At 39.6% G+C, this 126,238-nt stretch overlaps 4 protein-coding genes and 3 long non-coding RNA genes across 9 annotated transcripts; 1 reads left to right on the forward strand and 6 right to left on the reverse strand.

The window, feature by feature from the left end:
- Positions 1 to 2,283: 2,283 nt before the first annotated feature.
- On the reverse strand, positions 2,284 to 3,929 carry LOC128529320 (uncharacterized). Its single transcript, XR_008361045.1, has 2 exons — positions 3,775 to 3,929; positions 2,284 to 2,772 (listed from the first exon to the last, which is right to left on the reverse strand). It is a non-coding gene; the product is annotated as an uncharacterized LOC128529320 (long non-coding RNA).
- Positions 3,930 to 76,141: 72,212 nt separating this feature from the next.
- On the forward strand, positions 76,142 to 80,574 carry cdkn2a/b (cyclin-dependent kinase inhibitor 2A/B (p15, inhibits CDK4)). Its single transcript, XM_053502803.1, has 2 exons — positions 76,142 to 76,417; positions 79,444 to 80,574. Exons 1-2 carry the CDS (start codon positions 76,277 to 76,279, stop codon positions 79,693 to 79,695), a joined length of 393 nt encoding a protein of 130 aa, XP_053358778.1. The 5' UTR covers positions 76,142 to 76,276; the 3' UTR covers positions 79,696 to 80,574.
- A 493-nt stretch (positions 80,575 to 81,067) lies between these two features.
- Positions 81,068 to 93,311, reverse strand: mtap (methylthioadenosine phosphorylase). The gene is made up of 8 exons (XM_053502802.1): positions 93,211 to 93,311; positions 89,635 to 89,721; positions 89,479 to 89,537; positions 89,219 to 89,386; positions 83,519 to 83,621; positions 83,127 to 83,366; positions 81,557 to 81,679; positions 81,068 to 81,335 (listed from the first exon to the last, which is right to left on the reverse strand). Exons 1-8 carry the CDS (start codon positions 93,232 to 93,234, stop codon positions 81,297 to 81,299), a joined length of 843 nt encoding a protein of 280 aa, XP_053358777.1. The 5' UTR covers positions 93,235 to 93,311; the 3' UTR covers positions 81,068 to 81,296.
- Positions 93,312 to 94,455: 1,144 nt separating this feature from the next.
- Positions 94,456 to 98,909, reverse strand: toporsa (topoisomerase I binding, arginine/serine-rich a). Of its 3 annotated transcripts, XM_053501286.1 has the most exons (3): positions 98,851 to 98,874; positions 98,580 to 98,681; positions 94,456 to 97,498 (listed from the first exon to the last, which is right to left on the reverse strand). In XM_053501286.1, the coding sequence occupies exon 3, from the start codon at positions 97,493 to 97,495 to the stop codon at positions 94,829 to 94,831; it is 2,667 nt and encodes an 888-aa protein (XP_053357261.1). In that variant the 5' UTR covers positions 97,496 to 97,498; positions 98,580 to 98,681; positions 98,851 to 98,874; the 3' UTR covers positions 94,456 to 94,828. The 3 variants fall into 3 exon arrangements, with proteins under 3 accessions (XP_053357261.1, XP_053357262.1, XP_053357260.1); XM_053501287.1 differs by lacking the exon at positions 98,580 to 98,681 and having other exon boundaries at positions 98,851 to 98,909; XM_053501285.1 differs by lacking the exon at positions 98,851 to 98,874 and having other exon boundaries at positions 98,580 to 98,831.
- Positions 98,910 to 99,593: 684 nt separating this feature from the next.
- Positions 99,594 to 105,494, reverse strand: ndufb6 (NADH:ubiquinone oxidoreductase subunit B). The gene is made up of 4 exons (XM_053501365.1): positions 105,174 to 105,494; positions 101,955 to 102,047; positions 101,557 to 101,601; positions 99,594 to 99,731 (listed from the first exon to the last, which is right to left on the reverse strand). Exons 1-4 carry the CDS (start codon positions 105,351 to 105,353, stop codon positions 99,666 to 99,668), a joined length of 384 nt encoding a protein of 127 aa, XP_053357340.1. The 5' UTR covers positions 105,354 to 105,494; the 3' UTR covers positions 99,594 to 99,665.
- A 7,547-nt stretch (positions 105,495 to 113,041) lies between these two features.
- LOC128529527 (uncharacterized) lies at positions 113,042 to 114,124 on the reverse strand. The gene is made up of 3 exons (XR_008361062.1): positions 113,786 to 114,124; positions 113,538 to 113,672; positions 113,042 to 113,239 (listed from the first exon to the last, which is right to left on the reverse strand). It is a non-coding gene; the product is annotated as an uncharacterized LOC128529527 (long non-coding RNA).
- A 6,278-nt stretch (positions 114,125 to 120,402) lies between these two features.
- Positions 120,403 to 122,089, reverse strand: LOC128529372 (uncharacterized). Its single transcript, XR_008361051.1, has 3 exons — positions 121,143 to 122,089; positions 120,596 to 120,752; positions 120,403 to 120,476 (listed from the first exon to the last, which is right to left on the reverse strand). It is a non-coding gene; the product is annotated as an uncharacterized LOC128529372 (long non-coding RNA).
- Positions 122,090 to 126,238: the final 4,149 nt, after the last annotated feature.

Below are 126,238 nucleotides of genomic sequence, written 5' to 3' on the forward strand. Positions count from 1 at the left end.
CTCTTTCCTTTTCTGCTCTCTCCTCTCTCTCTCTATCTCTCCTTTTTCCTCTACCTATCTCTCTGTTGAGCTATACATGTTGCTCCTATACGAATGTTGTTTCGTTTCGCTGTGTACTAACTGTATATGGTTGAAGTGACAATAAAGCCTACTTAAACTTGAGATAATCATAGGAAGCTGGAGAAAGCCAAGAACCATCAGCCTGAACCTTTATCCAGCTCTGATTTCTAACTGAAATCAGGAGCCAGAGATGATCACAAATGCACACAGAGACACCTACTATTAAAATGAACAATTGGCCAATGATCATTACTGTGATCACGTTTTCTACAGCCGTCTCCATCCTCATGCTTACTGCTGTTTCCCTAATCTTCAGCTCAGGGTTGCTCCTCTACCAATCATGTTTAGTAATCCAGGAATCCCTCTGGACAGAATGCAACTTTGCATGGTCACTGAAGGACAATCCATTATGGTTATTTCTGGGACAGGAAAATGTCAAGAGACAGACCTTGGAGACCTTGGAACGCATGTTTATCTTTTTATCAAACAACTTTCTGAACAAAGAAGAACACACACAGTAATATATACTGTATATTTACATAGATAGATAGATAGATAGATAGATAGATAGATAGAGGTACATTTCAATAAATCAGAGGGCTCCCTTTGCATTAATTACTTTGAAACTGTAATGCGATGTGGCATGGAAGCAGTAAGTTTGTGACAGTGCTGTGGTGAAAGCACAGGTTATTCTGATAGTGGTCTTCAGGTCTTCTGCGTTATTGGGTCTGGTGTCTCGCATCTTCCTTTTCACAATACCCTATAGATTCTTTAAGGGGTTTAGGTCGGGCGAGTTTGCTGGCCATTTACGCACTGGGATAAAATGGTCCTTACACCAGGTACAGTAGTACTTTTGGCAGCGTGGGCAGGTGCCAAGTGCTGCTGGAAAATGAAATCAGAACTCCATAAAGCTGGTCAACAAAAGGAAGCATGACCATATCGCTTCTCTAACCACAACTGACTTTGCACCACTGAACTTTACACTGGACCTCGAGCAACTTGTATTCTGTGCCTCTACTTTCTTCCTCCAGACTCTGGGATCTTGATTTCTAAATAAAATACGACATTTACTTTCCTCTGAAAAGAGTACTTTGGCCCACTGGAATTATGTGCTGCCATTTGATCTCCATGTAAAGAACAGCTGGGAAAAGATAAGGCACTGCCTCCAGACCTGCATGTGCAAACCTTCACCATTTTCAGCCCCTTTTATTCCTTCCTCCCTCCTTAAACCCTGTCCTTTCCCATTATCCTAAATAAATTTTACCTCATGTCTGTGTTTGTGATGCCATCCATCCAACAAACCTGTATACTGTATATATATAGTTAAACGTTACATTGCGAGCATAATTCGTTCTGTGAGCATGCTTGTATATTAAAGCAAAATTCCCCATATAAAATAATAGAAAATTATTTTATAAAAAATAATTGTTGGTGAAGTAAGATGAGAGGGGAGAGAAGGAGGAGGGCTACTGTGTACACTGAAAAAAATATCCAGCCTGATCTACTTAAAAAAATTAAGGTAACTTTTTGCATCAGATAATTATGTAGTTCAAGCAAGACTATTCTTAGTATTTACTACTTACATTTCTGTATGTAACAAATATTTTTTGCTAGTAAAGTCTACTTAATTTTTTCTAGTTAAGTCTATTTAATTTCGCAAGTAAATCCTACTTAATTTAATAATTTCCCTAGTCATTCTTTTGTGTCCATGCTACTTAACTTTAAGAGTTTCAAATATGTATTTTTAATTGAAATTTAACACATTACTTGGAGTGGGGCCTACTTTGTTTTATTTTTAAATGTCCTAGTCTCATTTTAAAGTTATATATTCTCACATTATCTAGTTAGGCATTTCTTATATGTTATAGTTAAAATACTAGTTGTGTAATTTTGTACTTTGAAATGCAACTTCATCCAGCACAAAACTTGAAGTAAGAACCACCCTAAAAAATACTGGGTAAATATTGCTGGGTTAATTTAACCCAGCAAAATTGGTTATTTGTTTAACCCAGCAAGATGGGTTAAATATTCAACCTAAATGCTAAGTCACATTTAACTATAATGCTGGGTTAATTTTACCCAGCAAAATAGGTAATTTGTTTATAGTGAATCAGTAAAAAAAAATAATATGAATAAAAAATACTTTGATATACTGGTCTATTACAAAAAAACTTCCAAGTTTTGCAAACCATACATATATGCAATAAACATCATACTATTAAATGTTCCTAGAAAAAATATTTATTTTTCAAAAGCACAAGAACAGATAATCAACAGCAACATCATTACCATACTATTACTCACAAGGGCAGAATGGAGTAATTGCACAAATAGGCTGAGGCAGCTTCTACAGAGCAGGATCTCTGTGACTCCAAATATCTTTTTTGCAGAACAAAACTATCCAGCCCTGGTCTCATTTTAACATACAAACACTGTCTATGACTTTTCAAGTAGGCCTCGCTATTTCATAGCAACATTACAAAAAGTCCTATACAGGAGCACACTCCTTTGGATAGTTAATGTCAAAAATATAAAATGCCTTTAAGCACACATCAACCGCCCCAAGTATAGTGTGCATTGCTCCAGAGCCTGTCCCACCAGAATGACGAATGCCTAAGAGCAGCGCTGGTCATTTTCTCCCAACGTCAGGATGTAGGGGTACGGCCTTGACCCTTCAGCCTGCTGGAGGTATTTCACCATGTTGGTTCCAACCTTAGAAAGAAAAAAAAAATGAAAGAAAGTAAACAATTTTGTTGAATAGCAAGGATTAAACTGAATAAAACTATTAATTTAGTGTGTAATAGGATTGATACTAAATAAAAAAATGACAAAGCTGTCCAATAAGATAGGGTATAGGTAACCTGAAACAAAAACATGGAGACAGCTACTACCAAAAATAAAACAGCAAAATAAGCATGGCTTTTAGGATAAAGTCTTTTTATATGTCAGACTAGTTGATCTTGTGGTCTGCGTTGATTTTAAGCTAATTACCGAAAAAAAATGTCATAGCTGGGGTCATACTGGCACAGTCACCAAAATATTAATACTTTCATCTAGTAGTTACCTGTTCAGCTGTGGTACTTTTTCCTGTAGTTGGCGCGTTGACTAGTTAATTTAGCCTGAGTCACAGGCAACTTTGGTTAAAGAGGGCTACCTGGTTAGCTTACATGCAATTACTAGTGATACATTTGCATACTTATCAAAGGGGGAAAGGTGTAAAATATTGTTATACCTCGGGAGAAATTTGACCGCGGAGTAAATTACTAACTAGTAAAAAACGGGAGGTTAGCAGGTGTGTATATTTGTGAGAGGGTCAGTGTTTTGTAACACCCCAGCATTTTATTCTCACAAGCAGTGAGATTAATAAAGTTCTAATCTTAATGTGTTTGCTAACGCTAGTAACCTAACTAAATGCCTGCGTCATGCTAGCACTACAGTTAACGGTTTAGCGTTCATTCATCACTTCAGCATCTTCGTCACTCCGCAAACATTCTACAGAGAAAGATAAAAAGCTCAGACATCTTATCCGTTTCTTTCACACACAGCTGGGGTTCTTTGGCTAACTATAGCAGCTATTGTCAGCTAAATTATCTTACCTCAGACCAGCCTGAAAGTTTAAGTGTAACCTTAACACGGCAACAGTAATAAATGTTACATATAGTAATAATTTTTTAGTCATATGTGACTTAGGTGAGTGAACATGTGTATACAGACCTTGTATTTAATGTCATTTTCCCTTAAATGAACCGTCATCAGCGGTGTGGGAGCTGAAGAGAGACACGAAGCTCTGACTGACAGCCGCTGAATCCACCGGTGAACTTTGGGGGGGAGCCAAGCAAACTTCAACCCAGCAGCTGGGTTACACAAAAACTACCCAACTCTCTGTAAATAGCCCAGAAAAATTACCCAAGAGCGGCAACCCAGCGTTTGGGTAGAAAAAACAACCCGTTAAAACTTTACACACGAGGTGAACAGAATGCTCCAAAGAGTTGTTTCCTACCGCAGTGAGGCTTTGGTACACTAATTTGATACGGGGTTTCCCATGCTTTTTCCATGGGGAGGCAGTTTTATTTAAACAGAGTAAAATGAACAAGATTATTGCTTGCATGCACATACACACACACACACACACGGAATTACTGCTCTTTTGGCAAGTGTCTAGTGTCTTTTAATGCGACTTGCTTTTGCCCCCTTTTTTGTTTTTTTGGACATGTGACATTGCCTTGTCGTTAAACAGAATCATCTCCCACACTGCTACAGCCGTTTAAAAAATTTTTCTTCATGGAGACTGTTGTTGCAGTACAATTACTAAAGAATAGTCACAATGTTATAATAAACAGTGAATGTGCGCACAGATGTTGACTATATGAGTGACGCAGGCGCACTGAGACTAAACATAGAAGACGATTACCCATCTCACAGTGCAAGAGAGAGCCATTGGCTAAGTTGTGATCACGTTACGCTTGGCAGACAAAGCGCGTGTGTACTACTCATATGTCAAGACCTTGCTTGTTTATCAAATTAAAATTAAGTTTTTAATTTTGCTCGTCTTGCAAAACTCACAGACCAAGTTAAAGCTCACAGACTAAGTTACTCGCAATCCAAGGTTCCATTATGTTTGTCTGTTCGTCTGTGCACGCATCACGTAAAAACTACTGACCAAATTTTAATGGGGATTACACAGATGTATTTGGTTGAGGTAACATATAGGCTTTGTTCCATCACAATTGGTCCATGGGAAGAAAATATATGCTACTTTAAATTTAAATGAAAAAAAAAAAACACTTTTATATCATAAAAAAATCAACCTTAAAAAAAATCATGACTTCATTTTAATATTCAATAGATGGTGCAGTACATTTTTTAAAGTGCACTTATGGGTGTGCGATTAAATTCCACGTGATCTAAGTATATACCGTTTATAAAAGTTTACATTTTCCAGTGACTGTTACAGAGCCCCCCAATGATTAGAATTAATTTGTGCATTAAACACAAAAGTGTGTGTTCCTTTTCAAGTTTATTCCTTTAGTTGTTGTCATTGCTTAATGCAGGACAATAATTTAACTTATTATTATTATTATTATTATTATTATTATTGGTAGTAGTAGTAGAAGTAGTAGTAGTGGTGATTGCAGGAGGTGTTGACTTTGTTGTTTTGTTTATGTTTAAAGTTTTAATTCTGAATACCAGTAAATCTGTCTGAGGTTAAAAAATAAATTGAGTGAGAATGAGAGAGAGAAAGAGAAGGTAAAACAGGTGTTGATGGGCAGAAAACTGTGGATATTAAATAGTAAAAGAAGGACAGAAAAAAATGGGAGAAAGCAAGAGAAATGCTCACTCGTCCTTTTTCATTATTTATTTCCTGCCTGTCGTTTTTTCCACACTGCGCATATTGATGTGAGGAGAGCTCTGTGTGTGTGTGTGCGTGCGCGTGTGTGTGTGAAATGTGTGTCAGAATCATTTCCTGACGAAGGAGACGAGCTGGAAGTAATCAGCAAACCGCTGATGCGGTGTGACAGTCTGAGCATCGCAATCACACACACACACACACACACAAAGCATAATCTCACACACTAGCAAGACCCTCGCACACGCACAGGAAGTTAGGACAATGTGCTGTCCTCTGAATACATAACGTTGTTTTATATGTCCAGTGTGTGTGTGTGTGCTGTATATATACCAGCTACTGATCGTAAGGAAACAGCTGCTGCTTTAGGTTACTTCTACTACAAGGGGGAAAAGAAGAAGGTGATTTTTTGGGTCCAGGCAGTGTTACTGCAATAGCCATAACATCTCTGTTTCCGATAAATGTAATTTTAATTTTTGTGACTATTCGTACGAACTATCCATTTATGCAAAATGAGATTTGTGCAGTTTTGTCAAAAGTGAGTCACTAGCTAGAGTTTTATTTTATACAAAACCATTCCAGTTACAAAGATTGTCAAGATTATAAGAAACAATGTAAACATTATAACAATATAAACAATGCAACAATTTTAGTTTACAGAAGTTTCAGCTTCACTTCAGTAGGTGATCACAGTGATTTATTACAGAAGTCCATAACTGCCGGAGAAGTCTTGCTGAGCTCTCCTTTTCTCTGATAGGGTGTGGCTTAGTAGTACCTTGTTTACATAAACACCAAAACAGCAAATTCGAAGGAGTGAAACAGAGGAAGTTTGATGTCTGGAAACATGCATTATCTGAGGGGTATTTCAGCTTGGACAGTAACACATACTCTAGGGGAGCTCTGAGACCTGGGTTAACTTGTTTACATATTTTTACAACATTTATATATGCATACCAGAAAATGCTCATTTAAAAAAAAAAATAAGAAGAAGAATAAAACAACCCACTGTATTAGGTTGTAATGCTCTGTCTCTGTATCTCTCTGTAGCTTTATATGTGTTTTTAAATCCTGCATTCTCCACTACTGAATAGGAACTCCCAGATTCCTTAGGAAACGCTGCCTGAACACAGCGTAGAGCTTTGCTAAAATAAAAATTTTCAGTTCCACAAGTCTTACATTCTATTTTTTCCATCTTTAATGACAGCTTATGTAAGGTATTTGACTGGGGTGGTACAGTCAAACAGACAAGTGGCAAGGTCATAAGGAAAGGGGGTGGTTTTAATAGAAAATATTAAAAAAGAAAGGTATTAAAGGAGAGAGGAAGGAAAGAAGGAGAGGAAAGTTTACTGTTTACTGTAAAGTTTCGCTGGTGTTTACCGTGACACTTGTTTTATATACACACACAATATATACTGAACATATATATGTGTGTGTGTGTGCATGTGTGTGAGAGACTGCAGGGATGTTTCTGCCAGCTCCCGCATGTTAGATTGACTGCTTATCCTGATGATTGATTGGTTATCTCATTTCTGTTGCCACGGTGCCCTCAGTATGCATCATTCTCTCCTGCTCATCCTGACACAGAATGGAGGATTCTGGGTAATTGATGAATGAGGGAGTTTATGCATGCATTTGTGCCACATACCAACACACACGACTGATAAAGTTTTGGTGTGATGGTGTTTATCTGATGATAGTGAAATCCTCCTGTTATTCTTATCTGTCTCACAGACATACAGGTGTGTTGACAAAAAAGTCATACATTTTCTTTAGTAGATTTTATGAGACAGCTACAGATAGCTAGATAGCTAGATAGCTAGATAGATAGATAGATAGATAGATAGATAGATAGATATTTAGCTGTGCCTCTAAACTTCCACCACTTTCTTATCGCCTCAATGATGTTGTGCACGTCCTTGCTCACTGACATTGACTTGTTCTCTGTAGTTATACACGCAGCCTAGCGTTACACAATCAGTATGTCTGGGCAATCACAGAGGAGGAATGTGATTGTGTTGAGCTCTGATGGCACCATGAGTGAGGACATGGTGCAATCAATACAGCTTCAGAGCAAACGCGGCAGCTTGTCTACATCACAGCTCCTTCTCATCCTCATCCCGAGCCCCATTCTGTCATGCAGCAGTGCATGTGTGTTAGAGGTGTGGCGAGTTAGCAATATGTGAGATTAGCAGGAGTACAGCAGCGCACTGCATCTTAGTCATCTACAGAGATAATAGCTGTGTATGTTTCTTTTTGCAATAGGCAAGCAGGAAGTATGACTTACATACTCAGACACTTACTGTACATCCTGTAGCACACTAAAGTCCGATCAGTGGATGTGGGGGAGAGAGAAAAAGGGTTAGTGTAATTGTGTAACTGAAACTGCATATATCTCATCACTGGTGTTATCAGACATCCAATCAGATGGTCTGTTGTTCTGTTTGAACACAGCTTTTTGGTACAGGTTGAGTGTACGCGCAGCAGAGACGTGACATGTTTTATCTACAGGAGAGGGCATTGAATGTCTAAGAACCGTTTAAAATGAATAAATAATCTGTTGAACAGGAAGTGTAGCATCAAATGCTGTTCTTTCTGCTTCTGAATAATGAGGGGTTAAATCGGGTTACTGACTGCAACTCAGCAGCTGCAGCACACAGACTTCAGGGACAGTAAGACAGACAGAAAAACAGCCAGAGAGACAAACAGGGAGACAGACAAAGAGGATAACAGACAGTAAGACGGACATAGAGGCAGACAGACAGAGAGCTAGACAAAGACGGACAGAAAAACAGAAGGAATAACAGAGAGACAGACAGATAGGCAGACTGTTAAAGTGTGCACTAACTTCAGTGACCTCCACAGCACACCTTTATTCACTTTTATTCCTTTCTGTATTTTTTATTGTGAGTGTTTGACGAGCGGACGAGCCCTAGCTCACTTGCCTTTGAAGGTAAGCGGACTTCCATCTAAAATTCTCTTTCAAATGACAAACTCGCTGTTCTGAACCTCAGCCAGCTTTTCCTAAACCTCGCTCTTCCTCTCTCTGCACCTTACACACCTTTCTCTGTCAGCTCACACAATGTTACAGTCATGGGGAAAGAGGAACCAGGATACGTATATAGGGCAGATCACGCTAACAGAGAACGAGGGAGTACTAATGTAGTCATAATTAAGGGGACGAGTATTGATTAAAGTGTTTAAAGTAATTAAACGCCTAATTAAGCCTTGCTAAGATAAGAATGATTAGTTTCATCAGTTTTTAAGCATTAATTTAACGTTTTATTTTTATGCAAATTAATGTAGAAATCCATCACTGAACAGAGAGAGAAATTCAGTGTTTAAAAATATGAACTTGTAAGTCTAATCTGAACCAGCACTACCTTAACCTAAATTTGAGGCAACTTCAAACCAAATCTAAACCAGATTTAAAACTGAATTTGAACCAGAATCTAAAGCTTACAACAGATGTAAATCACATCTGAACCCAAGTTTGAATAAAATCTGAACATAAATCAGAACCCAATCTAAAAGTTGAATCTAAAATTTAAGTAAAGGTCTCATTAAACCTAAACTAAGAATGATTACTTGAATTTGTTTTAGACATAATTTTAACATTTTATTTTTGTGCAAATTAATTGAAGAATCCACCATTGAGGAGAAAGAGAAATTCAGTGTTTAAACATCATATGAACTTAAATCTGGACTAAATCTGGACTTAAATCTGAGGCAATTTTTTTTTAATCTTAATTTCAATTTTAATCTAAACTTAAATCTAAACCTTAATCTGAGTAAAATCTAATCCCAAATCTGAACCTAAATCTTAATCAAATCTAAACCTAAAGTTAAGACAAATCCAAAATAAATCTGAACTAGAATATAAACTAAATATAAACCAAATCTAAATTGAATCTAAAATCTAAATAAGTTAATATTATTTTAATTACCCCACAATACAGTGTAAATTGTCTTTTTGTGTCAATTTAAATTTGATGTTTATTCGTTATAAACGTCTAGGAACGCGATATTTAATAATCTGATCCACCTGATGTGTGACATAATCACTGCGTTTAACCAATAGGAGGACAGAGCTTATGGACAGGATGGTATTAGTATTTGTGTGTGATGAACTGATGAATTAAAATAAGGCCCTCTGTATGGGACTTTTTATTAAAATTCTCACCAATGCTTGGTGATGTGATGTTAATTATCTTGATTAGACGCACTGCAGCGTCATCACATGCGCAAAGGCTGTTTACAAACGAGCTGTGATTAGCACATACCCACATCGACGCTGTGACTAAGAGTGTGATAAAACAAGATTACTTTCTCCATTCTGTCGGAAGAGAGGAGACGAGAGACGATGCTCGAAAAGCGAGAGCTACGGGAGTCATGCAGTTAATAATTAACACGCAGACTGCACGCATGGGGAGGATAAACTTCCTCTAACAATTACAAATTTACAATTACAAATGCTATTCCACACATAAGTGTTTTTTTTATAAATATAAAGTACAGTTTTATTTAATTTCTTCTTTTGTCATCGTTTCTACAATAATGGCTTATTTATAAAGCCATGCACATCAGATCCTCCTCTGATTGACCTGGTAAATTGTCTGTAAGGTGAGATGTGTTTCTGTAACATTAAAGTTCTCAGTGTCTTGGTATGCATGGAGATAACCCACCAAGCACAGAGAGAAAAGGCAAATGTCACACACACACACAGACCAGAGGTGGAATTTTACCCTGACCCTGGAGGTGCGAGACCACAGTGCTAACAATTTAGCCACTTTGCAAACCGGTTTATTATTTATACTGACTTTTAATACTGTATTTTTTTATTATAAGACCTGAGAATTGTAATTTGTCAGTTTTGAATCAAAATATTAATAAAAATATTAAATTAAAATATTCTTAAATTCTTTGTCTTAAAACATGTAATGCACAAAGTTTTGAAATAAGCTCAAAAGCTTTAAGGATCAAAACAAATGTAAAAACATTTTGTCTTTGCGACGTGAAGCCTCTGCTATATGAATTAACTGTTACCACAGAAACAATAACATAATCCTAAACAAAATAATATACAGTATAAATAACGCTGTTTTTAAATTTAAAAAACAAATCATGATTTAAAAATTTTATTTATGTGATAACTATGCATTACAGTATAAAGCTAATTCTGATGTTTGCTCAAATAAATCTCCCTATGAATATCCACTCTGCCCCCAACCAGCAAGGTCATTCTTGTTTGGCTTTGGAAACACAGATTCCCTGTTGCCCCGAGGCGAGTCCATCTGCTCTTCGTCACATTACCTAACAAGCACTAATGAGTACCAGAGAACGTGAGGATGTGACATTGCAACAGGCAGTGATTTATTTTTATTGTCATTTGTGTCATGTCCTCAATCGCAGCCGAAGTCCACATAAACACTTCTCAGCCTGGAGGAGTGACTGGGTATTACTCTGGATGGAACTCATTTTAATATGCCTCAGTCGTTAGGCTTAGAGGGATTGTATTTGAAATCAATATCTCTGCCACACTCCTTCCTCTCCCTTCTTTTTAGCTTCTCCCCTTTTTTAGAGCTTAACATGGGGGGTGTCTCACTCTGTCATCATTAGTATTCAGGAACATGCTCGCTTCAGCGCTCAGCTCCTGATGAGGCTGTAAACGTTTTGGTATAATGGTGATCAGAAATCCTGAAACAGGAATTTAATATTTTAGGACTAAAAAAAAAAAAAAAGGCTGTGAAACCAAAAAATCAGATTTATCACAGCGTATTAAGATACAGGATAGAACTCATTCATTCATTCTATACTGGCAGTGAATACAGAATCCATCATATGGATGGAATTTATCCCTACAGCGTTCAAGACAAGAACCAAGAGTGTATCAAGGCTGAGGGTGAGGGACGGGTCTGGATCAGGGATCAAGGAAAAAAACAGGATTCGATCTGGGCTCAGGACAAGGACCAGGACTGGATGAGGGCTCATGTTATGGACCAGGACTAGACCACAGCTCAGAACAAGTATTTGGACTGAATCAGGGCTCAGAATGAGGACTGGTACTGGATCAGGGCTTAGAACAAGAACCGGGAGTGTATCAGGGTTCGGGACAAGGACCAGCAGTGGATCAGGGGTCAGGATGAGGAATGAGCCTAAATCAGAAATAAATACAAGTACAGGGACTGGATCAAGGTTCAGGACCAGGAACAAGACTGGATCAGCTCTCAGAACAAGGAATGGGCACAGGGACAAGAACTGGGCACAAGAAAGAAGAAGGTGGTTATTGGTCAAATGAAGTTGCAAGTTACAAGGAAGTTACATTATCTCTATTTGTAACAAAAAAATCCACTGCAACCACTGTTTAAGAAACTTCCAAAATTGTGACACGGAATGTGACATGACACCCAACAGTGGCAATCCTGGCATTTGAACTTACAACCATCTGAACTAAAGTCTAATGTCTTTGCCTCTGAGTTAACCCCTGCCTAAGTAGTTAATTTTTATCTTACACATGCTGGGCTGTTTATCTTTGATCATTTCCAAACAGTAATTTGTGTCCACAGACATTATGGACTACCTTCCTGTGTAATCATGCATGTTTCTTTATTCCGGTGCAATAGATTTAAATATTAACAAATAACATTAAATATAAAGGAGTATTTGAATTTATAAATTAGGAAACTTGCTTGTCATATCTTCTTAGGAAGTTGCATTTCAACACACACACAGTGGTAATTTATTAGAGCGATTAAGTAGGGTTTTTCTTTCTTATCTGGGTGGACATGAGCTCAGAGCTAGAGGAATGCAGTGAGAGTAAGGAGAAATCTTCCAGCTGAACATCCCATCAGGTACAGAAGTGTTGCAGATGATGGAATGTGAGTTGAAGCCCTGCTTTCACAGTTTATACACTGAGCTGTCACGTGCATGTATACACAAACACACATGCACACATACACACACATGCACACATACACACACACACACGTTTAACCAGCAGCTGCTGCAATCGACACAAACCCAACAGACAGGGATTAGTCTGAAGACTGAAGTCCAATAACATTAAAGGCAAATCTCACTGTCTTAGTGAGCAGGAAATATATTTACCTGTTCAGCTCTCTTACCTGCTCTAGACCTATTACCATATCTTAATCTTCAGTTATGCTTAACCAATGTTTTTCTTTTTATTGGTTGGTGATGTTCTTATTTTTGCTTGACCACTGGTGATGTTGCACAAGATGTTAAATTGTAATTAATTCTAATCTCATTTCGTCTTGCATCTTGCTTACAATGTTAACATGTAAAACCAAATGTCAAACCTAAGCAGCTCTGACTTCAAAAGGGATATTAACCTGGTCAGGATCATGGTGCAGCTCATGTACATCCACTCTGTTTTAGTGGAAACCAACTCTTATGGCCACCAAGCTCCTCACCACATTCAAGTAAACTTAATTAACTTCACGGCTCAACATGCCTTGGTGCAGCATTAGTTGAGCATTCATCTTCACTAACCACCATTCCAACTATTAGCATGATGCTTGGAGTTGGAAGGAACTGGAGCATCTAGTTCTCATCATAAATATCAGGCAGTACCTTTCAACTCATTTAAGTCTTCTTCATCTAACAGCTGGTGCAACAACTGTGGATTGTCAAAAAAAAATACTCTCTGATCTTCTTTTACCTGTAATAGAGAATCATATTGCTCCACTGACTCAGTATAGCTGCTATCAAGTTCAAGTCTTCAATACTTGTCAATGAAACATAACCAACATCATGGAGGTGTTTTTCTTTTGTTTGTTTGTTTAGAATTCAATTCAATTCAATTTTATTTGTATAGCGCTTTTAACAATTGGCATTGTCCCAATTATTTTATTATCAGCTATTCTTCTTCCTCTAGTCTTTAATCATCAAAACAGACAAAAGATATAATTTAAACAAGAAATGTGTTGATGACTTATAAAAAATTTTTGAAGAAATGTCTGTACCCTATATTTGGGTGGATTTCCATATAAGGAGACTCACTTACAGTATGTGAACCTTAATTGTTTGTCTTTAAATAATAGAGTTGATAAGTTTCTGAGATTATACTTTCACATTTAAATCACATTAACATCAGTAAGAGCACCCTATAAAAGTCCAAAAAGTCACAGCTGCATTAAAATGGACGTTGTAGCTCCCACTGTGAGCTAACACACTGTGCCTAAGAGGTGGTCTTTTATCCTTTACTCATCTAATTATTTTTTTTATATATAATCTTTTTTTATTATTATTTCTCTGAGAGTCAACATTTATGGAGTTTGGCATGAAAGGCTAAATGTACACTATGTGCAGTCTCCTCTTGTGTTCTAAAAACTTTTAGAACATAATGATTAGATGTGTCCTGAAATTGATGTCTGATCTCCACCAAAATCCAAGAAGCTTAAAATCCAGCTCAAGAAAACAAACCAGTGAAGGTGTGACACAAAAATAATAATACGATAATTCTAAAGGTGACTTGGTGAAAGAATTCACTCACACACACACACACACACACACACACACACACACACACACACACGTCAATCGTTTGAAAAAGAAAAGAAAAAACAAGGGACATGTCTATTTTTTGCTCTCTTCCATTTCAGGAAGGAAAAAATTTTCTTCACGAACGTATGTGAAGAAAAGCTGTTACTAGGCAACAGGCATAACAATGACACAGGTGCTCACTGGGTGTGTGTGTGTGTGTGTTGGATGGGGGGTTTTATCCATATCTGTCTCCATGCTTAAGTTTTCTCTCTCTCTCTCTCTCTCTCTCTCTCTCTTTCTCTCGCTCTTTAACCTCCAGGTCTGGTTGAATTCATGAACTTTTTTATTACAGAACCAGAAAAGACTTCCTTCCTATCCTTGAATCAATTATTAAAATCCAAATACCTAAATAAACACATGATTAATATCAATAATTTGTCATAGAGATAAACAAGAGATAGACAGGCAGAGAGAGATACGATTTGGTTTCATATAGAAGTTTCCAGCCTTCATCTAAATCATCCCTTTTTCATTCTCAAGCTTTTAATCAGAGCGGTTTCTCCGCTTCATCACCCTCCTCCTTTCCCTCAACCACACACACGCACACAGCCCCTGCAGTTAGCGCCTGCTAAAGGCCAATCCTGTTCGTCTGGGGAGAAGCAGCCGAGCGGTAATTTCCTCTACGCACACATGCTCTCTCTCTCACACACACACACACACACACACACAACAATCAGAGACTGAGAGTTGAGGCTGTAGAATGGTGAGAGCGAGAGAGTGAGGGAGAAAGAAAGAGAGAGAGAGGGAGAAAGAGAGAGAGAGAAATGAGACCCAGAGACAAATATAGACATGACAGGATCCTACATACCTATAAAAATCCACATTATTCGGGTTTATGATACATTTGTAATTTTGCCTCATCATGATTTTTATGTTTGATACTATTAATATCTTATGCCAATCCATCACAGGGCACACACACATCCATTCACATGCTCATTCACACATTATTGGCAATTTGGGAACACCAATTAGCCCAACCTGCATGTCTTTGAACCATAGGAGGAAACCAGAGTACCCACCAAGCACAGGAAGAACATGCGAACTCAGCACACAGACCCAAGGCGGGAATCGAATCCTCAACCCTGGAGGTGCAAGACGACAGTGATAACCACTAAGCACTGTACACGGGTCCTAATATAATAATATGTCTAATACTATATACCATTACTCACATAATATATTGCACACCTAATATTTATTCAGGATCTGTAACCCTGTTCAAATTTAAACCTGATCTGAATGTGATGCGATCTGGATTATTTTTTTTATTTTTTTTCAATTAAAAAATGCATTTATTGTTTTAGCTTCTACCTGCCCACATTAATCTTGATAAATCTATTTACCAACTACTAATATAATTTAACCCAGGGTCAGGAATGCTGTAAATGCAGCACCTCATCTTCAGTTTAACGCTCACATTAACATGCATGGCCTTTATCCCACAAACTTACATCTGACCCATCACTCTTGCCTGTCTGACAGTAAAAATATCCAGCTTGCACAATTTTCCTGTTGTACCACAAAGTATCTTATTTTTCAAATACATCTCTAGTTTTAAAAAGGTTCTTACAATACAAACAAAAGCAACACCTATAGTGTGCCTCTCATTTGTTTTCTTCCTAATTTGGTCACATGATAATCCTGACCCACCTGCTAGCTCTTCCTGCTTGAAGCTACCAAACCTGCTTGATTAAACCTGATACTCTGGTTGGAGTTCTCATCCCATGGAGACACTCATGGCTGCCGTGGATGGACCTGTCTGGTCTTAAATATGGTCCCAGTACTAAAAAGATGGTCATACTACGTGATATTATCCAAATACGGGAGGGGTTGCTTTTCGAACTTGGTTCCTGAACCTGAACCTGGTTTCTTCCTTGTGTCACCTCAGGTAATTGTTCCTTAAAACCATTGTCTCCAACATGTTAATTAGGGAAAAGTGGACTAAGCTATATATATATATATATATATATATATATATATATATATATATATATATATCCAATCTGCCTTCTTCTGCATCCAGATCAATTAGTGCCACTCTATTAGCCAGAATTTCAACATTAGACTACTGATTAGAGGGTCATGAGTTCAAACTTCAGCAGTTTCGAGTGCTTTGAACAAAATGGTTGAAACACACCTCTAGCATTGAGGTTTCAAGTATAAAATAAGCAGAGTGAGTGTGTCGGTAAGTCACTCTGCAAAAACAAGTACACCTATAGTGCCATGGTTGACGGGGTTGAGTAGAGTCCTCTACGCACAGCCAATTAGTCTCTTTTGTACTATCTGCATTATCTACAAAATCAAAAATCACCTTTTTGCAATCTTCTGACAAAATGGTAAGTGTCGAATCCTGACAGGTACAGTCTGATCTACCTGATACTATCTAATGCATAGGTTTGTTGCATTGGTTAATTAATTAAAACTTAAGGGTTTTTGGCAGATCTTGATGCTTATTGCAAACTTATTGATAGGACCATAAGCTCTAAGTGAATAGACATAGGTTAAACTATTACATAGAGTCTCCTGTCCAGAGCCATGGCATATGCTGAGGAATGTACAGGGGTTGGGCAATGAAACTTAAATACTGGCCAATTTAGTGTTGGAGGTTTCAGGTCTAAATTTGGCCAGCCTGGTGGCCAATCCTCATTGATTGCACATTCCGCCAGTAAGAGCAAAGTGTGAAGGTTTAATTAGCAGAGTAATAGCACAGTTTTGCTTAAAATATTGCAATGCACAACACATTATGGGTGACATATTAAAGTTCAAAAGAGGAGAAATTGTTGGGGCACGTCTTGCTAGTGCATCTGTGACCAAGACAACAAGTCTTTGTGATGTATCGAGAGCCACAACACCCAGGGTAATGTCAGCATACAACCAAGAAGAACGAACCACATTCAACAGGAGTAACTGTGGATGCAATAGGAAGCTGTCTGAAATGAATGGGTGTTCAGGTGTTCAGGTGTTAACCCAGATTGTATTTAAAAAAACATAAAACCACAGCTGCCCAACTTACTGCAGAATTATATGTGCACCTCAACTCTCCTGTTTCCACCAAAACTGTTCGTTGGGAGCTCCACAGGGTCAATGTACATGGCCAGGCTGCTATAGCCAAACCTTTGGTCACTTATGTGAATGCCAAATGTCGGTTTAGATGGTGCCAGCAGCAAAAATCTTGGGCTGTGGAGAATGTGAAACATGTATTGTTCTCTGATGAGTCCACCTTCACTGTCTTTTCCACATCCGGGAGAGTTACGGTGTGGAGAAGCCCCAAAGAAGCCTATCACCCAGACTGTTGCATGCCCAGAGTGAAGCATGGTGATGGTCTGGGCTCCAATATCATGGCATTCGCTAGGCCCAATACTTGTGCTAGATGGCAGCATCACTACCAAGGACTACTGAACCATTCTGGAGGACCATGTGCACCCAATGGCTTAAACATTGTATCCTAAAGGCAGGGCCATGTATCAGGATGATAAGGCACCAATTTACACAGCAAGACTGGTGACAGAGTGGCTTGATGAACATGAAAGTGAAGTTGAACATATCCCATGGCCTGCACAGTTACCAGATCCAAATATTATTGAGCCATTTTGGGGTGTTTTGGAGGAGCGAGTCAGGAAACGTGGGTCCCTCCACCAGCATCACATACTGTAGTGACCTGGCCACTATTCTGCAAGAATAGTAGTGCAGTATCTGTCATTCCCAAAACGAATTGATGCTGTATTTGCCACAAAAGGGGGCCCTACACCATACCAATGAATTAGTGTGTACTAAATCCAGTTTCATTGTTCAACCCCTGTAGGTTCTCTTCTTTCTTTAAACATGGATAAGAGCAACACGTAAGTTTGTTAATCCAAAGGCATTGCACCAGATCTTTATGTAACTTTGAAGAGGCATGTTATTCACACAATCCCAACCTCATGCCTTAAAACTCTTTGAGCTGAATCTCTTCTTAAAGATAGCCTCTAAAAGTTTAACAAAAGTAAGCATTTGCTTCAACAACTGCTTTTTAAAAAAGATCTTATTTACTATTACGTTTGGGCATTTGGCAGACGCTCTTATCCAGAGCGACTTACAATTTGATCTCATTATACATCTGAGCAGTTGAGGGTTAAGGGTCTTGCTCAAGGGCCCAACAGTGGCAACTTGGTGGTTGTGGGGTTTGAACCTGGGATCTTCCGAACCGTAATCCAATGCCTTAACCACTAAGCTACCTCCGGCCCTATTATGTGGTCATTACGTGTCAGCTCTGGCCTTCTGATTTCCTAAATATCAAATACATGTTTTATAATTTCTTTATGATTAAATCACAATATCAATCAGTGACCTTTTGGTCCAGGGTATTCTGGTACATAAATGTTTACTTTACAACTTTATGTTTTTCGACAGTCCATGACTTGCACCAAAACCTAATAATATATCTCAAGCTCTACAATACCAGTACTCCCAATCACACCCCTTAAAATATTGATATAATTGCCAATGTGAGCCAAAGTACACATTTGAGCACCTGCTTTTAAATCTCATAGAAGAGACCTTTTTGTCTGCTGGGAACAATTATAGACTTCATCCATGGGCAGTACACATTCCCACATGCACCAAAAGTCTAACTTCTGCTATAACTTTGGGACAGGACAGAGATTACTTTCAAAATGCCTTAACCCATATGGGGCACAACTAGATGCTAACCCAGTTTAAACTGCTCATTTAGGTCATCAGGTGACCTCACTCTTGAGCATTAGAAGCAACCAACAGCAGCAACCTGAGATCATAACTCTGCCCCCACAGTCTTGTACGGTAAGCACTAGACATGATGGTTGCATCACTTCATATGCCTCTTACTTCTTCTTACCCTGATGTGTTCAGCACTCTCTGTCCTGGCATGCAGTCTCAGTGTGAAGATGGTCTTGGACTCGGCTGATGCTTCTGATGGCTTGTGACTGCAGGCACTCAATAGTTCACAACAGAAATTCCAACAAACAGTTTTGTATCTCTAATGACAAAAGTGGACTCCATATTAACTTAAACACCTTTCCTTTTAGACTGAACTTCGGGCCTCCTAACACACAGTAGAACTGCAGATCAATCCCTGCAATCTAATATCATCCAAATGCGAACGGATTCCCTGTTGAGTCTGTTTCCTTTCAAGGTTTCTTCCTATTGCCACCAGGAAGTTTTTTTGTCACCTTCAGCCTGCTCATCAAAAAAAAAAAGTATCATTATATTTAACATATATTTCCTCACACTTTTCAATCTTTTTTCCATAATTCTTGGGTCTGTAAAGTTGCTTTTGCAACAATGATAATTGTTAAAAGTGTTATATAGATAAAACTGTGATGAACTAAATTAAACTAATTTTAGTAGTTTCAGTTTTTCTTTGTTTGATGCAGGACAATAATTTGACCCTGAGATATCTTTGCCACAACCACAGGATATCTCTTCTGACATGGTTGTTTAAGAAATGAAGCTACTCACTGCATCATTTAGAGTTAAATAACTTGCTGAAGCTAAACCATATTAATCACTGCAGTAATTATTTAGCCTCTTAACTATTTGCTTAGTTAAACCTTTTTTTTTTTTGGCTGGGCAATGTATATCTAGTCAACTAAAACTAGTTTACATTTTAAGAATCTAGTACAGCTGTTTGGCTAACATTGCACCGGATGTCAAACCTTAATTTTCAAGTCATGAGCCCAGAAGTTGGCACCCTGTTACCATTTTTTGGTTATGTGGGTGGTCCAATCACCAGATGTTTACCTGTAGACAGCACCCCAGGTCTGGCTTCAGGTATGAATCCTGGTAGCCCTAAAACCTTTTATATTAATGGAAATCTTTAGAATTGCCTCTATGTTGGACTACTTATATCAGGTGATATCGGGAGGTCAACAATCAGGTCTCTAACTGTTACACACATTTAGCTTAAAGCATTTTTCTTATTATCATTAATTATGTAATGGTCAAAAACGATGAGTATGACATCTATATTAAAATAGAAATTAACCAACTGGATAAAAGAGAGAAAAGGAGAAAGAGCGGCAAGGACATATAAAGAGGAAAAGGTAAGGGTTGAGTCACCGGGAAAGAAAATGAGACGAACATAGAAAGACAGGAAGCAGAGAGAGAGAGAGAGAGAGAGAGAGTGTGTGTGTGTGTGTGTGTGTGTGTGTGTGTGTGTGTGTCCAATCTGATCAATGGTGATGTTAATCTGCGCTGCAGTCAGTCGGCCACCCTGCCGTTTGATTAAAACGTGGGAGAAATATGACGCAAGCGATAAATCTGTTTATCAAAACTCAGCACGTGGCATGACAGGAGAGAGAGACAGAGGGAGAGAGAGAGAGTCAGACAGATAGAAATAGAAACATATAAAGAGAAGAGACAGAACAGAGACAAAGACAGATATAAAGAGACAGAGCAGAGAGATGGAGAAAGAGAGGAAGAGAGAAAGAAAGATAGAGCGATGAGGGAGGACACTGACCTGTTTGACTAGAGAGAGAGAGTGAAAACTCTACCTAGCACAAATGTTCCCTTGCACCATCCATCCATCTCGCTCTCTTTCTCTTTAGATCAGTACAATGTTATTAGCATGACTAGTGTAATGTATAAAACGGCCAGGTGTATCAGGACCCTTTCATTAATTCCTGTCCCCTTTACATCACTTTTCTTTTTCTTTCCCTTCTCCCTAATTTTATTCTTTATTCCTTTCTTTTTGTTTCCCTTTCTCATCTGGTCTTTTTTCTGGCTTGTTTTCTTTTCGTTTCTCTCTTTCAAACATATCTCTCCATTTTGCTTTTTTTTTGTCTCTCTACCAAACAAATTTTCCTTCTGTCTTTATTTTTTTGCTGTTTTTCTCACTTGTTCCATTTATCCCTCTTCACAACTGAACTCTCCTTTTACGCCCCAACCCCCAACTACCCCCCTCGCATCACAGAAAAACGAATCCATTCTCTTGCTAAGTGCACGTCTGACTGTCTGTGCTTTCAACTAGGCCAGGGTGTTTTTGCATGTGTGTGTGTCTCTGGGTGTGTGTGTGCCAGTAATAGCAGAACTGCATGATTCCTATAAATCTTATCAGTTGCAAAAACACAAATATTTCATACTAGATGTGTGACTTCATTCGCATGAAATTTAATTGCACACATGTACATTTTTAAAAATCAACTTTATAACGCCATCAGTATAACGCCATCAACATTCTTATGTGTTACCATTAAATTAATTTTATAGCAATGAACATTGTCACAAAGCAACTTTACAAAATGGCAAACAAAATTACAAAAAAGTATAAAACATGAAATAGATTTTCAGTTTGTCCCTAATGAACAAAATGGAACAAATGATGACAAGGAAAAACTCCCTGAAACATCAGGACGAAGAAACCTTTAAAGGAACCAGACTCATTTGGGTGAAACCAAATAGTGTGATTATAAATCATTCCTTCATGCAAATCTGTGTTTACATTTTAAGATAAAGCTAAAAGTTACAATTGTTTACCCAAAGAAATGAATGATGTTCACTAGCGAAAACTGTTCATATCCATAGCTTGTTTGCAATCACAATTATGACAGACAGAATTTTGATGCAGGAACTGAAAAGCAGGATAGACTAAATGTCAAAAAGGATGTTTTTGATAGTAGTTGGGTCAATGACCTCAGGACCAAGCTGTTCCACAGTGACTATCACCTGGTTGTTGCTAGGATAAGTAGAATTTCTTTTATTGGCCAATCGATCAACCAAACGGCAAATATTTAACAAAGCGGGGATAAAGTTCCTGCGGTTTCCTTCACAAAAACAGTTCACATCATAAACAAAGCTTCCTAATTAGCATTACCTTTAATGAAGAAGTCACTGAGCACAGGTTGATTATCAGATTCCACCCCCTGACTGCACATAAAGATGCACAAGCCGTCTTTGCCAGTGTATTCTTTAGCCAGTTTCTTTCATTTTTTCCCTCTTATGGTGAATAGGTTTGATCCATAATAAACATTAACTTGAATTATATAATGAATTATAAGATTAATGAGGTACAGTAGATAGTGAATGAGGTATAGTTAGTGAATGAGGTTTAGATAGTGAATGAGGTAGAGTTAGATACTGAGTGCTAAGTATGGTGATGCTGGTGGTGCAATCCCCGATCCGGCTGACTGAGGCCTTCCGGTCAGAAAGTCCAGGATCCAGGTGTTCAGGCCCAACAGGCTCAGCTTCTTGATTAGGTGTTAAGGGATAATAGTATTGAATGCTGAGCTGAAATAAACAGCATTCGAAAGTAGATGTCCTTGTTGTCTAGGTGTTTGAGGGCTATATGGAGTGTGGTGGACATGGCGTTGTCCGTGGAACAGTTAGGATGATACAAAAACTGCCAGTTAGGGGAAAAGCAGGGTCTTGATGTGACAAGCTTGTCTCATGACAAGCCACTTGAAGCACTTCATGATAATAGGTGTAAGTGCAACAGCCCGGTCCATTGAGACAGGACACAGAAAATTTTACTTGTATAGCAATTTTAACAATTGTCATTGTCGCAAAGCAGCTTTACACAGTTAAAAGAACTATTTAAGTCTGTATCGAATGTGAGTGTGCATGAATCAAAATAAGCAGATTGTCCCTGGAGAGCAAGCCGCGGGCGACAGTGGCAAGGAAAAACTCCCTGAGATGGTAATAATAAAAAACCTTGAGAGGAACCAGACTCAACAGGGAACCCATCCTCATTTGGGTGAAACAGAAAGCAGGAATTGATCTGCATTTATACAGTGTGTTAGCTGGCAGCCAGTTCAGCTATAACAGTTGTTAATATGGAGTCCAGGTAGTTATTGGAGACAATTGCAGTCTTAAACTATCGAGCAACCGCAGCCAAGTCAAGTCCTCAGAGAAACAGCTGTCAACACCAGTCAAGGCCAGAACTGTCTTTATGGTAAAGTGAAACCATCCCCAGACACCAGACCCATTCCAAAGAAACACACGGGGCATCCATGCGACGAGATCTCCAACCAGAAGCAGGGCACCAGGATGGGTCAGACAGGTCCGGAGGGCAGAGGAAATCTGGATCACTGACAGCTCAGAAACGACATGTGTAGCTCGATAGAGAGTGGGAAGAGATAGAGGGGGAGATAGGGAAAAAAGAGAGGGGAAGAGAGAACAGAAGAGGGGAGAGCAGTAAAGGAGAGATAACAGTTAGGTATGGTTGCAGTCACATAATGTAGAATGTGAATGTATATTTAGTGTAGAGTGCAAGCAGAGACTCCGACAGGACTAACTATAACAGCATAACTAAAAGGGGAGAGCCAGAAGGAAACACAGACATGATGTGTAAAGCACCCTGAGATGTAAAGCAAACAATCACCTCACCATCAACAAACCTGAGTGATTAATGAGAGTTGGGAAAACCACATTGAAACATACCAGTTCACCATAGTACTCTTTGTCCATGAGTCCTCCAGATCTGCCCCTTTACCCAAGACAAATCTATGATAAAAATGCTTAATTAGATAAATAGGTTTTTAGCCTAAACTTAAACACTGAGACTGTGTCTGAGTCCGGAACATTATTTGGAAGACTATTCCATAATTTTAAGGCTTTGTAAGAAAAAGCTCTGCACCCACCTGTGATTTTCATAATACAGGGTACTGACAAGCAGCCTGCATCCTTTTGATCGAAGTAGGCATGGCGGATCGTAAGACACTAGCAGTTCACTCAGATACTGCGGCGCGAAACCATTTAATGCTTTATATGTCAAGAGTAGTAAATGCGAAATTTCACGAGGAGCCAATGAAGTGAATATAAGGTAGGTGTGATGTGCTCGTATCTTCTGATTCTAGTGAGGACTCTCGCTGCTGCATTCTGTACTAGCTGAAGCTTGTTCATGCATCTAGTTAAACAACAAGACAGTAAGGCATTACAATAGTCCAACTTAGAGGTGATAAAAGCATAAACTAGTTTTTCTGCATCGTTTAGCGACAATGTATTTCTTATCTTGGCAATATTTCTGAGGTGAAAGAACACTGTCCTGGTAATATTATCTACATGTGCTTTGAATAGAAGGCTGGGATCTATAATCACACCGAGGTCTTTTACTTATGCACTCGATGGAACAGAAAGGCCATTTAAAGTTACAGTGTGATATAAAATCTTACTTCTAGCTGAATGCGGTCCTATGACTAGAACTTCTGTCTTATCAGAATTAAGCAGAAGGAAGTTAATTAGCATCCAATCTTTTATGTCCTGCAACCATTGCTCAATTAGTAAGCTGTTTCTTCTCATCTGGTTTTGCTGAGACATATAACTGTGTGTCGTCAGAACCTGCCAAATGCCTAAATGTCAGCATAATAATGAAAACTAATACCATGTTTACGGATTATGTTGCCTTGAGGAAGCATGTATAGGGAAAAAAGCAGTGGGCCTAAAACTGAACCTTGTGGAACACCAAACTCCACTAGAGAACATGCAGAATAATCACCATTTAAGTCTACATACTGATAATGATCGGTCAAATAGGATCTGAGCCAGGAGAGGGCTGTACCCTTAATTCCTACTACATTTTCTAATCTGTGAAGAAGAATACCATGATCAATGGTGTCAAAAGCTGCACTGAGGTCGAGTAATACAAGCATAGTTACACAACCCTGATCAGAGACCAATAGGAGGTCATTTATTACTTTACCGAGTGCTGTCTCTGGGCTGTGATGGGGCCTAAATCCTGACTGATACAGTTCATGTATGCTATTTCTACTGTATGTAGATGTGAGCATAGCTGATCCGCTACTATATTGTCGAGAATCTTAGAGATAAAGGGGAGGTTTGATATTGGCCTGTAATTGGACAGCTGACAGGGGTCGAGGTCAGGTTTCTTAATAATCGGTTTAATAACTGCTAATTTAAAAGATTTTGGAACATACCCAATACTAAGGAAGGAAGTAATTATTCTCAACAGAGGTTTTGTTATTGCTGGTCTTAAAGCACGTGGGAATGACCGTGGTGTTGAGATGTTGAAGATGTCGATTCTTTAAGCACTCTGCCAGGGATATTGTCTAATCCGGCCGCTTTATGTAGGTTGACTTTCTAAAAAGTTTTCCTAAAGTAGTATAAAGTATAAAGTAGTTGGTAATGGCTTGTATGCCCTGCCACATTCGCCGTGTGTCACTGCTGTCTTTAAAGTGGCTGTGTATTCTCTGGGCGTGTGATTCACTTCACCTCTCTGATGCAGTGGCGGCTGGTGAAAATTTTTCCTGGTGGGGCTGATGTGACAAAATATTTCTTTGCTTAGTCCAATATAAGAATTAAAATCAGAGAGTATCAAATACAATAATCAACATCAAAGGGTATGATCAGCTGGATCACCTTTCAAGCAAAGTTGCATCTCAAAGTGGTTCACACAAAGAAAAACAGTTTTAAAAATGCAATTTAACACAACAGTCTAAAACGGGTATATTAATAAGGATCTCACCGAATTTGGTGGAAACTGCTCTTCGCTCGTTAAGTTCGCCATCATTACTCTGATTGGCCGCGCCTCAAAAGAAAAAAAAACTTAAATCTCGCGGTATTTTTTGCTGCTTGGGGCAGAATTTTCAGCGCCCCAAGACTAAAAAATTCTGAGAAACTGATTGGCCGCATATTTATTAATTTACCCTAGCAACAGTACATGACGGGCTATTTGGCTGCACTCAGGGGCGCTTTTTCTCAACGCCCCATGACAGAAACGATACAAGTCTGTGGAAATTCACTGGTGAATGAATGTCACTAGGTGGGAAATGTTGTATATGTTATTCATATCGCATGTAGGCACATACTGGTGGGTAAACCGAATTTAAAAACTTAATTTGTAAAAATATATTTTACATTTTTAGCCCCTCTTATCAGGGAGGGCGGTGCCCCAGCGCCCCCTATGGGCCGGCCGCCACTGCTCTGATGGCACGGTAAAAGTTAAGCCCTTGCTGTTTTAGGGCCACCTTGTCTCCTCGCTCTAAAAGCACAGTCTTGGGCCTTGAAGTGAATGCACCTCTGCAGTAATCCACGGTTTCTGGTTGGGAAGTAAGATTATGTTCTTGGAGAAAGTGACGTCATCAGTGCACTTATTGATGTAGCTGGTCACTGACGACGTGTACTCTTCCATGTTGATTAAGCCAACCAGTCAGTGTTTTCAAAACAGTCCTAAAGAGCAAAGGTGGCTCCTGCTGGCCAGGTTTTTACCTGCTTCAGAACTGATTTTAAATGCTTGACAAGTGGTCTGTATGCTGGAATTAGCATAACAGAAATGTGGTCTGAGGAACCAAGGTGGGGGCGGGGCTCTGCCTGATATGCGGCAGGCATGTTTGTGTAAACAAGATCCATCGTGTTTTTCTCTCTCTTTGCAAATTCCACATACTAATGAAACTTAGGAAGCACTGACTTGAGATTTGCATGGTTGAAATCTCTAGCAACAATAAACTGTCCATCAAGGGTGTGTGTTTTGTAGTCAGCTGATCATGCTATACAGTTCACAGAGCGCTTCCTTAGCATAAGCACTAGGTGGAATGTAACAGTCACAGAGCTACCACTACCAGAATAACCATGTTTGCCTTGGACCCAAGCTGATCCGTAACGAAGTCCAAGGAGAGATGGGACCATGGGTGTGATGGTATGGGTAATGGGTGCAGTAGTCCGGGGATGTGTGTGCAGGGTACTTTATTCTGTGAGAAGGTCGGGAAGGCTACCATGTAAGCCTGTATCTTGTGTGAGAGGTAGGCGCAGGGATATAATTTCTAGTCGACACAGGAACAGACCACTGTGGTGAACTTAGCTTTTATGCCTGAGAAAGTCCCTTGAGCCTCCCCCATCTATTTAAATTACCCTAGGCTCTTTTTTAGTGAGGGCACTGAGTGGGGCTACCAGGCTGCAGGTTGCGGATGAATCGCCAGAGGAATTTGGCAAACCCTAGAAAGCACTAAACAAACTCAAATAATGTGGAGCATAATGATTGCTGTCTTCTATTCATTCCCTGCCCTGATGCAGATCAAATTGTATGCACTGAGCAGATCTAGTTTTGTAAAGAATTTCACCTTTTGCAGGCAATCAAAGGCTGAATTTCAGGGGTAGTGGGTAGAGATCCTTTGGGATAATTGCGTTAATCTATGCAATTGTTTTTCTTTATGAAGAACAACCTCACCTCTACTGGGGATGTGGACGGGTGAATGAATTCCTTTATTGCCTTTTGCTTGGGAGGGGCCAATAAGTAAAGCTTCCCCATGGGCAGGTCAATCGCACAATCTAACAGTCGGTGGGGAGGAAGTTTTTGGGCTCCCTGTTTTAAAAAACACCCCTGGTTGGAGGAAGGTTCTGGGCCCCCTGTTTTAAAAAACACCTCTGTCAGGTACCAGTAATCTTTGGGCATGACCAAAAGGTTGACCTAATGGGAAACTTCTGTGCATGGGGTTTGAATCCCTTTTAGACAGTTTTGTGTGCAGCAGGTCCATCAACTTAGACAGAGCAGGTTAGCCAATCGATATGGGGGTTGTGTTCTTGTAGCCAAGGAAACCCCAGTACCATCTGAAGCTTGGACATGTATGCGGAACGGCATGCCCATCTCCACACCAGACCTGCATCTATAAGGTTACCCGCCATCCCCTATCAGCATCTGTTAACGCTTTCAGGTGGGTTGTGGTAGCCCTCTCCCAAGCGATGGTTGCTGGGAGGAAGAGCCCAAAGCATCAAGGGTCTGATCTTTAGGTCCCTACCGAGCCTTCTGCCTTTTCGGCTTATTCTGCCAACAGCACCCCTGGTGAAAGCAACCTGACTGAAATTCGAAGAACCCTGAAATCCTGGCCGCACCTAACTGCATGGGTTCTACTAATCTACCTTTTGTTCTGTCTCTCTCTGTGGAGGAGTCACTTATGCTCTGTAACTCCCCACGTGCTCCGCCCTGCGCTTAGGCGGTTATCTAGGCCTCTAAATTCTCGGGAGGTTTGCGAACCACCAGCTCATCCTTAAGCCTCTCCAACAGACCGTGGATGTATGATGCCCTAAGCACCATTTCAGTGTCCTGCCTGTCAGTAGGGATATCATAAATGCAATCTTTGCCCTCTCCATAAGAAATTGAGATGCTTGCCATCTTCTGCATATGGCTGAGGAGTGGGTAGTCTCATCTCAACCACTGAGAGGGGTGCTTGTGGTACTAAGCCGGTGGTGGAAGTTGACTCCAGAAGCAATTAGGGAGTCAACCGCAACCTAGAAATGGCCTGTGCCTTAAAGCGACCAATGGATCTGCTTGAAATGCTGCGCTGCTTTGCTCTCTGCACCTGTCTGACTCATCCTGGTGCAGTGCTGGTGCCAAACTGAACTGTTACTCCATGACTCCATGTTAACTTAGACATCTTCTGTTATGTTAAACTTGCAGCTGCCACAGTATGTCTGCAAAAAAAAATCTTCTATTTGTTATTACCCAAACGAGTATGGGTTCCCTGTGGAGTCTGGTTCCTCTCAAGGTTTCTTTATTGCCATCCCAGGGAGTTTGCTCATCAGGGACAATTTGATCGCTATGATCTATACACATTTTCACTTTCTCCTATTCATTTCCATAATCTTCTTTTCATTTTGTGATGCTGCTTTAACCCAATGACCATTTTTAAAAGCCCTATATACTGTAAATAAAATTTATTGAATTAAATTTGACTTCTTTGTCTTTGCCTTTGTCTTGACCCTATCACCTTACTGGTGGTGCCTAATGTTAACATATAGTCCGCTGGTTTCTGAGCCACAAGCTGCTTGAAAGCTTACACTGAAGTGGCTTAAAACCAAATTTGTTGAGTCTGTGTGATAAACAAAATGTGTACGAAAGCACAAAATGGGACTAGTGGGACAATCGGTCTTATTGTTGCCTTTATAAAACAACTTCTGTGAGAAGAGGTTTTTAGTCTTGCTTACTCAGTTATGCTTGTGGTCTAAATTTGAATTCTCCTTGATGATTCCCAAAATAAAATGTATTTAAATAATCAGAAAGTGCATTTCAAACAATAGAAAAATTAACTAAATGATGATGTAATCATTATAGATTTTGTAGAAACACAAATATTTTACATTTATATTAAAACTAATCATTGTGGTGAAAAGAAAACAAATATCTGATTAAAAGCTTTGTCTCTCAAATTTTGGTTCATTTATTGAGTTTAAATTTCCCCCTTTTTTCTGTGAGAATCACAGTAAGGGTGTGTGTGCGCGTATCTGTATGTGTATGTGTGTGTGAGAGTGATAACCTTTCTGTGCGGTGGGGCAGAAAGACGAATGCAGTGATTCCAGCTCCCACCTGAGAGGCGGAGAAAAGAAAAAAAAAAACAACACGGCGGAATAATTTCAGGCTTCCGTTCTCTCGCTCACTTGCTCATACACACACACACACACTTCTCTCCCCGGGCCCTGGTGGTGAAGAGATGCAGCAAATCAGTGACACATTAGGAGCACAGCCAATTAGCACAGTAGTGTTCTGTAACACACACACACACACACACACACACACAGGATTAAAGCTCTACAGTTAATCATACTTTTCATCATTATTGCAATTTTCTGCAATAATCATGAAGCAGTCACTGTTACCACTCTGACACTGATTAGTTTTCTCTAATAGCATGTCCCTGAGTGTTTTATTCCTCTTACACCACAGCAACTCTAACCAACTACTACAGTTACAGGTCCAGTTAGATCTTGTTCTTGTTCATGTTTTAATTCACACACACAAAAAAAATAAAAGAGTACAATTTGTGTGTGTGTGTGCGCGCGCGCGCACTGATGAGCTTGTCCAGGTTAAAGGGTAATTGCTGTCGTGGGAGAAGAACAAAGGTGCAACTTCATGCCGAGAGCACTTAACACTTTTCAATCTGTCTTTCTCCATCTGCCTGTCTCTCTTTGTCTATCTGCATGTCTCTCTATTTAACCTTTTTCTTTTTTTTGCTTTTGTGCTTCTCTATGTGTCTCTTACTCCAGGATACTGTCTTTCCCTTTCCCTTACTGTTTACCTCCCTTTCTATCTCCCTTCCTCTTTCTGTCTGTCTCTCTTACTCTGCTTTCCTTTCTCTCTCAATCTCTCTCTCTAAATATTCTTAAAGTAAACAGTGATGTGGACTTTCTTTATCATGGTGTTAAGCTGTTGATCCCAGGGAGGTTTGTGAGTATGAAGCCTTAACTGAGCAATGGAATCCATTCTCTCTCACCCCATCACAGGGTGTGGTGTGGGGTGGAGCTGGTGCTGTCAGAGAGAGCTTTATTCTTTACTGCACTGTTTATCCCAATTGAGAATTTAAGCAAGAATGGTTTTGCTTTGAGAAAAATGTGAGAGCGATAAAGTGTAAAAATCTTACCATGAAGCACCTCATCTTCTTCAGACAAACAATGTGGACGTCTTGTTTAGTATGGGGTGCAAGGGAAATCCAGACATGCTCCATGAGGGGGTATCAAAAAATTTCTGGTCGCTTTCCCATATGTCCCCCCTCAGATGCCTAAAAACCTTGCAATAGAATTCTCTATTGAATGTTTAGCCCCTGGGGAAGAATTCTTGATGCACAATACCACAAATGTCGAAAAAAAAAAATGGGCATGCACTTAAGCTGCAGACCTGTGGTTGTGGAGATGATGGGCTCTTTCACTGTGAAGACTGTTGCTTTGTTTTAGGGTTATACCTATACACCCAAGTTTTGTCAACAGTAATGATCGTTTATATGAAGGATGGGTCATCCATGGCATGCTGACAGAGTCCTTAGCAGTCTTCGAAGCAATGTTTTATTTGCTCCTGGATCAGCAGCCTGGGGACAAACTTGATAGCAACACAGCGCATGGTTAAATCACATGTGACGATTGCCTGGACTGTTCGGTATGAAACACCGATAATAGCGAAATGCTGTTGATTGTCCCTCGACTATCATCATGCACAAGTGAGATTTACGGTGGTTGAACTAATTGAAGGTCTTCCTGATCTCTCATCTTCTTCCAGTGATGTTCTTCCACTCTTGAAGCTCAAAACACCTCGAACGAATCATTGCAGCATCGCCATAAACTTGCTAAATCATGTCAAATGTCTCTGTGGCAAATTTACCCATTTTAACACAGAATTTCATATTCGCTTTGTTCTAACTTCGTGTTCATTTTGAATTACTACATTCCCTGTAACTGTGTGTGCAGCCCTGTGCTGCCATCTGTTGGTGTGTCACAAGATTAGTATCGAAACTTTTTGATACCACCTTGTACATGACACTGGGAGCATTAGGTATTTGAAGATGTGAGCAACAGCGTAAAAGGAGTAGCTGGAGATAAACAACTGAGCAGTGAAATCCAGCAGAAACACTGTGGCATAATAAAAGTAAATGTTGATATTTTGTTGTTTGGGGTTGTTGAGATAACATTAAATAAATGACCCCAAACAACAAAATATTGTGGCGTGGGCGGGGCGGCGGCTGACGACCAGCATGCCTTGCGGGGATGTCGGTGGGTTCACCATGATGGGGAAAGGTGTTTGGGTTAGTGACTTCGGCCCTGTTGTGTGTGTGTTGAAGTGTGTGACGTGTAAAATGTGCTCCAGTTCAAGCTAGTGCTGAATTGGATGTAGGCTCCTGAGTGAAGGTGCTGCTCATGCCTTACATGCTGTGTGCTAAATAAAGTACTCCCAGCCATTGCATTGGGTAGCAAATAAGCTCACTCGTCTCTCCAGCATTCTTCCCAGCGTAAAAACGCTACATTGGTGTCAGAAGTGGGATGGAGAATAACGGGTTCGAGCGCACAACGGAGGACCTTCAGAAAATCCAAGCGGGCCGCCGAGTAGCGGAGCGACTACTCGCGCGGAAGAAGCGCTTTCCTGACGGAGCTAGCGCGAGCACACTACGTCAGCCAACGCGGAGCGGGAAGAAGAAAATCCCGGCGCTGGATCTCGGGGCGGAGGCTGGCGCAGCGCAAGCGCCGGAGCAAGAGACAGCTCCGCGCGCCGTTAGCCGGCAAAGCGACCTGCCGCTGCGCGAGGCCGAGCGCGCTGAGCCCATATTGGCGGTGCATCGCGGCGGAAGAGCCGAGCGGCCGCCCGCAGCTCAGTGGCGCTCGGTTCGTGAACCTAGCCGGGGACAGGGCTACCCGTCGCGGCTAGGCAACGAGCAACTCTTCGACGTTTCGCGGCGAGGCCGAGGCACGGGACAGCGTACCCCAGCAGCCGCTAGACTAGTGCCGGGAGGACGCGTGGTAAGCCGCGCTGGGCTTTACATTGACTGTGTGCTGGATGGCGTCTTACTGCGGGCGCTCGTGGACACCGGCTCCGCTGTTTCACTGCTGCGCTCTGGATTACTGGGGCAAAGCGAGCGTGTTTGCGGACGGCCTGATCCTGCCTTCAGCATCTGCACCGTTGCTGGGGGCTACGTGAAGGTAAGGGCGTGTCGCACAGCGCGAGTCCAGGTGGGTGGCCGAAATTATTCCCACGGGTTCGTTGTGGGGAATGTTGAGGAGGACTGCATTTTGGGGTTGGACATTCTGGAGAGATGGGGTGCGGTGCTGAACTTGTCCAGCGGAACTCTCCGTGGTAACTTCGGGGTAGCCAGGTTGCTTGGACCCAAACCACAGCCGGACAGGTTAGCAGCACACACCCGGGGGGCGGAACTTCCAAAAGCAGACCGAGCGGGAAATCTGCGCGCTAAGACCGGCGCTTTACCTCGCCGGCCGGGCAGCAAAGCGCGTGGCCGGTACTGCGAGCAAGTGGAGCGCCGTCACAACGTAGAACCCTCGACGCAGGACGTTCCCCCCGTGCAGTCCTCCAGGCCCTCCCGTGGTGATCAGCCGTCCAAACCAGCATGCAGCCGTCTTACAGCGTCACCCGCAGTCGCTCCGCCGGTCTCACAGCTGAACTGTGAACCGCTCCTCGCCAGGCAGAAGGGCCCCACCCAGCGCTCGCGGGCACCGCTGCAAGACTTTCGGGTGGGGGCACCTATGGGGCGAATGGGCGTGGACACTCACAGCCAGGGGCGAGATTTTGCTGCTGGCGAGCAGGTGTGGGTGTGTTCCTCCGGAAGGAGAAGGAGGGGGCTCTCGACCGGGCGTGTGTCTCACTGGGTGGGCCCCTGTATGGTAATAGCTCAGCTCTCCGATGTCATCTACCGGGTGCGGTTGGCGGGGCGGGCACGAGTTTTGCTCCACCGGGACCGTCTTGCGCCTTGCCAGCTGCACGCCGGGGAAACATTGAACCCTGTGGAGGCCGGACCGCCTCAGGACTACGTTCGCGTTCATCCCTCACCTGCCAAAGGACGCCGGCGTTCCCACCGCCAGCGCCGACCGCCTCCACGCCTCCAAAACAAACTTCGTCATGGTGACCAGGGACGGTCACAGCTCGGGTGGGGGCAGTGTGGCGTGGGCGGGGCGGCGGCTGACGACCAGCATGCCTTGCGGGGATGTCGGTGGGTTCACCATGATGGGGAAAGGTGTTTGGGTTAGTGACTTCGGCCCTGTTGTGTGTGTGTTGAAGTGTGTGACGTGTGAAATGTGCTCCAGTTCAAGCTAGTGCTGAATTGGATGTAGGCTCCTGAGTGAAGGTGCTGCTCATGCCTTACATGCTGTGTGCTAAATAAAGTACTCCCAGCCATTGCATTGGGTAGCAAATAAGCTCACTCGTCTCTCCAGCATTCTTCCCAGCGTAAAAACGCTACAATATCAACATTTACATTTATTATTCCACATAACATCTGTTCCCTCAATGTCCGCTTCCTTTACATCCATGGTCTTTTCAATTCTGACTGGCGAACAGAACGAGCATGTTCTACACACAGCTTCGATATCTTATTTTTCTCATACACAAAGCACTTACATGTTTCTACAGTGTTGTGGTTTGTTTAACTTTCTTTTAAAAATATTATAGTTAACTGCATTGTGTCTCCCAATCCAATCGCTTCCAATGGTTACATGTGTTTAAAATCAAGCACCAAGGCATGCAGACGGCTTCTACACACATTTGTGAAAGAATGGGTCGCTCTCAGGAGCTCAGTGAATTCCAGCATGGTATCGTGATAGAATGCCATCTGTGCAATAAGTCCAGTTGTGAAATTTACTCACTAAAAATATTCCACTATTCCAACTATTAGTGGTATTGCAACAAAGTGGAAGAGATTGGGAATGACAGCAACTCAGCCACAAAGGGGTAGGCTGCGTAAAATGCTGAGATGCATAGTGCACAGAGGTCACCAACTTTCTCAATAGCTACAGACCTCCAAACTTCATGTAACCTTCAAATTAGCTCAAGAACAGTGCGTAGAGAGCTTCATGGTATATCTTTTCATGGCCAAGCAGCTGCATCCACTCCTTAAATCACCAAGTGCAATACAAAGCATTGAATACAGTGGTGTAAAGCACGCCACCATTTGACTCTAGAGTAGTATATTTGTTCTCTGGAGTGATGAATCATGCTTTTGGGTTTGGCGGTTGCTAGAAGAACAGTATTTGTCTGGCTTCATTGCACCCAAGTGTAAAGTTTGGTAGTAGAGGGGGGGTTATGATGTCAGGTTGCTTAGTTCCAGTGAAAGTTCTTAGTTCCATATAATGCTTTTATCATATCAAGACGTTTTATATGCTGAACTTTGTGAGAACAGTTTGGGGATGGCTCCTTCCTGTTCCAACATGATTGTGCAGTAGTGCACAAGCAAGGACCATAAAGACATGTATGATCGAGTTTGGTGTGGAAGAACTTGACTGGCTTTTCCTCTACCTGATAAAACACCTTTGGGATGAATTAGAGTGGAGACTATGAGCCATGCTTTCTCGTCCAGCATTAGTGTCTGACCTCACAAATGCGCTTGTGGAAGCACACACCTAACCCTTGTGGAAAGCCTTCCCAGAAGAGTTGAAGCTGTTATAGCTGCAAATGGTGGGGTAACATCACATCCAACAATAGTCATTGTCACAAAGCAACTTTACAGAATTGTCGACACACACTATTTTTTTCCATTCAATAACAAGAAATAAATGAAAGAGATGCCAAGGAAATTTAGCACTGTCTATGGGAATGTAAAAAAAAAAAAAAAAATACTAACAAAAACCTTACAAGTTTGATCTAGCAACCCTGTTGAAAAAAATACAGGAAACAGGTAGTGCATACATGAAACAGGAAGCACACATGGGAAATAAGAAGCACATACAGAAAACTGAAAACAAATACAGGAAACAGGAAGCACACACAGGAAACAGGAAGCACACATGGGAAATAGGAAGCACATACAGAAAACTGAAAGCAAATACAGGAAACAGGAAGCACACACAGGAAACAGGAAGCACTCAGAGGAAACAGATCATGAGTAATCTATTTTATTTGATTCATTGTGGTGATACACAGTAAAGTGATGGGTGGCAACAACCACTAACTACTGTCATTTATCACACACACACACACACACACACACACTGCAGACCTGCCAACCGTCACATACTTTATCATCAGAGTCCTGTAAATAGATAAATTGTGGAAAGTTCCTCTTCTTCTCTTCCTCTTTGCCCTCCTTCCTTCTCTTCTTCCTTCTCCCTCTTAGTGCCCTTTATTCATTCTCTTCTTTTTCTCTCCTCCCCCTCTTCCTTCTCCTTCTTTTCCTCCTCCTTTTTCTCTTTCTTTTTATTTTTTTCCTCCCCTTTTTATTTTCTTTGCCTTCTCCTTCTCCCCTTTTGATTCATTTTCTTTTCCTTCTGCTCTTTATTCTCATTCATCTACTCTTTATAATTTTTCCTCTCCTTCTGCTCATTCTTCCTTCTTTTTCTTCTCTTTCTCTGCCCTCTCCTTCTTCTACTCATTAATTTCCTTCTTTTCCCATTCCTCACTCTCCTTCTCAGTGTTACTCCCCTCTTTTCTCACACCTTTTTCTACTCATTCCTCATTTCTTCTTATCCTTTCTTTTGAGCTTGGTATCTTTTCATTCTTTATTCACATGACTTTTCATATATCCAATTTCCTTTCTCTCTTTCCTGCCTCCCATTTAGTTGTTTTATTTTATTATTCCATCCACACATCTTTACTTCTTTCTCTTCTTCATTCTTACGTACTATTTTACCATCTTTTATTTTTTTCTCACATTCATCCATCTCCACCCCCCAACCCAATCTCATCCCTTTCTCTCTTTTTATTTCTTTCATCTTTCATTCATCCTGTATTTTTGTTCATGCTCTCCTTTGTTTCTCTTTTTCTTTATGCATGTATTATTTTATACCTCCATCCTGCCTTTATTTTTGCACTGAATTATTTCATCCCATTTCTTTTGTACCTCAATACACCCCTTTTCTTTTTCCCTTTCCTCCATCTCTTCATCTCATTCCTTATTTTCTCATCATTTTTTTCTTTTCCACCCCCAAATGATTTCGATTCTTCTTTTAATTTTTAATTTTAACATCACTTAAAATCATTTCCTCCTGATCTTCATTCACCTATAGCGTTTCTCTCTTGTTCTTGTTTTTTACTCTTATCTTTCAGTTTATTCATCTTTCATCTTTCTTTCCTCTGCGCCTGTTCATTCTCTATTTCTTGATTCAGTTCCGTCATTTACTCCATTTCCCTTATTCATCCATTTATCCTTCATCTGCTTCTGCATTCCGTCTTTCCTTTCTTTTTCTCTTGATTTAATTTCTACACTCTTTCATTCCTTCTATCCAGAACACTAGAGAACACTTCGTTTCATAGAAACACTGAAACGAAGATCAAGTGTGTTAATGAGTTGATGGGTTAATTGTGTGTGTGTGTGTGTGTGTGTGTGTGTGTGATTGTGCGCGCGCGCACGCATGTTTTCTCATATTTACAAAATCATGATTTTTATCAGCGCTCATAAACCTGAAGTCGAGGGAAACATCCGCGCGACGCTTTCTATCGACCCGGTGATAGCACACGCACACACACAGCGCGATCAGGAAGCTGCAATCACGCGCCCCTCCTCCTTCTCCCCGCGCTCGCTTGCGCACATTAACATGCGAGGCGCGTGCCGCCGTTAGCGCCGGGCGATTGGGTTGAGCGGCGCGTGCCCCGGGGGATTCGTCACGAGCGCCGCGGGCAGTGCCGACTGTCACAGCGCGATAATAAAGCACCGGACGAGCGCGCAGAGAGAAATCCATCTTAGGAGAAGAGAAGGAGGGGGAGGGGTGACAGCGCGAGCTCCGGGAGACTCATCAGCACGCGCACAGAGAGGAACGGGCGAGAAAAAAACTCTAGCGGTGGATTTATGACTCACGTGCACGGAGGGGGGGAGAGAGAGAGAAAGAAAGAGGGAAAGCGGGGGAGGGGGACGGGGAATTAAACGGCTGAGCTGCACTTAACCTTTCCGTAATGGCGCACGAGCTGCTGAAGCGGCAACGACGCCGCGCGCACTATCCGTACTGTCAATTAACGCGCGTGACTGCACCAGCCGCTAATGAAATCAATAACAACGCCGGTGTGCGCGCGCGCTCGTGTTCATGAGAGGATATGTGTGTGTTCTTCTCAAAGAGAGGATGTGCGTGTTCCTCCTGTTTAAACCCTCTGACTGTTTAAAATAATTCTTAATTAGCCAGCTAATGACCAGCATCCATTACTGAATAATTCCTAGACTAACTTGCATTTTTATTTAACAATACTAAACCTGAAAACTAGCTAGCCTTAGCTATTAAATTATCCCTTAGCCTGTTTGCCTTACTTCCCAAATTCAGATTGTATTTTTCACATACACAGTCATACACAGTACGATATGCACTGAAATACTTAAACGACCGCCCGTGACCTTAAACATGTAAAAACAATTAGCAAGAAATAAATGGTGGAATAAAATAAGTTTAGCTACAAAAACCTAGCTGTACAAAATAGAACCCCCCCAAAAAAAAATTATATATATATATATATATATATATATATATATATATATAATTTGTTTTTAATATATAATAAATATAAAATAAAACTTATCTATACAATGCAGAAAAATATAAAGATGAATTTGAATAAAAATTAATGGAAATGTCCAAGAAGTGTGCAAATGTGTATGTTGTCCATAAATGTCCATGGTCCATAAATGTTCATAATCTGCAATTTGCAAAAGTGGAATGGAAAGTTAAGGGTTAGTGCAAATGTGCATGAATGTGCAAATGTACAATGTCCATGAATGTCCAGGGTATGTGCAACTGTGCATGAGTGTACAGGTGAGTAAGGTCCATAAGTGTCCATTACTGTGCAGTGTGCAAAAATGCAGAGATGATTAGTCCTGTATAGTGTCCATAGCTGTGCAACGTGCAAAAATGCAAAGATGATTAAGTCCTGTGTCGTGATCTGGTTGTGAGACCGTATCACCTGTGGGAAGAAGCTCCTCCTCAGTATCTCTGTATTGGCCTTCAGGGAGCAGAAGTGCTTTCCTGACCGCAACAGAGAGAACAGTGCATAGCTGGTGTGGCTGAGGTCCTTCACAATCTTCCTGGCCTTGGTCCAGCACTGCTTGCTGTAGATTAAGTGCAGGCCAGGTAGCTCGGTGTAGACGATGCACTAAGCTAATCGCACAACCCTCTGTAGAGCACGTCTGTCCTGCATGGCGCTGTTCCCGAACCAGGTTAAGATGTTTCCCATCAGGATGCTCTCTATGGTGCAGGAGTAAAAGTTCCTGAGCACCTTGGAAGGCAGTCCAAGTTCCTTCCAGGTCCTGCGCGATGTGAACATCGAGGTATTTGAAGCTGTTCAAATTCAAATTGATTCCCAATCTCGTAGGCCTACTCGTTTTTGTCATAGATCAGGCCCACCGCGATGGTGTTATCAGCAAACTTAATGATGAGCTGGTAGTGACCACACAGTCATACGTGTACAAAAAGTACAGCAGGGGGCTCAGAACACAACCCTGGGGGGCTCCTGTGCTGAGAGTGAGGGAGGCTGAGACATGTCCACCCATTCTTACTGTCTGTGGTCTGCCAGTTAGGAAATTAGAAATATACTGGCACAGAGATGGGAGTCCCAGGTACTCCAGCTTGGTGGACCCAAACCTGTAAAACTAATTAGTGAAGTTAGTGAAGGGATAGCTAGTTTTTCCAGATCAGTCATAGTTGACTATAGTCTATAGTCCTTTAAAACTAGTGATGGGATAGTCTAACTATCCCATCACTAGTTTTAAAGGTTTGGAAAGGCATCAAAGTCAAAGACAACAAATAAACAACAGTTTAGCTGGTAAACAATGGTTTCGTTTGTCAGCTCTTGTTAGTAACCTGTAGTTTATTTAGCATTAGCTCTTAAACTAGTCATCAGGGGTAGCTCAGTGGTTAAGGCATTGGACTGCGGTTCGGAAGATCCCAGGTTCAAACCCCACAACCACCAAGTTGCCACTGTTGGGCCCTTGTGCAAGGTCCTTAACTGCTCAGATGTGTAATGAGATATATATATATATATAAAAAAAAAAAAGTAAGTCGCTCTGGATAAGAGCGTCTGCCAAATGTAAATGTCATCATTATTGGGCAATCTCTAGACTAGCTTTTATTTATTGAAAGGTGTATTAACTGAACCTGAGGGGAGAAATCCCTCTAGTGTAACTAGCATTAGCTATGTTTAAGTAGTTTAATTAGTTACTCTTAGTAATCCTATAAAATAAACAAAATTGAAGTAAATTATATCATCAGTACTCAATAATAAATCAGTAACCAATATGTTTATCCATTATTAACATTAGCTACCAAATGCTGTCTTTTTTAGTTAGCAACGAATAGTGAGCTAAACGAATAGATTAATTTTAGAACTGAATGGTGAACATGGCTAGAATTTTGCAGTGTGCAGATCTCAGGTGCATGAGTACGAATCACCAGGTTTAAAAGTATTTGCGCAGTAAAACAGCTCGGTTGTACAGCGGCGTGCAGTGGCCATGCTGACAAACCACGCGCTGATTAATGACAAGGGTTTAAGGCTGTGCTGCTAATGGAGCTTTAATTGCTTTCGCTTCCTCACACACACTCTCACACATACACTCTCTCTCTCTCTCTCTCTCTCTATTCTGTATGTTTCACTCACACTCTGATGTCTGAACATCAAGAGCGCACTGCTGACGCACATCCTGCACTTAGCTAATAATTTAGCTAGCTAACGTTAAATAATATGTAACAGAAGTATAGCTTGGGTGGAGTGCAGGATGTCTGGACTTCCTGATGGTTAGGAGACTGGATTAATTAATTTTTAGTTAATATTTAATTAATATTTAGTGTATTCAGTCATTAGTAAGTGTTTTACCCTCCTGTAAATGAAGTTTATTACAAAATAATAAACAGATGTTTGGACACATGTTAGGTAATGATAAAATAACTTGTAGTTGAGCTATCTGTCCAACATTGACTTAGTAAACCATGCTGAAGAGCAACCTTAGTGTTCTCCCAAATGAGTCTCAGTCGCAAAGGCTTACTGTTACAACAAGGTAATCAGTATCAAATGTACTGAGCACATCTGTTCCTAAATCATTTCTAGTGATGCCAAAGCAAAATCTCTTAAAAAAATCAATTCAATTTTATTTATATAGTGCTTTTAACAATGGTCATTGTCTTAAAGCAGCTTTACAAAAATGAAAGAAATTTATTTTTTCAATTTCAATAAAATAAAAAATGTATATGTGTGAGAAAAATGTGTCTAGATAATAATGAGATGAATGCATGATAAATGAAATGTCTCTGATGAGCAAGCCAAGGGTGACGGCGACAGTGGCAAGGAAAAACTCCCTGACATGGCAATAGGAAGAAACCTTGAGAGGAACCAGACTCAACAGAGAACCCATCATTATTTGGGTGATAACATTTAGAGATGATATAACATCATCTGTGTTATGCAGCTAAAAGTTTAATATAACAGAATTTTTTTAAATTTACATGAAGTCCAGTTCAGTAGATGAATATAGAATATGACCCATATGTCGCAAGGACTGCTAAATGCTAAGTTTCTATTGCTTACCCTCTGTACGGTTCACTGCATGTGCATACACTGCCAGACAAGAAAAACAGTCGCCATTAAATGGGCTGCATCTAGCAAAGAAAACATCTAAGCAGATTAATGATGTATGGAGATCTCTTTATCTATGTAACTATGCTTGTAATACTCGACCTCAGTGCAGCTTTTGAAACCATAGATCACGCTATTCTTTTTCACAGAAGGAATTAAGGGTACAGCCCTCTCCTGGCTCAGATCCTATCTGACCGATCGTTATCAGTATGTAGACTTAAATGGTGATTATTCTGCATGTTCTCTAGTGGGGTTTGGCGTTCCACAGGGTTCAGTTTTAGGTCCACTGCTTTTTTCCCTTTACATGCTTCCTCTGGGTAACATAACCCCTAAGCATGGTATTAGTTTTCATTGTTACGCTGACGACACAGTTATATGTCTCAGCAAAACCAGATGAGAAAAACAGCTTACTAAAGTTGAGCAATGTGCGCAGGGCATAAGAAATTAGAGGCTAATTAACTTCCTTCTGCTTAATCCGGATAAGACAGAAGTTCTAGTCATAGGACCGCATACAGCTACTGTAGGAGTAAAATTTTAGATCACACCGTAACGTTAGATGGCCTTTCTGTTCCATCAATTGCAACAGTAAAAGACCTCGGTGTGATTATAGATTCCAGCCTTTCATTTGAAGCTCATGTATATTACCAGGATAGCATTCTTTCACCTCAGAAATATTGCCAAGATAAAAAATATATTGTCGCTAAATGATGCAGAAAAACTAGTTCATGCTTTTATCACCTCTAGGTTGGACTTTTGTAATGCCTTACCGTCTGGTTGTTCAGCTAGGTGCATAAACAAGCTTCAGCTAGTCCAGAATGCAGCAGCGAGAGTCCTCTCTAGAACCAGAAGATATGAGCACATCACCCCTATCTTATTTTCGCTGCATTGGCTCCCTGTGAAATTTTGCATTGATTTTAAAATACTACTCTTGACATATAAAACATTAAATGGTCTCGCGCCGCAGTATCTGAGTGAACTGCTAGTGTCTTACGATCCGCCACGCTTACTTCGATCAAAGGATGCAGGCTGCTTGTCAGTACCACGTATTATGAAAAATACAGATGGGGGCAGAGCTTTTTCTTACAAAGCCCCAAAATTATGGAATAGTCTTCCAAATAGTGTTTGGGACTCAAACACAGTCTTAGTGTTTAAGTCTAGGCTAAAAACCTATTTATTTAGCCAAGCATTTTTATAAATAGATTACCCTTAGGTAAAGGAGCAGATCTGGGGGACTCATGGACGTAGATTATTATGGTGAACTGGTATGTTTAGATGCTGTCTTCCTCACTCTCATTGATCACTCAGGTTTGTTGACGGTAAGGTGATTGTTTGCTTTACATCTCAGGAAGACCTCATGTTTGTGTTTCCTTCTGGCTCTTCCTTTTAGTTATGTTGTCATAGTTAGTCCTGCCGAAGTCTCTGCTTGCACTCTACAGTTAATATACATTCACATTATAAATTGTGTGACTGTGACCATACCTAACTGCATCTCTCCTCTTCTTCAATTTTTCCCCTTTTTCTCTTTCCTCTCTCCCCGTCTCCCCCTTTCACTCTTTCTCTCTCTCTGTCGAGCTACACATGTCGTTCCTGAGCTGCCAGTGATCCAGACTCCCTCTGCCCTCCGGACCCCGCTACTGGTTGAAGATCTCGTCACATGGATGCCCCGTGTGTCTCTTTGGGGATGCGTCTGGTGTCTGGGGATGATTCTCTCTACCTAGAAGATGGTTCTGGCCTCGACTGGTGTTGGCAACTGTTTCTCTGGGGACTTGACAGTTCGATAGTTCAGGACTGGAACTTCCTACAAGTCTACCCGAGTCTTCAATAACTACCTGGACTCCATATTAACATCAATTAACATCAACTATTATAGCTGAACTGCCTACCACCTTGCACACTGTATAAATGCAGATAATTTCCTGCTTTCTGTTTCACCCAAATGAGAATGGGTTCCCTCTTAAGTCTGGTTTCTCTCAAGGTTTCTTCCTATTACCATCTCAGGGAGTTTTTCCTTGCTGCCCTCAGCTTGATCACCAGGGACAAACTGACCATGTTGATTTATACACATTCACATTCCATACAAACTTAAATAATTCTTTTGATTGTGTAAAGCTGCTTTTAGCAATGACAATTGTTAAAAGCGCTATACAAATAAAATTTAATTGAAATTGAATTTAACGGTTGGTGAAGTTGCATGGTAAAAAATTTAAAGTAGAACTAACAGTGAAAGTAAGAGCATTTCCATACACACATGTGCTAAGCACTTACAGGATTGGGCCTAAACACCTGTGTTTATAAGAAAACCACTTGTTAGTAAGACGTATCAGAAAAAAAATCTTTAGTTTACCAGGAAGCATAAAGAATCTACTTTGGGGCAATGAACAACAGTCCTGTGCCTGACTGTCCAAACTATGCCTATTCTGGAGCAATGGGTATGTCAGGGTAAAGAGAGAACCATGTGATGGCCCGCCATCGGCCACACACTGAAGAGTGATATGTGCAAGCATTCACACACAGATCTACTTAAACATGTGCATATTCCCATTTACTGCATTTGTTTTTTATAGTATTTTGTTTAGTTAATTGCTTTGGTATTTATTTATATTACACAATAAGACACCAACACCATTCATTTCATTTAGATATTTATTTATATGCATTATATCTGGGTGGAGTGCACACATCCCAGTTGATGTATTGTATATTTTGAGTAAATAGTATTTTTCTTTGAGTTTAAGTTACCGTCGAGCTGTTGAGGGGTGAATGGCTGGAACTGCTGCACTGAGCTCTCACTGTGGTCTGTCTATAACTATTAAGGTCTGGCATGCTGCATCAACCGCAACTATGGTTCCACCGGCCATACCAACACGTAGACTAACTGTGGGTGGGAGTTGGCTGTTTGCCATTTTATGTTTGTTTGTGTGTGTATCTATATGTATATGGTTTTGATTCTTTCTTTTTCTATTTGTTTTGTTTTTAAAATATGTTTAGTTTATATTAGTTATTTAACTGCCCCATGTTTGTTAGTTTGGTTGTTTTAGTTTGTTGTAATCTTGTGGTTCCCCTATGTGTTTAAAAATAGACTGGTCCATCCCTATAAATGTGTTCCCATTGTATTGTCTAGGGGGATTGAGGGTAGTTGTTTTCATGGTTCAGTTTGGTTTAAGTGCTTTCTGCTGTGGTCTTGGATTCGGTTAAGTTCTTCTGAGTTTATTAGTTTGAATTTAACTTTGATTTTCTTGACCTTTTTAGTAGTTTAATTGATTTTAAAGTTGAATATTGCTTTCTTTAAGTTAAATGTAAATTTTTTGATTTATTAAAACTGTCATTTGGGTGAAAGCTTGCTTTTCTACATCCCCTCATTTCTTTGGGCTCCATCATGCATAGTGACCACTGTATAAGCCCCTGGAGACAGGGTTATGATCTGGGGTTGCTTCAGTTGCTCAGGTCTAGGCTCAGCAAGATTATATGGCAATAAAATAAAGTCAGCTGATGACCTAAATGTACTGAATCACTAGGTGTTACTCGAAGTGTGAAAGAGCATGAGGAGCCAGTCTGACCAACATGAGTCTTGGCTGACCAACATGAAGATAATGATCTGTCACTTGGTTTAGCAATACCTCCTGAAGCCAGTAGTTTCATCAGTCAAATTATTAAACAAAAACAATGGTTTTAAAGGAGTTTTCACATTGCTTTCAAGAACATCTGATCCCAAAGTCTGGTTTATTTTGGTCAGTGAAAACACAAAAGGTGGTCTCAAAAATGATACAGCATATTCGGGCACAGGGAAGTCATAGCTAAGCACAGATGTAGATCGCTCTGTAGATGCAACACCATCAGTGCCATCTGTCTTCTCCAAAATCTCTGTGACATATCGTGGTCTAATCTCATCCTCTAACCCAGTGGTTCTCAAACATTTTCTGTCATTCCCCACTTAAGGGGGTGGGTGAATTTTTAAACCCCACTTGTCAACAAAATGATAATGAAATCGGCCAAGTTTACTATTTATTAAAATATGAATTTCTAAACCAATAAGATCAAATAACACCAAGTTCAAAACAAATAAAATACATGTGCAATTGTTATAACAGGCTTACTTTGTCACTTATCTAGAGCTTACTTTCAAAGAAGTCGAGTGGCTTATTAACGTGACTGGGGTGTGTTGTCTCTAAGTGTCCTCTTACTTCGTTCGGTCTCGTGCTGTCTGCTGCCAGTGGTTTAAGACACAAAACACACACGGGTCTCTCCTCTGCCCCCACCATCCCCACCATGAATCCTGTTATGCTCTAAAAGCCCCCCTGCCACAAATTGCGCCCCCTACATAACCTCTTTCAAATAATATATTAGAACATAAAGTCAAAGGGTTATGGTTTACACATTACAAATTACACCAAACGAATTTGATTATAAAATAAGCAATATAAAAAAGAAAACATATTGTATAGGGGAAAAAATAAGTTATATATTTTTTCATGTACAACATTTTATATTTCTTAATAGTTTCGTAAAATTTTTCATAATGAACAATATTTATTTAGTGTAATTTATGATGTTCTAATATAATATTTGATAGAGATTATGTGGCAGGGGGGGCATTTTAGCGCATACACTGGTAGTGTTCACGGTAAAGTTAGTTTTATATTCGCATCTCCGAATTCAATAGCTGCGTAAATAAACCCGCAAAAAAGATACCCACATATATTTCCTCTCTACATTGTCTTTAAGCTACATCCGCCTTAAATTATACATGTTTAAAAGCATAAACACCATTATTCTTTACGGCACAACGAATGATTTAGGGATCATCGCAAAATGCCACACACCAACAAAAAGCGTATATTGATCTTCCCTTTTGTTCAGCGCCTGAAGGATCAAAAAGCAACTTTGTTGCCGCACTGGAAACTAGAAACTAAATAAAATATTAATTTTTTAACAAAAATACAGAAACATCAGTATACACATTGAAATAAATGAAATTACATATAATACAGAATGTTTCCTTATATATTGTTCCCCTGCAATTAACATGCCGATGTTAAACCGTTATTGTTGCACTATGGTTCCACTTTTTCTCTGATGTTATTTTAATTTACTTGTATTAATGATCCATTTCTTTGCGTGTGATTGTTTAGTTTCGAGTGTCCTATCTTTATTGTCAATAAAGAAAAGCATGAATTAGAATAGGTACCTTCCTATTATTTTCCACTAATTCCCTCCCGTTCATTGCGCCCCACCTGTCATGTCTGTATTTCCCACTAGTGGGGTGCGCCCCACACTTTGAGAACCATGGCTCTAACCTATATAGCCATAGCTGATACAATAGGAGGCACATGAAAGCTTGACATCTTTCCCAAAATATCAACAATATTAGGCATTGTACAAAAGTTAACTTTCTTGTTCTCTTCATCTCTTAGGTTTAATGGTAGAACACACACCAAATAGGTGCATACTGCCACCTACTATATTGGAGAGTGTAAATATGTAAGTGTACCCGAGAACGGATGACAAAAACACAATGTGATTGCTATCCAGCGGGGGAGTGGTGAGCAATCATTCCTGTGCATGGTATGAATCAATCGTGCCTAATGTAAAAACACTTTAAAAGGCCAGTGTTGTGTCAACAGTTGCAGCAGTTAGTATCAGACATCAGATTCCACATCTGTTGAAACCATTTCCTTTGTATTCTACAGGATGTGTCATCTCCATACATTAGAAACAGAATTCTCGTGTGTAGAAGTGCATAAAAAAAGTTTACACAAATCCTCAGATGAGCATTATAAAATCAGGTATTGCTCCCTCCTTCCTTTCATGAGAAAAGATAAACCATCAATTCCTGACTTCACATCCTCAAAGGAAACCCAAAGGCCTAAAGACTGTGGCTGACTTGGTTCTTGGTGATGTCATTGAAAGTTTCATGTTTTGAATACACAAAGATTACCCGAAGCTGAAAAAAGCCCAGCTTCTTGAAGTTACCTACAGTTACTCCAGGAAGCCTTTTATGGTCACCATGGTTGCTTTTACAAAAATAGACACCCATCATTTAGCTGTTTTGGTAGAGTTGATGGAAGGACTATACGTCAGCAGTGGTGATGTGAAAGATGGTGTTGATGTAAAAAGGTTTTTATTTACTTGCTTATGTCTTTCCATTGATGGGAATGTTGGAGCAGCATGGTAAAAACTACTATACTTAGGTTATACTTATATACTTACGTATCGCACTTTTTTCTCCACAATCACGCATTAATCTTTCACCCTTTACTCAAGATTTTAATACAGTGGAACATTGTTGAGTTTACCTTATTTTTGTGTGCAGTTTGCAATTGCAAAACTGCTTTTTTTGGGCAGTGGTGGTTCAAATGGTTAATTCTGGGTTACCGATCGAAAGTTTGGACATTCGCATTACATTTGATGCCAAAGAATGTAAAAGAATATTTCCAGGCATTTGGGTAAATTAACCTAAGATCTCTAAACCAGAAGATTACTAGGAGATTTTTTACGTACCTACAGTTTGATGATTGGTGCCCATTATCTGCCGAGCATTACATGATCACAACTAAGCCAATGGTTCTCTCTGTCGTGCTAAAGGATCATGGGTTATCATCTCCCATGCTCATTCTCAGTGCGCATGCATCACTCGTATAGTCAACAACCGTGCGCGCATATACTGTTTATTACAACGTGTGTGTGCCCATAAAGCAAAATCAAGTGTCATTAGAGAGGTTTATAGATAAGATCCAGAGTCTTTCTCTCTGTCAGAAAGCAGATATTCAGTTAGTGTGTGCACACACACATGCTAACGAAATCACTGCTGTAAAGACAGTTCTACATCCCTTCCCCTCCACTTGCGCACACACACACACACACACACACACACACAGAGCGGAACCACTGCTTTGTCTGCATTTAAAAAAAAATGAGGTTAATTTGTTTTATTTTTCCTTTACAGAAGTGATGTTGTTAGTGTGTGTGCACATGCTCGATTGTCATTAGAAAGAGTTCCTTGTTAAAGAAGTTTTCCGACAGACTAGTGTTTCCCTTAGTGTGTGTGTGTGTGTGTGTCTTACTGTTTAAAGGTCCTACACATCCCATTTTTCATTAAATGTTAATATGATCTTTAGGGTCCTAATGAAAAGTTTGTATTATACGTTAATTAAAAATTCAAAAGGATTGTGTAAAAAAAACACTATTCTACCTGGTAAAAACTAGCTCTGTTCTCGGCAACCTTTTTCAGTACATGCCAATTTAAATGCTCATGACCTCTGCTGAGCCCCGCCCCCCCCCCCCAGTTCTGTGGGGCGTGTCTTCACAACACACGTGGGGTATAGCCACGGAAGTGTAGTCCAGTGCGGGCAATGCTTTGGACTGCATTACCCACAAAGCATTGCCCACAACGTAGTGCTTTGTGGGTAATGCAATCTAAACTGGAAAACGCTGAAATATGGAGCCTGAGCCTGTTTTCTTCAGTCGTTTTTGGTTTGATTTAAGTACGGAACCTATGCGGAAGTTTGTAATATCGCCTGACAACGCAGAAATTAAAAGAATGGACATGCATCGACTCGATTTGTCTTTCTCATCACTGCATGGGCATGAATTAACGGGCTGTTACGCTGCCGCGAGCAACAACAACATAAAGCGTAAAAACTTACCGAGAGAGATACGGACGCGATGTGTTTACTGATGTGTTTACATGACTTCTTAATCTTCGACAGACATCGTTATAAACCATTTAACGTAACAAAGGTAAGCATAATATAGTTTTCCGACTACCCACACAGTTTGCAACTAGACAATCACCTTAATGCATTGTTTATTATAAACGGGCGATTAGGGATTATATAGAGACGGATGTACATAGAGAAGAAGCCATAACCATGTTCTATGAGAGTGTAAGTTAACTTACACTCCGCATTCATCGTGATTATTAGAAAAGGCGATCTGCAAAGGGTCATAGTAAAAGGAATTACACTCACCGAGCCTGGTGAAGATGAAGCAGGAACACAAAGCGTTAGTACAGATCCATTTTCCTAGTAAAACCTGCTTTATATTGACCCGCGTTTATAAAGCAGTCTGGTGAAAAATGATTATCGCAAACATGAACGCATTTAGGTAAATCGGCGGGGACGTTAGCTTTAAAAACTAAATTCAGCCCCTGCGTCCTCAGTGGCTCATATACCTAACCCTAGGTAGGTACCCTAGGTCACTAACCCTAGGTAGTAAATGACGACTGCTGTGTTCGCTATTACACCCAACAACTGTACACAACACTCGCTTAGGCGCCATTTTGCTCCAGCAGCGAAAAACAATGGCTGACAGCTTCTTCTCACTCGGGGCGGGTCTTTGCTAAAACACCAGTGTCAATCAACTAGTGTAGGAGCGGCCTCTTGTGGTGTGGCGTCACATTGACAGTCATTTGCGATTGGCCTGATTTCAGAAGGGGCATGTTATTGTAATAAATGAAAAGAAAACCACTGGGCGGCTCTTTATCATCGTAGAGTGGTTGTGTACGCACTCTCCTAACACACAGTTCAGTCCAAACAGCTTAAAAAAGTGCATGTAGGCCTGTATGACCCCTTTAAGACGATATGAGGGAGAAAGGAAGTCATTTAGTAGCACCCTCGCTCCTCTCATCATTCAGCTAACACACGCACACAAACACACACATACACACTAACGGTAGCAGTGCTCTGTCATGATTCTTTTCAAAGATAAAGTGCAGGTTAGCCAGTTTTATTTTATTTTTAATTATTTTTATAAGAATATTTTTGGCTTGTGGAATTAATCATAAAAGTTTCCAATATTTCTTCTGGGAAAAGTTGCTTTGATATATGAGTGTTGTGATATACACGCTTCCAGAACAAATGATGCCTGTAATCCGAGGTTTGATTGTAATAAACCTGGATGCTGGGAAACAAAAGCATTATCAAATTAAAAGTCAAAAACTATAACAGGGAAGGAGTACAGGACAGAGTATTTGGACATAGTATGGCATGATTTCAGCTTATTGTGGCATGGAACAAGACATGAGTTGTTCCTGGCAGGGGAGGTTTTGGCATTTTTTTTTGCCATTTTTCTGAAGCTCTGTGCAGGGAGTCCATCCTTTGAAATTCACCCTGGAGCTTTGTGTGGTCATTGTTTTCTTGGATTTCACTGCTAGCATGTGCCCTTTAAGGCCAAACACAGTATAGTACAGGTATAGTTCCCTGCCAAAAAAAGTCATTGGGCTGCACATGTTCTTTGACTGGGCATACATGCTTTGGAAGTTTAGTAAATTTTACTAACCAGGCCAGAGTGTAACTGGCCCACAAGGCTTTGAGTGCACAGCTGTGGTGGTCTGGTAAGAATAAAGAGCAGGAATTGGATCCACTCCTTAAACCCTGGCTTCAGCCACAAAGCTCACGCAATGGGCCGGCACCGACAAGAAATCCATTGAATGGTGTGAATATGCCGTTAACATTGTTGGACTGTCTATTACTGTTTTGCTTTGCGGGGAAAATAATGCCAAACACCAGCTTTGCCTCCCCGACTTACTAACATTCAAGTTATGAATTTCCAAAGACACAAACAAACCACAACAAATCGCAGAAGTAGCTTATGAGTATTGTGCAAAAAATAGACAGATATCAATATTTATAATTGTATACAATATTTTGTTTGTTTTATATGCTTTACATTGTAAATTTGTGTCAAAGATGTATAAAAATCACTTTGTTGGATGCAAAGTGAATCTTATAATAATAATAATAATAATAATAATAAGCAGCAGCAAGAAAAAAAAAATGTCTTTTGAGTCTTCATACACAGGTCCTGAGTTCCACAGGGTTTTATACTGAGACCAATTATTATTATTATTATTATTATTATTATTATTACTATTATTATTATTATTATTATTATTACTATTATTATTAACTGTGATTCTAATTTAAAATGACTTTGAAAATGAACACAAAAATACAGTGAAACCTCAGATTGCTAGTAACGTGGTTTGATGAGCAGAAATTTTAAATAAATTTTGGCTTGAAAAACGAGCAAGTCTTGGTTTATGAGTACAGGGTATCACGTATTGCGCATGCGCTTCTTGTTTTGACGCCGAGCATCACATAATCACAACTGAGCCAATGTTTTTTCTCTCTTTTGCGCTGCTGATTTATGGGTAATCGTCTCCCCTGCTGGGTCTTAGTGCGCATCTCTTACTGGTATAATCAACATCTGTACACGCGTGTACTCTTTACTATAACACTGTGACCACGTGTGTGTGTGTGTGTGTGTGTGTGTGTAAAACATCCTTTATTTTGTGTTTTAAAGTGTGTGTTTACAGCGCACATGTACTGTTTCTTATAAAACGTGTGCGCGCATGTAAAGCCAAAGAAAGTCTTATTAAAGGTTAAAAATCCATTTTCTTCCTCAGCCTGTCATTATGTGTGTGCGTTTTGTGTGCGCGTGTGTGCAATTTGACACCGTGCCGGTTTACCCACTTTCTTTCCTTTAGTTTGTGTGTGTCTGAATCTCTGTCTGAATCTCTGTGGCGATTCTTCACACACACAGAAACACTACTCCGTCGCAATTCTTTTTAAAGGTAAAGTGCAGGTTCATTTGTTTGTTTTACTTTACAGCAGTGATTCCGTTTTTATGCGCTCACACGAGTGTCATTAGTGATGTTCCTTGTTATTTTTTTCCGACAAAACAGTCTTTCCGTTAATGTGTGTGTGTGTGTTTGTATAAAAAAGGTTTACTGTGTAAGATGAGAAGGGGGAGACAGTACTCTTGCCTTACTTATTCGTCGGTATTTATTTACATATTTTTTATTAATTATTGCTATATATTTATTTTTTGGGGCTGTGGAAAAAATAATTTGAGTTTCCATTATTTCTTATGGGGAAATTAAATTTGGTTAACGAACCCGCTTCCAGAACAAATTATGCTCGTAATCCAAGGTTCCACTGTACCACGGTAAGAGGTTTGTAAAGTGTGCAGTGCGTTTAATCCAGGGGATAGAATTGCTATACATATTCTTTCTCTCTCTAGTTGGACAACAATATAATTGTACAAATTATAAAATAATTAATTAAAAATTAAAATGGAGATGTAAATATCAATCAGTTCCCATACTATAATATTAGTAAAATCAGTATTTTTGTTTATTAAGAATTAGCATTAGGTATATTTAGTAAATTTCAGATTATATTATAATCAGTGAAACGGTTTTCTCTCTGTCTCTCTGTTCTTCTTTTTTTTTTTTCTCGTGTGGGTTTTTTTCAGGGTCGTACAGCGTTAATAGCGGAATAGCGATTCATCATTTAATTATGATCTGACAAACGCCCCCCCCCCTTCCTCCCCTGCCCGTTTCCCAGCATCCTCCTGCGTTATAATTCGCGGCGGTGCTGAACTGTCACGCGCTCCCCCGGGATTAATTCGAGCTGTCTGTCTGCGCGGCGCTGCCGGCGCTCTCAGGGCGGCGCGAGCGCGACACTGTCAATGAGCACGGCGCGTGACACTTCCTGCGAGCTGCACACGCTCACTCACGCCTGTTTACCACCCCCCCACCACTCCATCACCTCCTACCCCTCCTCTTTCTCTTCTCATGCCCATCTATTGTTCCCTCAGTTCTCTTCAAGCATACTGATAAAACCTTTAAACTCTTTCATCATACACAGAGGCAGAGTTTACGATAAAGATAGATAGAATTATCTACAAATTATTTATCATTGTTATGATTACATCATCAGTCATAAGGATTAGTGATGATTAGTGATTGGGCATTGAGAACGGTGGTGATTTAGTGATTGGTCTTTGGCTGTTGGTGGCTGATGACTTACTCAAATTATTATTATTATTATTATTATTAATAATATTTTGTTACCATAAATCCATATTAATTTGGAGGCAGGGCTTTCATGCCACATCATTACTCTCTGATAGTACAATTACAATATTTATCAAAGATTAGGGATACTTAAACCTTTAATTAAATCATAACAATTTTTTACGTTGGTCTAAGTTTGGAATCCATGTATGTAAGATGCTCTAAATTTGTTCACCCTCATAGTTTGCTGTTATCCTGAAACTTGCGACAGAGTTAAGTAGGTGTCAACTCAAAAGGGCACTACAGAGCTAAAGAGTTTTACTGATGAAGTATTATCTAGATAATGCTAAACAAGATGGCGCCGGTGAGAATGGCTGCCGTCGCTCAGTGTCCTCCTCAATTTTGCATTTTTCTTATGTTTGCCGTGTTATTTTTTTAGTTTTTTCGCAACCTGCAATGCTCGCATCTCCTATGACAGACAAACTCTCCTGGACATTCAACAAAATTCGCATTCTGGAAGTTCACAGACCGACTTTTTTGTGAACGGAGGTGACTTACCTTGGCTACCTGGGCAGAAGAAACGCCGGAAAAGGGGGAAAAGAGCCGGGATCCTGGTCAGGCTGAGGAATAGACAACACCGTGCCCCGCTTTCCAGCATTCTTCTAGCGAACGTCCAGTCTTTGGAAAACAAGCTGTATGAACTAAGAGCCAGGATAACCTTTCATAGGGACATTAAGAACCGGAACGTCTTTGTTTTTACGGAGGCATGGCTGGACCCTTCCGTCCCCGACTCGGCCATTGTCCCTGAGGAACTCTCCATTCACCGCCGGGATAGAACAATAGACTTGGGTAAATGCAGGGGAGGTGGCGTGTGTGTAATAACCAACAAATTGTGGTGTACTCCTGATCTTGAACATCTCACGATCAGATGCAGACCTTTTTATCTGCCCAGGGAGTTTTTGGCGATATTCTGTACCGCTGTTTATATTCCCCCCCACGCCGACATCACGCGTGCACTAGATGAACTGTTTGATGTTATCGACTGGCAGGAAACGTTACACCCAGAGGCTGCTTTAATCGTAGCTGGTGATTTTAATAAAGCCAACATGAAGAAAGTTCTGCCGAAGTTTTACCAGCACGTAAACTTTCCAACGCACGGTGAGAACATCTTGGACCATGTTTACACGCTGTACACACATGCTTACAAAGCCCGCCCCCGACCGGCCCCAGATCACTCAGATCACTCGGTCCTGCTGCTGCGAGCTTATAGGCAGAAGCTGAAACGTGAGCAGCCTATGACGCGTTTGGTTCAGCGCTGGACCGACCAATCAGACAGCGCCCTGCGTCACTGCTTCGACATCACGGACTGGAAAGGTTTCCGGACTGCCGCTGACAACAACATCAACAATTATGCTGAATACGTAATGGACTTCATTCACAAATGCATCAATGACGTCGTACCGCAGGTCAATGTACGGATTTACCCCAACCAGAAGCCATGGGTTAACGGAGAGGACCACCATCATCCCTGTCCCTAAGAAAATGAATGTGAGCTGCCTAAATGACTATCGCCCAGTAGCGCTCACCTCCATTGGTGGGTCGGATCGGCAACATCACCTCATCCTTATGAACACTCAGCACCGGTGTCCTTCAGGGATGTGTGCTTAGCCCCCTACTGTACACCCTGTTCACCCACGACTGTACAGCAACACATAGCTCCAACACCATCATCAAATTTGCAGACGACACCACCATCATCGGCTGCATTTCTGATGGAGATAAGGCGGCATATAGGGCAGAGGTGAGAGCCCTGACATCATGGTGCCATGACAACAACCTGCTGCTCAATGTCGGCAAGACTAAGGAGCTCATCGTGGACTACAGGAGACTACAGGGAGGAAGCCACACCCCCATCCACATCGAGGGAGCAGAGGTCGAGAGAGTCAGCTGCTTCAGATTCTTGGGCATCAATATTAGCAAGGATTTGAGTTGGTCACACCACATTGGGCAGGCAATACAGGAGATACAGAGATAGTTTCTATCCACAAGCCATCAGGCTTCTGAACTGCTGACATTTTGCACACACCAATATACACTCACCACAACCACTAGACTCCTAACAATGTCACTTTAAACAATGGCACTTTAAATATATATTCAAAATACTTCATTGCGTCTTGCACTGTTACAGTATATGTAAATACTAAATTATCTTTAGCTTACTTGCACATACACATTCCTTTGAAATAATGTTGTTGTTTTTTTTCCCTCTTCTATATTTTTATATTTATATGTTTATGTAAAGTTTGGGAACACGGGTCTAAGAATTTCATTACAGTAATGATGCCTCATTGTTATCTGTATATGACAATAAAACTTGAAACTTGAAACAGGTGCACATATCTGCTAACTGATTAACTGGGGATAAAACATAAAAAACAGGTGGACTGCCATGTCTTGGTAGGTTTGCAGCACTAGACTAGCTAAATGCTAGTCTTCTGGTACGCCTCCAGTTTCCCGGCGGGAGAACGCAGCGCTCCGCAAAGCTGCCTCTCTTCCGGCTAGTCTGCCGGCTAGGCTGTGCGGCAACCCTCCACCCCTTCTGATGTTTTCATCGCATGCCACGGCTCACTCCTATAATGAATTCACCCGCCAGCTAAAGCTCACCTTTGAACACCCTGCTGGAGAGGTGGTCACCTTTGAACACCCTGCCAGCCCCTCGAACCCTGCCAATCGCCATGCCATTACTATCACACACCATGCCTCGCTTCTGCACCTTCTTCTCTCACGCACCGGTTCTTGACGCCCGACTTGACTCCTCTTATGCCAAAAAACTGGGAGTGGAAGTCGAGGCGTTATCCCAACCTGTTTGGATTACATCTGTCGTTGTTCAGCCCCTTTTCCTGAGTCCCATCACAACCCAAACCCAACTTGTCACCCTACTCATCGACCACCACCAAGAACAGATCCGGCTTCACCTCACCTCCATCTCATCTTCCCCATCATCCTCGGACATCCTCTTTGACACAGAACCGGATTCTACAGTGGAGCACGGCCTACACCGAACTTTGCCTATTGGCTTTGGCTGGGACGTGTTCTAGGGAGTCTGAGGCCCCCGATGTCAACATCAACGGCATCCATGCAGCCTATCGGGACCTGGCTGAAGTGTTCTGTAAGAAGTTCGCCACACACCTTCCTCCTTTCCGCTCCTACGACCTGGCGATAGACAATCAGGCAGCACTGTCCCTCCCCGCGGCCATCTCTACTCTTTATCCACCACGGAGATGCAGGTGATGGAGGAATATGTATCCAATGCTCCAGGGGCTCAACAACATCACCATCAAGAACTGCCACCCATTGCCTCTTACCAACTCAGCCCTGGACGCCCTCTCTGGTGCCACCATTTTCACAAAGTTGGACCTCCGGAGCGCCTACAACTTGGTGCGTATCAGAGAGGGTGATGAGTGAAAGACGGCCTTCATTACCCCCACTGGACACTACGAAAGTCATTGCATTCAGACAATGCACCAGCCGCCTTCCAACAATTTATCGACGACGTTCTCCAAAACATGCTAGGGCGGTGGGTGTTTGTTTGGTGGGTAACGTATCTGGACAATATCCTCATCTATTCACGCACAGTCGACGAGCTCGTCCAGCACATTAGGGCAATCCTCAAGAGATTGCTCGCCCATCAGCTGTATTGTAAGTTAGAGAAATGTGCTTTTCACGAGTGCTCCACCACATTCCTGGGTTTTGTCATCTCGTCCCGGGGTGTGGCCATGGATTCGCAAAAGCTGGAAGTTGTGCGTCATTGGCCCCTACCCAAGAGCTTTAAGCAACTTCAAAGGTTTCTCAGGTTTGCGAACTTCTATCGTCGCTTTATCCGGGACTACAGTACAGTTTCAGCACCCTTTACCATCCTAACCCTACCCTCATCTCACCACTTCACCCATAACCCTGCTGCCATCTCCGCCTTCCATGAACTCTGTCGCCGATTCACCACCACCCCAATTCTCCTTCATCCAGATGCAAGTAAGCCATTCGTTGTGAAGGTGGACGCCTCGGTTGTGGGCGCTGGGGCCATTCTCTCCCAGCAAGGTCCAGATGAGAAACTACACCCATGTAGTTTCTTCTCCAAAAAATTTGACCCCACTCAGCAGCGATATGGAGTAGGGGATCGTGAGCTGCTGGCCATAAAGTGTGCTTTGGCGGAATGTCGTCATTGGCTCCAGGGCACCAGGGAGCCGTTCATCATCTGGACCGATCAACAAAACCTGACCACTATTCGGAATTTAAAACAACTCAATCCAAGACAGGAGCAATGGGCTCTATTTTTTTTAACACTATGATTTCCATCTCTCATACCATCCGGGGTCCAAAAACACCAAGGCAGACGCTCTCTTCCAACAGCATTAGAAAGATGTCCTCCGGGCAGACCCCACGCCTGTCCTCCCATCATCCAAAATTATCGCACCACTCCATTGGGATTTAGAGACGAGGATTCGCCAGACGCAGGCCGCGGAGACCGAACCGGCAGGTGTGCTGCCTTGACGACTCTACGAACCCAACACCATGAGAGTAGGGTTTCCCATCTCTGGATACCCGGGCACACGTTGCACCCTCCAGTTTATCCAGCGCGCCTTCTGGTGGCCATCCATGGTAAGGGATATCGACAAGTTCGCCCAAGCATGCCCAGTGTGCGCCTGGTTGAAGGATACCAACCAGCCAACACCGGGGGAACTCCAACCACTCCCTGTCCCTCATCGACCCTAAACGCACATTGCCGTTGACTTCATCACGGGCCTGCCGGTCTCCAAGGTAATAAACACCATCCTGACCAACATCGATCGGTTCTCTAAAGCCGTGCACCTGGTGGCCCTCGCCGGACTCCTGTCAGTTAAGAAAACAGCCGAGCTGATATTAGAACACGTAGTCCGTCTGCATGGGTTCCCGAAGGACATCGTCACGGACAGGGGGCCCAAGTTCACTGCCCGGTTCTGAAAGGCCTTCTGCTGTCTGATCGATTTAACCTGCAGCCTGTCCTCCGGATACCACCCCCAGACTAACAGTCAGACAGAGCGGACCAACCAACACCTGGGGCGCTATCTAAGATGCTTCATCGCCGATCGCCAGCGCTCCTAGGCTCGCTACCTTATCTGGGCTGAACTATCCCACAACCTCCATGTCTCATTCGCCACAAACCTAAGCCTATTTGAGGTATGCCATGGTTTCCAGTCTTCGATATTTAAACACCAAGAACCGGAAATTGATGTACTGTCGACCCAACAGTTGGTCCACAGGTGTCGGCGGCTGTGTAACCAAGCAAACTGAGCCATCCAGCATGCCAACGCCCGGTACGTCACTCAACCTCGCCGTCGACACGCTCGGGGACGATCGTACAATGTAGGTGACAAGGTATGGCTATCAACTAAAAATCTTCACCTCTTTACAGAATCATGGAAACTCTCACCCAGATTCATCGGCCCCTATCGCATCACTCTCTGGATTAACCTACCAGCTCCAGCTGCCTGCTGTGCTCCGGATCCATCTGGTATTCCACACCTCCCAACTCAAACCCTTCACTACCTCCCCTATGGTTCCACCCGTCCCAACTCCCCGGGATTCATGATGCTGTTTTTTCACTAACGTTCTCCAACGTTCTAAGAACAGCTGTATTTATACTGAAATTAAATTACACACAGGTAGACTAGATCTTGCGCATTTACTAAATAGGTGACTTCTGAAGGCAATTGGTTCGACTGAATTTTAGTTAGGGGAGTAGTTAGTTATCAGAGTAAAGGGGGCTAAATACAAATCTACTTTTTTGATATTTATTTGTAAAAAAAAATTGAAAACCATTTATCATTTATATATAATCATTATTATATAGTACCAATTGAATTTTTTTATATTCCACAATGCAAAGTAAAAACTTGTTTATTGTTTATTGTTAATATATTTAAAAATAAAGAGCACAATATCTCATTCTAGTAAGTATTGTGACCACTGTGATCACTTATTCTTTGGTCAAAGCACCTTTGTCAGCAGTGACAGCCTCACGACTGCTTGTTAATGATGCTGTAAGCTTCGCAAACCTTTTTCTTGCTCCATCAGGTTGAGCAGGCAGGGCCAGTGCATGGCCATTTTCAGGTCTTTTTAAACATGCCATATTGGGTTCAGGTCTGGATTCTGGCTGGGCCATTCTGAATCCACTCCTGTGTTTGTTATATTTTGGGTCATGGTCTGGTTGAACTGTAGAGAATGTTTTTTACTTATGATATCTGCATCAATTTTTCCTTTATACTGAATAATCGCCCAGTTCCAGAAAAACATCCCTACAACATGATCCTGCAACACCATGTTGCACCACCTGACTATAGGGATGGTTTTTCTGATTGTAAATAGTTCAATCTTTGTGTCATCTGACCAGAGGATTAAGTTCACAGGAGTCATTCAGGTCCTTTTTGGCCAACACGATGGCTACCATGTGTCTTTTAGTGTGGAATGGCTCTGTCTGGTTATGCTGGTGGTCCTTCTGGAAGTCTGTCCTATCTTCACCACAGAACTCAAGATCTTATTTATAGTGAAGTTTCTGGTTCCCCCTTTAATCCCTGCTTACTCATTTTGGCTGAATGGACTCATCTGGAAAAACAAACCTCTTCTATTTAAGAATGATGGATGCTATCATACTCTTGGACACTTTCGATACTTCAGAATGTTTCTTGTCTCTTGTCCACATCTGTGTCTGGACACAATCCTGTCATGTGGGTTTAAGGAGAATTCTCTTGAGCTCATGGATTTGTTTTCATTCTGGCACACACCATCTACTATGAGACCTTATGTAGACAGGTACGTGCCTTTTCTAATTATGTCCAGTGAAGTCATTTATGCACGGACCATCGATAGGAGCAGTATGCACCAGAGCTCAATTGCCAATTGCAAGTGTCATAACAAAGGGTCTGTGTACTGTATATATTTGTGCTTATACACACACACACACACATATATATATACACCCAACAAAAATATAAACGCAACACCTTTGTTTCTGCTCAGAGTTTTCATGAGATGGACTTAAAGATCTAAAATTCATTCCAGATACACAATATTATAATTTCTCTCAAACGTTGTTCACAAATCAGTCTAAATGTGTGATAGTGAGCACTTCTGCTTTGCTGAGATAATCCATCCCACCTCACAGGTGTGCCACGTCAAGATGCTGATCTGACATCATGAGTAGTGCACAGGTGTACCTTATACTGCCCACAATAAAAGGCCACCCTGAAATGTGCAGTTTTTTGCTTTATTGGGGGGTCTGGGGACTCAGAACCTGTCAGTATCTGGTGTGACCACCATTTGCCTCATGCAGTGCAACACATCTTCTTCGCATAGAGTTTATTAGATTGTCAATTGTGGCCTGTGGAATGTTGGTCCACTTCTCTTCAATGGCTGTGCGAAGTTGTTGGATATTAGTGGGAACTGGTACACGCTGCCGTATACGCCGGTCAAGCACATCCCAACATATACAGGTCCTTCTCAAAAAATTTGCATATTGTGATAAAGTTCATTATTTTCTGTAATGTACTGATAAACATTAGACTTTCATATATTTTAGATTCATAAAGTAGTTTAAGCCTTTTATTGTTTTAATATTGATGATTTTGGCATACAGCTCATGAAAACCCAAAATTCCTATCTCAAAAAATTAGCATATTTCATCCGACCAATAAAAGAAAAGTGTTTTTAATACAAAAAAAGTCAACCTTCAAATAATTATATTCAGTTATGCACTCAATACTTGGTCGGGAATCCTTTTGCAGAAATGACTGCTTTAATGCGGCGTGGCATGGAGGCAATTAGCCTGTGGCACTGCTGAGGTGTTATGGAGGCCCAGGATGCTTCGATAGCGACCTTAAGCTCATCCAGAGTGTTGGGTCTTGCGTCTCTCCACTTTCTCTTCACAAAGTTCAGGTCAGGAGAGTTGGCAGGCCAATTGAGCACAGTAATACCATGGTCAGTAAACCATTTACCAGTGGTTTGGCACTGTGAGCAGGTGCCAGGTCGTGGTGAAAAATGAAATCTTCATCTCCATAAAGCTTTTTAGCAGATGGAAGCATGAAGTGCTCCAAAATCTCCTGATAGCTAGCTGCATTGACCCTGCCCTTGATAAAACACAGTGGACCAACACCAGCAGCTGACATGGCACCCCAGACCATCACTGACTATGGGTACTTGACACTGGACTTCAGGCATTTTGGCATTTTCTCTCCCCAGTCTTCCTCCAGACTCTGGCACCTTGATTTCCAAATGACATGCAAAATTTGCTTTCATCCGAAAAAAGTAGTTTGGACCACTGAGCAACAGTCCAGTGCTGCTTCTCTGTAGCCCAGGTCAGGCGCTTCTGCCGCTGTTTCTGGTTCAAAAGTGGCTTGACCTGGGGAATGCGGCACCTGTAGCCCATTTCCTGCACACGCCTGTACACGATGGCTCTGGATGTTTCTACTCCAGACTCAGTCCACTGCTTCCGCAGGTCCCCCAAGGTCTGGAATCGGTCCTTCTCCACAATCTTCCTCAGGGTCCGGTCACCTCTTCTCGTTGTGCAGCGTTTTCTGCCACACTTTTTCCTTCTCACAGACTTCCCACTGAGGTGCCTTGATACAGCACTCTGGGAACAGTCTATTCGTTCAGAAATTTCTTTCTGTGTCTTACCCTCTTGCTTGACGGTGTCAATGATGGCCTTCTGGACAGCAGTCAGGTCGGCAGTCTTACCCATGATTGCGGTTTTGAGTAATGAACCAGGCTGGGAGTTTTTAAAAGCCTCAGGAATCTTTTGCAGGTGTTTAGAGTTAATTAGTTGATTCAAATGATTAGGTTAATAGCTCGTTTAGAAAATCTTATCATGATATGCTAATTTTTTGAGATAGGAATTTTGGGTTTTCATGAGCTGATGGCCAAAATCATCAATATTAAAACAATAAAAGGCTTGAACTACTTCAGTTGTGTGTAATGAATCTAAAATATATGAAAGTCTAATGTTAATTAGTACATTACAGAAAATAATGAACTTTATCACAATATGCTAATTTTTTGAGAAGGACCTGTATATACTCAGCAAAAAAAGAAACGTCCCTTTTTCAGGACTGTGTATTTCAACAATAATGTTGTAAAAATCCAAATAACTTTACAGATCTTCATTGTAAAGGGTTTAAACAATGTTTTCAATGCATGTTCAATTAACCATAATCAATTAATTAACATGTACCTGTGGAATGGTCGTTAAGACCTTAACAGCTTACAGAAAGTAGGCATTTAAGGTCACAGTCCTAAAAACGCAGGACACTAAAGATACTTGTCTACCGACTGTGAAAAACACCCAAAGAAAGATGCCCAGGGTCCCTGCTCATCTGCGTGAACGTGCATTAGGCATGCTGCAGAGAGGCATGAGGACTGCTGATGTGGCTAGGGCAATAAATTTTCCATCATTTTTTTGCTGAGTATATATAATTGAATCACTGAAATAAATCAATCTTTTTAAAAATTATATAAAATTTACAATTTTAAAAATGTATTGTAGTTGAAGTATAGTATGTATAGCATTAATTTCCTGTATGTTATTTGTACTTACACTGTGCACTTACACACAGTACTACTGCATATTTTATCTATCTATCTATCTATCTATCTATCTATCTATCTATCTATCTACCTAGAGTATCAAACATATTTTTTTGGTCAATCATGTGTTTGACCAGTCAGAATTTTTAAATGAAGATGCAAGCTCCACTCTTGATCCTCCAAAAATAAAATACAACAAAATTCGTCCCCCAGTGAAAATGTGTCTATTTGTATATGTAAATGTGTTTGTGCTAATGACATCACAATACAGGGTTAGAAGGATATGAGCAAGATTGATTTTCTTGTCAAAGATACATTCACAATTACATACAAGCTACATGATAATTAATAATACTGCATATTTTTAAATAGAATATCAGATTAAAATAAAATGGGAATAATAATTTTTCACCTAATATAAAAACAAAAATAAATTTAAAAATATATAATAAAGAGAAGGAAATAAATATGGTGTGAGCTTTATGCAGTTTTCACCCCGGTGGTGTGTTTAGTGAGGCAGAAGCAGTTTTATCTCCTGGAGATTTACACACACACACACACACACACACACAGAGGGAAATAAAAAACATTGCACGGGTACTGCGTGAGAGCGTCCTGCTTCCGTTGGCATAGAAACTAATCCATGTTGGCTTTTTAGCACCTGACAGTGCGTGCGTGTGTGTGCGTTTGTGTGTGTGTGGGCGGGCGGCTGGTCGTGCCTCTCCACCGTAATGAGGTCTGATGGGGGAGGGGTGTGTGGACCTTAGCACGCAGCTGCACGAGGTGACCTACCTTACACACATACACACAGACTTTGAGGTCTCAAACAAAGACGTCTCAAATACCCCATGTTTTTACCGGTAGGAGACGGTCAGCGTTCCAAATCGAGATGTTAAGGGTGTAAAGTGAAATAATGAGTGTAGCTCTGTGTGTGTGTGTGCATGTGTGTGTTATTTTAGGACGGGCTGCTCATGCTGATGGAAACACAGCCAAATGAGGCAACAACCTGAAATCATCCATACAGCTAAATAATATTTATATGTGAAGTATAAGTTTTTTTTTTTCCGGGATTAGTGAGCTCGGCATTTAGTGACTTTACACCTGACATCTGAGAACAGCAGAGATGAACACCAAACCCAGGGCAGGCTTGTCTTATATGAGGTCACATTAGGGGTGAAATCTTTTGTCCTTAGGTCTCGTTTAAGGACAAAAACTGGGGATTTAATCACTTTTGTTGAGTGTGTACACACACTGGTGACACATCTTAACATTTAAACATAATTAAAAAAAAGTTAATTTGGAACAATATATTCCCTTAAATTATGCCATGACACAGCAAATAAGAGTGATGTAATGGTACAGTGTGTTTTTATGTGTGTGTGGGAAACACTTAATTCTCTTTAATTAATGACAAATTAATGGCAGTATTTTTGTTTAGTTTTTCCAGAAAACTTGCTCATAGTTTGTCTTCACTATCTTTTCAGGTTGTCGTGTTATCAACAAGGATGCAGAGCTTACATTACCACTGATACACTGCCATATATCAATTTTGGCTATGCTTATTCACAGACTAAATCATGTATACAAAAGTTCCATAGAAATACAAATATGTGTTCTTCAAGGGTTTGGTAGAGAAGTAAGGGGTTTTAGTGTCATTCAAGTGTTCTACAGTTACCTCTAATTACCATAGGGTTCTGGTAAGAACCGTTAGAGGATCCCAAAAAATACTAATATCTCTCTATCATTCTCTTTTTCTCTCTCTCTCTTACACACACACACACACACACACACTCATTTAGTGTGTCTCTCTCTCAGTCTTTTTCTCACTGTCTCTCTCCCCGTCCCCTCCCTTTCTTTCTCTCCTGTTTCTCTGTCACTCTCTCTCTCATTGTCTCTCTCTTTTTCTCTCTCTCTCTCTATTGCTGTTACTCTTACTGTCTCTCTCTATTTCTCTCTAACTGTTTCTGAAGAACTGTCTCACTTTCTGTCTCTTAATGTCCCCCTCCCTCTCAGTTTCTTATTCTCCTTTTCTCTCTGTCTCAATGTCTCTCTTTCTTACCCTTTTTCTCTGTGTCCTTATGTTTGTCTGCTCTCTCTCTCTCTCTCTCTCCCTCTCTCTCACACACACGCACGCACAGACTGAGTGTGTGTGGAAGACTGTACACAGATGTGCAACTGAGTGTGATTGGTGTGTGTGCGTGTGTATGTGTGACGGCGTATTACAGCCTAATGTCCAATTACGGTAGATTGAGGACAAGCACTATATGCGTATGTGCGCGCGCGCGTATGCGTTCTTGTAAAACCACAGTAACACACTGCCATCTAGTGGTCAACATGATGTGCACACTTTGTTCTCACCCAGGTGCAGAAAACTTAGTATGAAAACACTGAGTCTCTGGGGCATTTTGCAGAGGTTATTCACCCTAATCTTTATGTTTTGTTATTAAAGCTGACCTGTAAATTAAATCCTAGGAACTGGGCAGTTTTGGGGGAACTTTTGGGGAGCTCTGTTTTAGGTCACTCAAAACCGACCTCACTCCTTCCAGGGTGATGCTAGTGAGAAACTCCTTTTCTCAGTGCAGAAAGTAAAAGCTGATTTTTTTGTGTAAGAGTGTCTGTAAAAGCGAGCATTGTATGAGAACCTTTTTCAGGCTTGTGATTGGCCAACATGGCTTTGTGGATAGCATGTTTTTGCATTTAAAAAAAAACAGCCATGTACATGTAATATTCAATTCAATTTAGTTGTATTTATATTGGGCTTTTAGCAATGTGCATTATCACAAAGCAGCTTTACAGAAAAAAAATGAAAATAAATTAGGACACCATCTCACTCATCTTTCATACCACTTTATCCTGTATTCATAAAAAAAAGGGAAAGCAGCTGTTGTTTTATGGCTTTTATCTGCGCTCGCTCAATATTGGGAATTTCATTTACGTAACAGTCACAAGAATGATTTTCGGTCATGTGATTCTGGAATTTTTGCTCACAGTTCTTGCGATTATTTTGACTCCACAGAATGAGATCTTGCATGGAGTCCCAGATCAAAGGAGATTATCAGTGGTCTTGTATGTATTCCATTTTCTGAAAGTTGCTCCCACAGTTGATTTCTTCACACCAAGCTGCTTACCTATTGCAGATTCAGTCTTCCCAGCCCAGTGCAGGTCTACAATTTTTCTTCTGGTGTCATTTGGCAGCTCTTTGGCCATAGTGAAGTTTGGAGTGTGACTGTTGAGGTTGTGGACAGGTGTCTTTTTTACTGATAACAGATGCCATTAATACAGGTAAGGAGTGAAGGACAGAGGAGCCTCTTAAAGAAGTTACAGGTCTGTGAGAGCCAGAAATCTTGCTTGTTTGTAGGTGACCAAATACTTATTTTCCACCATAATTAAAAAAAAAAAAAATACTTTAAATAATGTAATAAATAATGATTTTCTGGATTTCTTTTTATTATTTTGTGTTTCATAGTTAAGGTATGCCTATGATGAAAATTACAGGCCTCTCTCATCTTTTTAAGTGGGAGAACTTGCACAGTTGGTGGCTGACTAAATACTTTTTTGCCCCACTGTATATATGTATATACATACATATATATGTTTATTGTTTTGATGTGAGGGACACTTTCTTGTCTTTCAAAAAAAAAATTTTGCCCATCAATATAATCTTGTCAGCAGAATGAAACACTTTTATCGCTTTCCTTATGATTAATTACTTGTATTCCTAGTTTTAAATAGCTTTTAATAAACATGTCTGTGGTTTAAATATCTTTAAAGGATTTTACCTATAGTAATATGTTTTTTGTTTTTTGTATTATTTTGGACAAAATTATCTTTACAATGATGAATAAAATAAATATAAACTCCTTAAGACCCATCTTACACAAGGCTGTTTTACTGTAAAGCACATTCATGCTAGAGACCTTTAATTTACTCCTTAGCTAAACGAAACTCACCCAGATCTCGACCCGAATATCTTCCTTTTTTGGCGGACCAAAGTCAAGCCAGGGCTCAGCCAAGCAGATACAATTTGCTTTTTTTTGGGTGGGTTGGCCGGATTCCAGCCAGAACTCTGGAGCCTAATTCTGTTTAACACAAGACTGTGAAGAAAGCAGCGCCAGAATAAAGCCAGAAGTGCCAAATGTAAGCCAGACTTGGCCTAGTTGTTATCTGGGTACTGATTTCAACAACTGAATGCAAGATTTAAGTCCCTTTCTGATTCCCTGAAATTTTCACAATTACCGCTGCTCTATTTAAAGTGCAATCTGGAATAAAAGATCTTATCTAAATTCTTCATCCTGTGTCTGGCATTGTCAATAAAAACTTATCCCAGACTACATATGAAAAAAGATAATTCTGCTACCATACTTTCGTTCTTGTGGATATTATATTAACATGTTACTTTGTCCTTGCTATACCTTTTTGACTCCTCTCGCATCTGTTCTTAAGATGCTTACTCTCCCATGCTCACTATATCATTCTCTCCCTCTATTTCTCTCTCTCTCCCTCTCTCAGGCTTACAGCCTTATAGCCTGGTTTGTTGTTACTGTCCAACTGTCCAATTTTGTTCTTAATGATTTTACCAGCACTTTTAACAGTGGTTTATGTTTTTTAATGAAACAAGCTTTTGGTCAAGCATATAGAAGAAACTGTATTTTGCTGTTAATAAATAGCAGAGACCTTTTTGAGAGACAACATGTTTGCATGTTTAACTGTGTCTCTCCTGGTGCCAGCAAGCTTATCAAAGCACATCGGACAAACTGAGCAACATGCGTATTCAACTATGCGACTTTAAAACTTTACATGCACAAACTGTGTTTCAGTAAAATTTCACACAGAAGACAAGTGTGGGTAAAAAAAAAGTGGTGAAAAAATGTATAAGAGAAAACTATCTTCTTCTACTACATATTCTGTTAGTTTTCTGTCAGTTTAAACCTTTAAACACAGTGAGCAGAACTCTTTCACACATGTAAAAAAAAAAGTAATCATCCACCCAGTTTATGAATTGAAGGCGGAGTCAGGAGAGTGAGTGGTGATGTTAGTGCTGCACCTGTAAAGGGTGAGTTTTCTGTTTCATTTTGCAGCAGTAAGAAGATAAAGAATAGAGATGAAACCTTCTGATCTCTTCGTGTGTGTAAGTGCGATACTGGCAAATCAAGCTTAAATGCAAGAATCTGTACCATTAAAAACATGTTTGGCATTCTCTTTTAAGTGACACTTATTCCCATGGTAAAATAACAAGGGTCACACTGGATATTACCTTTTCCTATTTGATATTTTCCATACTCATTAGTTAGTGTTTCCCTTGTAATATTAAAGGCATGGCATGCCACAATGCCAACAACACCACTGCCAAGCCTATGCAAAAAGCATTTTTTATTTAATACTCTGCAATGTACTATAATTGACATTTGATATATGTAATGTGAAAACCTAACAGCATAGTGTGTTTTTAAAGAAATCCTGGAGAGAAGTGTTGCAACATGTAGACTTAGCATCTATATAAATAAATGAAAGGTTTAGTCTGTACTTTTTTTTTTCAATTATATTTTTTATAAGTTTTTTATATAATTATATAAGTTTATACATTGAGCGAACCAAAACCAATCTCAGAAAATGTTCTGTCTGTATGTATGTCTGGTCATTGTCATTTAACAGAGCCAATCAACACAATAGTTTACCGGTATACACTGTAAAAAGTCCAACAAGATAAATGTTAAATGAATTATAACTGTATTGTTGGCCCAACTTTTTACAGTGCTATTTGTTGAGACAACAGGTAACATTGTGTTCCTGAAAACCTTGGTGACACAGACTGAATAAATAAAAAAAATCAAGTTGAGTCAGCAATTCAAACCTTCATTGAAATGCAATCACATGATTAATAAGACCTCTGCCCCCTCCCTCCAGTCGGACTGATGCTATTAAATTGCATTAAAGGGTTTTTTTGTTATTTTGGAAACTATTTATTGAGTATTTATTTATTTTTGTAATAAAATATGTTTCAGTGAACTTACAAGTATTTTAGACAGTTAACGTTATACACGTGAGGCCAGTGTGTTTCTGCTTATCGTTATACTAAGGCACCCTAAGATTACTGAGGTAAACCTAGCTAACGTTAGGTACACCGTAAAGAAGTAAAGGAGCTAAACATTCTGAACCGTATCTATCTTTTTCCCCACTTTGCCCTGACTTTTTCCCAACAACAGCGTCCTGCTCCCCCCAGCATATACGGCTGCTCAGCTAACGGAAGTTCGAGAAAACCCCAAAGTGTTTAACAGTTCAGGAGTAGCGCGCTTCAGTACTCGGTAAGTTAAGGGATATAAAAATGTCTGTGTTAGTTTGGCTTCAGTGTCGCTAATGCTCATCTACAAGTGTTATATCTGTTTACTTATCTTGATGAAAACCGAAAGAGTTCATTTAAACATCACTTCACACATGTAGTTACTCATTAAAATGGCAAAGTAAAACCCTTAAAAATATCAAATAGTTTTTAATATAAAACAATGCATAGCTTTAAAACATCATTAGACTTCCACAAACAGTGTTTTACACTCTGGTGGTATATAGCCTTATTAATATATTTAACTTTTTATCATAATTAGAAATTCAATGAAATTTATCATCTTTGTCCTTAAAAGACTCCTCTTGTTTCTTTAACCAGAGCTCTGCTGTGGATTGGGTCAGAAAGGTGATGGCGGGCCTTTTGGAGCTACTGGAGCAGCGTGAACAAGCTGTTGGAGGGGACTATAGTCTTTGTTCAAGTAGGCTTTATTGTCACTTCAATTATATACAATTAGTACACAGTGAAACGAAACAACGTTTCTCCAGGACCAAGGTGCTACATGCAACATAAAATTCTAAAATTCTACATCTAAACATAAAATTACAACATAAATTAACAGAAAAACTAAACTAGTTAACTAAGAGGCCTAGTTAGCTGGCTAGCAGAGACAAGACAGATTGACCTAACATAAATTACAACATAAATTAACAGAAACTAACTAACTAAGGAAGACTATCTACAGGGTTTTTTACAGACAACAGACAACATAAAGTGCACGTGCAAATGTGCAAACAAAAGCAACAAAGTGACAGTGCGACAACATAACGTAATAATAAGGTGTTGAGGTGATGAGTTAAGGTGGGGGGGGGGTTAGTTCAAGTACTGGAGAAACAGATGCGTTTTGAGTCGTCGTTTAAAGATAGTCAAAGTCTCAGCTGTACGGACATCTAGAGGAAGTTCATTCCACCACCTAGGTGCCAGAACAGAGCAGTGCTGGAGGATCGGAGGGAACGTGGTGCAGTGCGTGGTGTGATTAGAGCAGAGAGGTAAGTGGGTGCTGGGCCATTTTTAGCTTTGTAGGCAAGCATCAGCATTTTGAATTTAATGCGGGCAGCTACAGGAAGCCAGTGCAGGAAGCGGAGGAGTGGTGTGGTGTGGGAGAACTTGGGAAGGTTAAAAACGAGACGTGCTGCTGCATTCTGGATCAGTTGCAAAGGACGAATCGTGGACAGAGGCAGGCCTGCCAGGAGTAAGTTGCAGTAGTCCAGTCTTGAAATAACAAGGGACTGAACAAGCACCTGAGTAGCTTGTGAATAGTCATATAGTCATCAGCGAACTTAATGATGTGATTCGTTGCTACACAGTTGTGAGTCAGCAGTGTGAACAGCAGGGGACTGAGCACATAGCCTTGTGGGGCCCCAGTGCTCAGTGCTCAGTGGCTGGAGGTGCAGTTTCCGATCCGTACTGACTGAGGCCTTCCAGTCAGAAAGTCCAGGATCCAGTTGCAGAGGGAGGTGTTCAGGCCCAACAGGCTCAGCTTCCCGATCAGTTGTTGGGGGATGATATTGTTGAATGCTAAGCTGAAATCTATGTACAGCATTCGAACGTATGTGTCCTTCTTGTCCAAGTGTGTGAGGGCAAGATGGACTGTAGTGGAGATGGCGTCGTCCGTTGAGTGGTTAGGACGGTACGCAAATTGCAGTGGGTCCAGGGAGGGAGGCAGCAGGGTCTTGATGTGTCTCATGATGAGCCGCTCGAAGCATTTCATGATGGTGGGTGTAAGTGCAACGGGACGGTAGTCATTGAGACAGGACACAGAAGACTTCTTGGGCACAGGTATGATGGTGGTGGCCTTGAAGCACGTGGGAACGACGGCGCTGCTCAGAGAGATGTTGAAGATGTCGGTAAGAACATCTGCCAGCTGTTCCGCACATTCTCTGAGCCCATTTGATGGCCTGGGTGACATGCAGAAGCTTTAGGAGTGATGTTTGGTCAGGTCTGTGGTCTAAACATTGAATTCCAATAGGACTGAATGTACACCTATAAAAGCCATCCAAATGATTATTAAAAGACCTGGAGAGATATACCATTTTTTGTGTCTTTTTTTTTTTTTTGCCCTTTAAGCAAAATAGAACGTGTATTCTCCTGTTTTATGCAGATCACTGTTTTAACTTTGACTAGTTTTGGAAGAATAAAGGTTTTTTTAAGTAATGTTTGTGTGTTTTAATTGTCAGAGTATTGTTGGGCCAACCTGTTTTTATAGAAAAACAATCACTTTAACAAACTACATAATTGGAAGACAACTTACCTTTTTAAGTAGATGAAAAGTTGCGCTAAGTCAACCCTAATTAATTGAGCCCACAACCGGTACTACTTAAGCTGACTTAAATATTTTAATTACAAGTTGAGTCAACTTTTTAAGATTTTGAACTGGGTTCACTAAAAATTGAGTAAACTTTAAAAAGCTGCCCAACTTGTTATTAAACTTTTATGTTGTGACAGGTTTTTTATATATATATATATATATTTTTTTTTTTTTTTACAGTGTAGACAGAGCATGCGGAGTACACAGAAATGATGGTAATGCACCCACAAATAACCAAAATCCTCAAAAAAAACAGAATTGAAAGTGTGACACAGCATAGCTTATTAAAAAAATATATAGGAAAACACACTAAACTAAATCTTAAAAAAATAAGCAACAGATTTTTTTTTAGGAGTTTATTGTTCCTGCAGGAAGTTTAAAACCAGTTTGTGTCATATTTTCAGAAACCGTGGTACTAATAAAAAGCTGTTATGTAATGCGCCATTATGAGATAAAACCTGGGTCATTAGAGCAAGCATATCCACGGCAGTCCAAGGTGAGGGCATGTAAATTACCCGAACTGAGAGCCCAGGGTTATGTACTAAAGTGCCCCTCCCCCTCATGATTTGGCCACATGATGGCAGTGTTGCTTTATATTGTACAGTATATTAGTTTCATGTCTATACGACTCACGTTGTCCCTAACTTATGTACAAATCCAACTTACGAATGTGCTACAGGAACGAGAGTGCAGAATATCATAATAGACATTTGTTACAGATGCTCAGACATCACGCTACAACCTCTCAATCCTTAAAGGAATTAACCATACAAAATAAGAGAAGTCAATGTCAGAAACATTAGGAAATGTAAAAACATGGTTCTGAACATATAATATATACAGTATCAGCACACCGTTGATTATGAACATTCTTTCCTGAAATAAAGCTGCCCCTGTCTATCCCACAGACTAGGAACATCAGTCAAACATCATCCACATTTTTAACGCCCTGGTCACCTCTTACCCTGAAATTGTTAAAACATTAATATGCAGATTTAGGGTGACTTAAGCATTATGGTTCATTTTATTTATTATATTCTGATTAAACTCCCTTCTCCTAGAATTAACCACTTTCCTAACCTTAGTCCCCTAAATACATTTTGGGATTTGTATATCAAATTAGAGCAAAACCAGTTTGGTAAGTAAACCATAAGTTTAAGGTACAGTAATGTACACTGTAAAATTATATTCTGGACTTTGATACTTCGACTAATTCATAGTATGTTACATACATACTAATTTCTTGAATGGATGCCATACGGTATAAATAAAAAAATATATAAGGAATATAACAGGATAAAAAAAATTATATTTGGACTGTAATTTTTATCAGTAATGTACCTTAGTGGAAATCCTGCTTCTTGAAAAAAAATCCAATGTAGTTGAAGTACAAATTTGTGTATAATTTCAAAAATCTTATAAATTAACTTAAGAAGTTCTGCTATTCCCAATAAAATGTTTGGTGGGATGTTCACCAACTCAGAAACTGAACTCAAAAAAAAAAACCTCACTCTTTTATGCAAATGAATTCCAGGTAGTCCATGTCTGTGGGAATATTCCCAACAGCATGTTCCATGAGAGAACAAAACCGCCCTAAAATGTGTTCCAAAAGCAAGTGCTGTGGGGAACATTAATTAATGCAAAATTTGTAAAATAGTGTAAACCCCTTTTATACTGTTATAAATTGACTGAACTACATGAGTACGTATAAGAGTCCTGTGGACCCCCAACCTGTGAGAGGAACCGATGGGTTCTCTTTTATGAATTTAAAGTGATAAATATATCACTATGACTGCATTGCCTGATCTCAGAACATCTACATCAGGCGATGCAGGTCTAGGGCTCAAGAGATTACCAAAGACTCTCACCATAAGCTGTTCCACAGGCTGCCCTCTGAGAAGTGGCTCAGATTACTTGTGTCAAAAATTGAGGTTGTGTAAAAGCTTCATCCCCCAGAACAAATGCACCATGAACATCCATTCTGATACTTATTGTCTAATACTTAAACATACCCTTTTCATACATACAATTTTTCAGACCAATTTGGTGTGTTTGTGTTGCTTGGTCACTAAAGTGATTTTTTTTAATTTTTTATCTGAGGTGTACACTCTTATACAATACCATACACATGATCTAGACAAACACACACACAGGCACACACACACACACACACACACACAGGCACACAGACACACACACACACAGGCACACAGACACACACACACACAGGCACACACACACACACACACACACACACACACACACACACACACAGAATCACACTTATGCCATGCACCCACACCCACAAAGCTTAACATGACACAGTGACAAACTGATGGCTAAACTGTAACACATCCTTTGACATCAGGTAAAACACTGAACGCTGGTTTCTGTATTTGCAATAAACATGCTCCCGCTATACATTAACACTAATACTTAAATTAACACTGACAGCAATACTTACACTACGACGCACATTAATACACACAACACTTACAACAACACAAGCACACACACACAATGACATTCACACTAACATTAAAACCCATTACTAACACCAATACAGACACCAACAATAACACTCACATTGTCACTGGCCCTCACCCTAACACCACTTCCACTGACACCAAGTACTGGCTATAATTTTAACACTCACACTAACATTAAAAGAAATACTCACACTAACCTTAACACACTCATACAACTAGATAAAAAAGGTAGAATGTGTTACCTGTATTCCACAAATGAAGCGGTGGTCATTTTCATGAAATGATCTATTTTTGCTTTTTAAAAAATCTTATTAATTTGTGTATGTTTGTAGCTTCACGTTGGTGGTGATCTGTGTGTATTATTTACATCTTCTACAATAGTTATATAAAAAGGACAATAAAACAATTTCATAGTTTGTATATTTCTGTACTTAAAATATTTAAAAATAAGTAATTAAGTCGCGATTTAGTTTTTGCATTTTATAATTACAGATAGATGTATTTTTATAAAACAAAACATCGAACAATTAAATGTTTTATACAGATTTTATCATTCTCCAGAATTTGGACCTTTTGTGTCACTTAATTCTATTTAATTCCATTCTATTAAGTCCAATTGTATTGTGGCGTTTTTATCGCCTGAAAGGATGGTGGAGAGACGAGTGAGCTTATATTGCTGCCCAATGCAAATGGCTGGGAGTATTTTATTAGGTAGCACAATCTCACACACGAACACATGAGACAGCTCAAAAGAAGAACACCTCCTATCACACATACCCTGGCTGAAGCCACTAAACCAAACACCTTTCCCCAACACGGTGAACACATAACAGTCCCTCCCGCAAAGCATGATGGTTATTACCCGAAACCCCGCCCACGCCACAGTATTTATATAGCACTTTTAACAATGGTCAATGTCGCGAAGCAGCTTTACAGAATAATAATAAAAAATAACAAGGAAATTAGTTTCAAATGTGTGAGGAAATATGTATAAATCAAAATGATCAAATTCTTTCTCATAAGCAAGCTGGGGCCACAGTGGCAAGGAAAAACTTCCTTAGATGGCAGTAGGAGGAAACCTTTAGAGGAACCAGACTCAACAGGGAACCCATCTTCATTTGTGTGTTTTAGGTTTTTATACACACTCACATGCACCACCCTTGTTTATACCTTAAGCATAGTTAAGTTGTGTGTGTGTTCATAAGCAGTGAGAATATCAGGGGATTTCCTAATCTCAAAGCTACTGTATACACACATTATACACACGCATGCACACACACCCACACACACAATATTACAAGATAAATCATATATTTAAAGTTTCATTTTAAAATAAATAGAAGTCAATAAAGTAATAGAATTTTATGAGAGTGTGTAATGTGATAGGAGTGTGTGTTCTGTAGAATGGTGTATTTGTTCCATTTTTACTTTATATTTTGCATTTATTATTTTTTATATGAATATTATTTGGGTTGTGGAACAGATCATCTAAGTTTCTGTTATTTCTTATAGGGTGATTTAAGTGTGGTTTGTTTAACCCTGTTGTAGAATAGCTGAATTAGAGTTGTGGCCCTCTGGTGCCAACATACAACATGTAAAAGTATGGCACTACATGGAGGCTTTGAACTCTCCACTGCTCAGAAGCATAATAAGATAAAAGTAATTGCTCTGGATAAGACAGCAGAGACAGCATAAAAATGTTTTATAATGGACCTGTTGCATTCCACACATGATGCATTACAATATAATTTTTGTCCAAGTGTATCTTTTATGAGCTCTGTGTCACTCAGTGTTACTAGAACATATCTCCTCTATGCGTGTCTCTGCCTGAAGGGCATTTCCTCGCTACTCCTTACCAGTTAAAATACATACAGAGCTCTCTTACATTTTAGGAGTGATTTGCTATTTTAAGAATATTAATAAATTGCTCTTACTTCTACTCCTAAAAGTAAGACCAAAATTGCATCATTTTCTGTCCACTTAGTAAATACGGACCAAGATGTGTAAATGTGAATATTACTGGTCTGTGAAAGGATTCCAAATGCCATGTACGGTTTCTACTGAATATTAATCGCTTTCACACCATAGTGAAGTAGAAACATTGCAAACCAGGACTGTCTGTATTTTTTGAGAAAACTAAACCAACATTTAATTAAAGACGATGAAGTTCTGCACTGTAGGTGCTGCTCTGCCTCTGATCATCTGACTACAGAAAATAACACACACGGTGAATAATGTGCGCATGCGCTTTGCATTTATTTCCCCTAAATACGCTCCATGACCAGTGACTCATACCTCATTTGAGCACTGAACAGAAGATTAGTGTAGATAATGAGTGCAGTTTATTACTTATAATAAAGTTACTTATAAGTTATGAGCAATATAATTTATTGTATATAATAAAGTATATTACTTATAATAAGTTTCAGTTTAGAGTTTCAGTTAAATGAACTAGACTTTTATTATTTGATTGTTTTATTCCGGCATAGGAGAGAGATAATACAAACGCAGGGAAGGTTCTGCGCATGCGGGCTGCGCTTCAGCTGGCGTGACGTAATGACTCGAGCGCAAGACATGTCCGAACATATATCCCGGGCACGCGCCGCACGCGACCGACAGTGTGTCTGAGAGAGAGAGAGAGAGAGTATAAAGGCATCCATCCGAGAATTACTTAATTATCATACATGTGATCACACCCGCGTCGCCTGGTGTAAAGTCCTCACGCACGCATACCTGTGCTATCTGTGGCTTAACTGTCACACAGCACGCAGTCCGGGAGGTTTCCACAGGTGAGACGAGAGGAGGTAGAACGAGAAGAGGTGAGACAAGAGCATGCGCGCCGCCAAAACGGACAATCTGGCAGACGAGCTCACGAGCGCAGCTGCGGTAGGAGACACGGTGCTCGCTCGACTCCTGCTGAGGAACGGCGCTGATGTGAACCGCGCAAACCGCTTCGGGAGAACACCTGTACAGGTAACACACCGCTGTTCACTACAGCGTGATTCATTTTAGCAGTCTTATTTTAGTGTTTATTTTCAAGCAATAAAGGTAAATTTTTTTGCTGATGTAAATGTAATTCACACCCAATTACTGACTCAGGTGATCAAAACAGGTTTCTGAATTAAATCATTTTTTTAGAAACGATAATTCAATAAAGCAGCAGGATCGTGTGTGTGAATGTGTGTTTATGAACTAAACATTAAGAATCAATCAGAAAGTTAATTTATAAACGAAAATGAAAGTGAACTTCTCATCAGAATTAACTGACATGTTAAACGCGCGGGCGCGCGCGCGCACACACAAAAAAATAAAAATAAAATTTTAATTTAACTAATTGAAAGTAAGCGGAGAGAGTTTGGAGATGAACTCAGGGTTTGTTAGCTGTATGTGTTGTGTCCGGGGAAGATTAGATGAGCTGTCCTGAAGCCTGTGCCCCAAGAGGGCACTCTAAACTAAAATATATACTTGAAAAAAATGTGTTAAAAAACATATATTTGTGAAGACTTTGTGTGGCATTTGCGAGTCACATAAAAGCGAAAGAACAGACGCGAGCACTTTGCGGAGCGCAAGTGGAACTGAGGTTGTGTGTGTGCGTCATGGCCAATCATCATCCAACCAGAGACCTGAGCGCAGTCTGGAGTCATAAGCCGGCGTGCCTACACACACATAATTTATTATTCCGTTTTCAGTTTCATTATATTTTCTTATTTCATTACCTTTTTAATCACCAATTTTTATCTATCTATTCCTACTATCTTCCGATTGATTTCTGATTTTAGGCAATAAAAATGTCGAAATTTGTCATGTCAATAAAGCCTAAATCTTGAGAACGAGATAACTACGCAATAAGCTAACACTAAATTAGAAACGGTTGCATATACAGTTATACGCACTGATACAAAAATAATTCCCAAAACTATAGGCTCACAAATATAAATTAAAACGCGATAGCCTGCACACACACACACACACACACACACACACACACACAAACAATCAGTAAGAAACATTTGTGTATATTGTGTACATTCCCCCTAAGTGTTTTTCTTTTGTGATGTAAACACACTCTGCTAGTGTAATAAACTCAGCTTTATTATTATTATTATTATTATTATTATTATGTTTCGAAAGGAAATTAAACCGCCGCTGTTCTCAACACGAGAATGTTATGTTATGTTGCCACAGTGCACAATTCTAACATATTTTATACATTAACCTCGTAAACAAATTAAACAAACAAATAAACAAAGCTCGCGCTCCAAATACAAACATATAAATCAGCAAAGGCCACTTATAGCTTATTTACATTTTATGACAAAGTTAACTCGCAATTTAATATCAGTTTATTAAAACCCAGATTAATTAATAAACTTGTTTCACTTAAAACTTTAAATTGTTATAATTTACAGTTCATAATCAATTTATTTAAGTTTAAATGCGCGACCGTCCGGGTTCATGGGTTTTAAAAGTGAAAAAGGGGCGTGTGTAGACAAATAATGTCTAAATTATACGCCTTATTTTTTTTTTTTTAACAGATAATTTAGTTTAAAGAAATGACTAAACTGAAAGCGCTGCGAGCGGTTGGCACCTCGCGCTGGTTTAAACGGAACAAAGAATAATTAAATAATTAAATGAATAAATATTGTTAAAAAAAAAATAATAATAATACAATCAAGGAATGTTAGAAGGGTGCTCGGTGGCTTGATCTCAGATCCCCAAACCAACGAACTAGAGCCTTAGCCTGAATCCTTTTTCTTCCGTTAGATTTTTTTAAGCTGTGAATGTATATAGTTAATATAAAATAGTTTTTGCTTAAATTGTACTGTAGCATTTAAATTAACACTCAATTCATCCAATTAAAGCCTTTCCATTGCCATTTGTTAGGAACATCTCTACATTTGTTTGATTATTTAATCAGCAGCACAGTAGTCCTGAAGATACAGGTGGAGAGCTTCAGGTCAGATTTGCGTCAAACATCAAAGTTTGATTTGGTGTCTGTGAGTGAGAGAGAGATGAGGTTTATTTTGTGTTAAAATAGATGTTCAAAAGAAAACATTTGATTTTTTTTAGCCAAATAATATTAAAAATGAAAAGTATTAATAAAAAATATGCACATCTATCTATATCTTTATCATTGTTTTGCGCAGCCTGTACTTTTAGTAGGCTAATTAGTAAAAACCTTCACTTGTTTGGATTTCCACATTTTGTTTGTTTTGACACATTGTCAGTGAGTGATGTATTTGCATACTCATTTATATTTATTAGTGTCTGCCAAAGATGGGTGTGTTCACAGGTTCAATCTGTGTTCAATTATTTCAGTGTTTATACAACACATACAATGTATTTGCTATATTGACATTTTTTTCTCATTTTAACATAGATTCCTAAACATGTAGTATACATTTTGAAAACCATGTATGGTCTGTGTCTTTAAATAGTAATTCCTCAAAGTGAAAGTGCAATATTCAGGCTACTATACTGAGCATTCAGTATAGTAGCCTGAAGAATGAATTTTTTTTAAAGCATTATTAAAGACTATGAATATTTTCCCCCATGTATGAAGATGTTTGGAATGTATAAAAAATATATAAACAACCAAAACAGCTGCTGAGTTACAGTGGTGCAAGCCATTGATGCTAATAATTTCAGAAAAATACCCGTCTGTTATAACATTAAACATACAAACCTGATGATGTGTAGCGCTTCCATGCGCAAGCTTTGATGCCATGCACTTTGTTTTGACTGCTTTATATCAGCGCCAGTGTTCACCGTTTCAGCAATTTGAGCTATAGTAATTCTATTGGATCAGATTAAATAGGCCAGCCTTAGACATGTTTTACCTGATTGTGGAACATTTCCTTTTTAATTATATTCATATTGTGATAGTTATACAAGTAGAATTGTAATTAATATCATCTCATTCTCCATAAACAATTATTTTATAATAAAATACACTTTGTGAATTACAAGCTCAAATGTGTGTGGGTGTGTGTGTGTAGGTGATGATGATGGGCAGTGAGAGCATGGCCAGCCTCCTACTATCACAAGGTGCGAACCCCAACATGGCGGACGCGAGTACGGGGTCAACACCGCTACACGATGCCGCACGTGAGGGTTTTCTCCGTACCGTAGAGTTGCTAGTCAGAGCCGGAGCCGACATTACCATACTGGACTACAGTGGGCAGACCCCGGCCCAGCTCGCATTGCAGGGAGGCCATGCCCACATAGTCAACTACTTACAGCACCTTTAGTAATATACTGGCTTTGAAAATGTCTATAAACTGTTTAAATATGATGACAGAATGCACTTTACACCTTTATTTTTATTAACGCTTATTAAATGTCCTGTGTTTAATATTGTAATGTATCACACATCCATTATGTCCATATTAATGTTTCTGTGCTGGAACACTGAAATATAAAGCATTAGGGGTGCTTCGATCACAAATCAGAATCGGCCGATACAGATACCAGGCACAGGTGTGCATGGGTTATTTGGATATAATATTTAAAATATTCTATTTATTGTGTAGTATTGTTTATTTATTTACTATTTATAGGATCTCACCAAAGTGAGTACACCCCTCACATTTTAAAAAAGACTTAATACACACACACACACACACACACACACACACACACATCATGTCAATTATATGCAGCAGCTAGAACAAGGCTGTGTCAAATGATTAACAAACCAAAACGCTGCACTAAAAATTTGAAAATAAAACATCAGTGTGCATACTAATTAGTAAGCAGTGAGGGCAGGCATTTCTTTATAAATATCAATCTCAGAGTGTTTAGGAGACACCGTCAGTCCACATGCATAGAGCAGTAAAGTAAACCCAGGCTGCCTCGGACTGCCAGAAACCACTATTTGTTTCTCTCTGCGTAATTATTCCTGTGACTATTTATTCTGCAGAGTAAGGCTCGAGCTATGTGAGCGCTTCTGCTATAGGTGGATAAGTGAGGGTCGACTTACAGTAATGGCTTTAGCTGCTGCCTTTGAGGATAACTGTCCATACTCACATTATACTGCTTTGTTCTTAACCGGTGAATAATGTGCGTGTTATGTTAAAGCTTTAGGCAGACATTCCCCAACAGGGTTTTGCTTTAAAAAAAAAAAAGAATATTGGTAAAATTCCCAGACCAGCAATAGTATGGTGATGTGGCTATTGATTCATGTGTTTTGCCTCATCACAGTAATATCAGTTTGTGTGATTGGCCAGTGCAGAGACAACCGATCAGAAACAATGAATTTGTTATCGGCCGCTTTTGATCAGAGCACCCTTATAAAGCAGATAATTAAATGAAGATGAAATTGTTGAGCCTGTTTATATACAAATGCTGATTTTCATAATTTCTGCTGCACTACTTTAAATCTAAATATACTGTATATCTAATGCAAATAAATTATAAATATATTGTCTGTGAATTGTTTCCCATTTTAAGTGAATTTACTTTGGATCTTTTGTTTTTAGAAAGAAGGAAAAACAATAAAATACATTATATGAATAGAATTTTCAGGAATATTGACAATATATTAATATATATTCATTAATATTAATATTATATGTGACATAATTATGTATATCTTGTATATCATGAGACTTAGACTGAACATGGAATGAGAAAGTTTTGGTGTTTATTGTTCAGGCTGCTGAGATGTGATTACTATTAAACACCAATAATTAAAAAACATGATTAAACTAAAAACCAAGCAATTAAGGGAGTTTTATTTTTCTGCAAACCTTGTGTTCTTGTTAAAATATGATCAGGCACTTAGCTTGATACAGAAGTGTGTTTTTATGTGTGTGTGTGTATCTGCCTGTCTGTCTGTCCATCAGGATGATCAATTCTTGGGCAGCATCACGGCCAACTGAGCCATCGCCTGCGCGCGGACACACACAAGAAACACCAGAGAAATTCATTACTGAACTGAAAGTTAATGTGTGACAATTTAATTTGCATATACAGCTCTGTGTGTATGTGTGTGTATATCTATTAAGAATAGTCACATTTCACTCCACATGTGCTGCTCTGAACGGTTGAGCTGCATCTGAGCTGCTATGGATAAAACTGTGTGTTTGTGTGCGTGTCTCTTTCTCTCACTTGGTGCTGGCTGATCGTCTCCTCCCAGTTGAGCTGGCTGATCAGTGGGATAGCCGTCAGTAAGATGCTGCTCGCTTTGTTTGAGTTTTCTTTCATGGTTTTCAGCACATTGTCCACACACACCTGCAAACACCACACAAACACACTGAGTGATGAGGTCGTGGTGTAATAAAGCATAGTTATGGCCATCCTGAATGGTGATTAATTTCCTCTAGCAGCACATACTCGAGTGTTGTATTCCTCTTACACAACAGCAACTATTACATTTTTCTATTAATTTATGCCATTCTTTTTTCCGTTGTTTTATTTAATATTCAGTAAAGTGAGTGAGTTCCTGTTCTCGCTTACATTATAGCAGCTATAAACCCTTGCTCTCGCAACAGTCTCTCCTTAATCTCTCTCTGAAGTTAATAAGGTAAAAACTGCAGCTTGGCATCAGGGACAGGAATCAGCTACTGATTCTAATAAAATTGCAATTCTTTAAGAATCATGATTTAATAAACAACCTGATTCGATAGTACATTTTACCTGATTTTGTTACAATTTTAAACCTCTAAAAAAGTTTAATGAGTAATTATGTAGTCGTTCCTTATAAGATTAGCTTTCTAATTTTATAAAACTAAGTGCAACGTTTAAACAATAAAAACTAACTAGAAATACAAGAGTTTAACTTCAAATTATAAAATTTAACTTCAAATTATAAAAATTAAAAACACAAAGATGACACGGTCATCTGCCATAATTATTATTTCTAAACTTAAATAATTCACTCCTACCACACAGGAAGCCAATGTGGGAATAGTTTAAAGCCCCACCTGTAGGATTATAAAGAAACAGCGCCTCAACAGCCTCCAAAGTCTCAGAACTTGAACTTGAGTGCACAGGGCTTCAAACACCCAATGTGTGACTGACTAGCACTAGTAGTGTTTTGAGACTGGTGTATGTGTGTAAAGAGTGGTTTTGAGACTTATTCAAGTTTAGAAAAAAAAAAGGCGGATCAGAGGAGGACACATTTCCAGCTGAGTGTTACCCAGCGCTGGACACTGGAATGTGATGGAAGTGTGTGTTATTGCATGTACTACACTGCCTGCTATATATATATATATATATATATATATATATATATATATATATATATATATATATATATATATATACACTGTTTCAAAAGAATCTAATTAATGTCCTGCATCAAGAAAGCAAAGACAACAACTTGGCAGAGAAATTTGAAATAAGTACAATCGAATTATTGCAGGATAGTGGAAATCAACTTTGTGAAAAAAAATGTAAAAAAAAAAAAAAAAAAAAAAGGGCTCATCAGAAAAAAGGCTTTAGTTTGCTATGGAACATCTGGACTTTGGAGCAGTGAAAAAAGGTCATATGGTCTGATGAGTCCAGATTAAGTCTATTCCAGAGCAACAGGCACATCAGGATAAAAAAAATTATTATAAATTAACATAAGTAATTTCATACTGTAAATACAGTTTCTCTCTTTCTATGCAACAGCACCTAATTTGTTCAGATCAACCAGAGGACTGATTAACCCCAGAACTCTAAACAACACTCTCACCGCCTCCTCGTTCTGCTTCCAGCAATCATAGTCAGTTGCCATGGCGACAGCGGCATAGCAGAGACCTGCTTCCTTGGCGAGAACCACCTCGGGGACAGTGGTCATGTTGACGACATCAGCACCCCACTGACGAAACATCAAAGACTCGGCACGTGAGGAGAACCGTGGACCCTCAATACTTATCATTGTACCGTTTGCATGAAAAGGCACACCAAGGGACCTCGCTGCTTCACTCAGCACCTAAAGGGCATGTGTGTGTGAGAGAAAGAGAGATGAAGTGAGAAAAGAAATCAATAAACATGGCTAGCAACCTCACTATTCTCCTCATATGACCAGGCTTTTGCACTTCCCACCCCTCTAGTTTACAGACTAAATAAATTAAAATTTCCAACCTCTCTGGTTCGGGAGCAGAACGGTTCTGCCATGGGGATGTGACTCACACCTGGAGGACTGCTGGGTTCACCATCATAAAACGTCTGAGCTCTCTTAGTCGTCCTTCAGGTCAAAGAAAAGAAAAGAAGAGATCTCTTTAATGTGAAAGTACACATTTAAAAGTCTGTTTGAACTTTATTATTTTTTATTGGGGTCTTAAGTGTGCGACAGCATATTTGTCCATATCTCTGCAGCTTGCCTTCGTACTTTACCATATTATTAAGTCTTGTCAACTGATTGGTCAGAAGGTGTTGAATAATTCTCTACAAGAGTGGCTTGCAGGTTTATAATTAATGAAACTCGCTCTGATACGTTATGGTTTCCATAGTAACACTTCATAGTAACATCTTCCGATTGTAGGAAGAGGATTGGCATGGGACGTAGATCCTCTCATTCATTCTGTTCTTGGACTTCTCATTATACCGGCGTATGAGTGTCTTGACCTCAAGACATGTTGGTCCCAAACCTGCCCAGACCTGTCCTGCTACAAGCAACTTCAACAATCATTCCTTAGCCGGTGTAACTGCCACATCTACACTTTCACTTCTTACATCCTCATACAGATAATGCTTCTGCCCTGACAAAACAATGCTGCCGGAAATTCCAGCAGATCAGGCCACCATTCAAGGTAGCTAGTCTGCCTTTACTAAAGCACTTTACAGGGGAACTGGAGAATAATACACAAAAGATAGTTTTAGAATTATGTCACTGATGAACTCATTCTATGATTTGTCTAGCGATTTATATTCATTCTCATTAGTTAAACACTAAACCTGTGTCATGCAGTGAAATACCAAGAAAATTTATATAAACTATAATTATAAACAGTCATGTTAAAAAGTTAATACCCCTCCTTTAATTAAAAGTTGTTTTTGTGTAAAAAAAAAATAATCTGATGATTGTAGCAGATCTCAGTATGTTGCAAATACAGACTGAAAAAAACCTTTTCACTGTACTGTTACATTTTTTTTAATTAAATGTATGATCAGAATTTTTTATTTTTTATTTATTTATTTTTTTTACACAAAAAATATTATAGAGGTACGAATATATATGAGAGACATAATATACACTTATACGAAGTTTGACCCCCTTTTCACCTTTAGAACTGCCTTAATTCTACGTGGCATTAATTCAACGAGGTGTTGAAAGCATTCTTCCAATTTGAAATGATTCAATGCTGTGACATAGTGCATTATCCTGTGGAAGTAGCCATCAGAGGATGGTGGTCATAAAGCGATGGACATGGTCAGAAACAATGCTAAGGTAGGCCGTGGCATTTAAACGATGCCCAATTGGCACTAAGGGGCCTAAAGTATGCCAAGAAAACATCCCCCACACCATTACACCACCACCACCAGCCTGCACAGTGCTAATAACAAGGCATGATGGATCCATGTTCTCATTCTGTTTACGCCGAATTCTGACTCTACCATTTGAATGTCTCAACAGAAATCGAGACTCATCAGACCAGACAACATTTTTCCAGTCTTCAACTGTCCAATTTTGGTGAGATTGTGCAAATTGTACCCTCTTTTTCCTATTTGTAGTGGAGATGAGTGGTACCGGGTGGGGTCTTCTGCTGTTGTAGCCCATCCGCCTCAAGGTTGTGCGTCTTGTGGCTTCACAAATGCTTTGCTGCATACCTCGGTTGTAACGAGTGGTTATTTCAGTCAAAGTTGCTCTTCTATCAGCTTGAATCAGTCGGCCCATTCTCCATTAACCTCTAGCATCAACAAGGCATTTTTCGCCTACAGGACTGCCGCATACTAGATATTTTTCCCTTTTTACACTGTTCTTTGTAAACCCCAGAAATGGTTGTGCGTGAAAATCCCAGTAACTGAGCAGATTGTGAAATACTCCGACTGGCCCGTCTGGCACCAACAACCATGCCACGCTCAAAATTGCTTAAATCACTTTTCTTTCCCATTCTGACATTCAGTTTGGAGTTCAGGAGATTGTCTTGACCAGGACCACACCCCTAAATGCACTGAAGCAACTGCCATGTGATTGGTTGATTAGATAATTGCATTAATGAGAAATTGAACAGGTGTTCCTAATAATCCTTTAGGTGAGTGTAGATAACATAAATCATGGACAAACTGAAAATAAAGTACAGTAAAATTGCTAACACATTATAAATATTCATAAATATAAATTATTATGGCTATAATAACAGAAATGATGTACTGAGAGGCAGTAAATGCAGTGGATGCCAGCTGCCATAAAAAGTACAATAAGTTGTACTTGCGGTCGCAGACACTTAGCGAAGAAAAAGTTTCACATTGTAAACGGTCACCTCATCCCCCCCAAAAAAACTTAAGTAATGTGAATCCCTGCAAAAACACAGCACTAGACCAATCTTTTAAAAACAAAAACAAAATTTAAATCATCATCCGCTTATACGGAAGTCCTGCCGGTGTACGTTAACGAGGAGGTTTCAGACATCACACGGTGCATTTGGGGTTTCTGATATCTCATCCAGACCCAAAGTTATCATTACCTTTAAACTTTGTAGACTGTATTGCTCCCAGAATATGGGAATAAGGGTACAAAAATGCAGACCTGAAAATGGAGTGTATAACACTTTTGGCTAACGACTAAAGAAGTACAGTGGAGCCCTGGATTGCGAGTAAATTGGTCTGTAAGTATTTTGCAAGACGAGCATATTTTAAAAATAAACTTTAACTTGTTAAATGGTCGAGGTCTTGTAGTACTGTAGTATGTATATGTTTTGTCTGGCAAGCGTCAGGTGATCGCAACCGAGCCAATAGTTCTTCTCTCTCTTGTGCTGTAGGATTGTGGGTAATCATTTCCCATACTCTCATCTCAGTGCAAAAGCAAGTGTCATTAGAGAGGTTCCTTGCTAAACAAGTTTCCCGACAGAGCAGTGTTTGTTACTGTGTGTGTGTGTGTGTGTGTGTGTGTGTGTGAGTGAGTGAGTAAAAGTCATCCTACATCATAGCGCTATTCTTTTAAAATGTAAAGTGCAGGTTAATTGGTTTAATTTTTACTTTATTTTATTATTATTATTATAATTATTATATGAATATTTTTGGGTTGTGGAACAAATCATCTGAGTTTCTATAAAAAAAAAACATTTTATGGGGAAATTCGCTTTGATATACCAGCATACTTCCAGAACAAACAAGGTCTTTGATATACCAGCATACTTCCTTGTTTACGCTAAGTTGTAAGTTAAACAATCCAAGTTTAACTGTACAACTTAGCGTGAACAAGGCGCAAGATAATCACCCTGACAAAAGTATGAAAAAGTATGACGACAAAATGTATGTGGACTTTAACCTGAAATAACAATACCACTGATTACATTACAATAAGCTGATTTATTTTTGACTGATTATTATACTGACTTATTTTTTCGCTTTAAGCTAGTTCTAAAAACTCAACAAAGGGTAGCAACTCTAGTAAAGTTTAGAAAAACAAACCTGCAAACTGGTGACTGGTCAGTTAGACACACACACACACACACACACACACACACACACCATTCCATTCCATTGGTATAATACACACTTGCCTAAGAATATTATTAGATACAAACAAGCACAAAAACCTGTGTAGCTCAGTGGATAAGGCATTGGACTACGGTTCGGAAAATCCCACTGTTGGGCCCTTGAGCAAGGCCCTTAACCCTCAACTATATATACTATATATGTATAGTGAGGTAAAAAAAATGTAAGTCGCTCTAGATAAGAGCATCTGCCAAATGTAAAACCTGTAGCGCTACTTTAACAAATCTAAACAGCCAAGTATCTTAAAACGAAACCAATACTGATGCCTCCTTGGGGCTCCCAGTGCTGTCCCTTCTGAGCGCCTGCGGCTCCCAGTGCTGTCCCTTCTGAGCACTGCGGCTCCCAGTGCTGTCGGTTCCGGGCCTTGCAGCACCCAGTGCTGTCCAGACTTCCGGCTCCCCTGCGAGCCCTGCGACTCCCCTACTGTACCCTGTTCCCTGCGAGTCTGCCAATTTTCATAAGTTTTGAGCATGTTGATACCCCAAATAAGCCCAAAACGGTGAAAAAAATTATTTCTAGGAAAACAATATCATGTCATAGTGATAGTGCTTGGGCCCTAATAAGATATATATGTACTGTATACAAAAAGTCTGGCCTTTTGCCAGTTTCCCAGAGGCCTGGTGGTCTGATCTGTACTGGATCCAACTGTTTGTGGCAGCCAGATCAAAGTAACATAGGATGGTGCGCATTTCCTTGTGCGGCTTGACATTGGATAGAGGCTGATCATGTGGTCCATCCCGCCCATGTTTTCATTAAACTCTGTTCCAACCACAGGTATAGATGCAGTAACATGGTGCTTGGTTTTTGTTAACCATCTTGGGCAGATATCCTGAAGAACTATTTCATGGATGGAAGATGCCAAAGGACCTTTCTCGTCGTCCAGCTATTTTGTTATAGCAATCTAAGTGTTTCCTGTCTATCATCTCTGATGCATCTCTCTCCTGTTCATTGTCACTGGACATTTAAGACTTACAGATCTAAAAGATCTAAAGATTCTACATAATAGTCCCTGTTGCCAGGAGAACGTTTTCCTTTAAGCGATCCGGCACTTTGATAGAGGTGAAATACTGGTGTAGGTATAAGTGGAATCCTCCTGGTAGTGACCCTGCCATGCAAACAACAGCATTTCTTCCAATCCCCATCTGCTTGTCGTGAAATGTGTTTTGACTCCTGTAGACTTCCAAATTAAGCACCAAACAACTGGGACTGGCAAACACAAAAACCCTGTAACCTGTGAGATTTGGTTAATCAGGATATCAGGCTCAAATAGGCATACAGGACACTGGCCTGTAAAAGGAATCATTTGCTCATCTGCCAGCTTTGAGGGATCCTGATCATTTAAGGCAGGCTTGTTGACTGTTGGTTTCTGTTTAAAAGAGACCTGACCTTCCAAAGAGCATCCTCTTTTTTCTGGTTATCCAGGATGGCAAGGTCATTTGATGGTTATCGCATTGGCAGTAATGGGCCAGGGGTAGCTCAGTGGTTAAGGCATTGGACTACGGTTGGAAGATCCCAGGTTCAAACCCCACAACCACCAAGTTGCCACTGTTGGGCACTTGAGCAAGGCCCTTAACCCTCAACTGCTCAGATGTGTAATGAGATAAAAATGTAAGTCGCTCTGGATAAGAGCGTCTGCTAAATGCCTAAATGTAAATGTCTTTCCTGCTCAAGACATATGAAGCTTATTGTATTTAAGGGGCATTAAAAATGGGATAAAAGTCCCACTGTCCCCTACAAAGTACATGGAGTAAAACGTGCATTTTGAAAGGCTTAAAATTAATATGCCCTTATAAAATTGTAATATAATGTAATTAAAATCTTCACAAATAAAAAACTATCATAGGAAACAATAACGACATGCTGTATTTAAAAAATTGATCACTTAAACTCCTTACTGCTATAGAACGCGATTGCTGCAATCACCAACACTTTAGAAAGACAAGACAAGTGATCTTTTGGCCACACCCCCACTTATGTGAAACCAATAGGAAGCCCAGTATGTACTTTTTCCAATACATTAGGAAACAAACAGACTGCATGCATGGTGTTCAAAATAAAGACCACAGTATCACGTCTCCCACAGAGGACAAAAAATGAATTGCTGGGTCTTAGGAAGCTATGTACCTGTCAATGAACTGGTCGATGAGGACAATGTCCCCTGGCCGGATGTCCTCCCTCAGCGAGCCGCATGCCGTGGTGACGAGGATGTGAGTACACTTCTCCTCTTTCAAAGCCCAGATATTCGCACGATAATTTACATTAGACGGCATGATGGTGTGTTTTCTGCCGTGCCTTCAAACACACAAATACACACAATGGTTTTACATTTGTTTTGATAAACATAAAGAATTATGCTAGAATATCTGAGTGTGACTGTGTGTTACCTGGCGAGCAGCACACAGTCCACATCTCGGATCTTGCCTAGAATCAGAGCGTCTGATGGCTGTTAAACAAAAAGTGTGTTTTATTTAAACATTTAAAAAAACATAATTGTTGGTGTTATTGATAAATTGACAAATATCATGCATGTGCTTCCAGACCTTTCCAAACGGTGTCTCCACATAGCGCTCAGTCCGGCCCTCCAGGATGTCAGGATCATCAAGACCAGAACCACCGATGATACCAATCTACACACACACACACACACACACACACACACACACACACATTATTTTACCATTTGCAGGGCTAAACATTAACTTTTCAATTCACTTGTCCAGTTGGATGAGAACTCCCACATGCCCTGACCAGTAATCCACTTAATTGAACATACCATGATTTCTTTTTGAAAAATAAATCTATAAATAGTACTTTTTTGTTTTTATTATAAAACATTAAGAAAACAACATTTTAATAATATTTTGCTTAGACACTAACATTACAGTTTTTCTAAAATAGGACATCAAGCAAAGTCATTTTGCTGATCAGGGCAGCAAAAATTATAAATCCCCATTATAATTGTTTTTCTTTCTGTATTTTTTTGCATTTTGTGAAAGATTTAGTTAAGACATAGCACCATGAATCCCAAGAGAGTTAGCAAAGTCCTTTTTGCTGCAAGATTGACAAAACAAAAATACTGTTACATATCCTCAGTTTAAATCAACAACAACTTCGGAAGATTTGATTGGATGCAAGGCATGTGGGGCTTTTAACACAAACAATTTTCAACTAAATGGCACTAGTGGTGTTTAGAAACTGGTGCAAGTGTGAGTAAAGAGTGGGTTTGAGACTAATTCTCTCAGAGTTTGGAGAAAAAGGCAGATCGGAAGCTTTTTGGACTTCAGAACCACTACTACGAGTACTGTGTTTACTGATGAACAATAAATCCAGCATACAGAAAAAATTTTCATACAGAGAAAATGCAGAGGCCAACAGACTGGTGAAAAGACAAGAACCCGTCTCTGAATGTTGATAAAACATAAGAGGCGGTTGTTGATTTCAGGAGGATACAAAGCAACCACTCTTCCCTGAACATCAACAGCTCCTCTGTGGAAATTCTCAAGAGCACCAAATTTCTTGGTGTCCACCTGGCGGAGGATCTCACCTGGTCCCTCAACACCAGTTCTTTAAACAAGAAAGCCCAGCAACGTCTCTTCTTTCTGAGAAGCCCGAGGAGGACTCAGCTTCCACCACAGATTCTCATTGCTTTCAATAGAGAGATTATCAAGAGCATCCTGAGCAGCTGCATCACTGTCTGGTTTGGGAACTGTGCCATTTCAGACTGCAAGTTCCTACAGCAGATAGTGAAAACAACTGAGAAGATCATCGGGATCTCTTTTTCCTCTATCATGGACATGTACACCGCATGCTCCCTCAACAAAGCCACAAGCATTGTGGCTAATTATATACACATCCCTCACACACACTCTTCACCCACTTGCCATTTGGAAGAAGGGATACCAAAGCATTCAGGCCCTCACATCCAGACAGTGTGACAGTTTTTTCCCACAAGCTATCTGACTCCTCAATACAATAGGACTGAACTGATATAAACACACACACCAAACACACACACACACAAACAGATGAATTCCTAGATGGTATCTAGAAATCTTGCACTAGCTCAATTTAGCTCTACTGGTCGGCGCTACGTTGTCATATGGCATTGTGTCATGTTTGTTACTATTTGCACATTTGCACAAGTGCATGTTATGCTGTCATTTTGTATAGTTCTTAGTTTTGTTAATATTGCATATAGCACCTTGGTCCAGAAGGAATGTTGTTTTGTTTCACTGTGTACCGAAATGTATATGGTTGTTATAATAAGAGGCCTACTTGACTTTAACATGTGCATTTTCGATAATGTAACGAAATAAAAATACCTTTCTTGTTACTTGGAAGTTTCTGCGCTCAGTACAGAATCGTTTATATCTGAGGCTGATCAGTCGCACTGTACTGTACTTTTGAATAGAATTCCCCAGGACTCATTTTGTGGTTCTTTAAACGGACACCCGATAATGCTTGTAGAGCCCTGACTTGTTGGCATTTTGGCGCTTATTTTTTAGCATTATAGACAGAAAGAAAGAAAGAAAGAAAGAAAGAAAGAACGAACAATTAAGCAAAAAAGGAAACAGCTAAGAAAAAGAGAAACAAAAAGCTAAATGTAAGATTAATAAAAGGAAGAACAATGAAATAATGTCTGAAAGAGAAAAAATTAAGTCATGATTTAAAAAATAGACACTAAATAAGTAATAAGCATCAGACTTAACAATAATAAAAATCAGACTGTCCAAGGCCTAAGGTTAGCTCCACAGGGACACTGGGGTCTGCAATCTCCTTTGTGTTAGTGAGACATGGCTGAATCTAGAAGCATCACAACCAGCTGGCCAAGCTCAGGTTTTACTGGATGGACCAGTGGGGTCAGGGACATCTGGGATTAGCAGTATGTGTCTAAGTGGAAACTGCACGAGCATCGTACCTGCCATGCTAACAGGAAAACAGGAACATTAACGGGAAACATCATCTCATAACACTACATGAGACGTAAGGCTGTCAAGAGATTTAGCACCTTTTACCAATTAACATGATTGCAGGACAGTCTATTTAAATTGCACTTTTGGATGTTATGTAGCCAACAATCCAAGAGAGACTGAAGAAAGTAAAATAGCAAGAAAACCAAATTGGACAGAAGAGCAGTGTTTACTTAGCTTTACAATATGTTCAGTGTTTAGAGAATATTTCTTCTTTTCTTTTTGCCCTCTGCTATAGAAACTTCTTAAAAGTCCTCCCCTCACTTCTTAATTTTACCTTAGGAGCTTTTTTTTTTTTAGGGCTAAGATGTTTTGTGAATATTTTTGATCTTTACTAAGATTTAATCCTAAATTTAAGAGGAAATGTCATAATTGTAAGAATTTTGGCACTAGGAGCAACTTTTAGGCTTAAGAAGCTTTGTAAATACGGGCCTAGTATTTAGTAATCCCTCAGTAGATCCACAGTCTGAAATATCTAAATATTTCAGAATACAGGAGTTTTGATTGAGCTGCAAGCCGTAATCATCAAAATAAAAAAGGCTTAAAATTGTAATTAACACGTTACATTTTTTACGTATAATTAATTTACAGTATGAATTTCACTATTTAAAATAAAATATGAAAAAATTATATATAATTTGTTTTAGATGCGTGTGTGTGTGTGTGTGTGAGAGAGAGAGAGAGAGAGAGAGAGAGAGTAAGTGAGATAACTCTTATTTTAATTGTGAATATGCCACTGCGGCAGACCATGGATTAAATTCTATGACACGCGGTCAGACTGCATCAGATAGTATTAGATAACGATATTCGGTTCTGGCAGATGTTAAGATTTTAGTGCATTAGAATCTTTTTTTTCTTTCTGCTGTTCCCTTTTAGGGGTCGCCACACTGAGTGACCTGCATCCATCTGACCCTATCTCTCTTACTACATCCATAAATTTCTTTGGTCTTGGTCTAGACCTCATGCCTGGCAGTTCCAATCTCAGCATCCTTCCACCGATATATTCACAATTTCTGCTCCGAAGATGTCCACAGCACCTTGATCTGGCCTCTCAAAATAAAAATGTAAAACCGACAACCGAAGTAAACTTCCCTGGTTTTAAACCTCACACCAGATAAAACGCTACCAAAAAAAACATTGCTTTACCTTAACCTGAGCACGCGGGGCCATTTTCACTTCACGCGATGAGCACCGCGCTTCCTATTCGCATGTGCGCGTGATAGCGTCACGCGCGTCAAAGCTTTGCGTGTTTACGTCCAACCCGGAAGTGAATTTTGCCGATTCATTGAATTGAATTCCATAGCCCTTCAAGTTTTCCAATATTTTGCGAGTTAACCTGACCTGATATCTGCTGCAGCTTTATAAACAACTTCAGTACAACATTGTAATATTAAATGTTAGGAACAAAATAGGAACATTCCCCCACCCTCAATAAAATAAATAAATACTTTTTTTTTTTCTTTTTTACACATTAGCAGTCCTATCTACAAGGGTACAACCACACCATAAACAGAAAATATTGAGTTAAAATATATAAATTAATAAACATGTCATGGTTACATGTGTGAAAAAAATTACTTAAATAGTGTTAGTGCTGTTATTGGGTTGTAGGTAGAAGGGCAGGCTATATTAGAAAGAAAGTGTGTGTGGAAGTACCGGATAAAGCAGGCAAACTGGCAGTATTTAAACCTACTGAATTTCAACCACCGTTAAACAAGGAAGAAATTGTTTGGCAGTGCTGCGGGCCACCACGTCCATCCACTACACAATGTTTGCACAGTTATTCTGTATGTGTGTGTGTGTATACATGTACTGTCCTTTGCACAATCACAAAATTAAATTTAATCTAATTGATCTGTTAACATTTGATATGAAAACTTAGACAGAAGATTTGGAGTTTATACACAGGTTGATCCAAAAGCATCAGAGTTAACCTCAGCTCTTCTCTTTCTGCTGATCTGAAGTCAGTAGTCCATAAGAAACGGCTCAGAACAATGAATGGCCTGAGGAAGGAAATTATCTCATGAAACAGCATCAGTTCAGAACCATTAAAGAATATTCAGCATTCCTGTATTCAGGAATACAGCTCTATGCATTTGCTATAATTTATACTTTGAAATAAAGTCCCTATCACATCAGTGTTTTAAGCCACACTGACTCTCTAATAAATATATTGTGCTTTGTCCTGATTATGTGTAGCCAGATACTAAGCAATCACACATCTCTCTGATGGTGTTCCATCTCCATTAAACATTTTGAACTGTTTTTCTTTATACATTTCAACACAAACTTTAAGTTTTAGCATCATTGCTTAGTTAGAAACAAACTACACAAGCAGCTGAAACAAAATCAAAGCCAAGTGCTTTATGTCACTTCCTGTTAAATGACACATGCCATGTGTTAAATGTAAGAATGGGTTGAACTGCTGTGCTGCCCTCATGTGGCCCCCTGTGCAATAACAGCAAGAACAAAAGTACTCTAAAAAAAACTCTTATTTAAATTTAAATGATCTTTAATATTTACAGGTAGTATGAAAAATACATGCTTTATGTGACTTTTAAAAATAGACTTCAGCAGCACTGTGGTAATGAGGTGATTTAAAAGTCATAAAGATGACAAGAGTCTGTTTGTTCTCTATGAGAAAAAGCATGAAATTAGGATGACATAATTATGTAAAAAAATGACTTTAAACACTTCACACTGGCTTATCCTGTCATCATATAATGATTTTAAATCTGTGACAACAGTGCAGAAACTACAGTTTTTAAAAATGTTCGGCAGCTTTGCTACACTGTGGAGGTGCAGAAGTGTGACGCAGGGATTCAGAGTTGCAGGAAGTGTGCTGCAGGCAGGTGGAGTTGGACAAAGTGTGATGTGGGGAGTTTGAGGTGGAGGAAGCATAATGCAGGGAGCTGGCATTTTGGGAAGAGTTATGCAAGGAGTCTGTGTTTGAGGGGGCAGGAAGTGGGGAGTTGAAGGAATTGTGATGCGGGGAGTCAAAGTTGGAGGAAGTGTAATTTAGGGAGTCTGAGTTAGACGAGGTGCGACATAGGGAGTCGGAGTTGGAGGAAGCGTGACACGGGGAATTGGCGTTTGGAGAGGCATTTTGCAAGAAGTAGGTGTTGGAGAGGCCATGTTGCGGGGAGTCGGCATTTGAGGAGTGAGGCGAGGAGGCTTGACACGTCTGAGGTGGATTATGAAAAGGCAGAATGTTTTCGGTGAAGTGTGACGATGTGCAAACTCTTGGTGACTTGCTCAGGAGAGTCTTATCGTTCACACAGTTTAAAGTTGTACCATGCTGATGTGCTGTGTTTGCACAGGTAGCTGCCCCATGCGAGAAATTCAAGAGCGTGGTGTTTGTTGGTGCAGCACTTCTTGGGTGCGTGGCTCCCTCAGCAGACTGCGTGTCAGAAAGAATGGCAATGACGGTGGGTGAGCTTGGCCTGGAGCTCTGTCCCATGCTCTTTCTTCTATCCCTCTTCTCTTTCTTGTGTTTTTTCTTCTTCTTGTGATGCTTCCTACGTTCAGCAATGTCTTCCATGCTGGAGCTCCGCCTCCTCCTAGTCTTCTTATTCTTCTTAGGATGATGCTGATGCCTCTCTCTGCTCCTCCTCTTGCGTTTCTCCTCATTTGGGGATTTATGCTTCGACTTTCCATGCTGTTTGTCACAGCTTGACCTCCAGGGTGAGGGGCTTGCAGTGAGGTCCTTAGAGCGTTTTCTATATTTGGGAGAAGTCTGCATTTTCTGATTTCTACTGTAAGAGCGCACACGGGTACTAGTTGATGAGTGTGCATGTGTTCTGTAGTGTGAATGTTCGCGTGATCTGGAGTGCGAGCGCTCCCGAGATCTGGGTCGCCAACATTCACGAGATCCGGATTGCGAGCGTTCACGGGATCTGGTTCGCCAACATTCACGAGATCTGAATCGTGAGCGTGCACGAGATCCAGATTCTGAGCGTGCGCGAGATCTGGATCGCGAACATGTACGAGCACTAGTCCTAGAGAACAGATGCGACTGTGAAGGAGTTTTGGATTGTGAGCGTGCACGTGATTGGTGTGGTCTGTCTTGGCTGTAGTATATATCTGTGTGTCTGTGTGAGTGAGTTTGAGATGGAGAACTGTGACTGGCTTCTCTGTGTCCTCTTCTGTCCTTATAGCTGCGAGAGCGCCTCCTGTGGCTGTGTGAGGAATAGTCTCTTTCTCTGTGCTTACTTTTTGAGCTTCGTACTGTAGCAGAGTGGGAAGGTACTACAACTGTATTTCGGTGTCTCTGATTGGTCAGATCTATCGCATCTAACTGCTTGGATATAGAAGTTTTTTTGTCTTCCTGCACTGATGCTTCAGAATCAGATGACAACTGAACTAGCTCAGGAGTGCGCTGGGCGGTGGGTTTGATGAAGCCTACAATGACACAATCTTCGTCGCTGCTGTGATCGTCCTCATCTACTTGAGCGTGACTGACGTTAATATTAGCGTTAGTGTTAGCATTAACACGTACAGTCTCTTCTTCATCTTCACTTGCACTGTCCACATCCGAGTCACTAATGGTGACGGTGAAGACACTGTGTGTGGTGCTGGAATAGCTTGGACCGGGAGTTTCATCATCCCAGGGTGAAGGGGCAGAGCTAAGACCTGAGCCAGCTTCTGATACAGCAGACAATTGAAAGGGGGCATGGCAGTTGTAAACAGCACGGAGATCATAGGCTTCCATGTTGAACGGCGACTTTGCGAAACTCAGAAACTCGTGTAGGAAGTGCTCGGTTCGTGATAACAAAAAGGGGCGAAGTTCCCGCAGGAAAGCCTCGTCTTGCATATTGTGACGTGTGATCAGAGACAATATAACGTGAAGGACCACATCAGCAACAGAGTCATGTGATCCATAAAGAACCGCAAGCTCCCGCTTCAGCCATGGAACCAGTCGGTGCAGACATGCTGGATTTTTGCGGAAGAATTCCGCAGATGTGTCTCGGGAACGCCCACCGTCCTGGACTCCTTGCACCCGAACGCCATGACGGTACAACCAACGACGGAAACGCATCACATCCTGATTACGGGAGCTCCGCCTTGCCTGTCGCTCCCTGCGGAGGCCATGTGTTAGCGTGGTCCTGTAGCGGAACCGCTGACCCTGCACATTCCCGAAGGAGCCATTCTCCACCGGACGCAGCTCATACAGCTTGAAGTCGTCCTCAGACCTGACAGAGTGGTACACTGAGCTGAAGGGCTGCTTACACAGTGGGCACTCAGCTTTGTTCTTCCCCCACTCCAGGATGCAGAGGAAACAGAACCGGTGTAAACATCTGTCTGCGTACGACACGTTATTGAAGTGGTCCAGACAGATTGGACACTTAGAGTCTGGCGACGTCTCGTTACACGCCATCTCTGCTGCAGGTAGCACCTTCTCCAGGTCATGGGCTGGCTCCTGGGATGCCATGGCCTGGAAGATCAAAAAGGAAGGACAGAGTCTATGAGCATCAGGGAGAATCGAGGGTTCAACACTGTGAACACTACTCAATGTTCAGTAATGAATTCAGCAAATACTAAACACCAGGGTTAAACATTACAGCTCAAACTTATCACCTTTACTTCTGCCTCAGGGGCGTTTATGAGCACTGCTTCACCTGCTTAATGCCATAAGAGTTTAAATATTCACCTAATGAAAGCCTGTTTAGACAAATACTCATGCTCAGACCCTGTGCATGACTCCTGGTGTACAAGTAGACCTTGGAACGCATGTGCAGGGACATGCATGCACACTCCTATGCACACATGCACACACTGGAGCGCACATCAGTGTTTCCCGCAAGCCTGACATATACTTAAGGTAGCCAGTGGAATGGGCTGTGAAGTGATTAATCATCACAGCATGTCCCTGCTCATCCGCGTGAACGTGCAGTTGAAAGTCAGAGGACGTTTCTTTTTTTTTTGCTGAGTATATATATAAAAATAATTGTTGTTTCTGTGACCAATAATATGACCATTTTGTGAATTCTACATTTTTGCAATGTCATTCCCATGTTACGGATTGCAGTAAGATTTACATGTTTTAAAAGTAATGATAAATTTGGTTCCACATGACATCAGAAAACCCAAATAAAAAATGTAATGTGTCTGAAGCCTCCACCGTCTACACACCAACAGTACTTCCAGATAGGCAGTTTTTTTTTTTTTTTTTTTTAAATCAAGAGCATGTGTGACCGTCATTATGCCCTTATTATTTTTATACCAGCATTAGCTGCAATTACTGCCTCCAAGTACTCTTGCAATACCGCTCCTGTACCTGTTTATTCTAAGTGTGAGAAGGAACTGTCCACGACTAATTAATTCGATCGTCAATGGTATCGTTATCCCAGACAGAGTTGTATAAAGGGTGCACAAGTATACTTGGGTGGCCGTCAAAGCATACTTTATGAGTAAGACACACATGATCTTAAACATTCCTGATGATTCTGTTCATACAGCGGCACACACAGAATATTAATAAACACTTCTAATCAGTTAATGACGCCATTAATTACCTATAAGAGTCAGTGAGTGTTTAACAGGACATCACACCGTTCACTTCAACACTCCTGGGTTTTCTCTAACAATCAGGGTCGGGTGTTGAGGGGTTTATCTCACTGTTGGGCAAGTTTGAGAAACACACACGTTTTTATTATTTCTTTAAGCAAACTATGCTATAAACAACTATTGGTTTAAACCATTACCTTGTATTTACAGATAAAACCTTAACTATTTAAGAATATTAAACAACAGACGCGGTTATAGTCACACTCCGAACACACTTACCGAGAGAAATATCACAGCTTGCCGCGTCACTCCTAACCGGAAGCTTCCTCCTCTGTGTGTGTGCGTTATCAGCACTTCCGGGTTTGACGGGTTTCAAAAGAAAAGTCAACAGCTTGCGTTGTATAAAATGCAGATCAATTTTGGGTATAAGCGCTTTATTAAATATAAAAATAAAAACGTTTGATTTAACTTTCTTTACTTACTTTAACCATTTCTGTTACTTTCTTAACATAAACCTTATTTTCTACATCTTCAATCACAACAACTTAACTTCTTTCTTTCAGCATACAGTATATTACATTCTCAAAAAGTGTTGAATTAGTTTAAAATATTTATAAGGATATACGATCTATCATGATAGATACTTTATAGAAAATTTTTTTGTGTGTTTATTTGCTAATATGCTTTAAAAACAAAAACATGGAGCTGGAGAAAAAATGAGAATGTAAAATCAGAAAAAAAACTTTAATTATGTAACGTTACTTTAAATGATACCTTTGACACTGACAGAGCATCACATACGTAATTTTAAATTAAAACATTATGCATCATTCTGCTTATAGTAATAGTATTATTCTAACCAGTGTGGGGCTTTTATAATGGTAGTTATTCTGAACCCTGCTTAGAACACTACTGTATAAACACTGTGCTTGGCATGTACATCACTAATTTGCGTGTGAGTGTATGTGTGTGAGTGAGTTTGTAAATGTGAGTGATTAGAGTAACCACAGCGTGAGAATGGAAAGTGTGCGTAAAGCTCTTTATTATCAGATACAGAAGTATGTACAGGTGTGTTCTTGTCACAGGTGAGCTGCTCAGTGGTGGGCATGGGTCTCTGGCAGTTCAGGCACCACCTCCCCCGTCTCCAGAATGGTGTCACCCTGTAAACACACGCACACACACCATACAATAATCAAGAGGCAGTGGTGTAATGGTGTGTATTATATTTTTGGCACACACTGCTCATATGCACGCTCACACCGGGTGTGGTTGACATGCTGGGGTTTGAGACCCAGCCGTTAAAACACTGTGCAAACGTGTCAAGAAGCAGAATCTCACAAGAACGTTTCACACAAGAGCGAACAGAGTGCTTCCAATGTTCCTAATAAAATTGCCTGGGAATGTTTTCATATGGATTTTAATCTGTTAACTGAGGAACAGAATTTAACGGATGAAAAGGTTATTCACTCATCATGATTATAGCCTCATATATATATATATATATATATATATATATATATATATATATATATATTAATTTGTCAACTACATAAGTGTGCACTTGCAGTTCAGTGCACACATATATTTATTACTTATTTATTACTTATATATTAGGGACTATACTATAAAGCTAGCACTCTTTTTAATGGTATGCGTGTGACCATGTGTAAAAGTATTTTTCATATTTAATTTTGGCATATTTGTCACACTTCAATAATTGAGATTAAAAAAACATTTTAATAAAGAAATATAAAATAACAAGATAACCTTTATAAATATAAAATGCATTTTTTAAATGATTTCATTTATTAACGGAAAAAAGCTGTCCAAACCTAAAAAGTAATTGCCCCTAGACCTAAAAATCTACGAAATTTAAAAAAAGATGAGAAACAAAGTAATCGACACGTTTGCCTATAAAGGGTTACACCAAGCCATTTCTAAGTGACACAGTGAGAGTTAACCACAAATGGAGAGGATTCCCAGCCTACCAAAGAGCACAAAACCAACTCATCCAGGAGCTCATAAAAAAAACCCAAACCATCTAAAAACTGCAAGTCTCAGTTAAGGTCAATGTTTATGATTTAACAATTAGTAAGTGACTGGACAAAAATGGCAGCCATGGGAGAGTTTCAAGGAAAAAGCCACTGCTGACCAAAAAGTCTCATCTCACATTTGCCAAAAAAAAAAAAAAAAAATCCTTATTATCCCAACACTTTTGGCCAAAAATTCTTTGGACTGATAAGACAAGGTTTAACTTTTTGGAGGATGTGTGTCCCGTTACATCTGGTGTTAAACTAACACAACATTTCCTAAAAAGAACATCACACCAACAGTCACATGGTGGGGTTAGTGTGATGGCTTTGCAGGACCTAAATTATTTGCCATAATTGACAGAACCATGAATTCTGTGCTCTATCAGATAGTGATCTCAAGCTCAAGAGCTCAATGATTTTAGATTAGAGTGAAACTGCCCCCTGACACATCCCAAACAATCAGTTATTCAGTTTAGGTAATTACATTTTCACATGGAATCAGACAAGTTTGGACAGCTTTTACCCTTAATAAATAAAATCATGATTTATAAACTGCATTTTGTATTCACTCAAGTTATCTTTGCATAATATTATAATTAATTTAATAATCTAAATCATTTAGGTATAACAAATAAAATATCAAATACTTTTGCACAGGACTGTATAAAGTTAATCTCGTAAGTTTCTTTGAACTGTCCACCACCATTGTTTAATCTCCTCACCTTTCAGCTAAATATTACCAGTTAGAATTTAAAACTACTTTCAACCCCCATTTATTAAACTGTCATCTGCCAACTCTGCCAGGTCAGTTAGTTAGTTCCACCAGGTGCGAAAGGATATGTGTTGTCGGAGCAAGATAACTGGTTTAAAAAAAGAAAGAAATCCTTACACCTCAAGAGTGATATTAATTCAATTCCAAACCTGAGTGTTGTGAATATGAGAGTTTACTTACAGGGAACAGTCTGGGCTTCAACTCCACCACACTGTATGGCTTTTTCTGTAACACATACCCACACATGCTTCAGTTCAGCACCATAAGCAAAACGTATGCACAAGTACACACATGCGTACAACTTTTTGATTTAATTATTTCTTCAGATGTCACTAATAATTAACACTAATAATAACACTAATTAACACTAATAATACATGTCATTGTGATGCTTCGGCGTTACCACATTAGAGCTGATGAAACTAAGGTTTACTTTTAAATACTTTTTCTGGTTTAAAAAGTGTTACTCAATTCTGTATCAAAAAGTCTGATCAAATCTCAAAGCTCTAGTCTTTATAGTGTGGTGATGATTCCTTCTTGTTATTAGGATGCCTAGACATGACGATGATGATACTTACACTGAGGTGATATTTGACGTAGTAGTGAACGACCCAGGCAGGAATGAGGACACGTGTCAGAGCAAATGCACCTGCATTATATGCCTTAAATGCCTGCATGCACCACACACACAAACAAACACAGAGAGCGTTCAGGTATGGGACATGTGCAGAGTGCACTACTCTGGTTTAGAAAAGGCTTAGAGTAAAGACAGATTTTTAATCAAGAAATGAAGATGTTACACAGTGTGTGTATATTTTATATATATAGGCTATACACACACACACATATATATATATATATATATATATATATATATATATATACTGATGTAAATAAAAAAAAACCCTGCACTTTACCTTTCACGACAAAAAAGAATCACAACAGAGCAGTGTAGAGCAAAGTGCGTGTGTGTGTGTTTGTGTGAGAAGGGGCACGGTGTCAAGTGACGTGCACGCACACACAGACACAAAGCTGATACAGAAGGGGAGAGAGAAAATGGATCTTTAGCCTCTAATGAGACTTTCCTTTGCTTTACACGCGCGCACACACGTGTTATAATAAACAGTACATGCGTGCTGTACACACACGCACACAAACACAAAATAAAATATGTTTTACACGCACACACGGTCACAGTGTTATAATAAACAATACACAACTGAGTTCACTGGTATAATCAACATACTTGATCACAACTGAGCCAATGTTTTTTCTCTCTCTTGCGGAATTGTGGGTAATCATCTCACCTGCTTGGTCTCTCACTGGTATAATTAACATCCGTTACTGTTTATTATAACACTGTGACAATGTGTGCATGTAAAACATTTCATTTTGTTTGTATGCGTGTGTACAGCACATCATTTTTACACTCTTCCTCTCTGTATCAGCTTTGTGTCTGTGTGCGCGTGCATCATTTGACACCATGCCACTTCACACACACACACACCCCTCCTTATATATGTATGTATATATACATACAAACACACAAATATAAGATCACAATCTTATAAATATTACAATACACAGGATATTGTGCTGAGGTGAAAAGTTTACACAGGGACCTTAAATTCAAACATATATACATTAAATATTGATTTAAAAATATTTTGGAATCAATTAATCAATTTTATTCCACAGTCTCTGATTTACACTAACAGACAGCGGTATGCTTTTCTCCAACACAATAAGATGGATAAGTGTGAGAGCACTAGTCAAACTGATCCATTTTTTAATAACACAGTTAAAGCCTCGACAGCACATCAGGGTGAAAATTTTAATTGTCAAACATTTATTTAAATTTACTTTAACATTCACTACTGGCATGGACTTCACACATATGTGACAAATCACTGATGTGTCCAGATTAGCGACTATCAAGTCTATAAAATCCATCCGAGTGTCGTCTAAAATCATGCTTCAATACAGGAGATCAGACACCACAGCAGTTAACATCAGCAATATTAAACACACTTAAGTTTACACAAGAATTTAGAAACATTAATTACACCTATTTATTTAGTCATATTGTGCGTGTACTAAATATTTTAGCCAGTCTTCTAGGGTTTAGATGTTAATTTTAGAGCTGGAATGAAATAAGTCAATCAATTATGATTCTTTTGTGTGCTGATTCGTGTATCGCCACACTGACACCAGAATAAATTTGTAAATGATTTATTACATTTATACTAGCTATGCGCTGATTCTCAATTGGGTTAAATGTAACCAATCACACTAGACTGAACCAGTTCTAAACAGAGTGCACAAGCTTTTGAGTGCTGCATCAGAAAGACGTTTTCACAGTGTTACATTATCTAAACGTGCAGCTCTAAAAATCCAATTGCAAACACATTATGCACTCCTACACCAGTCTGACAACACCATGTACACGAATTTGTCTCAAAACAAGTGCATTAGAAGACGTACCTAAAAAATTTTAGGCGTTTAAGGAGGTAATAAGTCTCTGTATAATCAGCATTTAGCGGACACTCTCATCCAGAGTGACTTACAAAAGTGCTTTAAAGTTGCAAGGATCATTGCATAGATCCTTACACTTGTTACTAGTTTAATCAGTCAAGCACTGATGGAGGATTGGAGGGAAGGAAACGTGGTGCATTGCGGGGTTTTATTAACTAATAGCTAAAAGGTTAGTACGTCTTGGGGCCGTTTTTAGCTTTGTAGGGAAGCATCAGTGCTACAGAAAACCAGTGCAGAGGGGAGAACTTTGGAAGGTTGAATACAAGCCGTGCAGCCACATCCTGGATCAGCTGCAAAGGACAAATAGTGCACAGAGGTAGACCTGCCAGGAGCTAGTTGCAGTAATCCAGTCTTAAATTAAAGACTGAACAAGCAACTGAGTAGCCTTTGTGGAGAAAAATGGGCGAACTCTTCTGATGTTTTGAAGAAAAAAATTGACAAGATTGAGTAGGGTTAGCTGTGTGTGGGGAAAATCACAGTTAATTGTCCAAGGTTACCCCAAGGTTGCGGACAGTGACTAAAAGAGAGCTTCTACAGGGGGCACTCTAAACTCTTCCCATGTTAGCATCCCGTGTGGTACGAATAAAAAGTTTGTTTAAAAATAATAATTATAGCAGATGACAAAGATTCTCTGCCCTGAAACACTATAGTTTTTTTTCGGTAATTTAGTTTAAATCTAAATGTTAAATTCTTGTATTTGAAGTTCCTTTGCATTGTTTAAATGCTGCAAGTGAGAAATCTAATGCTATAAGCAACAGATTACATTTAATTAATCATGATCAATTCAATTGTGAAGCTGGTAAATCAATATAAGGTATAAATTGTCATGGTATGACTCAAATAAATGATATTGTAAATGATAAAGTCATGATAGTTTGAAATTTGCTACATTAATCAGTCGGCATCATTCAGTCGGTGATTCTCATCCTGAGTTAAAATGATTATAGGTGTATCGTAAGGTTCTGAGGTAAAATATAAGCAGAGTAACTTTACACTGGGCGTTAAAAATATTAAAACTTAACTGTAAAGTTTCTTGTTTATTTGCACTTTTACCTGAAACATAACTTTAGTACCCTTAGACCTTCAGACTCCACGCTGTGCATGGTAATTATTATTGATAAATAATTAGAAAAGTTATTAATGTTATGTGGTATAGCTGGTGTGACTCAAAGACACGCGTCCTTCCAACAAGTGTAACATTTTAATCAAGTGATATAAAGGTTCATAAGGTGTGATATAAACGGTCTAATTAAACCACTCACGTAGATCCTCCATAGACTCTGCGGCTGGAGGAAAGAGCTCCAGAAGGCCTGCACGCGCCCCGGAGCCGCGGGTTTGACTAACGGCTCGCGCGGGCTCAGTTCCTGCTCCCTTAGCCAGCGCCGCCGCAGTGCCGCTAACTGCTGCACCCGGAGCTTCTCCTCCGCCGTGTAGCCCGACATCACTAACACACACGCACTCTCTCTAAATTATAACCAACAGCAATAATATTATAATAACCTTTATAACAGCTAACCGGCTCACAGCAATGACACCTGAGAGAGACAGAGAGAGGACAACATTCCCACAATGCACCGCGGGACAAACCGGAAGTACTACCAGACACACACTCTCAGCCGTTTCCCTCGTTTTTTTCCAAAAGAAAGTGAAATTTTTGTTTTTATTCAAGTTTCAGGAGTTTTTAGTTTTTCTTTAAACTATATTTCTTTTTTTCTTTGACCACATGGAGGAAATTAAGCATTTTATATTAATTCAATCTTAATATTTATGTTTTTAATTTATAAATGTAATAAAAGCAGGTAAGGATTATGGGTTGTGTGGGCCCTGGGCAAAAATTATAATCAGTACAGCCTAATGCCATTACCTCACGGTAATGTTAGCACCAGGTTACCCATCTATAGATATTATTTAAATAAATAAATAGGACATGATGAAATAAATAACTATGAATAAATAAGACATGTAATATAAGAATGATATTGTGAAATAATGGAACATATTTTGAAAAAAAAAAAAGCTCATTATTGTGAAATATATTGCACTCTGCAAATTATTTTTCCCAATAACAGAGATTATTGCAGAGGCATTTTATTTAATTCATGCTGTTTTTATCTCAAAATGTTATTTTTTCAAAGTCAGTTTTTATTTCAAAATCTCGTTTTTCACGATGGCCTATTTATTTCATAATGCGACTTTCTTAGCAGAATGAGTCATTCTGTCAATCAAGAGCGATAGGTCGGAGCCAGCTGTGTGATTGGTTGGTACTTTATTCAGACGTAAGTAATAGCGCATGAAGTATCGAGTTCTAATGGTGCAATACGTATTCTATGCAAAAAATTATGCCTCTTTATCTGAAATGACCTGATAAAGAACTTGCTGATCAGCTAAAATGACCAGAACTGGCTGAAGTTCACACCAGTCCGCCATCTTCCATGAGTTTTCACTTAGCACACATCTAACGAGAATAAAAATATAACTCAATACAGAAATAAATGCTTTTTAAGTATATTATTTAAAGTATCACTGAACATACACTACGGTGATCATTCCTGATTTTTATTTCTTTCTACATTGTAAAGGAATGCTGAAGGCATCCAAAAAATGCATTAATCTAATTTAAACAGTTAATGGTGAGGTGTGTCTGCTACTTCTGCTCTGTAAAGACTTCATAACGCATTTATTCTGAGGTGCTGTTAATTGGTCGTTTTTCAGGCTGATAACTCTAAATGAACTTCTCGTCTGCGGCAGAGGTAGGTTTTGGTCTCGCCCTCCTGAGATGGTCTTTATGAGAGCCAGTTTCATTATGGTGCTTGACGGATTTTGCAAATGCACTTGACAATAAAGTTCTTGCAAGAACTATTACAGAAAGGCTGACCTCTGTGTCTTATAATAACAACTAACTGTTGTTTTTGTTGTTGTTACGTAATTACCTAATTCCATATGTGTTATTTTATAGTTTTGAAATCCCCAGTATTGTTGTAGAAGAAAATAAATCACTAAACGATAATCTGGCTATCGTACAAAAACACAGATTTAAATTTAATGCATTTGAAATTCTCTATAGTAACAAAGTCACAAAATCATTTACAGACCCCCAGGGCCGTACTCTGAATTTCTCTGTGAATTTGCAGATTTCCTCTCAAACCTAGTCGTTTTCGTAGACAAAGCGTTAACTGCTGGAGATATTAATATTCATTTTGAGAATCCAGAAGACCCTCTGAGAACAGCATTTATGTCCATACTGGACTCAGTAGGAGTAAATCAGTGTGTACTAGGACCCACTCATAAAGCAGATCACACTTTGGACTTAATATTGTCCTTTGGATTAAGTATAAGAAACATAATTACAATTCCACAGTCTGAAGTTATTTCAGATCACTGTCTTGTCTCGATTAAAGTGTCTCATAGTAATAATGTACGCACAGCACTGCGCTACCGCCTTAAACTTACATTCACATCAAATACCACACAGAGCTTTATCGATAATCTTCCAGAGTTATCAACTTTGATTGGATCGCCATTTGATTCCACAGAACTCGATCAAGTGACTGAATATCTAGAGTCAACACTTCGTTATAGCTTAGATAATGTAGCTCCAGTTAAAAGAAAAATGATTAGAGATAAAAAAATCCTTGGTATAATGATCACACACGTACTCTAAAACAAACCGCTCGGAAATTAAAACGCAAATGGCGTCAAACTAAATTGTTAGTTTTCCAAATAGCATGGAAGGAGAGCATCCTGAACTATAGAAGAGCTCTCAGTGCTGCTAGGTCAATGTATCTCTCCACTCCACTAGAAAAAAACAAAAAATAATCCTAGATTTTAATTTAATACCATAGCTAAATTAACTAAAAACAAGACCACTGCAGAAATCTCCACAACAACAACATACAGTAGGATTTTATTAACTTTTTCAATAACAAAATCATAAATATTAGGCAAAAAAATTAAGGCTTTGAAACCAGACAATTTAAGTGATACAAATGATTAATTAATCACATCGCATCAGAACCTAGAATACTTTACTTCCCTTGAAGCGAGAGAACTAATTTCACTCATCTCCTCTTCAAAATCGTCAACCTGTGAATTAGATCCTATACCGACACATTTTCTCAAGCAGATAGTTCCAGCAATAACAGAACCCCTGTTAAAAGTAATTAACTGTTCACTTAGCAGTGGGCATGTTCCTAAATCCCTTAAATTAGCAGTTATTAAACCACTAATCAAAAAACCTGACCTTGACCCCTGTCAGCTTTCCAATTACAGGCCGATATCAAACCTCCCCTTTATCTCCAAAATTCTGGAAAAGGTAATATCACAGCAGCTATGTTCATATATACATAGGAATAGCATACATGAACTGTCTCAGTCAGGATTTAGGCCTCATCACAGCACAGAGACAGCACTCGTTAAAGTAGTAAATGTCCTCCTAGTGGCCTCTGATCAGGGTTGTGTCACTATACTTGTGTTACTCGACCTCAGTGCAGCTTTTGACACTATTGATCATAGTATTCTCCTTCACAGATTAGAAAATGTAGTAGGAATTAAGAGAACAGCCCTCTTATGGCTCAGATCCTATTTGACTGATCATTATCAGTTTGTAGATTTAGATGGTGACCATTCCTCATGTTCTCAAGTTAAGTTTGGTGTTCCACAGGGTTCTGTTTTAGTCCCAGTGCTTTTTTCCCTTTACATGCTTCCTCTAGGCAACATAATTTGTAAACATGGTATTAGTTTTCATTGTTATACTGATGACACACAAGTATACGTTTCAGCAAAACCAGATGAGAAAAACCAGTTTCCAAGTTGAGCAATGTGTGCAGGACATAAGAGATTGGATGTTAATTAATTTTCTTCTGCTTAATCCTGATAAGACAGAAGTTCTAGTCATAGGACCACAAGCAGCTAGAAGTAAGCTTTCTGATCACACTGTGATTTTAAATGGCCTTTCTGTTCCATCAAGTGCAACAGTAAAAGACCTTGGTGCGATTATAGATTCAAGCCTTTCATTTGAAGAACATGTAGTAAATATTACCAGGATAGCATTCTTTCACCTCAGAAATATTGCCAAGATAAGAAATATATTGTCACCAAATGATGCAGAACAACTAGTTCATGCTTTTATCATGGTTGGATTATTGTAACGCCTTACTGTCTGGTTGTTCAACTAGGTGCTTAAACAAGCTTCAATTAGTCCAGAATGCAGCAGCGAGAGTCCTCACTCGAACCGAAGATATGAGCACATCACCCCTATCTTATCCACATTGCATTGGCTTTCTGTGAAATTTCGCATCGATTTTAAAATACTACTCTTGACATATAAAGCATTAAATGGTCATCACACTATGATGTTAGTCAATTTGATGTCACTGAACATGTCACTGAATATGTTGTCACTCAATATAATGCCACAAGTTATTAACCATTTTTAGATGTAAGTGTAAGGCATCATCACAGCTGACCCATTTGAGATATGAAAAATCACACTACAATTTTGCATCCTGATTGTCTTTAGATCACATCGGCCTGGTTTGGTGACGATCATAAAAATTCCGTAGGAGGAGAATATTAAAATCCATTGGATGCGTTTTTGCGAACGACCCATGTAGACTTTGTGTGCTACAGTTTAATGTACAACTTTAACTTCCCAATGTATAATTACAAAATGATTTTTGCAGAAGTTAATTCTGACACTTCATTACATTAATTTCCAAAAAAAAAAAAATGTCCACACCTTCCAGCCACGAAGAAATAGATTAACTGTTCAGATAAAGCAACAAAGGTTGTTATCTTATGATTTGGGCCTGCAGTCACTCAACTATGGAAAGACAGATTTTCACACACACACACCCTTTTTTGGCAATGACTGAGGTCAAAAGTTTTCTGTAAGTCTTCTGCTGGTACTTTGGCCTATTCCTCCTACAGATATCCTCTAGAGCAGTGATGTTTTGGGGCTGTCTCTGGGCAACACGGACTTTCAACTCCCTCCAGGGGGTTTTATGGGGTTGAGAACAAGATTTTTTATGGGGTTGAGAACAGGAGACTGGCTAGGCCACTCCAGGACCTTGAAATGGTTCTTACGTAGCCACTCCTTCATTGTCCAGGCGGTGTGTTTGGGATCATTGTCATGCTGAAAGACCCAGCCACGTTTTATCTTCAATGCCCTTGCTAATGGTGTCAGGAAGCTGAGACTCTTGGGCTTGGTGGATGGATCCAGAAGCAGGTGCAGAAGCAGCACGCGAGTGGCTTTGGTCGAGCTCCGTACTGGCGTGGCTGTGTCAGCAGGTGCGCGAGCTCGGAGCCGTGAAATCCCTATGCGTGGAGTAAATGCAGAGGTGTGGAGATGTGCCGTAGTAAAGAGAGTGTGAGCGTGGGTCTGAGCCGTGAAATCCGTCAGTGTAGCGTCAATGCCGAGTCATGAAGCTGGGCCGTAGTTGGGAAACGAAAGCGAGAGTTTGAAGCCGTTAAATCCAAGAGTAGTAACAAATCCGAATCGTGAGTTAAGAGGCGAGATCGAGAAAACAGGCGAGGTTGGCGACGTGAAACTAACAAGTGACGTCATTCATTTGACGTGAAACTGTCAAATGAATGACGCGGAGCGCTGAGAGCATGACAGATGGAAAGAGGGTTTTAATTAAAATCTCACGATACATGGCCCCATTCATTCTTTCCTTTACACAAATCATTCGTCCTGGGCTCTTTGCAGAAGAACAGCCCCAAAGCATGATGTTTCCACCCCCATGCTTCACAGTAGGTATGGTGTTCTTTGGATGCAACTCAGCATTCTCTTCCTTCAAACACGAAGTTCTGTTTTGGTTTCATCTGACCATATGACATTTTCCCAATCTTCTTCTGGATCATCCAAATGCTCACTAGCAAACTTTAGATGGATCTGGACATATACTGGCTTAGGCAGGGAGACACGTCTGGCACTGCAGGATTTGGGTCCATGGGGGTGCAGTGTGTTACTGATGGTAGCCTTTGTTACTTTTGTTCCAGCTCTCTGCAGGTCATTCACTAGGTCCCCATGTTGTTCTGGGATTTTTGCTCACAGTTCTTGTGATCATTTTGACCCCACGAGGTGAGATCTTGTGTGAAGCCCCAGATAGAGATATCAGTGGTTTGTATGTCTTCCATTTTCTAATAATTGCTTCCACAGTTGATTTTTTTCACACCAAGCTGCTTACCTGTTGCAGATTCAGTCTAAGCATGGTAACTCACAGTGGGATTGTAAGTTCAAGTGCAGAGCTCTTAACAATTATATTTATTGTAGCTAGGGATGCACCGAAATGAAAATTCTGGGCCGAAAACGAAACCGAAATTTTTGGATGCACTTGGCCGAAAACCGATACCGAAACCGAAAATGGCTTCATTAAAAAACATGTTTAAAATATTTTCTTTTTGTTTGTATTCTTTTTGTTCTTTTTGTTTCTTTTGTTTTGTCTCTCAAGTGCTTCACATGCGCTAATTTTGGGAGCCTTTGGTCCCCCAGGGGTTGGTGGAATGAGATGTAACAGCAACAACAGGGAGCCCATTTTTTGGTCGTAAGCTGAGAATAAAGATTTATAAAAATTAACTGAAAAATATTGAAGTTGAATGGGGAGGCATTATAAGATTTTAAACAGTATTGTTCATTTTTATCCAAAATATCAGACCATCAGAGATCCACATAATACGCCTGTAGTAAAAATAATATTCATACATGCTTTTGTTGCCCCATGAAAATCACTTCCAGGGAGATTTTCTGCTGATTCAACCAAGCGACACAACTCTGGCACTGAAGTAAGCCGTTTAGCCTCTTTTATGACATTTGACTTGAAAAAGATATCCCATTTTTTAGGCAGCCTCAAGGACGTGTCATCATCAAACAGGAGAGTGAAATCATGAGCCACCTTAAAGATAGAAAATACCAAACTAGTACGTCAGAAATATGTATACTCAGCAAAAAAAGAAACTGGATATTTCAACAATATTCTTGTAAAAATCCAAATGACTTTACAGTTCTTCATTGTAAAGGGTTTAAACAATGTTTTCCATTAAAAATCATTGTAAATGTCAGGTTCTGATTTATACTCTTAATAAGGCACAAATGTCTGGATTTCTGCACATGAACTTCGAGGGTACTAAAACTGGTACATATATAAATGTATCCTTTACCGGTACTTGATCATAAGTGCCACATTTTGGATTTCGCCTGTTGTCATATCTCATTCCCAATGTTTTTTCAACTGGTTCAACAACTCCCCATTTTGGGTAGTGTTCAATTAACCATAATCAATTAATTAACATGCACCTGTGGAATGGTCGTTAAGACCTTAACAGCTTACAGAAAGTAGGCATTTAAGATCACAGTTCTAAAAACGCAGGACACTAAAGAGACTTGTCTACCGACTGTGAAAAACACCCAAAGAAAGATGCCCAGGGTCCCTGCTTATTTGCGTGAACGTGCATTAGGCATGCTGCAGGAAGGCATGAGGACTCTGATGTGGCTAGGGCAAGAAATTGCCATGTCCAGCGTAAGACGCCTAACACAGCGCTACAGGGAGACAGGAAGGACAGCTGATCATCCTCGCAGTGGAACACCACGTGTAACAACACCTGCACAGGATCGGTACATCCGAATATCACACCTGCGTGACAGGCAACAACTGCCTGAGTCACACTAGGAACACACAATCCCTCCATCAGTGCTCAGACTGTCCGCAATAGGCAGTCCATGAGGAGGAGATGCACTGCAGTACTTCAAGCAGCTGGTGGCCACACCAGATACTGACCGGTACTTTTGATTTTGAGCCTCCCTCATTCAGGGACACAAGGTGAAACATTTTTAGTTTATGTCTTATGGTGTTGACTCTTTTAGTGTTCATACAAATATTTACACATTAAGTTTACTGAAAGTAAAAACAGTTGAAAGTCAGAGGACGTTTCTTTTTTTGCTGAGTATACATATGTCAAGCCATTCTAAACACTATATTACAAATTTACCAATCCTTTTGTATCCAGGAATCTTGGGAAAGTTGTGAGGATATCAACACTTGTGCATGGGTCATTAACAAGAGTCTAAAGATACTGAAAGGTCTCTCTCATCTTCTGAAAAAAAAACGGTGTTGTCTGTGGTATTGTTAAGCAAAGACATGGCCTCTTTGCAAGCATCACCATCAAGCTGCCTTTCAACAGTAAACATTCTTCGAAAATTTGGGCCTCCTGGAGAAGTGTCAGGGGAGCTTTTTGTTTGCAGTGCAGATTCTTTACAAATCCTCCCTCGGACTGTCTTTGAACGCCAAGAAATGTAACCTGTACTACTTGCAGCATCATAGAAGTGTTTCTGAAAGAACCAATAATAAATATCATACTTGGCTCATAAATAATCTAAGAGAACTTGAATGTGAATATCACAATACAAAAGGGAAAGAAAAAAATCACAATGACTTAATGACAATTATCTAGCTTTTTTTGGTATATGGATCCTTGAGGGAAGGGAACAGTGTTACTATTCCGAGTGCATACTCTTCTCTGATTGCTTTACTGGGGTGAAGCCTGAGAGAAGAATATTAAATTATTAACTAAAACTTGTACAGTGCAGTTATTTGGCACAAATGAAGAGAATATGACAGCATACTTACCCATGAATCAATCATGTGATTCGCCAGTATGTTAACCAGTTGTCTTCTTGTTGCATTTGTTAGGGTTTCTGTAGTTTGGTACTCCTGTAGTACCTTTTCACCACCAGACTTGCTTTGAAGCACATTTTTAATCAACTAATAAAACAAAAGCAATAGAATACAAAACATGGTAATAAAGTTTTTCTAGAGATAGATTTAATAATGTGTTAAGTGCCAAGCAATTCAAGACAATCAAGCTGTGTTAAAACCTGTTTAGAGGACAATGCACCATCCTCAGATCTCTGTCTCTTATTAGGGACTTCATCTAGTATTACGGTTGACGAATTTGAGTTGAAGCTTGAATCAGATATCTCAGAACCAGAACACAACGAACTTGCAGAGAATTCTAAAGGAATGAAAAATTTTTAAAATTTTTATTCTGTACCATGGAGAGTGTGCTTTAATACCTTCGAAACCTACCATCATCTGAGAAGACTTTCACCACCAAATTCCCTTGTCCAACAAGTTCACTGAATACTTCTGCATCAATTTCTGTCCCTGTTGCATCCTTGAATTTAACATTTGCATCAGGTGGCAGGCAAAATTTTTAATGACTGGAAAAGACAAAAATAAATTTTCTTTTGATGCCAAGCACTGTTTGCAAATGACTTTTCACATTAAATACATTCACAAGCCGCTGATCAATGCCTTTTACATGCCCTGATAATCAGAACTCTTTCCTAATTCTTTTTTATATACCAACATTTTCATTTTTCAGATAGAAATGAATAAAGTAAAACACAGTCAGTATTAATATTAGTCATCTACTGTATTTATAAAGAATTTTAAATAACAAGAATACAAAATTACCTTTTTCCTTGAATTGCAGAAAATCAAAATGCCCTTCAACCTCATCCAACTTCACATATTTCTTCTGCTGATTGCGCTTCACCTGAACCAGCATATTTTCTAAAACACAAGAGAGAGTCACAAAGTAAACAAACTTTTTAAGAAGAGAAAAAAATAATAATAATAAGGTCCTTCCAAATGAACATTTTTATCAATATATAAAGGGCTAGTGCCCAGAAACATTTGAAAAAAAAGTGATTATTTTCTCTGGACCGAAATGCTCTTTTTCCCTACGAGAGAGCCTTTAATCCCTAATACACACACCATGCGCAAAAGGAACACAGCCATTGATTAAAACAGATAGTGCTTGTGGAAAGGAGCATTTCATACCTGAAATCAGCGGTGGCCAATCAACGAGCAGCGGCACAGAAAGAACTAAAAATCTGCAAATACGTCTAAGACATTGTTTTACATGCCTGCCTTGCGGGAGCACATATGCTTTCCAAAGTAGATAGTTTTGAACATATTGTAATATATAATGGACGGTTGGTGTCGAAGTTTAACCACCATGTGACTCAACATGAGACCAACTAATTACTAAGCCCTAATGTGTCATTACGTTATAAAATGTGAAACATATCCTGTTAGAATAAATTTTTCATGCTATTTATAATGCATTTATTGTAATTTTATTATGCATGCGTGGTGGACGGTCCGCGAAAAACCATCTCACATGAAACCGATCCGTAGTGCAAAAAAGCTTGAGACCAAAACGCTGCAAAACCTCCTTTTCATCTTTGTCCTGTGGACAGGACCTAAACTAAATTAAACTAAACCAAACCCATCTAAAAACGTGTCAAACGATGTATCGCACAGTAAAAATATAACAAAAATATCACGAGCTTGCATGTGAATTGCTTCTTAACATTTATTAAGCTGGAAACGGTTTAGTTGCAAATGCCGAGCTAGGCTAGCTACCACTGCTATCTAACTAAACACCAACTCAAAAATGTTTCATTCCCGAAATTTTATAGTTTTATATAGGTGAAAGTAAGCAGGCTTAATGTTAAAAAAGCTGCAGTGTCTTATAAGTCATGTCTAGGCAGGTTTTAATCGCTTGTGAACTTTTGGTGTATTGATTCCCACTCAAGCTCTCGCGAGAGTGCGCTGCCGGTCTGCACGGGAAGACGGTGATGCACGGGAAGACGGTGATGCACGCAGTCACCTTGCCCGAATATAAAGCGCACCCAGGAACAAGCACGCTGTAACTATCGGAATTGTTTACCGAGATTCCAAAGCATAATTCTGTAGGGACTAGTAGGCCACCTCAAAAGTACTCATAAATCTGTCACCTACCAGCAAACGGCGCTATGCTGACAATGTTATCTCTCAGTGGTGTAAAGCAGCTGGAAACGTGACCCGGTCTAAAGAGGAAACCCAGATGGCTTTCACGAACCTCGAACTTAAATGGGGTAAATCAGCAAGGCGTTGAAGAAGGAAGAGACAGTTTCACAACATCAGCAAGTAGGAAAGAAGCAGTTACACATCCCCACTTAAACGGTGTAAAGCAACTCCCTTGAATAAGTAAGAAGCCAGTTTTACAACCCTCCTCGCAGTTGCTGAAAACCAGATTGCGTTCTGTGCTTCATCCAGTGGCTCAAGAACAAAGAACAAACCTGCTACACTTATAACACCAAACCAGTTAAAGTATTCCAGTAGGGCAAATATTAAATTATATGTATGTGTTTACATAGGATGTTTATTGTCTTGATGTGTTTAATGTGTCTATCCTTAACTTAGGAAGGGTAATCAATATGCATAAACCCTTTCTATAGATAAAGATATGAATGAGTATGCAAGACATGGGATGTTTGGTATTAAATGAAAGCTTGGTGTATTCAAAGAGCAATAATGTGTATGAAAAGTTCATCCTTTGAACCGGATTCATGTTAATACACTTTGTCTAAATTACTAAAACTCCACTGAGGTGAGCTCCCATGTGACAGACCAAACCATACTGTAGGTTAATGTATGCATGAAGATGAGGAACCATGTGAGAAATGGCTACGCCCACAACCACCTCTGTTTGGGACAAACAGCTGTGGGATGGACCCACGCAGAGGGAAGCAAGCAGGCTCGCCCTCTCTTTCATTTACTCTTTAACAACTCTCCATGAGACATTGTGCCAGAACGCCAGAAATCTTTTCGAACTGCTTGCTCACGCACCGTTGGGGGTGGCATAACAAACTCAGAGGACAGCGCTATCTGCTTCTTTCGCTTGCATGAGCTCACAGATGCTCCAATTGGCTGTACAGCCATGATTAATGTGGAAGCACGAAGTATCTCTCAGACCCCCAGCTGCGAGAGGATACAGCATAATCTGGGAACCGAACCAGCGATCTCCGGATGATAGGGCGAGCACTTTACCATTGTGCCACTCAGAGGCAACCCTCCAAACTGTTTGTGTGTGTGCGAGTGTGTGTTTAAGTAGTGTAGTCTCATATATCGTAGGTTAAAAAAATACCTGTTCCTTTATAAAGAACTGCTCTCTTGGACATGTATTTTAAAGCTTAAACATTGGATCATTACCAGCGCTTCCGGTGAGACCGATTCATCTCTCCTCACACTCACACACATCAGAAGTAAACAGGACTTTGAATATTCTACCCACAATGTTGGTGTCTTTGTTGGTCATTGGGTTTTTAAAGGGGTCATCCAGACACATTTTTCATTAAATGTTAATATGATCTTTAGGGTCCTAATGAAAAGTTTGTAATATATTTAATTAAAAATTCTCAATGGTTGTGTAAATAAAAACACTACTTTTAACTGGTAAAAACTAGCTCTGTTCTCAGCAACCTGTTTCCTTTACCATGTTACCATGTTACTTTAAATGCTTATGATCTCTGCTGAGCCCGCCCCAGTTCTGTGGGGCGTGTCTTCACAACACACGTGGGGTATAGCCACGGGAGTGTAGTCCAGTGCGGGCAATGCTTTGGACTGCATTACCCACAAAGCATTGCCCACACGGGCAATGCTTTGTGGGTAATGCAGTTCAAACTGAAAAACGCTGGAATATAGCTTAAGCCTGTTTTCTTAAATCGTTTTTGGTGTAATTTAAGTACGGAACCTACACGGAAGTTTGTTATATCGCCTGACAACGCAAAAATTAAAAGAATGGACATGCATCGACTCGATTTGTCTTTCTCATCACTGCATGGGCATGAATTAACGAGCTGTTACGCTGCCGCGAGCAACAACAACAAAAGCGGAGAAGCTTACTGAGAGAGATACAAATGTGATGTGTTTACTGATGTGTTTACATGACTTCTTAATCTTCGACAGACACCGGTATAAACCATCTAACGTACAAAGGTAAGCATAATATAGTTTTCCGACTACGTACACAGTTTGCAACTAGACAATCAGTTTAATGCATTGTTTATTCTAAACGGGCGATTAGGAAGCGGAAAACATGTTGAGCAAGCAGGGAAGACTCGCGCAGAATCTGGCTGTTGAGCAGTGGAGACATGGCACGCGCATAGAATGCTTTGTCTGCTCTCAAAATGTCAAACCACGTGCTCCGAATTGTGGCAGGAATATAACGCCATACAGTTGCACCATGGTACAACAGTCATACTTGCGCCCTAAAGAGAGAAACCCGTAACCTCGAGCGAAAATTGAGAAAAACTAAATTAGAGGTTTTTCGAATTGCGTATAAAGACAGTATGTGCAGCTATAGACAGGCTCTAAAAACTGCTAGGACTGAGCATCTTAGCCAACTGATAGCAAGAAACCAAAACAATCTTAGGTTCTTATTTAGTACAGTGGCTCGCCTAACAAAACCTAAGATGCCCGCAGAGAGTATCCCATCACAGTTTAGAATTGAAGACTTCTTTATTAAAAAAATCAATATCATCAGGAAGAAAATAACGGCGGTTCAACCTCTAATAGCATCTCATGATCCAGTTCAGCCTAAGCTTCACATTTAGTTTTTCAGTGCTTTACAGGTATAGGACAAGAAGAGCTGTATAGACTTATCACCTGAGCTAAATCAACAACTTGCCTATTAGACCCAATCCCAACCAGATTTTTTAAAAACGTGATGCATACAGTTGGAGAGCCACTTCTAAATATTATTAATTCCTCATTATATCTAGGTCATGTCCCTAAACCTGGCAGTTAAGCCGCTTCTTAAAAAATCTAATTTGGACGCGAATTAAATAAATTACAGACCGATTTCAAACCTTCTGCATCTAAATATTAGCATCTTGCAGGAAAACAACATCCTTGAAGAATTTTAGTCAGGTTTAAGGCCCCATCATAGTACAGAAACTGCACTATTTAAGATTGCAAACAACTTGTTTTTAGCTTCGGACCAAGGCTGCATTTCTAGTCTTAGCAATACTAGTCTTACTTGATCTTAGTGCTGCATTCGACACTATAGATCATAATATTCTCATAGATCACTTACAAAATCACATAGGTATTCAGGGACAGGCATTCAAATGGTTTAAATCATACCTGTCTGATCTATACCATTTTGTAGATCTAAATGGAGAACCATCTGGTGTAATGTCTGTTATTAATATACATGCTTCCCTTGGGTAACATCATTAGACATGGGATTACACTGTAAAATGTAATAAGTTGACTTTACTTAGAAAAAGTGAGGAAACCGATTGTCGTAAAATTTTCAAGTAAAGTGGAGTATTAATGTCTAGTTGGCATAACTTAACACAATTTGTAGGTACAACTTGTTTATCAAGTATACTCAAGTACTGTCAACTTAAAATCATTATTTAAGTTAACTTTCTATTAGTGTTCACATTACTAGGAAAATATTAGGAAACCGATTGCCTTAAAAATCCCAAGTAGGCTAAACTAAAAACAATAAATTAAGACAAAAAGCAACAACTGAACTTGAGTTTAACAGTTTATTATATAACAAATCTCTTGAGGTACTACAATGTACCAAACAAAGTCTGACCCAACTCTGTAAACAGTTTTTTGAATGTAGCATTAACAATTTTTGATAAACAAAAAACACATTGTTACTCATGTTAATCTCCTAAAGCAATTAAAAAAAGTGCAGTTTAAGTGCAGCTAAAAAAAGGATCCTGACTGCTTGACAATCTTTGACCTGAAACTGAACAGGTGACATTTTAAAATAATCAACACTAGCTTAAGTCTTAACAGTGCTTACAATAAAAAAAAACCTTTAGCAAGACCATTGCTCTAAAACGTAAGAACATTTTTTAAACATTCTTTAATGTTTAAAAACATTTTCAACAAAGTTTGACAGGTAACAGTTGAAAAGTTTAATTAAACTTTTGTGCAACCAAAAGATTAAAGGGATTCAACTATCCCTTTAAACAATCTCAAGCAGCCACAACTTTCATCAGCAGCAGGTTGTTAAGTGACTGTAGTTTTGGTTTCAAAAATTTGTGTCCAAGAGAGAGAAAAACTCTGAATAAAATCAAAGGTGTTCTTGAGCTGTGAAGGGTACTCTAAATTCAGTGCATATATCAGCCCAAAAAGTAGACACATGGCATCTGGAAGATTTTCAAGATCATCCATCACGATGATTCCTTCCAAGATGATTGCGGTGTTTGAAGCCTCCAAATGCAGTGCTTGTGGGGAATCCTAGCTATCTTCTGGTATCACAGTCAGTATCCCAATGGAAATCTGGGATGTGTCACATTCACAGTCCTAATAATAAAAAAAGGAACACCAATATTACCATTCTTGTTACATTCTAAATGGGAAATCTCACAAAAGTATATGTCACCTAAAGAATCAGGACCATCTCTTGGGCCATGTTCTACGTACAACTAATAAAAACTGTTGTTAAAGTACATTGTAGAAATTTGACAAAATGAACAGTACAAGGGCTTGATTAAGAAATGTGAAACAAAAGCAGAATGTACTTATCTGGTCCAAATTAAGGAGTTGACTAAAACATAATCGAATGCCTATATGTGATGTTTGTGTGGGGGTTATAGTCAAGGTACTTACCAGTGCTGTTGTAAAAAAGTTAGAGGCTTCTTCTCCAAGAATAAGTGGAAGGCCACGAAGAACTGCTGTGCGCTTTGCAGTGATGTCAGTGCTCTGGAAAAAAAAAGATACAATTACATTTTATAGTGTATGTATAACATAAAATTAATTATGAAATTAGTTAATAAGACAGTAACCATTCAGTTTTAAAAAAATAAAAGTGATAAGCTTACCACAGGTTTAATTTGCTGAAGAAATTCAGAGTCTTTTTCCAACAGCCACTTTCTTGCTCTTAAAAATGTCCAGAAATTGTGAAGTATTTTTATTAAGTGCAGAAAACAATTCTTGCTTAGGGTTTTTGCTTGTAATTCAAATAAAATCTGAATTGATCTGTAAAAGGAAGTATATTGGGATTTTTGTTACTCTTTTAAAAGGATACTTGCAAATTGTTTAATTTACTCACGCTCATGCTGTCCTAGATTCACATAACTACCTTCAGATGAATCCAAATGACTAAATTTATAATATAAAAATAACCCATCACTGAGTTCATATAGAGTTGTATGGATTGAAGTAACAATATCTGTTTGTGCTTTTGAGCTTTCACATTGTAGCACCTCTTCACTTGCAATAAATGGACTGAGATGGACTAGTTTTCTAAACACTAATGTTGGTGGGAAAAACGCAATTCACATCTGGCATGGCATGAGGGTAGGTAAATGAAGTGTTCTTTATATTTTGTGTTATCATAGTGTAAGGTGTAATTTAATTATAACTTACCTGGCTTTCTGTGAAAAGTGATGGCCATCTTTGGAAAGTCTCTTTTACTAGAGGCTCCTTTTCTACAATATCTTTTCTTCTCAAGGAGAAAGTGTAATCCATGTGCTGTGATATCAAGGTGGAACTTGGATGACTTTTCTTCATTTCCTCCACAAGTTGTAAGCGTTTAGATTGCATGCTGCAGTCATCCTCATTAGCAGGACAATTGGGAAGAAAATTGATTTCAAATCGTTTAAGTCTTTTAACATTTCTCACGGAATCTTTGCTTCCCCTTTTCCCTGCATTTATAAGAACATCTGTGCATCCAGCTCGGCGTAGCTTCGTTCTGTAGTTCCCCATTTTAAATTTGAGGCTGTTCTTCCAATCGTTCCATCCAGTCGAGGAACCTGGCTCAATAAGGCATGAATGTTTTTTGACTAGTTCAGATGCAACATTATTGAATTCGTCATCTGAGGGATATGCTTTGAAGTTGTACATTGACTTAGCAAGTTTTTCAAGGATTTCATGGAGCGTGCATATATGTCTGGTCTTTCATAAAGGGAAAATTTCCTTGGTGCAATCTGTACTTAATGTCTACAGGAAAATTGGGGATTTCAAAGGTCTCTGGCCACTAAGCTTGGTGTACATTAGACAAACCTTCTTCTGAAGTCAAAGACACAATATCTGTGTCAGCTGTACTTGGTGTAGGAGATGCTGCAAGAGCAATCACCTTTAAGGTGGGCCTTTCAGGTAAATCTGCAATGTCTGTGAGGTTAACCAGTGCATTGTTAAAATCAGCATCTTCATACTGAAGATAAAACTTGTATGGAAGACCTAGCTTTTCCGCAAGCTGTTCCATCAACGAAGTCAAAATTTGTGGTTTCCTATGCAGCGTGATTTTCCTTATGTCATTTTCATTACCACTACCACTATAAGTATAGTTTTTGTCTCCATTGTGTCCTGTTACCCTAAAAATGAGAAAAATTATTGAAATCAAATGAAATTCAAGGAATTTTTTATATATATATATATATATTTTTTTTACTAATTTCACCCTTTTTTTTAAAAAAAAAAAACCTGTATGACTTTATTCTGCTAAACAAAAGATATTTTTTAGAACACTGGTAATTAAACAACTTTGGGTTCCTGAACTCAAAGGAACTGAAACTGCACTCACCAACATTCTTAAAAATATCTTATTTTGTTTTCAGAAGAATAAAGTCATACAGGATTTAAAAAAAAGAAACGGATGAATAAATGACTATTTTAATTTTCAGAATGACTATCCTTTTAAAACCTTAATTTACCACAAGATGAAATTTTACTTTTCAAAGGCTACACTCGATGCTGCGTGAAAACGCTATGGGAAACATTTTGTCATGTTGCCGGTTGTGAAGCATGTGTGTATCAAACACGCCAAATTTTGGCTTATATAACCTCGGTCGGGTGACGTCATCTGATGAGACGCACCTGCAGGTTATAAATAGGAGTGAACCGGAACCATTCCTCAGATCTTTTGTCTTTACTGACTTTGTTGTGTATGCGTCCGTGTTTAAACCAGCAAAATAAGAAAGTGTTTAACTCGCCGATATGGCAGAGTTTTAATTGAGATATCCCTCCGTGTCTGATAAATACATATCGGAGGGCGATCTCTACACTTTACTGCTTCGAATAAAGTGCTCGCGCGCCCCGCATTCCTTGAGAAGCTCCGGGCCGCGGCGCATTTCTGGGGCTTAAAACGCGTGTATCCAGCAGAGCTGTGAGAGACGGATTTAAAACTCCTATCTCTTACTCCCTCGTTGGATCGGGAATACCCTCTGCCCGCTTGCAAGCGCGTGCTGCGATCTTGTGAATGGGCAAGGATAAACATTCTCTCTCGCCCCGTGAAGATGGAAATAGCACCCAAGCACTTAAAAAAAAACAAAAAAAAAAAAACATTAGATGGCAGGTTCTGTCAGGTGGCCGGGGGCGGAGCCCCAACAACGCTCTCTCCCTTTTTCTTAGCAATCTCAATATGAGTTAACCCTTTCATGGAGTAAGCTGTATTTATCCTGTGTTTTCCTGCCATCTACTTATTTATTTGTTTAAATATAGTTGAGGTGGAAGCGCAGGGTTATATGATGATGCCCAGATAGAAGAGACGCTTCCAGGCTATCTCTCTCCTGGGACATCATCCTCCCTGAAAAGCTAATACTTCCTTTCAAGCTGTGTAGACTTTTATCAATCAATCTGAGGAATGTTTCCGGCGTCACCCGACCGAGGTTATTTAAGCTATAAGCTATACACACATGCTTCACAACCGGCAACATGACAAGATGTTTCCCATAGCGTTTTCAGGGAACAGGGTTACAGCAAAGTAACCCGAGACGTTTTTCTGTCACAAAAGTCCTACCCAGAATTTTGTAGGATGCCAGTGGAAAAATGTCATTCAAATCAGAGAGCTTTGTGACAGTCATGTCTGGTACATGACTGCACAATTCGTAGGAACGTAGATGCTTAATGTACCACAATGTCTGTTTTTTGCATACAAACAAAATGTTGGTGTTGATGATGACAATTTTTACAATTTGCCTAAAATCAGGCAGACATAAACTTGCACCAGCAGACAGAACCATTTCAGGACTGTACTTGATGCCATCGATGCACTCTGAAGATGTGACAAGTACAGTGCTTTGGGTAGGAAAAATCTGCTAAAGTATGTTCTGAACATTCTCAGGAAAAGATGAAATCAGCGTAGACCTCACTTTGTCCATCTGGACAGAAGGTTTAAAAAAGGATGACGAGACCACATGGTACATCACCATTCTTTGGTGTCGGACAGCCAGAGTTTGTGGGACGTTTTTGAAATTTTTTGTCTCACGAATGATTTGTTTGAAGAACTTATTTGTTTTATTTGTTTGCCTTCAAAACGCATGGTCCAAGCATCTCTAAGTGGCCCATATGTCCTAATTAGTTGCGAATAATGTTCAATGTAGTGGTGTTTAGGACGAAGCACAAAATCAGGGAATACTTTCAAAAGCAAACCTCTGTGCTCTGAAATTTTAGCCGCAAGCAAATCAATACTGTAGTGTCATCAGTGAATCTGAAGGATGTCGCCAGTTCTAGAATGTCTTTCAAAAGCATTAAAATCTCCCATATTGCATCATTTTCTGGGATGTCAAAGCCAATCATTAGTGGGAGAAGTCTTAAATGTGCCCAGTTTTCATGGCCATTTCCACCTATCGTGCCTCTAGAGGCAAACGTAGTTGGAATGACCTGAGGTTGATCGATCTTGTCCATGAATTGGTATGGAAACTGTTTGATCATCCTGTTCACATACTCAAGGGTGATGTACTTTTTGTTAATTAAAGCATTGAGGCACAGTGCCATTTCAAGGGGTATGACACCCTCCAAGAGATCATGTAGGATGTCAGGTGGAAAACCAGTGACAGAGTGTAAATGGGCAAGCTCATTTAAAACACATCTGCCTTTTACCTTTTACTGTTTCGTCAAATTTGGGTCTTTTAAAACTTCTTTAACTTGCCTGTCATGATTCTGCTTTGTCCTGGTTTCAAATCCTCCTGACAATACATCTTTCTGTTGAAATTTACTCTTTTTCACCATGCAAAAGCGGCGGGGGTGTTCCACAACGAAGCTCTCTTGAAATCCTGCCAAGGAATGAGCACTAAGATTATCAGCAGCAACATTAAAAACAGTTCCCTTTACACATTCTCCTAACTGCTCCACATAGACACCATGTTTCTCAAGAGTTTTGAGGTCTTGCACAAGAGGGTGAAGGTCTCTCTCATATCCATATTGTTTTACAGCACAAACTTTGCATAAGAGTGCTAGCTGAATTGCCTAAAGTGAAGACCTGTATTTAGATGGAAGATTAGCAAGAACCCAATACACACTAAATATCTTGTTGTACTTTTTTGAGGTGCCAAGCGGATTGGCAATCTCAAATTCATCAGTCTATAGGGTAGGCAAAATCCGGAATTTCTCTGTCACCAAAAAATCATTCTCATAATAGTTAGTGCTGTCTATGTAAGAGCTAATCCCATCTGCATTATCAACAGGAGAAAGAACTTTCTAAGCACCTGTAACATATTCAAAACTGGCACATAAGCCAATGATTGTGAGTCTTTCCCAAGTTTATATTCTATCGGCATTCCAACTGGAAATTCGTTCTAAAAATATGATGCTCTCTTACTTACTATTGAGAGTGACTCACTAGCATCGGTCATTTTCAAGATCAGATTATTCTCTGTGACAGCTTTCACAATCTCTTTTAAAACAGAATCACTGTAACTGACCCCATGTTTATCTAGAATCTGTTGTACTGTATGGCATTACACAAAAGGGGCTTTGAGAGAAGAAAGATCTTATTAATTTGTTGAACTACTTCTTGTACTGCTGCATCAGATATATGCAAAATGGTTTGCATCATATTACGTTCTAGCAGATTCTGTAAAACATCCAGGTTTTGAGTCTGGTCCTCTTCTTCATGTTCATCTTGGTCAAGTTCAGTAGAATCCACCCATTCATGGTGAGACACTGTATTTTTTCTAACATCTTGAGGCAAATCTGCAGCTACGTTTTGAGTTTCAATTGCAATGGTTGGTTTTAAATCCCTCTGACTACTTAATTGGTGTGCTTTAGATTTGTGAGCATTAAATGTGGAATAAACTTGGCTCTCAGATTGCACCCATTGTATGGACACTGAACCTTTTCATTATTTTTTAGATGATGACGCAAGTGGGTGAAGAACTCAGATTCTGAACAAGGTTCCTTAAATTCCTTGAAATATTAAAGGAGTTACTTTTGATCCAATTGTTTGTGGTGCATCCACATGTTGGGAATGATTTCGTGTCAAATGTACCTTCAATGCATTAAAAGACTTGAATGAAGGCATGGAATTGGACAAGTTTAAGAGTAGCTTCCATGATTTATACGATAATGCTTCAATAGAAGAGATCTCTTTTCACAGGAAAAGAAAAACAATACTTCCACTTCCACTGCATGTCTCATCATCTAGTAAGATCTGCAAGTAAAAGAATATGTATTATGATCATCATACATCTAAAATAGCAATCAAATATAAATCAGTGAATCAGAGTAATCTCTAATGTTTTAGT

The sequence above is a fragment of the Clarias gariepinus genome, chromosome 8, assembly GCF_024256425.1.
Source record: "Clarias gariepinus isolate MV-2021 ecotype Netherlands chromosome 8, CGAR_prim_01v2, whole genome shotgun sequence".
In the NCBI taxonomy this organism is placed as follows: Eukaryota; Metazoa; Chordata; class Actinopteri; order Siluriformes; family Clariidae; genus Clarias; species Clarias gariepinus.

Bases quoted from the DNA above. Each gene is read 5' to 3' on its own strand.
- ndufb6 (XM_053501365.1), bottom strand. From the start codon at position 105,353: ATGTCGGGCTACACGGCGGAGGAGAAGCTCCGGGTGCAGCAGTTAGCG. The intron at 102,048-105,173 runs GTGAGTGGTTTA...TGGTGCATGCAG, and splicing joins AGAGTCTATGGAGGATCTAC to GCATTTAAGGCATATAATGC. The intron at 99,732-101,556 runs GTAAGTAAACTC...GTGTGTTTACAG, and splicing joins TGAAGCCCAGACTGTTCCCT to GGTGACACCATTCTGGAGAC.
- mtap (XM_053502802.1), bottom strand. From the start codon at position 93,234: ATGGCCCCGCGTGCTCAGGTTAAG. The intron at 89,538-89,634 runs GTCTGGAAGCAC...TTTGTTTAACAG, and splicing joins TGGAGACACCGTTTGGAAAG to CCATCAGACGCTCTGATTCT. The intron at 81,680-83,126 runs GTGAGAGTGTTG...TGGTGTTTGCAG, and splicing joins GGAAGCAGAACGAGGAGGCG to GTGTGTGTGGACAATGTGCT.
- cdkn2a/b (XM_053502803.1), top strand. From the start codon at position 76,277: ATGCGCGCCGCCAAAACGGACAATCTGGCAGACGAGCTCACGAGCGCA. The intron at 76,418-79,443 runs GTAACACACCGC...GTGTGTGTGTAG, and splicing joins TCGGGAGAACACCTGTACAG to GTGATGATGATGGGCAGTGA.
- toporsa (XM_053501287.1), bottom strand. From the start codon at position 97,495: ATGGCATCCCAGGAGCCAGCCCATGACCTGGAGAAGGTGCTACCTGCA.